This window comes from Suncus etruscus, chromosome 8 (genome assembly GCF_024139225.1).
Source record: "Suncus etruscus isolate mSunEtr1 chromosome 8, mSunEtr1.pri.cur, whole genome shotgun sequence".
Taxonomy (NCBI): Eukaryota; Metazoa; Chordata; class Mammalia; order Eulipotyphla; family Soricidae; genus Suncus; species Suncus etruscus.
Window position 1 is genome coordinate 64,729,262 of NC_064855.1, and position 121,896 is coordinate 64,851,157.

At 42.9% G+C, this 121,896-nt stretch overlaps 1 protein-coding gene and 1 non-coding gene across 2 annotated transcripts; both read right to left on the reverse strand.

Annotated features, from left to right (window-relative positions):
* Window positions 1–47,477: 47,477 nt before the first annotated feature.
* ATP7B (ATPase copper transporting beta) lies at window positions 47,478–106,038 on the reverse strand. The gene is given in 21 exon segments (XM_049778883.1): window positions 47,478–48,094; window positions 49,040–49,142; window positions 50,134–50,251; window positions 50,376–50,579; window positions 52,479–52,621; window positions 55,401–55,544; window positions 56,904–57,072; window positions 58,623–58,805; window positions 61,361–61,555; window positions 64,767–64,901; window positions 65,469–65,623; window positions 65,744–65,871; window positions 75,990–76,079; window positions 77,439–77,684; window positions 79,058–79,231; window positions 81,450–81,526; window positions 83,079–83,240; window positions 86,400–86,563; window positions 88,458–88,715; window positions 95,337–96,549; window positions 105,709–106,038. Coding segments are annotated over 21 exon segments (4,581 nt in total). The 5' UTR covers window positions 105,955–106,038; the 3' UTR covers window positions 47,478–47,820.
* A 10,656-nt stretch (window positions 106,039–116,694) lies between these two features.
* Window positions 116,695–116,827, reverse strand: LOC126016528 (small nucleolar RNA SNORA51). The gene has a single exon (XR_007498323.1). It is a non-coding gene; the product is annotated as a small nucleolar RNA SNORA51 (small nucleolar RNA).
* Between the last annotated feature and the right edge of the window lie 5,069 nt (window positions 116,828–121,896).

Here is a 121,896-nt window from a genome sequence, read left to right on the forward strand (position 1 = left end):
TTCTGGACAAGACCACACAACTGGATTAAGCTGAATACTTTAATCCATCTGCCAACAGCCCCCACACTGGCTGGCCAGGGCCATCTCCAGTAGATGAATCCTGCCCAAAGTCATGAAGAGGATTATATAGGGAGATTTTTGCTTTCTGATGATTTTTAAAATGATTGGCCATTATCTAGGGGTACCTTCCTACTGCTCCCTTGTGTCCTTCCTTGATAGGCTACCTGGTATGGCCAGGTAGCTTTGGGTTGGTGTTAATGGGTATAGGTTGTGGAAACCTAGCATGTGACTTACACTATGTGGCCTTTACAAAATGGTGTCTTTCCTTGATCAGAACCCAGGTCCCAACAAAGTGACAACAGATTTTACTAGAAGAAACTGAGGAAGAGAAGGAAAAGATATGAAAGAGAGAGTAACACACTAATAAGAAGGTGCAGACTGCTTCAAAGGTTAGAGAGAGCTCCAGTACACAATCAGGCATAAAAGTAGGAAAGTATACATCTCAAGAGGACAGGTGCATGAAACAGGTATATGTTGTATCATGTTCATAGACCTAAGGAGCACATGTGCATTCCTCCTTTTTTCCGACTGGTTTAAATAAGGATTTTTCTCCAACTTGCCCCATATGGGGCACTCTATTTACATAAGAATCCATTGCTAGGGTGGTTGCCAAGAGAGGGTTTGGAATCAAGTTGATAATTTTGTTTCTTTACATTTCTTCCCTAATCTTCATTCCTGCTAGAGCTTCTCTTGGAGGGTGTTGTTGTTGGTGGTGGTGGTGGTGATGGTGGTGATGATGGTGGTGGTGGTGGTGGTGTGTGTGTGGAGTCCAGTCTTCTCTGAATCTGTTCTGGTTCCAATTAAAGATCTTATCCGACTTGTTACTGTTCATTTTTTTAGACTAGCTGATTTTATTACTTCCAAAAATTCATTGCTCTTTTATCTGCCTATCCTACCTGCCTGCCTCAGAACTAAGGTCTACAATTACCCACCATTGAGTACACACAGATTTCCTTGCCTGAGTGGTAGGCACAGTTCTCATAGTACAGAGGAGGGACCCAGGAAGGGGTCTCTCTGGTAACATATATATTTCAGGAGGACTGTGCACAGGTGCAAGGAACTTTTCCAATACCCAGCTGGATTTTTCTCAGGCTGGTTAAACAATCAAACATCAAAAGAGATTAATAGGAGAAGAGAACAGCTTTAATTACAATGACATGGTGAATCTACCTGAATGTCAACTCTAATGTAAAGCTATGTGAATGCAATTCTAAGGTTAATGCAATAAAACTCTTACCTCGTGTAATAGAATAGGATAGGGGCATGGGTCTTCAAGGAGACAAGTGGTTTAGATGAGAACTAACTAAATAATGTTTGCACTGCCATATAGATAGGTTTATCTGAGAGAAAGGTGATTTCTAGAGATAATCCTAAATCTAGTTTTATCTTAGTTAATAGAATGATAAACGGTTTATCTTTTTAAAATCTATTAATTGAGATTCTATGCTTTAAAATATGCTATCAAAATGCTATCAATAATGTTTTTTCAGGGGCCGGAGAGGTGGTGCCTGAGGTAAGGTGTCTGCCTTGCAAGCACTAGCCAAGGAAAGATCACGACCCTGGTTCGATCTCCCGGGGTCCCATATGGTCCCCCCAAGCCAGGGGCAATTTCTGAGCACTTAGCCAGAAATAACCCCTGAGCATCAAACGGGTATGGCTGAAAAAAAAAAAGGTTTTTCAGACACATAATTTTAGTACCATATCCACCACCAGTTTATCCATCTCCCTCCCCCCATTACCTCAACACCTCTCTCTTTTATTCCCTTAATTCCCTCAACTTGTGTGGATCAGTTCTCATATTCTACTGTCTTTGGACCTTTGTTGTTACCTTGTTGTGTATCTTTAAGTTCCACATATGAGAGAGATCATTCTGTGTCAGTTCTCTTTCCTTCTGGGTGACTTAATTCAGCATGATATCTTCAAGTTTCATCTACGTTGTGCAAATTGCATGCTTTTGTTGTTATAACTGCATTATATTCCATTGCATATGATACCACAACTTTTGATCCATTCATCTGTAGTTGGGCATTTGGGTTATTTTCAAATATTGAAATATTATACTAAGTGAAATCAATACAGACAGGTGTGCATATATCCTTTCAAATTAATATATTTGAAATTAATCCTTTCAAATTAATATATTTGTGTTTTGGGGTATAGATGTCAAGAAGTGATTTCACTGAGTATATGGGAATTTTTTTCTATTTGAGAACTCTCCATATTGTTAACATAGAGGTTGAACCATATGGCATTCCCACTAAGAGTAGATGGGGGTTCCTTTGTTACCACAATCCCACCAACACTACTTCCAGACTCTTTGGTATGTGCCATTATTCACAAGCATTGGATGATATCTCTTCTTTGTTTTGATTTGCATTTCCCTAATTATGCGTGACAATGAACACTTTCTTATATGCCTGCTGACCTTCCATATGTCATCTTTAGCTGTTCTTCTACTTATCTCCTCTCCCCATTTATGGATGAGGTCATTACATTTTTTTTTTTTTTTTGGTTTTTGGATCACACCCAGCAGCACTCAGGGATTACTCCTAGCCCTACGCTCAGAAATCGCTCCTGGGGGGCCATATGGGATGTCGAGTTTCGAACCACTGTCCTTCAGCATGCAAGGCAAACTCCCTACCTCCACACTATCTCTCTGGCCCTGTCATTGAATTTTTTTTTGGTGAGTTTAATGAGTGATATATAGAGGTATCAATCCTTTACCAAAAGTATTGTGTATCAATTTTTTCTCCCATCCTACTGGGTGTCTTTTTAAAAAAGGTTTGCCTTAAGTCTGCAGGCCTTAAAACCTTATCTCAAATTGACACATGTTCAGAGAACTTCTTTTGGACTTCCTTGAAAGATCTTTCCTTGGGGCTGGGAAGGTGACGCTAGAGGTAAGCCTTGCAAGCGCTAGCCAAGGAACTAACCGTGGTTCGATCCCCCAGCGTCCCATATGGTCCCCCCAAGCCAGGGGCGATTTCTGAGCACATAGCCAGGAGTAACCCCTGAGCGTCAAATGGGTGTGGCCCAAAAACAAAACAAAACAAACAAACAAAAAAACAACAAAAAAAGAAAGATCTTTCCTTTATCTGTAACACTTTGAAAACCACTTTCAAACCAATTATTTTTATTTTTCTGCTGTCCTAGGAAGCTTCATCATGTACAGTAGAATTACTTGTTAAACTGCCAGACTACTATTTTACACAGGACATACAGAATCAAAATTAGGAAATTTTGAGAACATCTTAATTTATGTTTCTTCTGTCACCTAAATAGAAATGCTAAGAAGTTTATGTTCTTTTACTGATTGCACTGGGGCAGTAGTTTACAAAGGCCCAGGGATTTTTAAGAATGTTTCTAGGCTCTCCAGATTGGGAGAGATAAAGTAAATTTGGGGAACAGGATGGTTAAGATTTCTGTGCCCAATTCAAACAATATTCTGCTTTGTGTTTTGACTTCCTCAATGTGGTGACATCTTAAGGCTGGATCTGCAGGGCTAGAGATCAATCACATTTCTAAGAAAAGAGAAGGAAAAAAGACAGGACTGTGTCTCATTCATTTTTAAAATCTCAGCCTTTAGTCTCTAGATGCTCAATGACTGCTTTGGAAAGAATCTTTGAAAAGAATCTTTGGAAGGGTGGGTTGAACAGTGGGTTTAGAAACAGTGCATTGAATAGAAATGAAACCCAAGTGAAACTGTAAAAACAAACAAATTTTGAAAAATATTTGCAAAATTCAACTAATTAAAGCTTTGATAAACTTGTCACATGTTACCAAGTAAAAATGGGAATTTTTACTTTCCTGGTGGCAATTCATTGTTTTTGGTTTGGGGATTGTTTTTTTGTTTGTTTTAATGACCAACATGGACTTATGTTCATGCCTGTAAATGGAGGAAATTTGGTCTCGGAGGGAATCTAGAAAACTGCCTCATCTGAGTGTTTCTAGCAGCTGCTGACAGTGGAAAAATTGAAGAGCAGGACTAATTTAAGCATCATGGAAGATTGGGGTATTTTATTGACACAGCCATGTCTTATGTTCTATTTTGTGTTTATTGAAACCTGAAAGTGGAATTTCCATTCCCTAGGAAACCATTATCATGGCAGGGAGATAGCTGGCAAAAGTTCTAGACTTTCCCTGTGCTCTTCAGCCTGTTAGGGGCAGCTTTCCACAAATTGTGTTTCCCATTAGTCTGTGCCCACTTTTTTCCATGAAGCTGGCCAATGAGAGACCTAGGTAGAAGGACCAGAGAACCTGTTACCATACCAGCCCATCCTGCCCAGACCCCTTTCTAGCCATTTTAGACTGTGGTAACTACTATGTAGTAACTATTACACCTTTGGTAATGTAGCTTTGAAATTGAGACCTGGAGAGAGAGAGAGAGAACTCTACAAGCCAAGTGCCTGCTTTTCAGGCAAGAGGATCTGACTTTAACCAGGCACTGCCTGGTCTCCTGAGCAATGCTAGGCGTGGTTCAAAACCAAAATAATACAAAACAAAATTGAGAGCTAAATTAAAAATTAAAAACCTCTTCTGTGTAGAGATGTCTTTCCTAATCTTATCCTACCCCGACAAAGCTTCAGATAAGCATAGTTGAACTCAGAAACCTCTGGTTTAGATTTGCGGCTAAGATTGTAGGCCAGCCAACAAGGAGATTTATTCATCACTCTTGCGTCCAACAGCCTACAATCACCCTTCTGGTTCTGTGACTAAACTGGCAAAGCGGTTGCTTTCAGGAGGTGAGTTCATTATCTTCCAACCTGTCAGCCTGCTGCTGACAAAGCTCTTTCTCAAACTGGCATCCTATCTCTCATCACTGAATCCTCCAATGGCTGTGAAAATGAACCTTTAAACTTGGAGTAGTGGCAACTTTCCTTCCTAGATAGGCTCAGCCCCAAGGCCCCTCCTAGCCCAGCCAGCGCTGGCACTAGGATTTCCCAACTGTTGCAACTCTGCTTGGCTGTCCTTCCACAACCCCTGCTCCTTCCTTAGTTGGGTTTTGGTCCCTGGGTCTGAGACTAAGTCTCCTTTGGCACTAGGAGTGGTAGAATTTCCAGCAGTTATCCCTTTCTGGGTTTTCCCAATGTTCCCTTCTTTCAGCTCCCTAGTAGAATCCCTGTAACTAGCCTGAATATAAGACTCTTTCGACTTCATTCCTTTTTCAGGGATTTGCTTTGCTGACTGTGACTGAAATGCAAGGGTTGACCCAGCCCTATTCTTAGCTCTTTTCTTTACTCGTCTTTTATTCTCCAACCACACTGTACTTAAGTCTAGGCTTTCCTTTCTGAAGTGCTGAAACCCCACTAAAAACACCTATCTAGCTCTGCAATGGGGAGAGTGTACCCTACCATGTCTCTTTACAGGCTTCCCTTATTCCAGCATTTAAGGATGGAAGGACATTGGGACAACATTCCTGAGTGGGAATAAATTAATCTGTTTCATCGCTTTTCTCAAATATTTGCATTGGAGATTAAGGGAGAGATTAGTCTGTATCAATTTGTTGACCATTAAAAAAAATGATCCTGGGGCCAAAGAGATAGCACAGCAGTAGGGCGTTTACCTTGCTCATGGCCGAACTGGGGAGTCTAAGCATTCCATATGTTTCGCTGAGCCTGCCAGGGGCAATTTCTGAGCACAGAGTCAGAAGTTACCCCTGAGGGCCACTGGGTAGAAAGAAAAATGAGGGGCCGGGAAGCTGGCCCTAGAGGTAAGGTGTCTGCCTTGCAAGCACTAGCGTAGGACGGACCACGGTTCTATCCCTGGCGTCCCATATGCGCCCCCCCCCCCCAAGCCAGGAGCGATTTCTGAGCGCATAGCCAGGAGTAACTCCTGAGCGTCAAACAGGTGTGGCCCAAAAACAAAAACAAAAACAAAATCCTGAATCTGGAAGGTTTTCTTTTCCTAGACAAACCCAGAAGAGGCCAAAGGTTGAACCAGGGAGTTGCTTCATGCTGTAGGTTCCCTCTTACCTTACTTATCCCTCTTTCATCCAGATCAATTATGGCCAGCTACCTCTATCACTCTGGACCTACAACTCATTGGAAAAGAAAGCATTAGTGAATGTGTGCTTTACTGGGGCTTTGCAAAGACAATTTTTGGTTTAGAAAAATTGTGCCAAACTCTTTTTCCCATCCCAAGAATTTGTGTGTGTGTGTGTGTGTGTGTGTGTGTGTGTGTGTGTGTGTGTGTGTGTGTGTGTGTGGTTTTTGGGTCACACCCAGCAGTGCTTAGGGGTTATTCCTGGCTCCAGGCTCAGAAATTGCTCCTGGCAGGCACGGGGGACCATATGGGATGCCGGGATTTGAACCCATGACCTCCTGCATGAAAGGCAAACGCCTTACCTCCATGCTATCTCTCTGGCCCCATCCCAAGAATTTTTTTAAATTTTTAAATAATTTTTATTACAAATCTTGCACAGTAATATTTTAAGTACAGAGTGACATTAAATCAGGGGCATTCCCACCACCAGTGTTGTCCTCCCTCAATTCCTGTTCCCAGTATGCATCCCATATTCTCCTCCTTTGCCTTTTGGTCCCCTCTGTGTCTATCTGTAGATTGGGTATCAATTCTGTTGTCATTGGCTTTGGATTTGGTATTTAAGTCTGATCATTTTTTATTTCTACTCAATGTTCATACCACTGTTTGGTCTTGGTACCCTTTACTATTTCCCCTCAATTTTTGTGGCAGAACAAGATGGCTCAAGTTATGTGTTTCTGTTTGAAGGAAAGAAAAAGGGGTGGGGGGCAAAAATCAAGCTAGCAAAAATGGGAGGAGTCCTTCTAGAGGCTATAAATATCAATTTAAGAGCAGAAAGGGAAAACAGAAGAAAAACATAACAACAATACAAAAAAAACCTACAATGACCAAAAAAAAAAAAAAAAAAAAGAAATCGAACAAAAAAACACTTCGAAAAGTACTACAGCAATAAAGACAATAACCAAACAATAACCATAGTCCTGAAATAAAAACAAAACAAAGCAAAAAAAAAATGAAAACAACCCAAACAACAACAATAACAAAAATAATTTGTGCTTCTTTTTTTAATCTTTTTTTTTTTTTATAAATCTCTATTTGAGCACCATGATTACAAGCATGTTTGTAGTTGAGTTTCAATCATAAACAGAATACTCCCCTTCATCAATGCAACATTTCCAAGAATTTGAGTCGCTGTCCTCCCAATTCTTGATCACCAAGGAGTATGATATTGTTCAGAGAGAGAGAGAGAGAGAGAGAGAGAGAGTATCTTCTGTGGTTGGAAATGTTTACTTGATATTGTTATTTATTTATTAGATATATGTAATTAAAGTGTATTACAATCTGGGGTCTTGAGGGACAAAGTAATTGTACATGGATTCTGTTTTATTTTTCTTAATTCTTTGACTGTAAGTTCAAAATTAAGCTGTCAACAGGGGGATTTCTTCCGAGAACTGTTTTTGGGTGATTGTCCTTCCACTGTAACTTTACCTTGTCCTCTTTCTTTGCATCATTGTTCACATAATTAAAATAAAAAAAGATATATGTAATTAAAGTTAATCCTGAGCAAAAATATCCCTGAAAACATTTGGTTCCCTATGTAGAAAACATATTAAACCCTTAATGCCAAACTTTGTATAGTTTCAAGTGGCAAGAACTGGGTTGTAGGAGCAGAGCAGAGAAAGAAAGGTCAATTACACATAGAACAGAGCTGAATAATCTGGGGCACGAAATGAGATTAAATAAATAGAGACATACCACATATACAATAGGGAAGTCATGGGGAACAAGATCAGATGAATCACAACTTTAGAGATCAAAAATGACAGAAAAAACTCAAATTCTTAATCTAAGATGATTTATTGATTCAGATAATTGAGGAAAAAGAATGATAGAAACAGCCTCAGGCACAACTGGATTCAAGAAACAAAGCAAAGGCATTAATAGCCTACAACTCTCATCATGTTCTTTCTGTGTTGATCTTGTTCCCTCTCTATATCTGCGTATCAGCAAACAGAATGTCAACACAGATAACATCTACTTTACACCTAACATGAGAGGGCCAGTAGGTGAAGATTTAGTAGAAGAATTCTGATTGGCAGATTTGAGTGTTGTGTTCATTCTTTGATTCAATCACTGTGCTAAGGATGAGGTGATAGTGATGGACTGGATCTAAACCGTAAGTTTACGAATTAGGTAAAGCAATCTGATCCTGAAACTCAGCCTCTCCCAATTCCACTTTGCTAGAAAGTGGAAATTAGCTGTCCTTGGATAGATTCCTATGAATAAAATGGCCAGATATTAGATAAGGTAGTTCTATTTTTTAGATTGTTTATGAAGTCTCCATACCATATTCCACAGAGGTTGAACCAATTTATAATCCCTCTAATAATAAATAATTATTCCTCACCACTATTTCTGTAAGTTCTGGTTATTTCTGGCCTTTAGATATATATCATTTTCACTAGGATTAAGCAATTTTTCAGTTGTCATTTTGATGTGCATTTTCTTGTAATTAGAATAATGAGCTTATTTTCATGCGCCTGTTGATCATCTTTATGTCTTCTTTAGAAAAGTAGTTATTCATCTCTTCTGCCCATTTTTTGAATGGGTTTATTTTGTTATTTCTGTGTTTTGTGAGTGCATTAATAGGGCTTGCATATTAGACTTCATTAACTGTAAGTTATGTAGGTATTTTAGTTCATTCTATGGGGTATTTTTTTTTTTTATGATAGTTTCTTTTGCAGTCCTGCCACAGTCAAGCCTTCAAAGACCCCTGAGCACTACTGAGGCGGCCTGGCAATTCATTAACACTTCAGGGCCAGAGCAATAGCACATCTTCAGGCTCTCAAAATGAACCTCTTGCAGGGTAAACTGAGACTTACCAGAAGAGGTAATCCTCAGAGCTCCTGAGCAATTGGGAGAAATCCCAATAACAAAAATAAAAAAAATCTCAAGGGTCAATTTTGGGGAATGGAACAAAAGAAAAAGCAATTCCCAGCTTCTTTTATGACAATTGGGAAAAACAAAATCAGTGTACCATATTTGCCAGCATATAAGACGACCGGCCATATAAGACGACCCCCTAATTTTACAGTTAAAACATAGGTTTAGGCCTATATTAGCTGTATCAGACAGAATGTTCTTGTGCTGCAACTGTATGTACCACAGTGAGCCAATCACAACAAGCAAAGGTTCAAAGGTTATACTGTAATAGACTTTCTCTCTGACTCTGGCCAATCTGAGTAGGCTTTTGACAGTGTAGATTTGGTACAGAACATTGTCTAATTTGCATGCATAAAAAGCCTGCTTGGATTGACTGAGTTAGAGAGGCGTCCTCCGAGCAGCCTTGCAGTGATTGGTGCAGGATCAAGTTGGAAAATTCATTTTGTGGCAATATTCAGACAATTTTTGTTTAGCGGCATATTGAAACATTTTTTTGGGATATACTCGGCGTATAAGATGACCCCCGATTTTCGGTTAATTTTTTTGTTTGTTTCAAAAGTCGTCTTATACGTCAGAAAATACGGTATATGAGTGCCTATGTCTGTGTGCATATTTAGAAAGAAGATCCAGGTTAACAATGACAGATACCAATAATTTTGGGGGGGATGAGGACACATCTAGTATTACTCAGGGCTCTGTGCTCAGCAGTTACTTCTATCAGAGGGAAACCATATGGCATGCCAGGGAGCAAACCTTGGTTGGCTATGTGCAAAGCAAATGCCCTACATGCTCTACTTTAATTCTGGCCCCACAGATGCCAATAACTCTTAACAAAAATGTGCTACTTTTGCTAAGAGTGAATGTTTCAGCCCAAGAGAGAGCTTCTATGGCCTTTGACTTCTGGAAGTTTAGCAGTGCTCTGCAGAGATGCTTTTCATTCACTATTTCATCAGAGTGTCATAAATGTGATGGTGCTTGTAATGATGATGACAATAGAGATAAAGAAGATGGTTATATTACAGTGGTCCTCAAACTTTTTAAACAGGGGGCCAGTTTACTGTTCCTCAGACCATTGGAGGGCCGGACTACAGTAAAAACAAAAACTAGGGCCTGGAGAGATAGCACAGCGGCGTTTGCCTTGCAAGCAGCCGATCCAGGACCAAAGGTGGTTGGTTCGAATCCCGGTGTCCCATATGGTCCCCTGTGCCTGCCAGGAGCTATTTCTGAGCAGACAGCCAGGAGTAACCCCTGAGCATCGCCGGGTGTGACCCAAAAACCAAAAACTAGGGACCAGAGAGATAGCATGGAGGTAAGGCGTTTGCCTTTCATACAGAAAGATGGTGGTTCGAATCCCAGCATCCCATATGGTTCCCCGTGCCTGCCAAGAGCGATTTCTGAGCATAGAGCCAGGAGTAAACCCTGCGTGCTACCAGGTGTGACCCAAAAACCAAAAAAAAAAAAAAAAAAAACCCAAAAAGAACTATAAACGAATTTCTATGCACACTGCATATATCTTTTTTCCACCCCCCTTATATATTTTATTTTGAAGTGAAGAAACAAAATGGGAACAAATACAATATGTGGCCCGCGGGCCATAGTTTGAGGACCACCATAATGGTGAATATGCTATTGACAAGAAACAGACCAATTTTAGTTCTATTCCCTTTATTTTTATATGTCCATATATATAGTTTCTTCATATACTTATTTATTTTTATTTTATTGGGGAGAGAAAAATGCCTGGGTGTGCTCAGGGCTGACTCTGGCTTTGATTAGAGATCATTCTGGAGGGGCTCAGGGGACCATTTGGAGTTACCAGAGATCGAAGCTTGTCTCCTGTACAGTATCTCCAAGTTATTTTGCAAATTTTTAAAATAATATTTTTATTTAAGCACCATGATTACAAACATGTTTGTAGTTGGGTTTTAGTCATAAAAAGAACGTCCCCTTAACCAGTGCAACCTTCTCACCACCAATACTCCCCATTTCCTTCCTCCACCCACCCCTGCCTGTATTCAATACAGGCATTCTATATCTTTCACTCACGACCATTGTCTTGATAGTTGTTAGTGTAGTTATTTCTCTAATTGAACTCACCACTCTTTGTGGTGAGCTTCATATAGTGGTCAGGTCTTTTCAGTCCTCATCTCTGCTATTCTCTTTAAAAGTAGGAAGTACACAGGTTCAGGAAGCACTAAAATACAGGCAAGTTATCTCTGACTATTGTAATTTATTTTATATGCAATGTTTATGATGTCTCACAGTTTTTGATTAGTGTCCATGATAATGATGATGATGATGATGATGAAGAGGTAAACTTGAAAATCAAGCAGTTGGTCACCAGTAGCTAATGGAATAGCACTAGTGAATAGGGATAAGTGATATGAACATGAGAAAAGAGGCTCTAGGCTAGCATTTTTTATCTGGAAATCATATGACCCCTCTGTGTGCTCCCAAGATAGTCCAAGGGAACTTTAGGTAAAAATAACATAAATATTGGGCTATGGTATGAGATTAGGTAATCAACCAGTAGGTGGGAATAATGGCACAAGAAGGAAACAAGGTCATAGTTGAAGTCACAGTCAGGAAAATATTGAGAAATACTACTCTGAAACAAAAAGAAAAAAAGTATGGCTCATTTTCAAGGGTTTTGAAAAGCACTAATTTAGTGGAGAGGATATTGAATTTTATTTGCTGGGTGAAAGGATGTCATCAGTTTCTTTTATTTTTATTTTTATTTTATTTATTTATTTTTTTTTGAGCCACAGCTGGAAGTGCTCAAGGGTTATTTCTGGCTGCAGTCAGGAATCATTCCTGGAGGGTTCAGAGGACCACATAAGATCCAAGGGATTGAACATAGGTTGGCTGCATTCAAGGCAAAAGCCTTACCTGATCCAGTCCAGTTTCTTTTATTTTGCCTCCCCAACTATCTTGGGGAGCCCACTCCCAGTGATACTGGTCCGGTGGTAGCAGGTCTGACATTTAGTGATCAATACTGTTTTTGTTCAAACCTAGTAATGCTGCGGCGTACCTGGCAAAGCTGGAGGTAGCGCAGAGCATGCAGAGTTGGGAATTGAATTTGCAACTTGGTGTATGTCATATATTCTTTGAGCTATCTCAGGTCCAAATATTTATTTATCTTTATCACTATGGAGATTTGAGACGGGTGATTCTTGACCATGAAGGATTGACCTGCAAACTTGTAAGGACAACACACTTAGTAGCATCTCTAGATAAGATAAAGACTCATCTACTTGGTGCCAATAGAACACCTTTGGCAGATAAAACTAAAAATGTCCTCAGGTATAGTTCAGTGCACCCCTGGAAGGTTAGCCTCCAGTTGAGAACCCCAAGAAAAAAGGCCAACACAAAAAAGCCATCAACAAAAATGATCCGTGAATTGGGTAGGTGGTGGCTGTGCAGAAAGAGAGCATTCTCTTGAGAAAAGCAAAATCCAAAAGGCCAGAGTGATAGCACAGCAGGTAGACATTTGATTTACATGCAGCTAGGTTCAATCCCTGGCCTCCCATATGGTCCCTTCAGCCTGCCAGGGGGAATTCCTGAGCACAGAGCCAGGAGTAACCCTGAATACCACCTGGTATGATTCAAAACAGAGAGAGAGAGAGAGAGAGAGAGAGAGAGAGAGAGAGAGAGAGAGAGAGAGAGAGAGAGAGAGAATGTATAATCCATAGGAGCAAACTATATTGGCAGGATATGAAAGCAACCACCAGAGAGACAATTCCAGAACAATCTTAGTCCCTCCTGTGAGCACATCAGGTGCAGAGGAGTGCTTATCTAGTGGCCACACCTGACCCTTCCCTACTTGCGCCCCTTTTGTTGGGCCAGCATCCCTTTTCAAGTGAAGCCTGCATACTCTTTATTCCTTTCTGAGTTTTCTAGCAGAATAAACACCTTTTTCCATAGAGATAGAAGTAAAGAGCGGGGCCCAGAGAGATAGCACAGCGGCGTTTGCCTTGCAAGCAGCTGATCCAGGACCAAAGGTGGTTGGTTCGAATCCCGGTGTCCCATATGGTCCCCCGTGCATGCCAGGAGCTATTTCTGAGCAGACAGCCAGGAGTAACCCCTGAGCACCACTGAGTGTGGCCCAAAAACAAACAAACAAACAAACAAAAAAGAAGTAAAGAGCAGTATAGCACTTTAGCAGGACTGCCAAGATTCCTGCAGTTGTGTGAATGCCTTTTTCTAAGACATGTAAAGTGTGATCACAGTCCAGACAATGTTCTTACGTCTCTAAAGAAGTAGGAGCTAGCTGCTTAAGTTAACCTCAAATTTTAGGTGTTTTTTTTTTAAGGATTAGAGTCAAAGGAGCACAGTAAAAACGGTGTTAGAGTGGCAATTATTGTTTGCATAGGCCCACCAAAACATGAGGGGCATGGAAAGGAATAACCTTGGCCTAAATACAAAGAGACCCGACCCCTGAAGTTTCCTGGCATAAGACCAACTCTAGGCTCTGCTGCGGACTTTTATCATAATTAGATAAAAGTCCCGAAACAAACCTTAGTGGGCTTATTTTTCCACTGGGAATCAAGTGAATGCACGAGCGGACGAATATGAAATATGAATTATGAAATATAAAATAAATGAAACCACACAGAATTACATGGTGAAAACAAGCGGTGAGGGAGAGGCCAGAGAGAGTTTATTTCTTGAATTGGGCCTTATATAGACAGATTTTTGGGGCGTAGCCAGGGAGAAAGGCAAAGGGGATGAACCAATGAGATCAGAGCTAGAATTAGCATATGAAGAAACAGGTAAAGAGAAACCAGATACCTTTAAGGAAATGGGGGGAGAGAGAGAGATCACAAAAGAGCTCAGCAGGAGATTTTTGGCGGGCTTTGCTACTGACATTTCTTTGTCTGTAGGAAAGCTGAGGCTGGATTTCTATAGTGGCCAAATAGAGAAGGATGTAATGTTACAGCCATGTTGGAATTACCGCCAATGATCCACGCAAAGGGTCAAATGATTGACTTCGCTAAGCAGGCCTTTTGGCAAATAATTCTTTTAGAAGAGGAAAGCCCTGCACCAGGGAAGGAAAAGACCACGTCTGGTGCGTACTTTCCTTAGATGGGATGTAACAAGGCTCCAGGCAAGCTAGATCATCCAATCCAAAACATTGTTTGTACTGCCAACATGTTGTGTATGTAAATATTTTGGGGGATTACTATGTTGCTCACCCTAATCTGATTAGGTGATTGTGCCCTACCCTAGGGTGTGACCTGGCATTCTGCCCCCACCCTAGGGTAGGACCTGATTCTGCTTCCACCATTGGTTGGTATCTGATCCCACCATGGGGTGGGACCTGACTCTGGAGTATAAGAGCAAGGGTCTGTGGAAGGCGGGAGCTTTTTACACACTTTTATTTTTCACACAGTCTTTGTTCTTGGTATCATGTTTCTGTATGAAAGATCCTGGAATCTGTATATCCTACATTGAAGTCAGAATGTGGAGCGTCCTCCCGTTTCACCTCACAATTAAAGGGTAATGCAGGGAGCCCTGTCCTGTAAGCAGGTCGTTGTTGTTGTTAAGTCTTCTCAGTGTTAAGGGAAGTCTCTTTTGAGCAGGTCGATGGCTGAGCAGTGGTAGGGTCTTCCGTGGTAGAGGATTGCTTCCAGGTGATGTTATAGACAAACCTGGATGTTTCGTGGATGGCTTCCCTGGTACAGGGGTGAATGGAAAATGCCCTTTCTTCTGAGGCCTGTGCCAGGTCGTTATGTCAATGTTCAGGGTGTAAGGTCCCTTTGCACTACAAGATTTGTGTGTTCCAATCTCTATTAGATAGGATCTTATTTGTATGTATAGTATTTTCCCATTTTAATGTGCCTATGCAAAGGAGCAATGCCACATGGCGTTATTGGTGCATATGGGGGCCATAAGAACAAGTCCAACAATCCCCATGACATGGTTCAATCATAAGCATTAAACTGGGGGACTCTTTCACCAAAATTCTTTGTTAAACAGCTCATAAAGAGAAGATAAAAAGTGGTTAGAATCGTCACTGTATAAGATAATATTTAGTAAGACTTATAGCTGTTAGAGAAAAAACACAAAATATTCGAAAGAAATACGTGTCCATTTTATGTCTTTTGAAACAGTTTGGGGTTGTTACACATAATGCATGCTTTGGTCTGTGATTAGGATTGTGCAGTAATGAAGTTGAAAAGAGTAATGTGGATTAGTGATGTTTGGGGGGGATGAGAGAGTTAAGGAGTAAAAATGAACTTTGTAGGGGTGTGGGAAAGGGCAGAATACAAAATGGACATTCTGGATATGCAAAACATAACATAAAGATAAGGAATACTCTTAATACATGCAGTGCGTGCGGGGGCGCTAGCCCCTGTGCATTTTTCAATATGTAGACTGGTCAGAAATTGCCAGTGACAAACTTAGTGCAACCGAGCAAATCTCAGCACACCCCAAGTTAGGACCCACCATTTCTGGCCTCCTTGCTGAAACCCCAGAAGGCCTGGAGGCCGGGGGCAGAAGAGGGGAAGGCTGGGGGCCTATCAAGGCTCCCAGTGCACCCAAATTAGGGAGAAGGCCTTCCACATGGGGTCTCCCCAAACCCCATGCCGGCTAGAGCTAGCCTCCAGCTCAAGAGAGCCCAGGAAACTTTCTAAAGCATCTAATTCAAGGTGAGAAATACTCTCTCCATGAGTAGCCAGACAGATGAGGAGTGTTAAGGATCGAGAGTGACTCATTGAGCACTGATGTCACATGGATGGTTGAAAGTTGGGTTTCAGTTGCCCAAAGATGGTTCTAGGAGCTAAGCCAATTTGGATATCCCAACAAGTCCTAGGACCCCAAAACCTCAGGATAATATGAAAATTCAGACATTATTTACTCCACAGGTGAGTGTGAGACCAAGGGAAAGAATTTATGAGAGAGCCAGAGAGCTAGAGCAGTGCATAATTGCCTTGAAGGTGGCCAATTACAGTTCCATCCTGACACTGCATATGTTTCCCCTGAGCACTGCCAGCAGTGATACCTGAGCACAGTTGAGAGTGACCAAAATAAACAAATAAACAAAATAAATAAAAAAATAAAATTTCTCTCAGGCCGGAGAGATAGCACAGCAGTAGGGCATTTGCCTCACAAGTGACTGACCTAGGATGGACCTTGGTTCGATTCCCTGCATCCCATATCGTACCCCAAGTCTGTCGGGAGTAATTTCTGAGTGTAGAGCCAGGAGTCACCCCTGAGTGCTACTGGAAATGACCCAGAAACCAACAACAAAAAAATCTCCATAAAGTTTCTTGATTTCTGAAACAAGATGGGAATGAAGGCAATTGTGGCCCAATTTTATTTGCTCTACAAATGGCCTCTCTATAGTCAGTCCTCTGTGCCTGTGTGGGAGGAGTTTCAGGGTCATTTTAATGATGAGAAAATAATATGAGACTCTGATTTTAGGCTTAAAAAGTTTGCAAAAGGACCTGAACCCCTACAGTCAGATGATACTCCTCTGGGAATGCCAGCCTGGGCATTCCTTTTAATGACAGCTGCCTAGAGTCATTCCAACCAAACAATAGATCCCCATGGACCTTTGGGCAAACACCCAGACAGCCTTACCTTATGGGAGCAACTGGTGGTGGCTGCTTGTACACTGCACACTAGCTATGGCAGGTGAACTAGAACTCAACTTCTCTCAGCCCCTTCTGTTATATATAATCAACACAAAGAGACTTTGGCAACTGTCTAGTCCAATGATAATAGACTGAATGCCAAGATGGTTACAGCAAGTACATGAAATGCAAGCCACCCACCTTGGGAAATGCAGTCTTGCATGGCCATGACCCACACACAAGATCTATATGGGATTTGGTTGTGCCTTGGACAGTGAAAAACAGCAGAAATGATGTTGCATAACTTCCTAACTTAGGCTTCAAGTAATTTACTTGGCTTTAGCCCTTATTACCCTGAACTTTCCATCAGCTGAAGAAAATTGTATTAGATTTGTTGGAAATATAGTATAGTAGGTAGGGCACTTGCCTTGCATATGACAGGTATGAATTTAACCCCCAGGATTCTACAATCCAAACACTGTTGCTGAGTGCAGAGCCAGGAATAATCCAAGTGTTGCCTGTGTACCCTCCCCCTCCCCCCCAAAACCCCAAAAGGTCCTATTCCAAAACCTAAAATGAGGGAATCTGTGGAGAGAGGCTCTAAGATCTGTATTAACCAACCTTTCCTTTTTCAAGTTTTTTTTTTTTTTTTTTTTTTTTTGGTTTTTGGGCCACACCCGGCGGTGCTCAGGGGTTACTCCTGGCTGTCTGCTCAGAAATAGCTCCTGGCAGGCACGGGGGACCATATGGGACACCGGGATTCGAACCAACCACCTTTGGTCCTGGATCGGCTGCTTGCAAGGCAAATGCCGCTGTGCTATCTCTCTGGGCCTCCTTTTTCAAATTTTTAATTTATATTTAAATCATAGTTATAGTTATATTATCATGGTTATAATGGTGTTCATGGGACTTTTTTTTTGGGGGGGGAGTCACACCTGGCAACGCTCAGGGGTTACTCCTGGCTCTATGCTCAGAAATCACTCCTGGCAGGCTCAGGGACCATATGGTATGCCAGGACTTGAACCAGCAACTTTCTGCATGTAAGGCAAACGCCTTACCTTCATGCTATCTCTCCAGCCCCATAGGACTTTTTTAATGTTTGGTTTTGGGGCCACACCAGGTGGTGCTCAGGACTTATTTACTCCTAGCAGGGCTAGGGGACCATATGTGGTGCTTTTTAGGTTGGCCTCCTAACTACAGTTACTTTAATCTAATTTTAATTATTTTACTTTATTTAAGCACTGTGGTTTACAAAGTTGTTCATAATAAAGTTGTTTCTATTATTCAATGTTCTGACAGCAATTCTATCACCAGTGTGACCTTCCCTCTAACATTGTCCCCAGTTTCCTACCACCCACCCAAATTGTCCCCTTAGTAGGCACAAAATAAATTACTTTACATTATTTATTAAACATATATCTCATATATCTCAATATGTGTTATTAAAGTCATTGAAGATTTACTGAGATATTTGGTGCTAGTTGAATCTTCTATGCTTTTGCTTTTGCTCATTTACCTTTGTAAGCTTCTATACAACGTTCCCATCACATCTGGTGTGCTCATATAGGACTGTCAGTATTTGGAACTTAGCAGTGTTGCAGTATGCAGCTGTGCTTTCCAGGAAGTCCAGGATCTATAGAACTAAGACAATGAGTTCCTATGGCTTAATTGACTTGCATCTCTTCTGAGATAAGTGGTGAAGCTGTGAGGCTGCACTGTTGCTTATGTGGCAGCAGCTGCGGGATGTGAGTATGCTACTGGCATTTCTGAAAGTACAGAGGTGAGAGAGCTGCTCTACTTCACTCTTCTCAGCCCCCAAACCAGTATACCTGGAATGTTTTGTTGGTTTAGAATATTTTTAGAGATTAGCCTTAAAGCAGTGTAGTTAGGCCATTAGCATGGTTTGCATGGCAACAGCTGTGTGGGGTATTGGTGTTGCTGTCAATGCTTCAGCAGGATAGACTTGGCCCACCTACTTCTTGAAATGCCCCAGTTTTCAGTCAGCATACCCATGAGTTTTAGCAGATTACCTTGTATCTCTTTTGAGATTTGCCATGAAGCTTGGCTGTTGCTTACATGGCAGCAACTGTGGGATGTGGGTTGATGTTCATGCTTGTTATATTGATATACAAAAGTTACTATATCTACCCCCCACCCTCACCCCCCACCAAAGTGTCCCTGAATCAGAAGCTTCATGCCCCAAGCCCAGGACATTGGAGAGACATGGGTCTGGAAGAAAACACCAACTCGGGAAATAATCCATATATGGTTAAGGGGTTAAAGCAGGTTTAGAAACTCCAACACACAAGCCTTCCACTCCTAAGAAGCAGGTAGTTCAGTGGAGGAAAGCCAGAAACACAAGAGATTTTTTTCCTGAGACCTGAGGTCTTTATTAGGAAGTGTCAGCTCACACCTGGGGTGGAGAACAAGTAGTCTAAAGCACCAATCCAAAAGGTGCTTCATCCGAAAGTGTTTGCGACCAATGAGTAACAAGCATATACAAAATGGGGAGGGACCCGATTAATCCAACATGTCCCTGACCCTCCATCACTGTCTCTATGTTGTTTCTAGTCCACCTCATCAGACCCCACCATCCTTGTGCCTCCACACACACTACTCGGTAATTTCAGTTTTATAATTCAAGGCCAAGAGTTTTCAAAATTCAGTATAGTCAATATTTTTGTCCTGTGTTTTTATTAACCATGGACAAGTGAAATAATTTAGTATTTGTCCTCCCTCTCATTTATTTCACTTAAAATTATGCCCACCATTTCCATCCAAGATGCAATAAACTGCAAGATTTCATCTTTATTTACAGAGTACTCCATTGTGTATCTATACCATAGCTGCTTTCTCTATTAGCCAATCTTTTCTTCCTACTCTTTTAATGATTGTACTTTTGGGAGTTTTGACTGTATGGAAGACCCCCATTTCCTCCCCTTGGCTTATCAGTTCTTGGAGCTGGTAAGCAGCTTCATATCCACGTGCCTTTCTTACCGAAATCAACTGATCCAAAACTGTGTCCTGGTCACTTGCTCTATCAGCAGATCAAATTCTAGATCACTTTCGTCCTTCCCTGATCACCCCAGGGCTATAAAGCAAACAGTTTCTGTGCTCCAACGTCCCCCAGAAATTATCTAAACATACAAATTCTAAGTCTCTTTTCTCTGTCTTACTCATTTTTTTCCCACAGAAATCGCAGTAAAGGCTCTTGCCCACAGTATCCTTTGGCCTCCACAGTCTTGGCACTGCTCATGGTCTGGAATGCACCCTCTTTGGGCAACTATGAATGTAACCATGTTTCCAATGACAATTTTCTCCGAATCTGTATGCCTTACTATATCTGACAAATAATGTATTTTATAACTATACTGCAGAGAAAAGAAGGCCCAGGGTGTCCCGCATGTCAGTCTGAAGGCCCAGCGGAACATGGCCAACAGAGTGAGTAGAGATAAACATCCAGTTTAGAGAACCATGAGGTATAACTCATCATTGTTTGTGAGAGTCATTTACTAGGTCACTTTAACAGCTGGTTCAAGTCACTGCCACCTTATTCCTCTGGTGTCTGGGTTTTATTGCCTTCCTACTTTTTTTCCATCTCCCTGTGACATAGAGTTGACTGTCAGTCATAACCTCCCTCCAATGCTTCATAAAGGTCTAAAGGGCAGTGATGTGGTTGTGCTTGGATCCCTAGAGCCCAGAGCAAAACATACTGTTCAATAACTGTATTTGATCACAGGATGAATGGGAAGCAGGACTCAGCAGCCAGGGACCTCCTGCTTTCTCTTTGCAGTGCTGCCTGTGGCTGCCTTGCAAACAGCCTCCTCTCTCTCTCTCTCTCTCTCTCTCTCTCTCTCTCTCTCTCTCTCTCTCTCTCTCTCTCTCTCTCTCTCTCTCTCTCTCTCTCACACACACACACACACACACACACACACACACACACACACACACACACACACTCTCCCATAGGAAAAGCAGCCATTGTGTTACCCGTACTTTTCTTGGGGTCAAGGTGAACATATCTTGTGCCTCCAAAGTGGTCCCAGACTCACCCCCAAGCCTAGTCTCCAAAAAACAGCCTCTTTAAGCAGCATTTGGCTGCACTTAAAAAAAAATCGCTCTACAGGCCAGAAATATAGTACTGTGGGCATTTACCTTGCATGTGGCCAACCAAGGTTAGATTCTCCAGCATCCCATATGGTGCCCAAGCTCCATCAAGAGTAATTCCTGAGCACAGAGCCAGGAGTAAGCCCTAAGAAAAGCCAGGTGTGGCCTAAAATTCAAATAAGCAAACAAAAAAAATCCTCTCTATATTCATTTTGTTCTCTTTCTAGAAACTCCTTTCAGAGCAACCCCTTCTTATTCCATCTGAATAAGCCTTATTTGAATCCCTCCTCCACATCAGACGATTAGGTTGCACCTAATTCTGAGTTCTTCCTGATATTCATGATGTCTGTGTATCTGACCCTCACTAAGGCTTCTCAGGCTTGATTGGCAGCTCTGGTGCACAGCCCAGTCTAGGCACACAGTTGGCCTTTAATCAGTGCTATGTAATAAATGACATGCTACAAAGAAAGCAGAAGAAATTGCTTGGAAGTTAACTAGCTCATTGTCACAGAAGTGACTGAGCATGAATGTCATGGAATACATACACTCTCAGAGCCCAAATCTCTCTGACAGTCAGCACAGACAGGTGTACAGTGAACTAAGATGCGGAAAAGATGCAGTCTCACAACTTCCCACTTTCTCCTGCAGACCAAAGCCTGTGGTTTCAGATACCAACTTAAGATGGAGATGAGTAGGCAAATTCCATTCCTAGGGCTTCATCTGGGTTCTTGTTCTGAAGCTAATGCTTTCCAAGGAATACAGCCAAGGTTATTTCTTCTCTCTTCTCTAAGAACCCTCTTCCCTGAAAGGGGAGCACCAGGGGCAACAAAGTTTTAAGGATATACATTAATCTTAAAGTGAAGAAGCCAGGGACCAGAGAGATAGCACAGCTGTAGGGCACTTGCCTTGCACGCGGCTGGCCCAGAACGGACCTTGGTTCAATCCCGGGTGTCCCATATGGTCCCCCAACCCAAGAATACATAGCCAGGAGTAACCCCTGTGGCCCAAAATCTAAAACCCAAAAAACAAACAAGCAAAAAAACGAAGAAGCCATATGCTTTCACTTGTGATATTTTGAAATAAACCTGTGGTTGGTTTCACCGTTTGTTTTATAATTGTATTACAACCAAAAAAAAAAAAAAAAAAAAAAAAAGGAAAGGCACTCTCAGAAGGAGCTATTTGGCAGAGTGAAATCTCTTGGAAGGACTGTAATCAGACTGTCTGCCTGCTCACTATGCCAGTGACAATGTGTGCTTAGCAAGCTTTGTTCCCTGGTGAGCAGGTCCTGTGAGTATCTTTTACTGGATTTGCAGCTGCATTGCAGGGGCAGTTTAAAATAACCCAAATCCAGGCCAGGCTGCACCTGGACATGGGACTGGACCAGCTGGATTGCAGAGCCTGGACTAGTCCTTCACCTACTGCTCCCTGTCTACCACCTGAGAGTCTACAATTATTATAGAGCAAGCCCTCTCAGGGAGAAACAGGGGTTTGCTGATATGAACAGAAACCTCTAGAAGATCAAGACAACAGGGAAACACACAGGTTACTCCCATGTGTTGGCATTTTCTCCCAGAAAACGTGGTCATCTCAGGATGAACATCAAAATCTCTCTAAACACATTGCCACCTATTCCTGTAAAGGAGACAAAACTCCCATGGTGATTAAGTAGCATGGCAGGGTCCTGAAGTGTATGCGAGACAACTGAGACAGAAAGAGAGAGAGCAATAGAGACTGTCAGCCAGCTGACATGTGCAAACACACTAATAGAGATGGGCATGCAAAGCTGACATCTGCCAGAGAATAATTAGCTGTCACCAAGCCCTTGGCCTCTGCTCAGCACACCATGGGGCTGTTCTCAGATGTCCTTGTGTTTAACACAAGCTCTTAACACATACGAGGAACAAGAAAGGTCACTGTACAAGCTGGAAGGAGTATTTTTTTACCTGATCACCAAGGTCAGCTTTGCTCAGAGACAATGACCACAACCATGGGCATTTGGAGCCAATACGAGTAATATAGAATTATATTATTGACTGATTATTCCTCATTCAGTCATTCAGTCCCCATAAGACTCTGTGAGGTAGGTCACATTCAGCCCATTTAATGGACAAAGAAAGTGATACTCATCAAGGTATCACCAAGGTGGAGGAAGTCAGACAAAAGAGGTCACCCGATTATATTTGTCACATTGCAAATTTCAAGGCAGATTGGCTCCTCTGGCATCTCTCAAGTGGCCTGAGTGGATAGCACACATCCTAGGGCAGTGAGTACCTGGAGGGAGGAGTATGGTTTCTCCATTGAGGGATATGACTAAAGGATATGGGGAGGAGGACTCAGTTCCACATCCCTCGAACCCCACTTAGCTCACTGTCACTGGGCAAGTGAAGGGAATGTGAAGGTGTGGGCATCACTGTCCTTTGAGTACATCAGAGGAATCGATGAGCAATGCTAACCTCACCATACAGCTGCCTGCCTCCTTGCAGCCAAGTATTTGGTAACATAGGGATGATTTATTTATAGGAGCTTCATAAAAGTATAATAGGGAAAGGCTGGAAAGAGACAGTACAGGGGATGCTTGTCTTGTAAGCGAGTAACTTTGGCTTGATTTCTTTCTCTACATATGGTCTCCTGAGAATGATTCCTGAGCACAGAGGCAGGAGTAAGTCCTGAACAATGTCAGGTATGGCCCAAAGAACCCTTATTAAAAATAATAACAACTGTAAGAAGGGTATCATTTGTTAGAAACAAATTCATTATTCAACATGCTTCCTTAGTGCCATTCATTCCAGGGATAGAGGAAGAGGAGGGGATTCAGTGGGAACACCAGGTAAGAGACCCTCATTCTGATTATTTGCATTGCAAAAGAATGAGCTACAGTACAGCCAGCATAGAGGCTTTGGCCTCCCCAGATCCTGGCATTCAGAAAGGAGTTGTGCCATTGGGGGCTCAGTCCTTAACTTATGAAGCAGAATCTACATTTAAAATAGCTCCACATGAGTAGCAATGCAACCTAAACTGCAATGGAATATCAGTGCTTTGGCTCTGGATTAAAATCCTAGTTAGTTCAAGTGGCTATGATGTGGGTTTGTGACAGTTACTCTGTTAGAGATAGAGTCAAGATTTGTAAGGGCTTAAACTTATCCAGTATGTTATTCTCTTGTAGAAAAAAAAGACCATTACAATATTAATATGCAATCAGATATGAAAGGAATGATTTAGAATGCAAAGGCCTTCACAGTAAATCACAGATTAAAGAGCTGACAAATATTGCTAATACTGACAACTCAGAACCATAACTTAATATTTACATTTACAAACACACATATGTAATATTGTTAGGACGTATTTTTAGGCTCTGATTGCCTCTTTGTGTATAATTCCATAAAATTGTTTTTTTATTACAATTTAACTCAATCTTTCCTAGGGTATGATTGATGGGCATGTTTTCATTACTGACAGAATGCATGAAGATTCAGACTTACTTTATATTCACACATTAAGTCTCACTGTATATAGTGCTGCTATAGATTTGTGCCCTAAAGATGCAGAAAGTGTAAGATACTCTGTTTCTTGAGACCACCATTGTGAAAAATGTTTCTTGTAATCACTATTGCAAAATTATAATATATTGTGTTTATAATTGTAAACACTATATTAACAAGCATTTTCCTGACAACAGAGACCATGAGAATTAACTGCTATGCTAACAATTTTACCACAACTTAACTGGGAGAATTTTTTCAATAGTGGATTCTAGCTCTATAGGCATCAGAATTGTATCTTCTTTAACATCCATCTCTCTGCATAACAAACAAACAAACAAAAAAACCCAATAACAAACAGAAGCTGAATGTAGGAGCTGACAAGTGGCTGTGGATTTCTCAGGCCAATTAGTATCTGGAACTAGTATGTGTAGTATGGATTAGGAGCAAGGCTCCTTCAGTACCTACCTTCAGTAGGCATCTCCTTCAGTACCTGAAGCCTAGCAGCCCTTCAGCTACCCAGCAGCATTGCCTCATATTCATAAAGAGGTCTGTCATTTATTGATTTTTCAATTGTCAATCCTGAAACTACACGTCAGTATTAATGAACCTCCCAAAGTCACACAGGAATTCAGAAACCTTAAGTGGCCACAAGCTGGAGAGAAACCTTCCACCCTCCCAGCATATGGGGGTTGTTCCTTGGTCTCCGGAGTTCAAACTCAAGAGTTGCTCTTAGGATTCCATTCCAGGCCTCAGCAAGCAAGGGAATTGTTTGAGGTCAAGCATCTTGGAGCCAGGGACTATTATGCCATGTGGCAGTTGCCTGCAAGGCCGTTTCTTGCCACCACAAGTCCTTCAGACACATCTCTCTGGCCACCAGGGAGCATGTACACCCCACCCTGGGGGCTGCACATTCCACCTGGGGCAGACATTCTTCATTGAGGAGAGTTGCTCCTTCTCAGGGCATTCAAACATAAGAGGCTTGGGCCAGAGCAATAGTACAGCAAGTAGGTCACTTGCCTTGCATGTAGCTGATCTAGGTTCAAACCCAAGCATCCCATATGGTCCTGTGAGCCCATCAGGAATGATCTCTCAGTACTGACTTAGGAATAAGCCCTAAGCTCTGCAGGATGTGCCCCCACAACAAAAATAAAATAAGAGGTTAAAAGACCAGAGCATTTTTAACCCACAAATATATGAGTCCAGAGCATTTTCTTTAGAAAATCAACATAATAATGAAACCTTTCTCCTTCACTGCTATGGTTTAGCACTCATGTGTTTTGTGTGTGTGTGTGTTCACATATAAACATAATGGGGATGTGGTGTGACCTGAGATATGCCCCCCCCCTTTTTAAATCAGAACTATCTTGCTTCCTTCCCTGATAACTTTTTTTTACTAGGATCTCCACTGGCAGTGCTGGCACTGGGAGAGGGTATATCAATATGTAGAGAATGTGAGTAGCACTTGGGTTAGCTCTTACAGTCCCCCACCACATGCACAACTAATCACTAGGAAAGTTCTCACAGACTGCATGCCAGGAAAGCCTTTGTACTCTTTCTGAAGCTCCCCAGATGGATGAATACCATGGAATAGTGGTTTGTACGTGACTGCTCCATAGACAGTGTAAGCTCTGGGCACGTCTCTGAGAAGGCAAAATGGGCTGAAGCTGAGAATCCTAGAACTGGCTGGCCGAGAAAGTACAGGGGAAGGGGGTGGCCATTTTTTTTTCTGATGCTCACACATTCACTACTTCAAACAAGTTTGGTCCCTGATATTTATAGATAGATCTGCTTTTATTTGTAGCTATTTAGGCCACACCTGAGAGTGTTTAGGAGATACTCTCAGCTTTGTGCTGGGGGCTAGGGGAGGTCACTATTGGTGTTGCTCTAGGAACCATATAAAGTGCTGAGGATAGAATCAGGATTAGCCTGATTAAGGTGAGCACTTTAACCCTTGTACTATCTCTCCAGTCCTACCCAAATAAATCCTATGATTTTATATCAGTGGGATTAGGTCCTTTTCTTCCAGAGACTCAAAGGGAAAATCCATTTTCTTGCCTTTCCAAGGCCATCTACCTGCTATCCTTGGCTTATGGCACCCCCTCACCCATATTAGACTCATCTGCAATCTATGCTTCTATCTTCCTTCCTTCTCCTTTAACTTCCAGCTTCTTACTCTCCTCCCAGGTGACTCTAGGAATGCCATGAGACCATCTGCACAGTCCAAGATACCTGCTCCATCTCAACTCTGTCACTTAATCCCATCTGGAAAGTTTCTTTGGCCATTGGGATGGAACATTTTGGGGACCCACTGTCTGTTTCCCACCATGCAGAGTTGGAGGGAATGAGGTGGGATGTTTGAACCCTTGGTCACATTCAGGCAATGGTTCATCCCCTTACATGCTACTCCTGTGATTTTCTTGGCTAAGCCTCTACTCCACGTCTACCAGTAGAAGGAGAAAGACATTCCTTTGTAAAACCTCTCATTTTTGACTTTGAGGCCTGACTCTGCCTCTGACTTTGCAGAGGCCTTGAATGTAAGCTTGGGAAGGTACCAGAGCAATAATGCATCATCTGGGGCATTTGCCTTACATATGGTCAACCTAAGATTGATCCCCAGTATCCCATATGGTATCCTGAGTACCACCAGGAGTGATACTGGAGAGCAGATCCAGTAATGAGCCCTGAGTCCTGTTATATGTGATCCAAAACAAAAAGAAAAGGTGCTTGGGAATCAGGATGCAAATAGACTCGGAATTGCTGACTTGCAGTTCTAACATACTCACAGTCTGCAGTCTCACAGTCCAGAAACAAAGGCATGAATAGCTAACTAAGGTCGAAAAATCAAAACACTATCAGCTGTGCCAAAACCACATGGAAAAATTACAGAGGCATCAGCTAGCAACTGAGCACATCACCATCTCTGAGAGAGTCAGGCCTCTCAGAAGTAGCTGGCAGCCGCCCTCAGCTCATTTTAGAAATCAAAATTCCTGACACAAACTGCACCCAAGTTGTCCGATTTGCAAAGTGGAGAGGTGGGATAGAGGGCAGAGCAATAGCACAGAGGGTAGGGAGCTTGCCTTGCATGTCATTGACCTATGTTAAATCTCCAGCATCCTCTATGGTCCCCTAAACACTGCCAGCAGTATGTTAGTGCAGTAACTTGTTACTTGGGTGTTGAGAGGAGGGTGAGGAGGAGAGGGAGAGAGAAATAAAGGCCCCAGAACCTTCCTGCAAATCTCACTTTATACCATATGTTCATCTGATGTAGGTTCGGGTCATCATCATCATCATAGATGGGGGCATCTAACCTTTGGCATATGTGTAGGAGCAGCACCCAGTGGCTTGCTCAGTGGATTGTCTCTGAAGTTAATGAACATCCACTGATTCTATCCTGTACTGGTAACAATAAGGTGGTCCTTTTCCTGCTCTGTACCCCTAGAGGACAGTGTGGGTCTATGCATTTCTTCAGGACAACTTCTACACTTCATCCTCTGGGGCCACAGTGAATCACCACCCCTCTCCCCTAACACACACACCTCCCTGCACCCCTGACCAACCAGCTTGGCCATCTAACTTTCCTCTGATCACCCCTGGGCCTCTGAATGTCTCTCTCTCCATAATCTTCCATGAGATCACAACCCACACTAACCCACACAACAGGCCCAAATGGTCCTGACACCCAATCCCCTAACACTGGACCAGATACCATTTGTATTTTTCTCTCTAAAACCTGTTGTTACTGCTCAGGATCTTTTATTGTGCAGGGTCTGTGTCTTCCTGCTCCTGAATCTCCATGGGGCTTAGCACCATCAGGTCCCATTTAAGAACCTCGTTAATGAAATCCCTCCCACGTGGTGGCTTTGTGCTTCCTTCTAGGCAAGATAAAGCAGCTGCTGCCCACTAACCCCAGAGCAAAACCAGCTGCCAATGCCGCAGTTCATGACCTGTTAATACCCCAGTCTCCAGGAAAGGCCAAAGTTCCTTCCAAGGGAGACACAAATCACCCACCTGCCAAGTGTTGCTCTGTGAACAACAACACTTGTGTGGGAGAAAAGCAACTGATAATAGAGTGAGAGCTTTGAAGGCTTTGAAGGCTCAGCAGTCTGCCAAATTCTAGAGGAATGGAAGGGTGATGAAAAGACAAAATGCATCATTACTACATCTGTTGGTGTGAAGATGAGAAGTGTCATTTGCACTGATTGGGGAGAAGTGAAAGCTTTACAAGGTAACCTAAGAACAGTGGCAATTATATTATTTTTAAATAATTATTTATTTGGGAATAGTTTCAGGGATCGAATCCAAGGCCTCATATGTGCAAGAAGAGATTTCTGTCTCTGAGTCATCCCCCTGGGCTTGGACAGTGAATATAAAACAGCTCTGATGAAGTGCCTGTATTTTTCATACTTCACAGGAAACCCACTCATCCAAATTTAAGAGTATCTCAAATCAGAATCCAGCAGCAGTTTCTTTTAGAGTCCTAGAAGAGATATATCTCAAAATTAAGCAGGGTTATGAGCTTATGAGGTTTTAGCCTTATATTTGACCCATTAAACAGGAAGGAGGAAGCAGAAGTTCCTAAGAGACCTGAATTGTCCCCCAAACAGCAAGCTTCCTCCAGATTGCCATCAAAAGCAGATTCTTCTGAGGCTGAACCCCCATGGCATTTCTAATTGAAATGCCAAACCTCTGTGTGTGTGTGCATGCGTGCCTGCGTGTGTGTGTGTGTGGGGGGGGGGAAGGGGGTGTTATGCTGGATTCCAAACCTGAGTCAGCAGGAATAGCACAGCCAGCTTTGTTCTATTTTAACCAAATGCCAATACATTCAGTAGGAAACTAGATCTGAGATGATGTCACTTACCCCTGAAGAGAAGGGCACACCAGAGACTCAGAGAAAATGGGAGATAATGTCAGATTCCTAAATATAATGCAGTGAGGTTAACAAGACAAGAACCTGGCTTCTAAAGCCAATTGCAAAGACATATTCCAAAGGGGCCCATTTTGATTTTTTTTTTTTCCTGCTCTTCACTGATCTCTTTCCGTGTATTTCCCAGATTCTGTGGAACCATGTGACAGTTGGGACCTCCTTCCTCAGAGTCAATCTGTCTCCATCTAGTAGGCCTATTGGGACTCTACAAGAACCCTGCTTACCTGCCCCTCTTGAGGGATGTCTCCGTAGCCTCTATTCTCTCTGTTCCCTTCATGAAAGCCCGCCTGTGTTCTGGGTGTGTTGCTGGCGTGAACTGACTGTGAATTTGCTTCCTTTCACTGGGTAGAATGAGACTCAGGACTCTGGTCCACCCAGCGGGTGCTCATCACATCTGCTCATCACATCCCCAAGATATAGAGATTTTTATCACCATTTTGGACAGTTGAGAAAACTAAGGTCCCAGATTGTGATTTCTTAAAATTTCAATGAAGTTGTAATTAGGAAACTTGGTCAGCCAGTCATTGTCTGTAACCAGGTCTTCAGCCCCTATACAGGGTTTTGAGGTAGTCCAATGTTTGTAGCTTATACCATTATTTGGAGAGGTTAGTCTATTCTGTTGAAGTATTAGGCAAATGTCTTCAGAGATGGAGTCATAGAAAGGATTACAACATTGTTTTGGGGGGAGGTGTTAGTCCATTGTGATGGGGTATTAAGAGTACTGCAGGGTTACATTATTGAACATTACTTGAGGGGAGATTTAGTCTATTGTATTGGGTCTTTGAGGTGGGGTTGTAGGTAAAGGATTCATTGTGTGCTGTCTTTGAGGTGAGGGTAAAGGAGTAAAGAAGGATCTCTCATTACCTAGACCCTGTGTTTTTATTTTTATTTTTTAGTCACTGTGAAATTACGAGGATTCATCATGGGTTTCAGTTATGCAATCAATATTTCAACACCAATCCTTTCACCATAATCCATTATCCTCCACCAATGCCCCATCCCATCCCATACTATTGTTCAAAGGGTTTCATACTTAACAGTTTTTGAGGCTGCATCTTTCAAACTCAGGACCCTAAGGAGTGCAGTTGTCCTTGTCAAACAGAAGAAAAAAAAGAGGCCAATGTAGGTCAGCTCTCATTGGGATCATGGGAGCTACCTGGGGCCTTTATACCCTATTAAGATACTGCACAGACTATAGTGCATAGGCTGAGTGGCAGCCGAGCAGCACAGGGTAGAATTCATAGTTCTTAAAATTTCCCATTTTGGAGCCACTGGAAATCATGGGAGCCTTTAAAGCTTGTCCACTATTTTAATGTTCAAACTTTAAAAAGTTCTAAGTTTGCAAGATGGTCTTGATACTGGGGGGGTGGGGTGGGGCTCACTAACATCAAGAAGTAGGGAGAGAAAGGCAACATGTCCAATAAGGGAATCTGCAGCTTCCTCTTTCCACCTGTCATCCAAGCATGCCAGGGAGATCTAGGTCTTGTGGGCCTTGTTCTTCAAAGGAAAGGAAAGTCAGTCTGAAACAGGCAGACAGGCAAGTAGGAAAGGGACCTCCATGGCAATGGACTATTGAGATGTAATAAAATCAAGAGACAGAATTTGGAGTTACTTCATCATTGAAGTAAGTAAGTAAGTAAGTAAGACTCTTGTCTTACCTAGCACCACTGCAGACCCAGAGAAGACTCTAACTCCTACCAAGAGAAGCTCCAGCAGGAACTAAAGCCAGGAAGGAACATCATAGATCATCTACTTCCTGGAAACCATGCTAGCAACAAGACTCTGATCTGGGAAAAAAAAAAACCAGAAAAGGCAGGTTTAGTTAAACCTTCTAAAAGTCAACTTGTAGCAGAGGAGTGGGCACACATGTGTGTTGTCAGACCATGCATGTGGCGTCTGTATGCACATGTTTGTGTCTCCCCTCTTGAGATGTGGACTTTTATACTTTAACTCTGGGATATGTACCAGGGCTCTCTCTGCTTTTGGAGAAACCTGTGCACTCCCTTAAGAAATTTACTCTTTCTATTCTCTCCCTCTCTCCTCCCTCAGTACTTTGGAATAAATGCAGTTTTTACTCCACTGATTGGTCCTGAAATTCTTTTCTGTAAGGGAAAATGAAGGGTCCAAATGGTCTGGATATGGTCTAAGACTGACTTTCCTGTTCCTATAAAGAGCAATTCCTCACTCCAGCCTGAGTCTAGGCTTCCTAGAGTAATCTCTCTTGGGTGGTGGGGACTAAGTCCTGTGCTGTGCAGGTACATCAGGGCATCAGGTACATCTTGACAGCTATCTAGTGGGACTGATGGGATTTGGTGGTGGCCGTGCTATGCAGGGGCTCATTGAAAATTTTACCAGCTGCTCTCAGGGGGGCAGAGGTAGGGAGAGAGAAAGTGGCAGATTCCCTTTTCAGGGCTGCCGCCTTTCTTCTCCCTACTTCACATAAATTACCCTGGGGATCTTCACTGGCATCATGCCATAGACCTTACTTGGCCTTTCAGGTCCGTCACTTTTCTCTCAGAAAAGGTGATGGGCAGTGAGGTAAAAATAGGTTCTATTTGGAGTCCTGAGGAACTAGAGGGAGAGGATTAAAAAAGAGAGAGTAATGAACACAAGAGAGAACACAGGCTTTTCCAAAAACAGAGAGCCCCAGTACACAACCCAGCCTAAAAGTCCACATCTCCAGAGGGGAGATCCAGGCCACATGTGCTCTGTACCATGTACCTTAGCAACACACATGCACAGATCCTTTGTTCTAAGGGACCTCCTACCTAGGTAAGAGTCCTGTTGTTATGGTGGTTGTCAGGGGCTAAGGTTGGGGATAGTTGCTGGTCTTTCCTGGCCATTGTTCCTGCTGGAGGATCTGGGGGCGGGGGGTGGGTACAGTCTTCTCTGGGCCTGCAGTGGCATGAAGTAACTCCTTCAAATCCTATATCTTGGTTTTGTTAGATCCCAAGAATTTTGCCTATCTCAAGAATTCATTGCCTGGAGAGGGGCGGGGGCTTTCCTACTTGTCTGTCTGCTTCAGTGTGGTGCTCTAACACACACAATAATAAAGGGAATTCCTGGTGTGTCATCCCAACAACATACTTACTCAGCACAGCTTAGTGCATACATTCATCATGATATAGACTCAGCAGGCACAAAAGAGTTGAGCACCAGAATCACTGCAAAACCGGTGAGTTCCAGGGCTGAATTTAAACCTCCCACACTGTCCTCCCTCTCACATTTTCATTGTGCTGATGTTTTCTTTGCATTTTCAGATGCGGCCAATGTGATCAATAGAGTCCCTTACTGTAAACTAGGAGACTGTTTTGGTCAGAGAGACACCTGGTGGCTCAGGAGCTAAATGGCTCTGTCCTGCCACTGAGGAGTCTTTTAAACCAAGCTCAGCACCAGTAAGGTGTGAAGGAAGTCCAGCTCAAGCTAAGGATAGCATCTGCTCTGGCAGGGAATGGGGAGGCCAGGAAGGCAATGAAGCACGAGACACATGACCAGAGGTGGATGAGTCTCTCAACACTGGCCCAGAGCTGCCCCCTGGACTATCAGTGCATAGCCCTCAAACTGTGGATAGAGCACAGTGATGTGCAGAGCCCAGTTTCATCATGGGGACCAGGAGCTCCAGCACATGGGCACATATAGAGTCAATATAGCTGTTACCTGAGCTGACTGGCATCTTGGTTCCATCAGGGAGTTGGGTGGGGGGGTTGTCCTTCTGAGCAGGCAAGCTTAGCCTCCTCAATGTACCAATGTGGTCCATTGTCAAATGACATCCTTCCATAAAATTATGCTTCTAGGGTTTCCTCTGAGGTCAAATATGGAGGAATTAGGGCAGTTTTCTTTCTTTATTTCCATGTTTAAGTGGGTTTATTTATATTTTTGAACATTCTGCTTGCATTAAAAAGCAATAGTAGCCCTTTCTCCAATTTGGGGGGGGGCATACTTTATAGTGCTCAGGGCTTAGTCCTAATTCTGTGCTCAGAGATCAATACTGGTACAGCTCAGGGGACCATAGGAAGTGCTGGGGATTGAACCAGGGTGGGCTACATGCAAGGCAAGAACCTTGCCCTTATCTCTTAAGCCCTGGTCCTTTGAATGATCAATTTTTGTTTTCATAGCAGCCCTTGGATGATTTTACATGTTTACTCATCTGCTTGAAGGAAACTCTGGGATTTGGCAGCATTATTTAGCATTCTCATAATCTTTTTTTTTTTCAGCATTCTCATATTCTATCCTGTAATTTCAACTGTCATTGTCTTCACACAAATACAAACTACAGACAAGCAGGCCCAAACAATGATGTTTCTGTTCCACCCGAGTTGAGTTTGAAAATGAAGCACCGTGTTTTCATTCCAACCAGCTCAACAGTCTCTTCCAATCCAAATCAGTTTTGCCATACAGATCAAGGTAAACTGAAAAGGGAAACAAATCCAGTACCAGTGGTTGCCAGAGCTTCTGTGTGTGTGTGTGTGTTGTTTTGTTTTGGGGCCACATCCAGCGGTGTTCAGTGGTTACTCCTGGCTCTGTACTCAGAAATTGCTCCTGGCAGGCTCGGGGGACCATATGGGGTGCTGGGAATAGAACCCAAGTTTGTCCTGAGTTGGCCGTGTGCAAGGCAAACACCCTACCGCTGTGCTATCTCTGCTCCTGGAGCATTTCTTTGTACAGACACTCTTTGCCTTTTAAAAACAATAGCAAAAGATATAATGGGGCTAGAGTGATAGTACAGTGGATATGGCATGTGCCTAGCATGTAGCCAACCTAGATTTGATCCCCAGCATCCTATATGGTCCCCCATGCCTCCCAGCAGTGATTCATTTTTCTTAAATTTTTATTGTGACCAAAGTGCATTACAAATCTTTCACTGCATCATTTATGGTACATAGTGATAATGAATGAGGGGCATTCCCACCACCAGTGCTGTCCTCCCTCCGACCCTGTTCCCAGTATGCATCCCATATCTCCCTCCTTTACCCTCCAGAATGCTAGTGCAACTGGTCTCCACTTTATAGCTTGTTGTAGATTGAGCATCCATTCCACCGTCATTGGAGATAAAAAGAATAAGAAAAAAGGAAGAAAAAAATTTGGTGACAACTACCAAAAAGAGAAAGAAGAGAGAGAAAAAAAGAAAAGAAAAATGGAAGAAAAAAGAAAAAATGGACCTGGCAAATAAAAATAAATCTCTAAATAATAACCACAGAGTGAAAAAGAAAAGAGAAAAGTGGAAGAAAAAAAAAAGAAGGAAAATAGTCAAAAACTATCAAATCAAAACAAAACAAGACAACTGGAGTTGCTGGAGTGGTAGGGTTTGGCGTTCTCCCCCCAATTTTTTTTTTTTTTGCATAGGCACAGTAATCATTGGGAAAGAAAGGGAATTCCCATGGCCTAAGAGATTCAGGGTTTCTCCATCCTTGAAACATACCATCATGGGATCAACCCCTGGCTCCATATATACTCATTACCCCATCCCAAAGGCTTTTTTGTGATGCCAGGAAAGTTTCCTCTTGGTTGTGTGTAAGAAAAATCAAGCCACTGTAGCTAGCGATCTTGGTATTTGTGCGGGTTATAGGTCAGGGTCTAGGATAGTCTCTAGGTTCTAGGTTCCTATCCATCGTTGTTGTTGTGTTCAGTCTTCTGTAACACTTGCTCCCTGTTTTCGTTCAGTCCCTAAGCCGAAGCCTAGTATAATGTGGATCCAAAGGTTCTGCTCAGTCTCTGTTGTCCAAGTTGGACCTCTGCAATAAGATATCTCGTTGTTGTTGTTGTTGTTTTTTGTGTCCTGGGCTACAGCCTAGGGTAGGGTTTTCCATATTAGTCCCAAGGTAGGTTCTGTTCAGTCATGGTTGTCAAAGTCCGTTTTCTGTTGTTGGTGCTCTTATTTTTCACAGTTCAAAGGACGATATCTCTTCTGATTTCCATTTAGTGTTAGGTGATGTGATAGGACAGCCTGGTCTTAGGTCAAGTTTTCCTTTTCTCGTTGTCATATCAAAACTGGCACAAGTTGGTGCCATAGAAGTGTTATAAATCTCCCAATGGAGCTTAGTTCCTGGTGGTGTTGCCTGAAGCTGTATCATTTCTATGTGGGGGATCTGGGGTTTGGGATTGGACTAACACTGTCCAATCTCCTGGGGACTGGTTGCATCCACATGACACATGTTCAGGATGGGAGGCACCCTTCACCAGCAGTGATTCTTGAGTGCAGAGCTCAGAGAAAGCCTTGGGAACCCACAAGAGATATAGTTAATCAATAGAATGTAAATAAAATTTGGTTCCTGGCCCAAGAATTTATATATGCATAAGAGAACTTATCGATCAATGCACCTTCTCCAGCCAAGGAGCGCACGTCTTCAGGACTTTAGTAAACATGTGAGGCTGCTTTGGGAACCTGAACTACAACCACCACCGGCATAAAAGAAGCTGAGCCCATAAGAAATGGAAGTGATATTCGGTTCCACCCCTGGAGATGGCTCAGTGTCCCAGACAGATGAGACGCCTGCCCAGTGGGGCCTGACTGTGAAAAACTGTGAATGCTACCTGTATGTGTCTGTCTACTATCCTGTTGCGTGAACCTCTTGGGAGTGGGCCGAAAAAAGGCTCCAGAAAACTCGCTCTCCCTGAGGCCAATTCCAGGGCTGGACTCCACAGCATGAAGACCGGCTATGCTTTGCAGAAGCCGGGTCCCCTGTTTGTGACGTCAGGCTGGGAAATTCCATGAAACTACGCCTGCCCAGTGGGGCCAGACTGTGAAAAACTGTGAGTGCTGCCTGTGTGTGTCTGTCTACTATCCTGTTGCATGAACCTCTTGGGAGTGGGCCGAAAAGAGGCTCCAGAAAACTCGCTCACCCAGAGGCCAATTCCAGGGCGGGACTCCATAACGTGAAAACCGGCTATGCTTTGCAGAAGCTGGGTCCCCTGTTTGTGATGTCAGGCTGGAAATTCCACGAAACTACGCCTACCCAGTGGGGCCCAACTGTGAAAAACTGTGAATGCTGCTTGTGTGTGTCTGTCTACTATCCTGTTGTGTGAACATCTTGGGAGTGGGCCGAAAAGAGACTCTAGCAGAGCACTTTGGCTCCGCTTCACTACACAACCGTGAGCTCTTTCTAAGAAAAGAACACCATCGCAACAAGAAGAAAAAAATCACACTAAGAACTGTGCTGGATCACAGAAGCAAGAATATCTCTCCGAACTGTCTTCTCTGCTGCATGCTCGGGCCTAAGATTTGATCCTGTGTGAGGTTTCATCCACGGAGGACTCCCCTCCCTAAAAGGCAAGTAGGCCCATCCAGAAAGGGCGGAGCCAGAAGAGTGTGCTGCCTGCATCAGATAGCCAATGAATACCACCACAACACGTACAAAAACCCACAATACAAGTGTGACAATGGGGAAACAACGCAGGCCAGCATCAGACATAGAGAATGAAGATGATAATTCTGAGGACCAGATAATGACCAACCAACTAATCAACCTCTCAGATAAGGACTTTAGAATAGCAATATGGAAGATGCTCAATGAACTCAAAGAAACCATGGAACGAGTTGAACAGAACACTAATAAGAACCAAGAAAATATGAAGACAGAAATCACAAAACTCCAAACTGAAATAACATGTCAACTAACAGGCCTGAAAAACTCAGTAAACGAAGTGAATGACAAAATGGATAAGCTCTGGAACAGGGTATCAGAAGCTGAGAATAGACTTGGTGCTGTGGAAGATGAGATACATAACAATTCCATACAGCAGGAGACATTGGGAAAAAAACTTAAAGCAAATGAACAGACAATGGAAAAATTAGTCAAAAAATGGGAACAGATGAAAATAGAAGTCTATGATAAGATCAACAGAAACAACTTAAGAATCATTGGAGTCCCAGAGACCCAGGAAGAAAATTTCCAGGAAGAATCAATGGTCAAGAACATCATTAAAGAGAAACTTCCAGAGCTAAAGAATATATGTGATCAAATCCTGCATGCTTGAAGAATACCAAACAAAAGAGAACCCAGAAAAACCACCCCAAGACACATCCTAGTCACAATGACAAATCACACAGATAGAGAAGGAATTCTGAAAACAGTAAGATCAAAAGGGGAAATTATGTTCAAGTGAGCATCCTTGAGATTTAAAGCAGACCTGTCACCAGAAACACTCAATGCCAGAAAGCAGTGGTGGGATATTGTGACAAGACTGAATGAAATGAATGCTTCACCTAGAATACTGTTACCAGCAAAACTCACATTCCGGTTTGACGGAAGAATACATGGTTTCACAGACAAAAAACAGCTCAGAAACTTTACAGACTGAAAAGCAGTCTTAAGAGAAAAACTGAAAGACCTAATTTAAGACAAGACTAACCAAAAGACACACCAAATTTCGATATAAAGATGGCATTAAATCCCAGGACAATTCTTTCTCTCAACGTCAATGGACTAAATGCACCAGTCAAGAGACACAGAGTGGCTAAATGGATCAAAAAACTCAATCCAACCTTCTGCTGCCTACAAGAAACGCACCTGAATAGTCAGAACAAACATAGACTCAAAATAAAAGGCTGGAGAAAAATTATCCAAGCAAACAACACCCATAAAAAAGCTGGAGTGGCCATATTACTATCAGATAATGCAAACTTTATACTCAGGAAGGTTGTAAGGAACAAAGATGGACATTTTATATTAATCAAGGGGTATGTAGAGCAGGAAGAAATCACTCTCCTAAACATATATGCACCGAATGAGGGGCCAGCAAAAATATTTAATACAACTGTTGACAAATCTGAAAAATAATATCTATAACAACACAATAATTGTGGGGGACCTCAACACGGCTTTATCAACACTGGATAGGTCAACCAGACTGAAACCCAACAAGAATATACTAGACCTGAGGAGAGAAATGGAAGAAAGAGGCCTAGTGGATTTATATAGGACACTCCATCCCCAGAAACCTGGATACACATTCTTCTCCAATGTACATGGGACATTCTCCAGGATAGACTTCATGCTGGCACATAAAACATAACTCCATAATATCAAGAGGATAGCAATTTTGCAGACTACCTTCACTGACCACAAGGCTCTGAAATTATTTGTGAATTCCAAAGGGACTCAGAAGAAAAACTTTAACACCTGAAAGTTAAACAGCCTCATACTCAATAAACAGTGTGTCCGAGATGAAATCAAGGAGGAAATCAAAAGGTTCCTGGAAACAAATGACAATAAAGATACAAACTATCAGAACTTATGGGACACAGCAAAAGCAGTACTGAGAGGGAAATTTATAGCTTTGCAAGCACACATCAGGAAGGAAGGAGCTTACCTGAGTAGCTTAATGACACAGCTAATAGAACTAGAAAGTGCTCAACAAAAGGACCCCAAAATAGGGAGACAGAAGGAAATAACAAAGCTGAGAGCAGAAAACTACGAAGTGGAAACCCAAAAAAACAATCCAAAAGATCAAGGAAAGCAGAAGTTGGTTCTTTGAAAAAATAAACAAGATTGATAGACCACTGGCAAAACTAACAAAGAGAGAGAGAGAAACTTGATAACTCGTATTAGGAATGAAAAAGGAGAGATCACTACTGATATGACAGAGATTCAAAGGGTAATCAAAAACTACTTTGAGAAACTCTACGCCACTAAAAATGAGAACCTGGAAGAAATGGATAAATTCTTGGACTCTTATAATCTTTCACAATTGAAGGAAGAGGATGTAGCATATCTAAACACCCCCATCACCATTGATGAAATTAAAACGGTAATCAAGTGTCTGCCCAAAAACAAAAGCCCAGGCCCAGATGGATTCACTAATGAATTCTTTCAAACTTTTCAAGAGGAACTACTACCAATCCTGGCAAGACTCTTTCATGAAATTGAACAAACGGAAACACTTCCTAATAGCTTTTATGAAGCCAACATCACCTTGATACCTAAACTAGACAGAGATGCTACGAAAAAAAATTCCAGACCAATATTGCTGATGAATGCAGATGCAAAGATTTTCAACAAAATCCTGGCAAATAGCATTCAATGCCTCATTAAGAAGATCATCCACTATGATCAACTAGGTTTCATCCCAGGAATGCAAGGATGGTTTAACATCCATAAATCTATCAACATAATACACAACATCAACAACAAGAAAAATAAAAACCACATGATCATATCAATAGATGCAGAGAAAGCATTTGATAAGGTCCAACACCCATTCTTGATCAAAACTCTCAGCAAGATGGGAATGGAAGGAACCTTTCTCAATATAGTTAAGGCTATCTACCACAAGCCAGTGGCAAATGTTATCCTCAATGGAGAAAAACTAAAAGCCTTCCCTCTAAATTCTGGCACAAGACAAGGCTGTCCTCTCTCACCACTGCTATTCAACATAGCACTGGAAATACTCGCTATAGTGATTAGGCAAGAAAAAGATATCAAGGGAATCCAGATAGGAAAGGAAGAAGTCAAGCTCTTAGTGTTTGCAGATGAGATGATACTCTACTTAGAAAACCCTAAAGACCCTACCAAAAAGCTTCTAGAAACAATAGACTCATATAAGTAAGGTGGCAGGCTACAAAATTAACACACAAAAATCAATGGCCTTTCTATACATCAATAGTAATAAGGAAGAAATGGACATTAAGAAAACAACCGCATTCACAATAGTGCCACACAAACTCAAATATCTTGGAATCAACTTGACTAAAAATGTGAAGGACCTATGCAAAGGAAACTATAAAACTCTGCTCCAAGAAATAAGAGAGGACACGCAGAAATGGAAACGCATACCCTGCTCATGGATTGGCAGGATTAACATAATCAAAATGGCAATACTCCCCAAGGCATTATTCAGACTTAATGCTATCCCTCTTAAGATACCCATGACATTCTTCAAAGTAGTGGATCAGGCACTTTTGAAATTCGTTTGGAACAATAAACACCCTAGAATAGCTAAAGCAATCATTGGGAAAAAGAATATGCGAGGAATTACTTTCCCCAACTTTAAACTTTACTACAAAGCAATAGTTATCAAAACAGCATGGTATTGGAATAAGGACAGGCCCTCAGATCAGTGGAATAGGCTTGAATACTCAGAAAATGTTCCACAGACAATCACCTAATTTTTGATAAAGGAGCAGAAATCCTAAATGGAGCAGGGAAACAAGTGATGTTGGCACAACTGGCTAGCCACTTGCAAAAAATTGAACTTAGACCCCCAGCTAACATCATTTACGAAGGTAAAATCCAAATGAATGAAAGACCTCGATATCAGACCCAAAACCATAAGATATATAGAACAACACATAGGCAGAACACTCCAGGACATTGAGACTACAGGCATCTTCAAGGAGAAAACTGCACTCTCCAAGCACATGAAAGCAGAGATTAACAGATGGAAATATATTAAGCTGAGAAGCTTCTGCACCTCAAAGGAAATAGTGTCCAGGATACAAGAGCCCCCCACTGAGTGGGAGAAACTATTCACCCAATACCCATCAGATAAGGGGCTAATCTCCAAAATATACAAGGCACTGACAGAACTTTACAAGAAAAAAACATCTAATCCCATCAAAAAATGGGGAGAAGAAATGAACAGACACTTTGACAAAGAAGAAATACAAATGGCCAAAAGACACATGGAAAAATGCTCCACATCACTAATCATCGGGGAGATGCAAATCAAAACAACGATGAGATACCACCTCACACCCCAGAGAATGGCACACATCACAAAGAATGAGAATAAACAGTGTTGGCAGGGATGTGGAGAGAAAGGAACTCTTATCCACTGCTGGTAGGAATGCTGTCTAGTTCAACCTTTATGGAAAGTGATATGGAGATTCCTCCAAAAACTGGAAATCGACCTCCCATATGATCCAGCTATACCACTCCTAGGAATATACCCTAGGAACACAAAAATACAATACAAAAACCCCTTCCTTACACCTATATTCATTGCAGCACTATTTACCATAGCAAGAGTCTGGAAACAACCAAGATACCCTTCAACAGAGGAATGGCTAAAGAAACTGTGGTACATATACACAATGGAATATTATGCAGCTGCCAGGGAGATGAAGTCATGAAATTTTCCTATACATGGATATACATGGAATCTATTATGCTGAGTAAAATAAGTCAGAGAGAGAAAGAGAAAAATGCAGAATGGTCTCACTCATCTATGGGTTTTAAGAAAAATGAAAGACATTCTTGCAATAATAATTTTCAGACACAAAAGAGAAAAGACCTAGAAGTTACAGCTCACCTCAGGAAGCTCACCACAAAGAGTGATGAGTTAGTTAGAGAAATAACTACATTTTGAACTGTCCTAATAATGAGCATGTATGAGGGAAATGAGGGAAATGGAGAGCCTGTTTAGAGTACAGGCGGGGATCGGGTGGGGAGGAGGGAGACTTGGGACATTGGTGATGGGAATGTTGCACTGGTGATGGGTGGTGTTCTTTACTTGACTGAAACCCAAACACAATCATGTATGTAATCAAGGTGTTTAAATAAAATAAAAAAAAGAGAACTTATCTACTGAGATAGTAACATTAATTTTTCCTCAATGCCATGACATTATTTAAAATAAAAACAAAAACATATGCTATAATTAAATAATCTTTATTTCTAATTAACCTGTTTGACTGAATTTGTGGAATTATTTGGGAATTTGATTTTTTGATGTCAAATCATTGGTGCTAGTTATGAAAATTAAAACTAGAATTTGATATTCATTTATTTAGAAGTGGCCCCCTGTACTGGAAGGGGGTAAAGTGACAATTCTGATACCCCTTCAATAACTATATATTGTACATCACAGTGCCTAAAAGGAAAAAAAGAAAGACAGAGAGACAGAGAATAAAAGACAGAGAAATAAAATGTCTTCTTTAAAGGTAGGTAGGGAGGTACAGGAGGGAAACTGGGAACATTAGTGTCTGGAAATGTGTACTGGTGAAGATATGGGTGTTGGATACTGTATGAAAATATTCAACCATAAACAACTTTATACTATTATCTCACAGTGATTCAAGTAAAAATTTACTAAGAAAAAATTTTTTAAAAGTGGCCCACAAGGATCAATCTTTATTAAGGTCCAAAGTTGGAAAACACATTTAAAAATAGATGGTATCCCATCCAGCCTTGAACCCTGGATCCCAGACATAGAAACAGCACAGTTTTCCATGACAGCTGCAGGAAACAAATCTCATCCGGGACAGCCTTAATACTGCTAGAACACCAACAGGTGCCAGCTCTAATATGATATCCTGACAACGAGGAAAATGGGAACAAATTGACCTAAGAACAGGTTATCCTACCTTACCAGCTAACAATAAGACAAAATCAGAAGACTTGTCACCCTTTGGTAGGTCCAAAAGCCAAGATCGCAATTTACAGATGACTGGCTGCTAGAACCATGACCAGACTGTATACATCTTGGGAACAATAAAAAAGCCCTAGTCTAGGGTTTGAACTAAGACCTGCACAATAATCATGATCCCCAGTTCTAAAGGTCTAGCAGAGACAATTGTAACAGAATGTGGTTTCTGGAAGCGCAAAGAAAGACGCTATCCTAGGTGCCATCCTAGGTACAGTGCAAAGACCAAGACCACCAACCACAGAAGATGGACTAAAATGACACTGAGGGAACAGAACTTCTAGAACCACAAAGACTGACTTCATCATAAGTCCCACCCCTGGATCTGTGCAGATACTGAGATCTCTAGACACAGAGGTTTGATTGTATCACCCAGGACAGAACAGAAGTCTTCCAAACACCACAAAAGCACCACCAGGAGAGTAAATGATCCTGAACAGAGTCTATAGTTAATCTCATGACAATATACTCCAAGGACGGAGAAACCCCATTATCTCTTAGGCCAAGTGAATTCTTTTTCGAATGACCCCAATATTTACTGTGCCAGGGCAGGAGGGAAAAAACAAAAAAGCAAACAGCACAAAACATTGTCTATTTTTTATATATTATTTTTTATCTTCATTTATTATTATTATTATTATTTTTTATTTACCTATCTATTTTTGGTCGATTTCTCTGTTTGGGTGTGTTTATTGAAGCTGTTGTCCCCAGTTATACCTATTTTTTTCTCTTCTTTTCTTTCTTTATGTGCTATGCCATGTTTCTTATCTCAAGACCATGGCGTTTTTTTTGTTTGTTTTTTGTTTTTGTTTTTGTTTTTGTTTTTGTGGTGCTTTCGTTATTGTTGGAGTCCTCCTGGATATTTGACATTTCTTTTTGTACTGGTGAAGTGTTTCTTCTTCTTTTTCTCCTTCATCTCTCAAATCGATGATGAGAGCCTCTAGAAGGATTCCACCCACTTTCGGAGTATTAGACTTTTACCCCAGTTTATTACTTTTCTCTTCTTCAAACAAAAACTAGCTAGTCCTGCCTCCCAATTAGAGGGGGAAATAAGGGAGGCACCAAGACCAAACAGGTGCAAGACTACTATGTAGTAGGATAGGTACATAGGGGACCACATATTCTAGCAGCCCTGGGGGGTGAGGGAAGAGGATATGGGAGATAGGACAAAAACGGAGGTGTAGGGAGGACAATTTGGTGATGGGAATCCCCCCTGATTTTATGAAAATATTTACCTAAAATATTATTGTCAACAATATGTAAGCCACTATGATCAAAATAAAAATTATATTAAAAAATAGATGGTATCATTTATTCTAGTAAATGTGGAATAATAACTGGAAATTTTTAGCCCAGTTTAAACTTTAGAAAACATTTATTTAAAAAAAAAAAAAGGGATCCCAGGGCTGGAGCGATCGGATGGCAGGTAGGGTGTTTGCCTTGCATGTGACTAACTCAGGTTCAATCCCCACCATCCCATATGGTCCCCCAAGCCTGCCAGGAGCAATTTCTGAGTGCAGAGCCAGGAATTACCCCCTGAGTGCTGCTGTAATACAAAACAACAACAAACAAAAAGGTGGAATCCCATCCCTAAAATGACATCAGCCCTCCCTTTCCAGAATGGGACACACAGAGTTGACAATAAAGTGCTTGCTTTGCACCCAATCAAGTCAGATTCAATCCTCAACACCACAACTGATCCCTCAATACTGCTAGGAGTGATTGCTGAGTGCATAGTCCTGAGCACTGCTGAGTGTAGTCTAAACAAACAAACAAAAAAAATTAGAATAGGATACAGGCATAGGAAATTCCTACCTGAGCATCTAGAATGTCAGGTGTGAAGCTCATAGTTGTGCTGAGGGACAGGAAGCACACTGGATCCTCAATCATACAGGGAAATGTCTGAACTGGGATGTAATGGGGGGGGGCCTCAAAACTTGTTAAAGGGTCATATCATCAGTGTGCCTGTGTGTGCAGTTAGAGCCAAATTCTAAAGAGATAGTGTTAGTGATGGCTTCCTAAGGCCTATCTTCTTTTTCCGGGTTGAGAAAGCACCTATCAATTGGTGCTCAGGACCCATTGACAATATCAGGATTCTTAGTCAACCAGGCTAGAGGTTCAATGCAAGGCCCAGAGGATACAATGGTGATTGGACCCTGAGGACTGAGCTAGACATTATTACTTGAACCATCCCAGTGATGCTGAGGACTTCTGGGGCTGCACCCAGCAATGCTTAAAGATCATGTAGCACCAATAATTAAGCCAAGTTTGGTGCATATTAGGAACTCACTTTAACCACTTTATCATCAATCAGCCCTGTGTCCTTCTGCTTTTTTTTGGGGGGAAGGAAAGATGAGGGGCAGGGTGGGCCGAACCTAATGGTGCTAAGACTTATCCTGTCTCTGCTTTTATCAATCACTCCTGGTTGTACCAGTTGGGTTGGTGAGAGGGCATATGTAGTGCCAGGGACCAAACTTAGTTCTATGTAAGAAGCATGCCTTATTCTTGTACTATCTCTCTGTCTTTCCTATTTTCCTTTTTTAAGTTTATTTTTGGGTCATATCCAGTGATGTTCAGAGGTTACTCCTGGCTCTTGACTCAGGAATCCTCCAGGAATTGCTCAGTTGTGGGTGATAGATCACAGATATCATCAGCTTCAGTTGTAGTTTATTTGGCTCCCACCCTACCCCTTCTCTCCCCAACCCCCACCAGGTTGCCCAGGGCCTCCTCAGCAGAGCCCAGACTTTCTTCTTCCTCTTCCACCATTTTTGTTGAAGGTCAAAAATACTAAAGCATTCCTTCAGACCAAAATGTACACAGGTCAGGGAAGATTGCTCAAAGGGCTGAAGCACACAACTTGCATGTGTTAGGCCTTCAGTTTGATCTTTGGCACTGCATGCAGGATCCCAGCCCCTGCTCACCCCATCAGAGAGACCCTGGAAACCCCAGAACCACTGGAAGTGAGACCACACTGTCAGGCTGGAGAACTGAAGCAAGGATTGTCAAGCTGAGTATCATGGGGAGTGGGCCTCAGGCCCCCAAACAGCTTGAAAAGTTCTCTCCAAAGTAATCAAGTAAAATAAAATAAAGTAAAATAAAATAAAATGTGTGCCTTTGAGAATAGTCAACCTCAAGCACAGATGGACATGGTCAGGAAGGCTGATTGATGACTGCTGCACTCAGGGCTTCCTACATACCCTTGAGGCAGGCCTGGCACTCTGGAATGGGGCTTACAGCATGGATGAGGGCTGGCTATACCTTCTCCCCTCCCTTCTGGGTTGATAACCGACTTCAGTCCATATAAGGTGGAGAAGAACCAGTACCTGACAGTTGTCACTAACCACAGCCCAGACCTTTCACAGGAAGGCAGCAAAGACTGATTTTCAGATGAATGAAAGGAAACTTTAGTTAGTAAGGTAAGCCTGGACAGTTTTTGCAAAAGAAATTGCTCGTATCTGACCTATCTTATCCCCAATTTTTCTCTTACATTTCAAACATTTTAAAGGTTATTTTCTGTACAATTATAAAAATATTTTCAGGTCCATACAAAATTGATGTTTATGGTTCTAAATGTTTTTTTTAATCATGCAATTAGATTACTTAGACAATGATTAGCCAAGTGAGAAAACAAGGAGCACATTGTAGAATGAAAGGAAGGAATATGTGATGAGAGGAGACATAGAGGGGGAAGGGCTTGGAGGGAAAAGAAGGTTAAAAACAGTAAATTAGCAAACCCCGCAGTTGGGACTGGAGTGGACAAGTCCCAGCCAAAACAAGTTACAGCCAACACCTTGAACACAGACAGCTCAGGGAACAGAGAGGTCTATTTCCTCTGGGAGTAAGGGCTTTCTCTTGTTTATTTTTAACCAGCAGATACCCATGAGGGCAGTAGAGTTAGCTTCATAAGCTACTGCACTGGGGGTTCCTACCTGTTCCAGCACATGACCTGGCCCTGAGAGCCCGGTAGGAAGTGGGACATCGAGAGCTTCTGTTCCTTTATAAGACATAGTAACAAACACCCACTATGTTGGTTTGCTGTAAACACTAAGACCAAGTACTTACATGGACCCAGAAAGGTGCTGCCATTCAATAACTGCAATGATGGACTGTGTGCTTAAAATTTATTCAGAGCATCCTCTCTCTCCTCTCTCTCTGTCTCTCTGCCTGTCTCTCTGTCTGTCTGTCTGTCTCTCTCTCTTTCACACACACACACACACACTCAATATAGAATTGATTTAGATTCTCTAGGTTTGTACCTGCTCTAGTCTGTCATTCACCACTGGTATTCGAGTCTGCAGCTGGCTTTCATTTTGCCTCTTCAGCCATGCAACTGAGTGCTGCTGCAAGCCAGACTTTCCCTCTGGGCCCCAATGGTCATCCCCACCCACCCAGGATGACAAGTGGTAATGTGCTCCTCTTCCCAGGGTTACTGTTTGGCCTGCACCATGTGACCAGAGATATCAGAACATGGGGAAACATCTAGAATCATACAAGGAGATGGCTGCATGTCCCATACCTCCTTCCCACACTGCTTTGAGCACCATGGGCCTCCCTGGGCCCCAGCAGCTGGTGGGATTCTAGACTAGTGTCAGTCTCTGAGAAGATGCAGCCTATAGCTAAATAGCCTGAGGCAGCAATCCATGGAGGAGTGGGGATAAAAAAAAAAGTCAAGACCCCACCTCTTGCTGGAAAGAAGCATGGCTAGCTCTCTGGCTGAGCAGGAGACAACAGATTCAGGCACAAGAATGAGTGCACAAATGCATAAGCATACATAGGATACACATGTGGACACATACAAGCACATACTGGAACTTAATTGGAGCAAACATGGGCAAACACATGGGCACACTCAAGCACACATATGATCGTATATAAGCACAAACACAGAAGCATACACACAAGCACACACTCATAGGCACACTTGAGCAAGCACCTCAGAGCAGCAATGGGACCATGAGGAATCCGCCCTACTCCCAAGAAGGGGAGCCTCACTAACCTGACACAAAGAAAAACGCTACCACACCAACAAAAACCAACAGGTGGCTTGAGGTAAACTATGGTCTCAGTGCTGTCAGAAAGAGCTGGGCCTGGAGGTCTAGGGCACTCTATGGAGAGGTTCTGGCTTCTGAGATTGTCCACCTTCATCAGCAGGGACTTAAGGAGGCTGAGAAGGGCTGATAGTGGCCGGTTCTTCCTTCCAGCAGGTGTCCCACGAGCCCCTGTGCTATAGAGAGAGCTAACTGTGGACACCCGCAAAATTCTCCTGGTGGGTGTCCCCAAGGCTGCAGAGGGCCGCTGCCACTCCTCCCTGCATGGCTCATCCATGGATACAGCCTGTGGCGACTTGTCTAGGAAAGGGGTCCTGGGCAAGCGGGGTGTGCTCTCAGATGCACTGCTCCTCGTCCCTGTCATTCAGGAGCAGGGACCACTTGTCCCTGGTGTCTTCGGCCCTGGCACTATGCCGGGACAGCTTGTCAGACTTCAGAGAGGACAATGACACCTGGCTGATGTAGCTGATCTGGTCCCAGGCCGCAGCCCTGGGGGAGTCCCGCCGGCGGTCATCCAAGCCAACGTGCACACTGACTTGGGATGCGCTCAGTGGCCGCATGCGCCCATGGGCCTGTGCCTCATACCACTCTTGGTCAGGTTTCCGGTAGCTGCAGAGCAAGAATCCAGGAACAAGTGAGTCATTCTGAACATATGGAGAATTCTGGAATATGTAGGGATGGGCTCTAAGTCCTCCAGTTACATACGACATTGAAATCTCACGGGCTTCTAGAAAACTCTTAGGGCTCATGCAATGTTTGGCTAGTGCATAAACTTCCTATTCAAATACCTTATTCAGAGATGGCTAATTTTGCTAAAGAAAATGTGAATAAATAGTTGGGGAGAAGGAGTTTCCCAAGCAGCATCCACAGCTCCAAGGACCACCCCTCATGACCTGGCCAACAAGTGCAGTATTCAGTGCTAGACTGAGTTCTGGAGCTGGGGTTCTGTGATGCTGGGATCACCAATGCCTCCCTACGATTCACAAGGGCCTTTAATGCATTCAATGTTTAGGAAGCTGTGTGGTGCTGGGATTGAACCCAGATCAGGTACAGGCTAGGCCTAATCCTGAAACCCTGTATCTTCTGGACCCTGTATCCCATAGTCCCTGTATCTCACTGGCCCATGTTCAGTCTAGCAAAAGGCCACATTGCCTTTTGTTTTGGTATTACTTCTGGTTCTGTGCTCAGAGATCACTCCTATCATGAGAGGCTCGTGATGCTGGGAATGGGACCTAGGTTGGCAGTGCGTAAGGCAAGAGCTCTATCTGCTATACTATTGCATTTTTAAAGAAAAAATGGCACTGAAATTCCATGTCTGTATACTTACATTAACAGTTGTTGAGCAGAAAAACTGGAATGACTTGGCCTGTGAGGACTATGAGGATTATTTATTTGCCTGTGGTGCTGATAAATCATGTCACATATGCACTTCTTCCCACTTGGTCTCTTTTTCCTGGGCCTCTTAGGTCATGGGCCTAAGATGCTGAGGGCAGCACAAGTCAGCCTACAGTTGGACCCGAGTGCAAGGGGGGAAGGGCCCTGCGGGAGACTCACCACTTGAGCTGTAATGACGAGAGGACCACAGACACGGAGGAGGCTGCCATGGCTGCTGAGCCCATCCATGGCTGTAGCACGATACCCACAGGCATGAAGACACCTACCAAGGTAGGAATAGTGACACTCACAGCCAGCGCTAGATCACAGAGACCCCCAACCTGGTGCTGGGGTTGGGGAACTTGGGACTTCAGGTGCTGAGAATCACAAGCTATCTGCAAGCTGGACAGAAGGGGCCCTATAGGTAGGGGACTGAGGTCTTCCCAGACTGGAACTTTCTTGATGACATGAGGGCAGAGGGAATCCCAGGGACTCCAGGGGGTTGTAGTATCAGGGTACCACAGATAGAAGCTGAGAGGGAAATAAAAAAGCAGAAAAGACATATGCTGGCCTGAGGCACACAGCACCAGCCAGCATGCTGGAGGGACTATGGCTCCATCTGATGGGTCAACTTCCCTTGAGGCTCAGTAAAGGGCAGGAAACCCCTCAGGTATAATGGGGCAAGCTGAGATGAAAGTGGCATTTCCTGGAGCTTGTCCAGGCAGGAGATTCTGCTGAGCAGGGATGGGTTACAAAGCCAAAAGATCCAGCTCTATCCACACCATAATTATAAATGGGGGAGGGGAAACCTGGGCAGGATCAATTTTTATTTTCTTTATCTGAGGGTAGTAGTTGCATACTAGGCTGTGCTCAGGACTTAATTCAGACTCTATGCCCAGGGATCACTCCGGGTGGTGCTTGGGAAACCAAACCTGGGCCAACCCCATGCAAATATAAGTACTTTCTCAACTGCATCGTCACTCTGGCCCAGGATCAATTTCTCAGCTAAGGTTCTGAAACCTCATTTGCTGTGCCTAGCAGGTAGCAAGAACCCCACAATTGGTAATCACTGCTCTTTCTCAGATTGTGTAGCTGGGATGTGGATTGAAAGTGTAGGTCATGGTGAATAAATGACCAGCTCCTCTGGGGAGACAAGTATATACAGCAATGTGGATGCATCATTCTGTGTCAGAAATGGACAAAGCAGGGGACACAGAGGCAGTTTGTTCTGAAATGCTATGGCCAAAGGGGAGCCTGATTGGAGGGGCCCCTACCTGCAGCAATGGGGATCCCCACCAGGTTGTAGATGAGTGCTAACACCAGGTTGAGGCGGATCCTCCAGACGGTCCTCTTGGAGAGGTGAATGCTGGCTACCACATCCAGCAAGTCGTTCTGCAAGAGACACTTGTGGTTATGTGTATGTGTGGGCAGCTGAGTTCTGTGCCCCTCTTTCCACAGCCCCTCTCCATTCCCCAATCTGAGCATCAAGGGGAAGGAGAAGCCTGGCCCAACTTACTCTGATGAGGACCACATCAGCCGCCTCAATAGCAACGTCGGTGCCTGTCCCAATGGCAATGCCTACATCAGCCCCAGCCAGAGCTGGTGAGTCGTTGACCCCATCGCCCACCATGGCCACTCTCTTGCCTGTGTTCTGCAGCTCCTGCACCTTGGCCACCTTGTGAGAAGGCAGAACTTCCGCAAATACCTTGTTGATGCCAACCTGTGGGGCGAGGAGAACAGCAGGAACATGAGCAAAGGGCAGCGATGCCTCCTTAGCTCCAGTCACCCAGCCCCATGTGGACCATCCTTGAAGTTTAGGCTGCTAGCCCTGCCCAACCCCCACCTGCCAACTCTCATCTCCATGGCCATCAGGTGATTCTTCCCAAAGAACCATCAGCCCATTTCATTATTTACTTAAGTCCCCCTAATGGATGCCACTTCCCTTATATATTAAAAAACAGTGTTGTGGGTCCAAACCAATAACAAAATAGAGAGAGCATTTGCCTTGCATCCTGGATGGTCTCCCAAGCACCAAGAATGATTCCCTTAGTTCAGAGCTAGGAGTAAGCCCTGTGAATCACCAGGTGTGGCTCCAAACCCAAAGCCAAATAAACAAAAACAGTATCTTAGTTTCTGAGCGCTCCTGATGGCCAGCCTCAACTGCCTCCAGATTCCAAGCATGGCTCCCCTCTGACCTTTGCTGGACTCTGCACCACTCCCCAGAATTCCCCAGAGCTGGGAATTCCTCGAGCTGTGCTGACCCCAAGAAAGGTCTGTTTTTCCTTCCTGAGCTCTCAATCCTTCCTTACCATCTGACCACTCCTGTCTCAAGCTCCCTCTGCCCCAGGAAGGAGCCAGTTGGAAGCTCTGTGTCTTCTGCTTTTTTGTAATAAGTACATGTTCTGAGTGATTGGCTCATAGAAATGGGCTTCTCAAGGGTACTTTCCTTGCTCCCTTGAACCTGGCTGTCAACCAGACAGTCAAGAGCCTGATAAACACATATGTAGTCATAGAAGGGCCAAGAAGGGGGTCCTTGACAATATTATCAATGAAGTGCTTGGAGATAGAAGCAGTTAGTCATTAAAATTCTTTTTTCATTTCCTTTTGGTTTTGGTCTTGGAACCTCATCGGGCAATGCTCAGGAATTACTCCTGGCTCTGTGCTCAGGCCACTCCTGGCAGGCTCGGGGACCACATGGGATACTGGGGATTGAACTTGGGCCCGTCCTGGGTTGTCTGCATGAAAGGCAAACACTCTACTGCTATGTTATCGCTCCAGCCTCCTAACTTTTTTCATTTTCAGAAGACAACAACTCTATACATGTGTTTTAGGGGTAAAACTGGGAGAGGTTTTTTATCATTTTGAGGAATGTGCCTAGAGCCATTGCTAGGTAGGTGGGGGTGCTAAGCATGTCTGTAGGGGGGCTTCCTCCAACTCAAACTCACAAATAAAGGCTGCTGGTGGGTGAGGAGGATTGAACCCCTAAACAGTATTTTACCATTAAAAAAAGGTACAAAGTTGGGCCCGAAGAGATAGCACAGCGGTGTTTGCCTTGCAAGCGGCTGATCCAGGACCTAAAGTGGTTGGTTCGAATCCCGGTGTCCCATATGGTCCCCCGTGCCTGCCAGGAGCTATTTCTGAGCAGACAGCCAGGAGTAACCCCTGAGCATCGTCGGGTGTGGCCCAAAAACAAAACAAAAAAAAGGTACAAAGTTGTTTACAGCCTTGAAGCAGTCACAATGCTTTAGCTTTATTTCCTTGCAAAGACTGGGGAATAGAGGAAAACAGAGCTGCCCTCTACAGGCTGCTGCTGGTCCTGCAGAAGTAGTATCTAGAATGGTCTGCAGTAGCAGCAGTAGTAGGATCTAGGGTACACTGCACCATTGAGATGTGTGTGCTTGTGTTTATGTGTGTGTGTGCGAGCGCTAGGGGACACTGCACTGTGGGGGGTATCTATGTGTCCGTATGATCCACAATGGACCAGGGACCAGGAGAGATAAGGAGCAGTAGGAGGAACAATAGCAAAGCTACAGGAGGGATGTATGGGTGCTGGTTGTTGTCTTTTGGTTTGGTTTTCAAGCTACTCCAAGTTTATCAGGGCGGGAGTTCCTGGGCATACCTGAGTGGCAATGGCTCTGGCTGTCTTCCGGTTGTCACCTGTGATCAGGACCACATCCACACCCATATTCTTCAGCGTGTGCACGGCCAGCGCCGCTTCCTGCTTGACAGCATCAGCGATAGCAATCATCGCGCAGAGCACACCTGGAGCAAATCCCCCCAAAGATGAGGGCCCTTCAAAACACTCCTTGCCCCAGGGACAGAAGCTGTGGAACTGGGGAATGGTCGAGACACATGTCCAAGAACAGAACGCCAAGTCACACCACTAAACTGGTTTGGATGGTGTTCTCTAAGAACCATACACATTGGGGGAGGAATGGAACTGTGAGGTGGTGGCCCTGCCATGCAGGCGTGAGGCCCTGGGTTTGATGTCCACCACCACAGAAAAATAAGAACAACAATATACACTTCCAGATGTATACAAAAGTCTGGAAGGAACATAAAATGTCAACAGTGGCTCTAACACATAGTATAAAGTATGATTTTATTGATTTTCTTGGAAAAATTTGTAACTCTTGGAACTTTTCAAGTTTTTTTTTTAATTTTTGAAAAGAGCAATATAGTTTTTGCAAGGTCCTGTTTCATATTAATTCTATTAAAAAAGAAAAAGGCTGGAGGATTAGGATACATGCCTTGCCTGTATCTTATTTTGGTTTGACCCTTGGTACCACATGGTCCCTCTGAGCATTGCTAGGTGTAGCCCTAGAGATCCTTGGCTTGGCAGGGCTTAAGCAATACTTTGGTCCCAAAGCATTTAACTCAATAGTGTGGCTGGCCGATAATCCCTAAGAGATGTCCCTAGGTCCTCTGAACACTGAGTGGGGAGTGTCCCCCCAAAATAACAGAAATAAAAATAATGAGAAAAACATTAAAAGGTAATAAAAAGGAAAAAAATATTTTTTTATCAGGGCCTGCCAGCGCTGTCTGGGAAGTACTCAGCCTCACTGTGAAAAAACATTAAAAAGTGGCAAATGCTAAAACAGTTAAAAAAAAAGTAGTAGAATCTTTTTTGTTTGTACCTAAACAAATATTTTTTTTTTACTTTTTTGGGTAGTCACACCCAGTAGCGCTCAGGGGTCACTCCTGAGCATGGCTCTGCACTCAGAAATTGCTCCTGTCAGGCTTGGGATGCCGAGGATTGAACCCACATCCATCTTGGTAAGGCAAATGCCCTACCACTGTGCTACCACTTGGCTCCATCAAAAAAAATACTTTTGTAGGATATCTTCAGACCCTAAAGTTGGAGACTCAATTTTCAATGGCTACGGTGTGAGTGAACCGGGCGCAGAGGACAGGATTCCTGCTGGGGAGCAGACTGATTTGGTCTGACAAGTAGAGGAGAAGCAGGATTTACAAGGATTTAGAAGACCTGGTGGGATGAGCAAATAACAAGAGAGATGAGGGGCCCAGAGTAATTATACAGTGAGTTGGACACTTGCCTTATATGCCCATGACCCCAGTTCAATCCACAGTACCCCGTATGTTCCCCCAATCTGTGCCAGAAGGGATCCCTAAGTGCAGAGTCAGGAGAAAACTGAGCAGCGCCAGGTGCAACCCCCAAAGCAAAACAAAAACAAAAACAAAATAGAAGATGTTGCATTTGACAAAACATTCAAAATAGCAACAGGTGGAATTATTTCTAGAGGCACAGTTTTACTGACATGGACAGAAATATGCAGTAACAAAGTGAAAATCTCATACAGCTGAGATGGAAAGCCGAAAACCGGAGATATAATCTGGGTCCTGAGTCACATGCCATCAGAGCAGTTCTGTGCACAAGCAATTTTACACATGGTGGAGAGTTGTGGAGGATTATATGGTTTATGGGCAATCTATAATGAAACCTCTCAGAAAAGGAGCTGCTGTTTTGGCTGCAGTGATGAATGAGGGTAACTCCAAATTGCCCACTTGCACAGATGTAAACATTGATGCCATAGATGACTTTTGATTCCTGCAGCAAGGACGGCAGAACAGAACTATTTCTTGGGGCAAAGAATGAGAAAGAGGAAAGGGGCCTCAGACCAGAGAAAAACTCTGGAAAAGATAACACAAAAACAGAACTAAAATGAGGACAAATAAAAGTAATTTTTTGGTTCTGGGGTCACCCCAGCAGTATTCAGGGGTTACTGCTGGCTCTGTACTCAGGGATCATTCTTTGCAGGTTTGGGGAACCACATATGATGCCAGAGATCAAACTTGGTAGGTTGCAAGCAAGGCAAAGGTCCTACCCACTGTACTATCACTCCAGCTCTGGAAAAAGTATGTTTTTATTGGGACCTGCCAGTGCTGTCTTGGGAGTACTCAGCCTGGCTGTGAGCATCTGATAGTTCGATGCTGGATCCAAGCAATGTGTTGCTACTCTGGCTCTGAGGTCCTGTGAGTGCCTCTAGTGAAGCTGGGGAATCACTAGGACTACACCTAGAATAGGCCTGGGACTCAAGGATCATATATACAAAGCATGTGTTCCACACCTCAGAGGTAACACCCAGTCACAAGAAGATACTCAAACAGAGAAGAATCTATATCTGACATCCCCAAGAATCCTCACTTTTGGGGGGTGGGGAGTAGGGGAACGGTTTGGGCCACATATGGCAGTATTAGGGGCTAAACCTGACCCTGTATTCAAGGGTCACTATTGGAAGTACTCAGGGGATTATATGTGGTTCCAGGGATCAAACCCAGGTTGGCCACATGCAAGGCAAGACCCTCAACCTTGAACTATTACTCCAAACCCTCTTTATTGTAGTTTTTAATTTATATCTGTGAGAGTTCAGGGGCTCCTTTTGGCAGTGCTCAGAGAAACACATACAGTGTTGGGAATCAAACCCAGGTCCGCTGTATGCAAAGCAAACTCCCTACTTGCTCTAGTATCTCTATGGCCCCAGCCCTCATTTCTGATAGAGGGAAAGGAGAACAGTAATACCATCAATAGCCACTAGGATGGCTGTCTGGCCCTTCATCTCGTGATCTGTCATCGTGTCGCTGACATCCCGGGAGATGGTCAAGCCATTGCGCCTCATCCATTCACGGTTTCCAATGAGCACAGAAAAGGTGTGTGGGGACCCATCTGCTCAAAAAATGTGGGGGTTATTCCAGGTAGCCCGATTTTAAGAAGAGAACGAAAAAAAAAAACAACAAACAATCAACTTTTTCCATAACAGAACAGCTAGTGACCCACTCTGGAACATAAGCACCCAGTCTGTGTCTGAAGACCTGCTTTAGGAGCAGAGAAAGGCAGCGAATATCACCAGGCAGGGAAAGGTGTGTGTACTATAAGTATAGATGTGCTGTCCTCCTGGGAAACATTCCGCACCACTTTTCTGCCCTGACAACTCTCCCTTTCTATCAGGGAGGTAGAGATGTGGTCAGGAATCTCTTTCAGTCACAACTAAATGTTACTAAGACTCATCAGCAGACTGCGTGATGAAACTTCTGAAAACTAGGTGAGTCTCACCCACTCCTTCTGCAACAGTCACTGACTCAACTGTAACTCATAGACCAGGTGACAGATCAATCAGGTTTTTCAATTGCTGGAAAGTGGAAAATTATTTTGCTTTTTACTCAAGATCTAACTATTAAAAAGAAGACACAAGAGCCAATTTATTTTAGTTGGTGGTGAGTGATGTTCCCATATCATTCTGCTATTTGGTTAGGTAGTCTTAGAACAGGCAAGGCTGTTGTCCCATCCAGTCAATTTCTAGACTTAGACACACTCTTCCCATTAGTTTTCCATAACCATGTTCAGCTCTGTAAACAGGACCTAGTCTATTAGCCTTCTTCAAATGCACTCTTGACTAATTCAAAAGAACTAGGGAGAAATTTCCATCTGTTTGTTCTGAACCATAGGGGAAACAAAACCACTGGAGATAACAAGAGGACAGTGGACACAAAAAAGCAGGCAAGCAGCAATCACTCTGGATTTAACTAAATCTGTCTGCAGTGAGCATCAAAATTAAGATGTAGGAGTTGGGAGATAGTCTCACGGTTAAAGCACATGCCTGACTAGAGCATGTGACCTGGGTTTAGTTCCTGGCATGATATAGTCCAGAGAACCACAGCTTCAGTGTGGACTTGGAGGTCCCCAGCACCACTGCTAGCACCCCCAGCACCAGTGTCAAGTATTCCTGACACTAGAGGGATCAAGAAGCATCACATCCATAAGTGCTTGCATAGAATCACTAGCTGACTTGGCTAAGAATTGCTAGTGGGACCCTGGGGCTTCCTGAGCATTCATTCCCCTTGCAATCTTTCCCTAAAATACTGAGCAAGCCTCTCCCTAGCACTGTTGCTTTCCTAGGAGGCAGTCTGCATAGAGCACCTCCTGAGCCTGCCTGGTGCAAGTCTGCGCCCAGCCACCTGATGCAGTCACACCCACCCCACCCCCTGCAGACTGAGCAGCTGAGCTGTAGCCACAAAGACCAGGCACCTGTTTCTGCAGGAACACTGCCAAGGCCATTCAGGTGAGTCGACTGCTGGGATCTAGGGGGCTCGCTCTGGCCCAAGATGCCTTCCACACTACCCACTTTGCAGCCGATTCCACAGCCTGGCACAGCCTGGAAGTCTGTACAGTATCCCAGGGTTTCTGTCCCTAGTTCCTGGCAGAGAAAACAAAAGGGAGGTGAGGTTAGAGGAGGGAGAGGGCAGCATGATCAGGAGTGAAGAAGGGAGTCAATGGAATTCTGAGTGAGTGGAAGAGATACACTAGGAAACCAGAAATCCTCTCCTCTGACTCAGACTTAGAAAGTGGGACAAGATTCAAAACCCAAGCTCTGTCTTTGGTGAGTTACTCTGAACATAGATGGCTAGTCACTTAGAAAGGAGATAGCACACATCAACTAAAGTGAATGAGGGTGAGGCCTAAAGTTGTCAGAGAGAAGGAAATTATTACGGGAAGAGAAGTCAATTTCTAAGGGCTTTTTCATGCTGCACTGCTAGGCTCAGCAATGTTGGAGCTCACAGAGTCACACCTGATGGCATCTTAGGACGACCAGAACTCCACCTGGCAGTGCCAGCAATAAACTCAGATTGTTAGGCAAACAAAGTATCTCCGGAGGTCAGAGAAATAATACAGTGGGTAGGGCACTTGCTTTGTAGATGGCAATATTCAATCTCCAACATTCTATATGGTCCCCCAAATACCACCATGAGTGATTACTGAGTGCAGCGCCAGAAATAACTCCTGAGCACTGCAGAGTGTGACCCAAAAATCAAAACAAAACAAAATCAAATTATGCCTCCAACTCTTTGTACTATCTCCCTGATGGAACAGTCCATAACAGAGTTGTTCTGAGCTAAGTGTCTATCTATGGTCTGGGCAGATGCAATAAGAATTAATAAAGCAGGGAAGGAAGGCTGCCTGTGGGGACAGTCATTCTTTCTGAACTATCAACTCTTGCCATGTGATGTGAGGTGTGATATGGCAGTTGTACAAGACAGAAAATGAGATTTCTAGAAGTGTCCCTGCTAGCTAGCTGTCTATTTGGTTTAGGGACTCCCACATGACCCTCTACTTTACTGACAGCTGTGCTAGATCAGGCCATGGCACATTCTTAGGGGGCTGCCTTTCAGCCTATTTTGCTGTGCCAAAATTTAGACTGAAAAAAAGAATTAAAGAACCTTTGCATCAGGTGAGCTCACTCACAACCTGTGCCAAGAGCGACCTGGGCACAGGGTTCACTTCTACTATTTGCTCTCATCTCATATGCCCCTGGGGAAGTGCATTTTCTCTCTGGAGTCCCTGAGCCCCTTCCTGTCTGCATTCTTTTGCATTAAGGGCACCACAAAGGGCAGGATTCTACTGTCTTCTCTGCCCATTGGCAGCAGGGAGAAAGACAGTGTCTGAAGGATCTTAGTACATGTTCTCAATACATATTTAGTGAAAGGTTGTCACCCTACACTGTTGCTCTTACCATCTAGCTTTACCTCCATAAGCCTCATCTTCAGCTGCCCCTGAAGTGGTTTTTCTAGTTCATATAAGTCCAGGCCCCCATGAAGGCAGCTGATGTAGGTGCCATTGACAGAGAAAGAAAGTGAGGTGGAAACAAGAAGAGGAAGACCATAGGGGAGATGGACTGTAGCCCCTCTCCTGAGCAAGAGCCAAAGAGAAGGCCAGCAGGACATGGACCAAGTGCTGCCAGGTACGTACCTCTTTGCAATACTTGGTGACAGCCACACCTAATGGGTGCTCACTGCTAGCCTCTGCTGTCCCCACCACAGCCAGGACTTTCCTGAGGGGCAGTGTGGCCATGTCCACCAGCAGTAGGACCCGCATGACTTTGGGCACTCCATGGGTAATGGTGCCAGTTTTGTCAAACATCACGGTCTTTATCTGCCAGAATAAACACATGGTGAGGAGAGAGATAGAAGAGCCCCCCTTTAGGGGCCCACACAATTCTGAGGTCAAGACTTCACTCTAGGTGGCTCCAGTGAGTCACACACTTTGGCATCATTCCCTAACATAATCCTTTATTCTCAATCTTGGGCCTGCACTCCTGCTACAAAACTGCTGTTTTTTTCTCTGCTCTGCCATCATCACCACCACCACAATCATACATGCTTAGTGTAGCCATGAGCCCAAACTCCTGCTCCCAGGCCAGATGTGAACAGCAAACATCACAGCCACGAGACAGTCGTGAGAAGGGGGTGGATCCTTAAGGGGGTAGAATGCTGAACTTCTGTAAGGAGCACATCTCTCTACCCACTGCTATCTAGCTCAAGGGCCTCTGAAAATAAGTCTCTTACTACAACTTTAAGGAAGAATAGATGTGGTCTCTGGGAACTAATTTCCAGAGCAAACTCTGACTGTTGCCCCTATCCCCTCACTGAAGGCTTTGTACCAGGTTACTCTAGGCAGGCCCCATCAGGTGCCAACAGTGACACTTGGTGTCTGTGTTTTATTAATCCCTTGCTTCTGAAGGCTCACTAGTGCCTGCACCCCACACTTCCCTCAAAACCCTATAAGGCCAGCTGTTTACATGAACAGAAGACAGAATTTTTAACTTCTTTTTTGTTTGTTTTTGTTTGGGGGTCACATCTGAAAGTCCTCAGGGGTTACTTCTGGCCTGCACTCATGAATCACTCCTGGCAGGCTTGGGGGACCAGAGATCAAACCCAGATCAGCCGCCTGCAAGGCAAATGCCCTACCAGCTGTGAAATAGCTCTGGCAGCAGGGTTCCCTCTTTTTTGGCAAACAGCTGCCTCTGCTTTTGCCTCTGATTCTGAGTGCAGGCCAATTTTATTATCAGTAACTCATCTTCCTCCAACAATGCTGGCCTCCACCTAGCTCATCCCTCACTGTGAGCTGAATGGTCTTCTGTTCATTCTTCTAGCCTCATCTTCATCATTTTCTTGCTCACTCTGTCTCTTTCTCTCATTTGAGTCAGTACACACCTGTTGAATGCTTTCAATGTACCATGCAGTGGGAACTGTGAGGACCAAATCCAGAATCTGTGTGGGCAGCATACCACTGAGGGTGTTCCTGGTGCCCAAACTTTCTTCCCAGCTCTTTGGTTGGGCCAAGTCTCTCACTCAACTGTGAGGTTTCAAGTTAACCTTCCATTTCTTTCCCTTACCTCCAAATGAAGGTTGTGCCCCTGTTATACTATCCTCACTGCCTCTCCCATGTCAGCTGTTCCCTAACCATTTCCAGTAATCTGTATGCTAAGAGGCTGAGCACTGGGACTGCTGCCAGCCCAGCACAGGGCCCACACAAGGCCAGTGGCAAAGAGACAAATGGAAGGATGGAGGTTGGGAGCTGCATACAGGGCCAGAGAGAGCATTCCTATGCCCTGCAGTTCATTGCTTTATTGCCCAAGGTCCTGTCAAGCTCCTGGATGCAGAGTTGGGCCTTTTCTCTGGGTCCAGCTACTTGGCCATTAATGTTGACTTATTAAGTACAGGTCTTGGGCAAGTTACCTTGCCTCCTCCTGCTGTATTCCCACCAGTAGAACAGGAGTTATCCATCATGACAGCAGAGTTGCTCTTGAGCCCCAGTTAACTCTCAGTGCTTATGAGCTTCTGCCACAGCTCTCACTCCCAGTGTGGCCTCCTGCAGAACTCAATAGCACTATCTCAGGCCCAAGGGGGTCTTCTCTCAAAAAGAGGTTTAAATAGACAACACCTTTTGTTTGCCCACCAGTTTGAGTCCACCAAATTAGCACTAAGAAGCTATCCTGGTGCGGTGCTTGGGAATTATTCCCAGTAGTGCTGGGGAGACCAAGCAGTGCCAGGGTAGAGCTCAAGGATCCCACATGCAAAGCATGAACTCAAATCCTCTGAGTTGTCTCTCCAGTCCAAACACAGGAAATAGTTTTTGCTTTGATTTTAGCTAGTTTGGTTTTGGGGCCACACTCTACAATGCTCAGAGATATCTCCTGGCTCTATATTCCAAAATGACTCCTGGTGGGGCTCAGGGGACCATATGGGGTGCTGGGAATCAAGCCCAAGTCAGTACATTCAAGGCAAACACCTTACTTGCTATACTACTCTATGGCTTCTGGGTACTAGTACTTATTTTTATTTGTACAATTTTGATTCATAGCTGGCAGTACTCAGGGCTTACTCCTGTATCTATGATAAGGGGTTACTTGGCTTGGGGCACCATATGGGGCATTATGGTTTAAACTCAGGTTGGTTATGTGCAAGGTAAGCACCCTACCTGCTGTACTATCTCTCTAGCTTCATGGCTGCTTGTTATTAAGGGAAAGTACACAGACTTGGTGATCAGAAGCCACCCAGTCCTAGAGCATGCAAAGCCCATGTGCTCTAGTTTCTTGTGCCATGTGCCCACCCACTACACACATCTTATTTTCACTAGAATTCTAAGTTTTAAATAGCAACCTTCAGGCAGTATAACAAGTATAAAACTTGTGGCATAGCACCAACCTTGTGGGCCATCTCCAGCGGCTTGCCCCCCTTGATGAGGATTCCATTCTGTGCAGCTACACCGGTGCCCACCATGACTGCCGTGGGTGTGGCCAGGCCCAGTGAGCAGGGGCAGGCGATGCACAGCACTGTTATGGATGTCTGGAATGCAAAGCGAATGATCACCTCTGCCTGGGACAGGTGCTTGCTTGGGGCCTGCAACAGGTAAAAGGGCAGAGAAGGGTGAGGAATTTGCAAACATTCCATTAGGAGGTGCCTAAATTTCAACCACCCATAAACAACTCAGGGTAGTTAACCCAAAAACTTATGAGAGGGTATTAGCTTGGTTGGGGCTGAGGAGACTGCTGTGTTCTGCCCGGCTTTGGAGCTTCTCCACCCAGTGGATCTTTTCTGGCTTCCCACTCTAATCTAATCTCCCACAAAGCTCCCATCAGAGAAAGGTATCGTGAGTGCAGAGTGATAGAAAAATGCCTAGTAGGGAAAAGAACATTGTAAAAATCCAGTCTAGCTCAGATATTTCTCTCTCTCCCCTCCATTTCTATCTCTCCACACAAGGAAAGAAAAAGAATGATTCTCATCTCATAAGTGGTTAAAGTGCTTAATACATAGGATACATACAAAAGCACATAGTACAATACCTGGCAGAGAAGAGGTGCTTAAGAATCTGAAACTATCACATTATCATCATTTTTTATTTTTCTGTCATTACTATGAAAGAGTTTAAAAAAATGATAAATCTCCAGGGAATTCACCCTGAAGCAACAATCGCAAAAGGTTATTTATCACTCTGGGTTATCTTTTTTCTATTTTGGGGGGGGGGGCACACCCTGTGATACTCAGGGATTACTCCTGGCTAGGTGTTCAGAAATTGCTCCTGGCTTGGGGGACCATATGGGATGCTGGGGATCGAGCCAAGGTCCATCCTGGATAAGCCACATGCAAGGCAAATGCTATCGCTCCAGTCTCACACACTGTGGTATTTTTTAAGAACCTTTACAATGAAAATAACTGGAGGCTTCTGTTGTAGGTATAGTGTGTACAGTGGAGTATTATGCAATTGTTGAAATAAAAAGGTCTCTGTGGGTTGACATGGAACTATAGGAGCAACACCCCTGTGTTAAAAAAGCAAATGCCATGCTCATTTCAGCAGTACATATACTAAAATGGCAAGCACAAAATGCCATGTGCTGTGATCTCAGTAGTAGCAGGGGCCTGATTTGATTTGAATAAAGCTTTCCAACAATATGGGAAAGATGTCCACCAAAGAAAGAAAAGTAGATAGTTTCAGGTCAGAACCTGTAGTCCTCTTTATTTCCTTCTATTTTTCACTACTGTTTTCTTTGTCAATCCAAAACAAATAAGATACAGATTTCCCTTCTAGTTACTCAGTGACATGATTGCAATATGGCATCTAAAGTTATCTTGGTTTATTTTTCACAATAGCCAGTAATCAAGAGAGATTATATTCACCCAATTACAATAAAAAAGTATGTTTTATAAACAAAGGATACAGGCTAAAATCACTTTAGACTCCACCTACAATTTATTCTTTAAATTTTGAAAAATTCTAAGGTAAGAATTCAAACAAGGATTCTAAAATAAGATGCATTGTTAAAGGTTCACTTCCTTTTCATAAAGGAGGCTGGATTTAGGCAGAGGGATACACTGTTTCAGGTATAATGTGATTTTCTAAGATAAAGTGTTCCTTTTCCTTTTGGTTTTTGGGTTACACTGGAGGTGCTCAGGACTTCCTTCTGACTCCATGTTCAGGAATTACTCCTGGCAAGCCCTGCAGGACCATATAGGGTGCAAGAGATGAAACCTGGATTGGCCAAAGCAAATGCCCTACCCACTGTACTATTGCTCTGGAGCCTAAAGATGGTATGAAATTATTTATTAAATAATCCAGTAATTCTTGTCAATGTCGCACCTGACTTTTTGATGGGACTGAGTGAATTTCTCAAAACAGATGCTGTTAATACAAATCATTTTATATGGCAGACTTATAACAGGAGCTTTAAAGAACATGCAGTACCTCATTTTCCAGCATCCTCCCTGATTGTGCAGATAAAAACAGAACAAAAAAGCCAAAGTAAGATGGAAAGGCAGAAAACAGCAAAAAGCCACACAGTGTAGAATCGTGTTTCCCCAGTCACATGCTGCTGACTTGCTCTCCCAAACATGCAGACATTTTAGGCCTTCAAGTGTCATGAGCCATTGGAAATTCTAGGGAAACAGAGTGACTCTGAAAGTGCCACAGCCTCCTGTGCTGTCAGAAAGGGTATGAGAGACTCGGATATTGTCTTTTTACTCTCTTTTTTTTTGTTTGTTTTTGAGCCACATACTCCTTTTTAAAATTTGTGTTTTGAGCCTGTGGCACTCTGAGATCATTCCTGGCACTGCCCCACAGCCATATGGGGTGCCAGGATTCAAACCAGGACTGGGTGTACACAAGGAAAGTGCTTTACCTGAGGTACTCTCTTTAGCCAGGAGGTTATTTTGTTTGTTTGTTTTGGGGCCGCACCCAGGGGTGCTCAGGTGTTACTCCTGGCTCTGCACTCAAAAAATCACTCCTGTCTCGGGAAACCATATGGGATGCTGGGGTCAGGTCTGTCCTGGGGAAAGTTGTGTGCAAGGCAAATGCCCTACCTCTATGCCCAGCCCAGCCCAGCCAGGAGGTTTTTGATTTTTATGTTTTTTAAAATAAGATGGGCCATTATTGTGGGCAGTTCCCAAATACAACGAGAAGAGGCAATTAGCTTTGCATGAAAACAAAGAAATCTGCACTTTCCATGGCTTTTAAAGGTTATATAAAACTATTTTTTTTCTTAAGCAATGCTCAAGAGGCCAGGGAATCCTTCTCCCATGATGGTGATTTCTGCACAAAGCAAACTGCTTGAAAAAAGCATTTCTTAAGAGATTATTCTTAATCCATAAAATACATATTTATTTTTATATAAGGTACTAAATAAATATTTAACTGTGAAGAGGCTATTTGCTTAAGAAGTGGTGAAATAGCAGGTGTTCACATCTGTTAGATAATATTATCATGCCATTAAAAACATAAAAATAACCTGTCTCATGTGTGCCCTGTAAGCTCAATCAAGACCAGTACCACATAATGTGAGTGTTTTTAGTATTGAGACTAAGAGCTAAGATGACTGTGTGTCTCTGAGTTCCTCAGAAAGCAAAGGGAACCTTTGATAAGCACCTGCACACAGTCAAGTGTGATATATAGTCACTGTCCCACCCTAGTTAAGATTTTGCTGCCATAAATATGAAGCCAGTATTAACAGATAAAGGGTAATTAAAATTCTTTGTATCTAACACAAAAAAGAATAGGAAGGTTAATGGTAACAGATCACTTAAAACACAATCATCACAGTGCCCAAGGCATTCAACTTACAGGAAAATATTTCTGAACAACACCAAAATCGACAAAACCGATTATTATCCATACCACCAACGTCAACGTTGAAATGATGATGATAAATGGGACAAAGTAGCCACTAAACCGGTCAGCCAGTTGCTGAATGGGTGCCTATGAAAACAAAACACCAAGAGCATGGGAAATTACAATCTGCGAAGAAATTAAACTCTATAGGACTAGAAAGACTCGTGTCCCCCATTAAACATTTATTCATGAAACTCTATTCTATAAAATCTACCTGGTTGATTTAGGATCATTTGTAAAATGAGGAATACTATACTGCTTCTTCTTCTTTTTTTGGCAGGGGCACACCCGATGACACTCAGGGGTTACTTCTGGCTATGCACTCAGAAATCGCTCCTGGCTTGGGGGACCATATAGGATGCCAGGAGACACCCTACACCCTGCTCTGGCCCCTCTTCTTCATTTTTTAATTGTTGATTTTGGGTGGGGTAAAAAAGGGATGAACTTTTGTTTTTATGGGGGTGGGGCACAACCATCAGTGCTCAGGGCTTACTCCTGGCTCTGCACTCATGAATTACTCTTGCTGGTTTAGGGGGCCATCTGGGGTGCTGAAGATCAAACACCAAGGCTAAATGCCCTGCCTGCTCTGACCATTATACTTCCTAAAGCAATAACAACAACAACAACAAATACAACAGTATTTGTTATTATTACCTTTGACATCTGAGCTTCTTCCACTAGTTTTACTATCTGGGCCAAAGTGGTATCATTGCCCACATGTGTGGCATTCACAAGCACAGAGCCATGGGCATTGATGGATCCAGCAATCACAGTGCTGCCAGGTTTCTTGGTCACAGGCATGGCTTCTCCTATAGGAGACAAGAGATTAGCCACCCTGCACTGAGTTCCGCTCAGCACTCATGGGACTTGGCAGTGGCCTGGACACCCCCACCCTATGTCCAAAAGGAAAGCGAATCAAGTCCCCTAACCTGTGATGAGGGACTCATCAGCCATGGTATTGCCTTCCAAGACTTTCCCATCAACTGGGAACTTGCCCCCTGGTACCACCTTGATGATATCTCCCCGCTGCACCAGCTCCATGGGCACTTGCTCCTCTCTGTAAGAACAAGAACCTTGTCATTCAGGCCACACACAGTCATTCATAAAGCCGCCTTCATACTCTGTCCCACAGCTTGGGGTCTGGACTAACTGCCATCCTAGTTAAAAACTTGCTTCCTTTAGCTACTTGTCACAGAATAAGCCAAGAATGTCAGGGAAGTTCCTTAGCATGCTACCAAGCACTGAATACATAGCTATGAATGGGAATGTAAAGTCCTAACCCTCATGGAGACAAATTCTATGGAGGAATCTGGCAAATGTAGTGGCAGGTGTTTGGTAAAGGCTGGATTGAAAACAGAGTTAGAGGGCATGCTTGGGAATCTGATGTAGTATGGAGAGGGAGAAGTGAGGCATCTTTCTGGGAAGACCAAGTTGAACATGTGGATAACAATAGGGGTAGCATAAGGGGAAATAAAACTTGAGAAAACAGCCAATGCAAAAGCCCAGAGTGAGGCAGGCTAAAGGGGGGGGGCGGCTGTGAGAAACAGGAGGAGCCCACAAGTCTCTCATCCTGTGAAATCTTGCAGAGAAAATGCTTTGACTATAAGGCTCTTAGGAAAAGTGACACCATTGGACCCACATCTCAAGCCACCTCTGTGGTTCCTGCTTGAGCATGGGAAGCAGGGACAATGACAGACGCTAGAAGAAGAGTGGATGATAAGGGAGAGAGAGCGAGGAGCATCCAGGAATCTTTTAGTAAGAACCAGAAAGCCATGCAGGTGCACTGAATGAATGAGAAGAAATCAAAGTTGATCATTGGAGTAACTGGGTTGGCGAATAAATAGTTTAGTGAGAGCAAGATAGCCTCAAAGAGGCTGGTAGGGGTGGTGAGAAGGGAGCTGAAATAAAAGCCTGTGTTGACACCCCAGGTCTGAAATGTCTACCTATTTAAATGCTATTAGTAGTTAGTCGAGTGGTCAGCTCAAAACAGCTGCTGAGTGAAGAGTCAGAGCTGAAAGTTTCAATCTGGAAGTTGAGGAATTCTAAGTGGTATTTATTTTCTTTAAATTTTGAGCCACATGTTGTAATATTCCTGGCTCTGAGCTTAGGGATTACTCCTGGTGAAGCTCAGGGCTCGGGTTCTGAGAGGGCCAGAGATAAAACACAGGTAGGCTTTGTGCAAGCAAGTTAGTGGTCTACTACTCTGGCTCCATATAGATGGTATTTAAAGCCAGAGAATAGTGGAAACTTTGGAGTTTAACTGGGACATACTCCTCTCTGAAAGCTGAGCAGCAGCTTGACACTGACATGATAGATGGATCTCTACATATGCAGATAATGGTAAATTAAGAAGAAATGGGGATATGCCAGTGAGAGGCTGACCTGAGGATTAAAAATGAAGCATGTAATGGTTGAATTTGGATACTTGGAAATTTTCTTATGTCCCAGGAAAAAGTAATTTCAGAAATGAATGGAGTCAGAAACTCCACAGAAATGGGTCAAGAAGAGAGTCCATAAAGTGGGAATGAAGAGGGACAGCCACAGACTAACTATACAAGCAGCTGTACTGCAAAAGAGATAGGAAAACAGCAGCAGGAGAGAAAAGGGACTGAGAGTGAAAACAGAACTATGGGGATTTGTGAGTTGGCACTGATAGGAGAGAAAGCACCTGAACAGACATGCAAAAACTAGGGTTGGCTTTGACAGCATCTCTCTGAAAGCACAGGTGGGCCACACACTGTGCTATACATATATCATATATATGTATGTCATATCAGGAACCATAGCTTAACTGTTAGAAAAGCAGGAGACAGACAAGGGGGCCTTTCTCCATTCCAGTTTACAGTTATATCCAGAGTCTCCCAGAGGGAGAGGATGAAAAATCTTATACACAAAATGGAAGAAACTATTCACCCAATACCCATCTGATAAAAAGTTAATATCTAAGAAATATAAGGTACTGGTAGAACTTAGCAAGAAAAACACATTTAACCCCACCCAAAAATGGTGAAAAGAAATGAACAGACATTTCCTCAATACAGATGGCTAAAGACCTAATAAAATGCTCCACATCATTAATCATCATAGAAATGCAAATCAAAACAACAATGAGATATCTCACACCAGAGACTGACACACATCACAAAGAACAAGAACAATACTGGCACAGATGCTGGGAGAATGGGACACTCATTCACTGCTAGTGGGAATGTTAACTGGTCCAGCCTTTTTGGGAAAAAAAATTGAGTATTTCTCATAAAACTAGAAACTGAGATTCCATTTGACACAGAAATACCACTCCTAGGAATATAATACCCTAGGAGCCCCAAAACACAATACAGAAAAGCCCTCTGCCTTCCTAAGTTCATTGTAGCACTACTCATAATAGTCAGAATCTGGAAATCGCCCAAGTGCCCAAGAACAGAGGAATGGATAAAGAAACTGTGGAACATCTACATAATGGAACACTATGAGGTGTTAAAGAAAATAAAGTAACGAAACTTGCTTATACGTGGATAGACTTGGAGATTATTGTGCTAAGTGAAATGAGTCAGAGAGGGCTTGACATAGAATAATTGCATGCATTTGTGGAATATAAAAATAGTATGGTAATAATATTCAGAGACAATAGAGATAGGGCCAGACGAACCAGTTTCTGGAAGGAATCCTGAAGTTAGGGCATGAAGGGACCACCATGACAATGATAGTTAAATTATAATCACTGGACAAGAATTGGGAACTGAAAGGAGATAAAATGATATGCCTGATATCCCTTCACTAACAATATTACAAACCATACTGTCTAAAAGAAAGAAAAGAAGGAAGGAAAATGTTTGCCTCAGTGGCAGGCAGGTAGGAGGGCAGGTGGAAAACTGGGAACATTGGTGGCAGGAAATGTGCACTAGAGAAGGGTATTGTACATTATATGACTCAAAACTCAATCATAAAACTCTGAAAAATAACTAACCATAAAAAACTATATTATGAACAACCTTTAACAATGGTACTTAAATAAAGTAATAAAAAAAAGAGTTCAAAAAATAAAGCATTCGAGAGAGAGGCTGCAGCTGGACCCAGAAAATCCCACATGCCAGGATTACTGCTCCTCTTCTGGCATGGCTGGGAATCTGGACAGACAGCTAGCCAAAGGCCCCCAGGACTGACCAGTTAGTCCTGGAGACCGAGAGCCCCACACGCCAAGCTGGCTTTCAAGGCCAGGTCTGGCCTCTGAGCTCTGGGGGTATGGGGAAGAGGCAAACTCCTCCCCCTATGCTTTTTCATACTGGAGAAGGAGGCTGCAGCTGGACCCAGAAAATCCCACATGCCAGGTTACTGTTCCTCTCCTACAGGTATGGCTGGGAAACTGGGCAGACATCTGGCCAATGGCTGCCTGGGCTGACCAACTAGTCCAGGAGACCGAGATCCCCCCATGCCAAACTGGCCTTCAGGGCCAGGTTTGGCAACTGGGCTCTTGGGGGAGGGGGAAGAGGGAAACTCCTCCCGTATTCATACTGGACCCCCTGCAGTGGTGTCTTTTCTTACTAATACTCATTTTTATAACCAATATACTTTTTGAGCATTATCTAAAAATGTTCTTCATTCTAGATGGTTCCTAGGAAAGGAAACGGAATACCAAAGATTTGGATGATAACATTCAAATAGATCTTTAAAGTCAGTCTTTATGGACGTGACTTTCTGTATTGACTCCAAGCCGAAATCACAAACAATTCATATATATAGCCCCTGTCATGTATTGCCTCTCCCCTTCCCCTGTGTCTCCTCTATCCCCTCATTTTTCAATCCTGATCCTTTCTCTTCCCCTAATTTAACCCTCTTTACCCTCAGTTCCTAACTCGGTAGGCACCAAGATTGACCTCCTGCCCCAACAGACCACCTTCCAGCTCCTCAGTGAAAGACACCCTCTGGGTCCCCGTTCTCATGCATTGGCAAAGAACTACAACCAGCATGCCTGCTGACTCATGCTTGATGGCCCCTCTCATCCTCACTTAAATTGTGGACTGTTGCACGATACAGGAATCGGCCTCAGCAAAACTCCCAGCTCAAAGACACTATATGGTCTCGTAATGCAGCAAAGCATCTCTCAAACTCAATTCCAAGGTCTGTGAATCGAAAAGTACCTTGGCTTTTACTCCCCACAAGAATATATCAAAAGACTTAATTGGGAGTCTTATATTGCCTATTGGAAGCTCAATACCTGTATAACAATACATGTTGTTAAGATGTGTATTCCTAAATATACAAGTAGCCTCCTCCACCACTTGTTTTATTCGAATACCTTTTCTTTTAAACTCAGTTTTATTTATTTGTTCTATTTTAATATATACATTTTTTCTCCTTCCTTACCATTTTCAGTGCTGCTTGGTACAAAATGCCTTGACTGGGATAAAAGCTCAGAACAAAACCAGACAACAGAGACTGTGTGTGCAGCCTGTCATCTTTACCCAGAATAGCACCAGCAACACAGTATGACACCATACATTTTTGTATGTGCACAGTAAAAAGAAGGGGAAACCATAGACACAGAAACAAGATCTTATCTTCTAGGGATAAGAACTCACTTTTATAGCAGAAGGGTGGCTCCCATCCTGAACATGTGTCATGTGGATGCAACCAGTCCCCAGGAGATTGGACAGTTAGTCCAATCCGAAACCCCAAATCCCCCACGTAAAAATGATACAGCTCCGGGCAACACCACCAGGAACTAAGCTCCATTGGGAGATTTATAACACTACTCTGGCACCAACTTGTGCCAGTTTTGATATGATGACGGAGAAAGGAAAACTTGACCTAAGACCAGGCTGTCCTATCACATCACCTAACACTAAATGGAAATCAGAAGAGCTATTGTCCTTTGAACTGTGAAAAATAAGAGCACCAACAACAGAAAACTGACTTTGACAACTGTGACTGAACAGAGCCTACCTTGGGACTAATAAGGAAAACCCCACTTAGGCTGTAGTCCAGGACACATAAAAAACAACAACAACAACAACAACAACAACAAGATGTCTTATTGCAGAGGTCCAACTTGGACAACGGAGACTGAGCAGAACCTTTGGATCCATAATATCCTAGGCTTCGGCTTAGGGACTGAACGAAAACAGGGAGCAAGTGTTACAGAAGACTGAACACCACAACAACGGTGGATAGGAACCTCTAGAACCTAGAGACTCTATCCTAGACCCTGACCTATAACCTGCGCAAATACCAAGATCGCTAAATACAGTGGCTTGATTTTTTCACACACAACTGAAAGGAAACTTTCCTGGCATCACAGAGAAGCCTTTGGGATGGGGTAATGAGTATATATGGAGCCAGGAGTTGATCCCATGATGGTATGTTTCAAGGAGGGAGAAACCCTGAATCTCGTAGGCCACAGGAATTCCCTTTCTTTCCCAATGTTTACTGTGCCTATGCAAAAAAAAAAAAAAAAAGTGGGGGAACGCCAAACCCTACCACTCCAGCACCCATACTTTTTCATGTTTTGTTTTGATTTGTTAGTTTTTGACTTTATTTTCCTTCTCTTTGTTCTTCCACTTTTCTCTTTCTTTTTCACACTTGTGGTTATTATTTAGAGATTTATTTTTATTTTTATTTGCCGGGTCCATTTTTTTGTCTTCCATTTTTCTTTTTTTTTTCTTTTCTCCTTTCTTTTTTTGGTAGTTGTCACCAAATTTTTTTCTCCCCTTTTTCTTTTTTTTTTTTTTTTTTGGTTTTTGGGCCACACCCGTTTGATGCTCAGGGGTTACTCCTATGCACTCAGAAATCGCCCCTGGCTTGGGAGGACCATATGGGACGCCGGGGGATCGAACCGCGGTCCGTCCTACGCTAGTGCTTGCAAGGTAGACACCTTACCTCTAGCGCCACCTTCCCGGCCCCTCTCCCCTTTTTCTTATCCTTTTTATCTCCAATGACGGTGGAATGGATGCTCAATCTACAACAAACTGTAAAGTGGAGACCAGTTGCACTGGCATACTGGGGGGTAGAGGAAGGAAATGCGGGATGCATGCTGGAATAGGGATGGAGGGAGGACAGCACTGGTGATGGGAATGCCCCTCATTCATTGTCACTATGTACCATAAATGATGCAGTGAAAGATTTGTAATGCAATTTAGTCACAATAAAAATTTAAAAAAAAGTAATAAAAAAAAAGAAAGTCCTCTTTACCTGAGATGAAAAAAGCAAACATTTGAGTGTAATTACTATGCTATATAAGTCTATATGGTTTATTTCATTAAACCCCAAAGCAGATGAGGGAAATACTATTCAACCCCACATGAGCAAACATCTGAAAGTTTCATGCAATAGCCCTAAACTGATTACCCCTGACGATTTCATCCAAGATTGCTGTGTATAATAATAAATGATCATTATCATTTTAATAATAAATACAAAGCTTTCAGTATGCACAGAGATTTAATTGTAAAAATAATAGTATATTTTGTTTGTTTTGTTTATGGGCCACACCCATTGACGCTCAGGGGTTACTCCTGGCTATGTGCTCAGAAATTGCTCCTGGCTTGGGGGGCCATATGGGATGCCTGGGGATCGAACCGTGGTCTGTCCTAGGCTACCACTTGCAAGGCAGATGCCTTATCTCGAGCGCCACCGCTCCGGCCCAGAAATAATAGTATTTTATGTAGACAGAGATGTTATGTTTCCACAGCAGTGTTTTCTTTTTAAAAGGGCCATTCATGGGGTGGCACATGGTAGAGAGTACTTGCCTTGTGTGTGTGAGGCCTGGTACCACATGCACATGTGCACACATACACACATGCACACATAATTCAGCAGCAACTCCTGGCAGCAAGCACTGAAAGCCCCTTGAAAGTGAGGACTGGCTTTCCCTGCCCTGATCCTAAGGTGGCAGCTCCATAGCTGCTATATGCAGCATATGTGGGACTATGGGTGACTGGCATGAGTCTGAGCCAGGAAAACATGTTCCCAGACACAGAGCCCTCGTCAGGCTTCGACAAGAGGCACTAGGAAGCATATGGTCTGGATCAGAACCAAATCAAAGCTGTGGTGTACCCATCTCTGCAGTGGAAATCCTGTTTTGGCAAGTAACCCAGCTGAGCTGTGCTGAGGACTTAGTACTGCATAGCACCTTACATAGAGGAAGTATCCAGTGAATTCAGGCAACACTTAACAACTGATGGAGTTTCTCTAGTAGATAGGCCTATTGAAGACTTTGTGCTAGAGGTGATAAGCAGAATCCGCATCCTCTCAGAAGGTTCTGGCCCAGCATCTAGAGGCAGATGTGTAGTTAAGCTGGGCCATAATAAAAGGGGTGGTGCAACAGGGAGAAGCTTCCCAGGAAAAGGGGGGTGCACAGTGTACTGGCAAAAGATGTGTGCAAACCTTCTGGGGGCCAAGACAGGGAAGCAAGCCAGAAGAGAAGCTAGGTGCCAGGACATACTCTATTTATGAAGGCTCCTGTCTTGACTCACACACACTCCTCCTCCCCAGGTATCTGCCAACTAGAGAAGCCTCTGCAGGGGGCTCTGGGGCCAGGGGAGGGGCACTTGCTGCCTCAGCAGGACTTGGAAGGTCTGGAGAATCTTCTCCTCCCCCAGAATCTAACTAGCTGCACAAGGTCCACTCACTACAAATCCTGGGGCTTTTCTAAGAAATGTTTAGTAATGATAATCTAAAGCTGAGTGTCCTTTTGATCTGACTTAACCAAATCCATCTCATGTCTCATTCTAAACAGTAAACATTCTAAACAGTTTAACTAACAGTAAAGTCTTTGAAGGTGAGCAAGGTGGTGCCTCCCTATGAATTCAGCAGTACTTTCTCCTCAGAAGCTAAAGACCACCTCAAATAGCTTTGGTGTAAATACAACTTGGGGGACAGAAAACATGTCCTGAGCACTTCTACAGCTTTAAGAGTTTCTGTTGGCCCCTATATCTCACCTCTCCCCACTTCTCTGCTCTTCACGCTCTCTCACCAAGTGAAAAGACAAAGGGTCTGGATAGGCCTGTGACAAACTGGCCTGGATAGGATGAAAGGTTTTATCTTGCCCATTACAGAAAACTGAAGGCTTCTGCAGGCACTATAGGTAGAGTTTCTTTAGTATTTCCCCCCATTGTCCTATCTGAATACCTGCCTTGTTAAGGTCCCAGGAAATTGAGTTCTGAGCACTCAAGTTCTGAGAAATGACAGACAGCCAGGCCTGGGGGACAGTAAAGGTAGCCCAGGGATGGAGGGACCTGATAGACAAGGATTGATGGAAAGGAGGACAATGAAAAGTGTCCAGGGGGTGCAAAGGTAGAGAGGCTGGAGAGTTTCATTTTGAGGGGTGCCAGGGACAAATGATAAAATGAGAGTGATCTTGGGGTCGAAAAAGATAGTACAGTGGATAAAAAGTTAGCCTTGCATGTTGTAGATCTGGGTTCAATTTCCAGCATTTTATAAATCCCCTAATTACTGGGAATGATTCTTTCTTTCTTTCTTTCTTTCTTTCTTTCTTTCTTTCTTTCTTTCTTTCTTTCTTTCTTTCTTTCTTTCTTTCTTTCTTTCTTTCTTTCTTTCTTTCTTTCTTTCTTTCTTTCTTTCTTTCTTTCTTTCTTTTTTTTTTTTTTTTGCGTCACACCCAGTGGCGCTCAGGGGTTACTCCTAGCTCTGTGCTCAGAAATCGCTCCTGGCAGGCTCAAGGGACCATATGGAAAGCCAGGAATCAAACTGAGCTCTGTCCTGTGTTGGCTACATGCAAGGAAACACCCTACTGCTATACTATCACTCCGGCCTCTAGGAGTGATTCTTGAATACAGAGCCAGAATAAGCTCTGAGCATTGCCAGATGTGACCCCAAAGCTCCAATAAACAAACAGAGTGATCTCAAAGGCATGTGCTAAGTCTCACATGCATTGGTGAGCACAGACTTTCACCTCTGGACAATAAAGGATTTTCAGCTAGAGAGCAGTAAAATACAATACGTACAGTAAATCTAATCTATACTTCCAACAAATCACTAACTTGGAAATGGGAAAAAGTTCAGAGGATGGCAGGAGGAAGATGGGCAGTGGTGGCCTGTACACTGTGAAATGTATGGAGATGGGGCCAGAGAAATAGTACAGCAGGTAGAGCCTTGCACATAGCCAGCCCAGGTGTGTGGACTTGGCAGCCAATATAGTCCCAAGCCTGCCAGGAGTAACACCTGAGCACCACCAGGTGTGGCCACAAAACAAAACCAAAAAAAAGCCTGAAAATGAATGTTGGAAAGGACACTGAGAAAATAGAAGTAAGACTCTTAATAGAATTGAGAAATCACTAATTCACCAACCACATGGGAGTCACGAGGCTAAATTAGGAAATGTAGGGATTAAAGAGAGCTCAATGGGCTAGACATTGGCCTTGCAGACAAATTTAATTTCTGGCATTATGTGGTCCCATGAGCACCACTGGGAGCAACCTCAAGCCAGGAAGAGCACCTGAGCTCTGCTGTGTGTGGTCCAAAACACAAACAAAACATAAATCTGATTATTTATGCTGAGCACTGAATAGTGTCCCTGCTACATAATAAATCATCGAATCTCAGTATCCCTTCCATACAGATTATAATATAAAAACATCCAGGCAAAACCCAGTGTTGCAGGCCGGCAACTGGCATGTACCTCCCTGCCTCAGACCTGTGGATCAGTTGCTGAACCTGAGAGTTCCTTACTTGCAAAGTCTGGGTGAAAATAGTCCCTTGCTCAAAAAAGTTTTGTTTTGGTTCAATGAAATACAAAACGATGGGAGCATTTTTGGCAGACTATACTAAGTCCCAGCTATAATATGTTTAATGCTGAACTTTTAAAATTTCAATAATTGTTAATTACCTGTCAACATGATGAAGAAACACAATTCTCCTGTTTTTATTCTTTAGCGAGCTAAAACCCTTGTCCTTCAGTTTGTTAGATGGGTGGACACATTCTCTATGAGGCAAAACCCTAGAACACTTATGCAAGTCTTCTTTTGTTACCACCCTGATTGAATGCTTATTCTTCAGCACTCAAATACCCTGTTTGCCAAAACTGGATTGAGAGGAAGGATCTTATTTTGTCTATATCAACCTTCTAGTATGTCCATGGTGTTTCATGGACACAGTGGCTGTTTAATGTGCTTTATAGACAATGCTAAGTGATTGAGGGCTTTAACGAAGATCACCCACCTGATGATTAAGCTGTCCTTTCCAAGGGTCACAACTGTGGCTTCTGTGGCTTGAAGAGACATGAGTTTGGCAAGGGCTTCCGAGGTTTTGCTCTAAGAAAGAACCAGAATTTTAATAGAATCTGCTGAAAGCTGTCCAGTGCACACCATACTTGACAGTGTCCGGGCTGCTATTAGAGAAGAGTTTTGCAGAAAGCAGCTGAGCCCCAATAGCCATGGAGTGAATGTTGGTATGCACTGACATGCCACAGCACAGCCATGCCTCTACCAAAAGGACAGTCTAAATGCCATGAAGTTTATCAATTATGGATAAGCAATGCCAATCTACTCCATGACTATTTTCTTTTAGGTTTAACCTAATTTTCTTCAGGGTTGAGTTTTATTTTATTTCTTTTTATTCCCTCTTCCCTCCCACCTTGACTTCACTTTTATCAATGTTGTAACAGAGGACTGGGGGCCTGTACCCAGGCCTGGCTGTAGGTACCTTCCTGAAGGTCAGCCTTCAGTTACTGGGCTCGCCAAGAATTTTGTCTCTGTGACTGTGGTGATTGTACAGTACTCAACGGGGATCACAGCTAGAACTACACAAGTGTAGGAGTTAATTTCTATGGCCATGGTACTTGCTAATCTTTTTAGTGGTGGTGCTTGTCAGAGGTTAAACCCCTACTTAGGGGTGCACCTCTACTTACACCACATCCACTGCAGGGTAACCAGAAATCTGCTGTGATGCCAAGAATGACTCACAGCAGAGCTGCACATGGATCACCAGCTATTGGCCAGGCAGGTGCTCTAAGTACTTTTCCTGATTTGTGACCACTTTCCCCCCCAAGAACTACAACACAGGCCAGTGCTGCCAGAAACACCATTTAATTCCAAACACATTTGGAATTCATTTTTGGTTTGCAAATCCATTTAAGAACCTTTCCCTGTTGCCAAATTTTTCACACCTCTGAAATCAAACTACATGAGCCACAGTTTAAGAAGCTGTGCTCTAAGCCACTGCTGTCCACCCCAGTTCTATTCTTTTCTAGGATACATGGCGATGATCGGTTCAATGTAGGAAGATGAAAGTGGCCTTAGCCTAAGTCTGGAAAAATGGATTTGTAGCCTCATAAGCTTTGTACTGAGTTAGGTAACTAACGAGACGTGTCAACACTGACTTGAAATCCAGGTTTCTTCCCACTGCATAAGGCACATAACAAAGGCTTAAATAATTAACCAGATTAGCCGGGATTTCAAAAGTAGCAAAGCATTTGGAGATTAGTGTTCAGAGCACCTAATTACATCCAGGTTTCACGTTTCTGTAAGTCTTCCTCTTGATCAATGGTTTGCAGCCTTCAGTCTGCAGACCGTGCCAGTGTGCACTCCCTGGAGTGTAGTTAGTGAATCTAAACACTGTTCAGATGAATTGAAGATCAGTGGCACTTCCTAGCCAACGCTTGTCCTTTACCTTCGCTATGTGCTCCCAAGCCATCGCCCCAGGGCAATGAACACAAAGAGCATTGGGGGTGTGTCAAAGAAGGTCACGGGGCTCCTCTCCGCCTTCTCGGCCATGGCCACCACCAGGATGACCAGGGAGTAGACATAGGCAATGCTTGTGGGCCCCCCAGCACGCATGACGCCATCCATGTTGGCTGTCCTGTGCTTCAGACGATTCTATAGGCACTGAACATAGAAGTACCAGCCACCCAGGAACATGCAAGACAAGGAAGCAGAGAGGCAGGTGGCAAGAAAAGCTGAATTCAAGAAGCAACTGGAGGCTGGAAGTCCTCTGTGATTGGCAAGTATTATAGGTACATGCAAACTTTCAGTATTCCCCCCTGTCACTGGTATTTTTCACATTGTTTCCGAATCTGTGGACTATTATGAACAAGAATACATGATCAAGGGCATCTAGGATTCTTCCAAAACAATTTTAGTATCCTTAAACCTGGAGAATGGGAGAAATAAATTAAAGTTCTTTCTTATAGTGGTTGATACTATGCAGTCCCTAAGGAGAAAGTGCTAGATCTAGGAAGGATTAGTGAAAGATGCCTAAGATACAGTTAAATGAAAAAGACAGCTATAAGTTAGTATAGTCAGTATGACCCCATTTCAGTTCAATAAATATTACATGAGCACATACACATGTAGTATTGCATGTAAATTTTCTTTATATAGGAGTGGCGAAAGGCACACATATATCTAACAAATTGTACTATTGAATTAATACAGAATGAGATTGGTCTGGAAGCAGGGTACGATTAATGAGAAAACCCTCTTTTTTACTTATTTACTCAATCTGATCTAAATGGTTCACTATCAATGTATGCTCTATTTGTGATTAAAAAGAAGACAGGGGGCCAGAGAGATAGCACAGCAGTAGGTCATTTGCCTTGCATGCAGGCCAATCCAGGAAGATGGTGGTTCGAATCCCAGCGTCCCATATGGTCCCCCATGCCTGCCAGGAGTGATTTCTGAGCACAGAACCAGGAGTAACCCCTGGACACTGCTGGTGTGACCCAAAAACCAAAAGTAAAATAAAAAGAAAAAAAGAAAAGAAAGCAAAAAAAGAAAAGACAAGAAAAATTTCAGCCTCCATATACTCACCCCAGATAGTACAAAACATTCTAATTTTTGTTTGTATGAGAAATACATTCAATGGTGCTCCTGGCTCTGTATTCAAGGGGCCGTAGGTGGTGCTGGGATTGAATCCAGCTCAGTTACATAAAAGACAACCACCCTACCTACTATGCTTGCTATCTTTCTATCCATTCTGAAATATTCTAACACAGTATGCCAGGAGCTTTCTTTCACCAAAATAGATATGGTGGCACATTGCCCACTAGAAACATTATTAGTTCCTAATTTTGTCCCCAGAGTAGAAGCTACCTGAGGCCATTCTCTGAAATTATACTCTCTTTAGGATATTCTTCTCTGTTATTCAAGCCTGTACTCAAAAGCCTGAGCTCCAGGTTGCTCTAGCCATTGCCAGGAGTGGCAGAAAAAAACACAAGCCAACACCCCTTTAATCAAACTGGAGGGCTAACTCAGGGGAAGAGCTGTACCCCTCTCCTGTGGATACTCACCTGGACAAAAGTACACAAGATGAAGAAGATGAGATTTAGAATGGACAGTCCGGGAATGATGTTTTGGTCCAGGACCATGGACTCGTGGGGCTTGTTGCTGGGGATCAGCATGTAGATCATTAGCCCCATAACAGGGATGCCAAACACCAAGCTGCACAAGAAAGACTTCTTCCACCTGGTATGCAAAATAGCAACATTACATGTGAGATTGCGACTGAGCAAGGATAATGGCTGGTCCTGCCCTCAGAATTTGGTTTAAGTCTTGCCTTTGTCCCATGCCTGAGACAGACCAACCAGGGGGCTATAAAATTAAAGTAAGGCTCTTGTGCTAATTCCAGCTGTCTAAGGGACTATGAAAAGGCCTAACCATCACCAAAAGCTATTTGAGAGAGGTCTGGCCAGTTCCACCTGTCCATAGCTAATGTATTATCTCCCATCTACAGATGAGTAAACCAAGGTCAGAAGCTGAGAACCTAGCCCCAAAGTGGTTTAATATTCTCTCTCTATGGCTGGATATGCAATATTATATAGTACTCACCCCCCCACCAAATATGGAGGGAGTTGGGAAGCAACATTTACTAGTACAAATTGACTTAAATATTAGATTTTTGGACAATTAAGACCAAGTCAGTGAAAAGATCAAAGCTATTTTGAAAATAAAGTTTTCATTTATTGTTTTTCGGTTTGTTTCTGGGCCACATCTGGCAGCGCTCAGTGCCTACTCCTGACTCAGTGCTCAGGGATCTCTCACAGTGGGACTCAGAGGACCAAAGTAGGCAGAATTTTGCTGGGGTGGGTGCATGCAAGCAAGGTAAATGCCTGATCTACTGAACTGATTTTACTCTAGCTAGAAGAAAAGCTCTCAAACCAGTTTGAAATTTGAGGACATGTGTTACAGGACAGCTGCAGATTTGTATCAACTTCCATATCCATGAAACTCCAACCCAGCATTGTCAGAAATTTCATGGACTTTAACTGCCCATATGAAGTTTACTATGTGCAAGATCTAAGACTCACACTCAGGCTGCTGCTTTCAGAAGGTTCTCCTACCCACCCCCCTGTGCCCTAAGATGCCTATAGGAGCAAACCACACAAATTCCGAAGCCCTTCACCTCTCCTTAAGCCTAGCAACTTCCTTTTATTCTTTGAGGCTCTTTATCCCTGCTTGTCAGTTTCTAAGATCTCCCAGGACCCACTTGAATCAATGCTCACTCACTTTTTCCCAGCCATAGAATAAGCCCTTCCATAGTAGGGTGAAACTTTCTGTTCAGCGCCCTGCATACACTAGCAGCCTGTGTCTGAATGAATAAGTGCATGAATAAGTGATGGCTGACACAATAAACAAACCCAAGTTTCTTGCTTCCCACTTGGCACAATTCCTGTCCTCAAACCCAAATTCTAGAAGCCAAATAAAGTGTTAAATATATTGTCAAAGAAAATACGCACCCTCCTTTTACCCAACCAATCAGTACTGTATGATGTTTACCAGCCACCAGCTCGTAAGATGAAAAGTAGGGACCATATCATTTATTATATAAACCTTTTTTAAAAATGAAACAAAACTTCAAGATTCAGCTTTCCTGTCAAACTAGCTGCATTTCAAGTGTTTCCTTCTTAAACTATGTTGGCCATACCAGGCATGCTATCCTTACAGAAGTTCTATTGGACAGCTCCACTTCTGAGCTGTTTCCCAAAGTTAGCAATTCTGGAACCTGCCAAAGAGGCAGTGGCAGTCTTGGGTGCAAATGAGGGGGCACTTTCTGTTTGCTTATTTAAGAAGAGAGTTTTTTTTTTGGGGGGGGGTGGGTTTGGGCCACACCAGGTGGCATTCAGGGGTTACTCCTGGCTCTGTGCTCAGAAATCACTCTTAGCAGGCTCGAAAAACCATATGAAATGCCAGGAATCAAACTTGAGTCCATCCTGGGTTGGTCACTTGCAAGGCAAACAAACACTCTACTGCTATGATATTGCTCGGTCAGGAAGAAAAATTTCTAAGAGGGTCCTTGAGTAAATTTTTATTTTCTAAAAAAGGGACAGAGAACTGGAGTGAAATACAGTGGTAGGGCATTTGCCTTGCACACAGCTGACCTGGAAGGAACCCAGGTTTGATCTTTGGCATCCCATGTGGTCCCACAAGCCTGTCAGGAGCGATTTCAGAGCACAGAGTCAGGAGCACCACCAGGTGTGGCCCAAAAACAATAATAAAAACAAAGGGGACAGAATGCCACATCATCTGGGTACTCTTTCAAGGAGTTAACATTATGGGGAAGACAACTAATCCAAGTATGAGGTTGACTCTGTGGTAGCAGGGACCTGGACAAGCACTGAAAGCAGCAGAGATAGGGCCCCAGGAGTGAAAGACACATGGGCAAAATCTTCTCTGTTCTACCTACCGCTTTATTTCCATCTTGTGGTCCAAGTGATGTGCTCCAGGACTTCTCTGAGCTGGGGAAGCACGAAAGCCGATCTCCTGGTTGTCAGGAAGAGAAGGGTGAGAGATAAGACAGGTGCTGGGTTAGAACAGGCGTTGGCAAAGAGAAGTTGGTCACTTTTGAAATCAGAACCTTGCATAATCTAGAAGACTATGTGGATTTTTCCTCTCACAACTTCTTTCCACAAGCCACCTACTAATGTAAAGGTCTACCACCACCTGTAACTGGAGACTGTGTTGGCTCCTAAAGCAGGCCCCAGAAGGCCTCTCTGCTTCTGTGTCTGCAAAGGCAGGAGGCATAGGAGTGTAAATTAAAAAGTTCCTAAGTTGAGGCATTAAAAACTTAGAATTTTTGAGTTAAGGAATTACAGATCTAATAAGAGGTAAAGACTCTATCCAAGGAAAGTCACACACTGGGAGAGGAACTAGCTTTGGAGCTTCAGTCTCTGACTTGTCTGCCAGGCTTCCTCCTGCTGAACAGATCTCCCCTAGCTTCATCTGCTCATAAAACATCTGAATTTTCTTGTGAATATATACAGGAAAGACACCAGGAAACATCCTGTAAGTTGGCACAATATCAAGAGGGCTCCCAGTACTCTTAAGTTGAGGAGGTCTGCAACAAGATATAAATTATTATAGTGAGAGAATGAGCTTCTCTAAGACCAAAGACAAATCTTGAACAACTAATGCTAAGCTAACTAATGCTTGAACAAATAATAACTAAGGTTCTATTACAAAATGATGCCCCAGAGATGTAAGAATGGAGATCAGACATGGGTGATATTTCTGGACACAGAGGTGGCTGGATTGAACTCAGCAACATTAATTCTAATTAATATTATTTTCAGAGTTCTGCAATGCCTGTGAACACGAGCATGTGGGTGCGTACATGCACACATATGCACACACACACTGAAAATTAAGAACATCAAACCTGCTACAAATTATTATTCTGGCAAAGTGCATGATAATTATTCACAATAACACTCTTTTAATCTATAGATACTTGATAAAGACAATAATGATACCTTAAAATCACAAACAAGCAATTTCATGCCATGTATTAAATAAAGTATTTTAGTGAGACTTTATTTTTTCTTAGCGATACTGTTTTTCCTCCTCATCTACAGCTGAAATGTAATAGCCTTTTCCATTCACTAATTTGCTTCAATTATCTAATAATCTCACCTCAGCAGTTTGTTGTTGTTGTTTTGGTTTTTGGGTCACACCAAGCAGCACTCAGGGGTTACTCCTGGCTCTATGCTCAGAAATCGCCCCAGGCAGGCTTGGGGGACCATATACGATGCCTGGACTCAAACCACCATCCTTCTGCATGCAAGGCAAATGCCCTACCTCCATGTTATCTCTCTGGCCCACTTCAGCAGTTTTTTAAGATGACTCCCCTATTCCTAGGGGGACAGGTGGACGGAGGAAACCAAAGGATTTTGGGTGACTTTCATTTTTCAATTTTTTTGCTTTGCTCAATTCCTGGTGTTTCCATAATGATCACAAATTAGGATTGTCTTAAAAGATGACATATCTACTTTAAGGTTACTTACCTCAATAATTTTGACAATATCCCATAACTTACCTCAATAATTTTGACAATATCCCGTGGGCCAATCATTTCAGGATCAAACTTGACATGGGCTTTACTGGTGGCAAGAGCCACAGTGGCGTATGTGATGCCCTTTGTCCTCATGAGTTTAGACTCGATATTGTGAACACAGGAAGCGCAGGTCATCCCTGTGACCTGCAGCAAAGGATGACAGCAATTCCACTCACCTGGGGTCCAGGATTGCTAAGCAAAGATATTCTGGAGCGTAATGGGCCTGGGTCTCCTTAACAACAACCTGGACAATACTCCTGCCTCCATACCTTGTATGTGGAGTTTTCATCCTAAGGTTCCCCCAGAGCTTCAGAGGAGCTAAGCGGTGGTTCTTCCCCAACTCAGTACAAGACAGGCAGTCAACTGTTACCAGATGGCAACAGAGGGAGACTCTACCTCCTGCTCCGAGGGTAAATTTATAGAAGTCACCCTTTGTCTCAGCCTCTCAAGAAGTTGTAAGAATACAAGTAGTTTCTGCACCTCACACACGGAAAAGGACAGGCAAAATCCTTTGTGCTCCAGAGAATCTTCCCATAATTCCCAGGGTCTCTGGCAACTGATCTGTAGCTGCAGCTAATCCTCTCTCACAGCAGGGGACTCTGCCTCCCGGAAAGGTGGAAATGTTGATGCCTCATTATCAAAAAGTGAAAAAGATTTACAAAGTAGTTGGTGAAAGAGATGGAATTTAGATGGTCACAGAGCAGGGAGAGGGTATTGACAGATGAAAGTAAGGCAGCCATTGGGAGGTGGGGGAAGTGAGCCTGGGAAAAGACAAAAGCAGGAGAGCCTAAAGGATTCAGGTCATCTTACACAGTCAGGCTCAGATGCACAGAGGCCAGGAAAGGAAGAGGAGGAGGAGAAGGAGGTTGGAAACCTATACATTGAGTCAATTAAGCCCTTTGCCTTGCATTTAGCCAACTCCAATTCCAGCCTCCAAACTACACTGTCCCAGAGCATGGCTGGGTGCAGACATGGAAGCCCCTGAGCATCACCAGGGTGGCCTGGATGATACAGGTAGCACAGGGCCTGTATCCTCATCCACTGCTTTCTCACATTGAACTGCCAGCTAGGTTGGCAGAGAATGGGAGAATCCCTGAATGGTAGTTAGCATCAGAATGACAGGGCCAGAGCTGCATTCTGAAATCCACATCAGCTATTCCAAAGTCAAATATCAGAAGAAAGGGAGAGAGCCCATGCTGGGAATTAGAAAGGAAAAAAAGGAGAATTCATCTATACCCAGAAAACCAAGCCTTGTCCTAGGAATTGGCCTGCTCACACAATGCTATATACAAGTTTAACCTCAAAATCTGTAGAACTGAGACATTTAGGTCTTGACCAGAGTCAGAGTCCAATAAGAAGCAGTACTAGGGCTCAAATCTTCTCAGCTGGCTCTGTGTCTGGAGTCAAAATTATGGTGGTCTTTAGGATCAACCACATTTAGAAATAACTCTGCAAAAGCCAGAGATAGTACAGGGTTAAGGCATTTGCCTTGCAGGTGGCTGAGTCTGGTTCAGTTTCCAGCACCACATATAATCCCATGAGTCCTGACAGAAGTGATCCCTGAACAATAGGGCCAGGAGTAAATCTTGAAGACTGTCAGGTATAGATTAAAAAAAAAAGACAAACATCCTTGCAATAACAGCATTGGAATTCAGTTAGACCAGTGAAAAACTACTCCACCCTGTCATATCATGATGTGCATCTTGCTATGAGTAGAAGGAGTTGGAAGTGACCCAGGCATACTGTCCCTGTTACATGTATGATCCAGACCAGATAACTCACTCTTCTAAATGTCATTTTGCAGCACTTCCCAGACAAACTAGATCTACATAAAATGTCTGAACACAAGATTTGATACTACTTAGTTTTTAAAAGGAAAGGACACATTTTCCCAGCACTACATGGCCCCCTGTATTGCCAGGAGTGCCCCACATTACAAAGGACATGTAATAAAAAATTTAAAAACACATTTATTTAAGAAGGGTTTCACATTTCTCAATAATAGTCATAGTTCTGATGATTCCTCCAGCAAAGGCCCCGGCAGTTCAGCTCTACTACCTTCTCCAACCCCGAGAGGCTCTGCCCCTAATGCAGGAGCTGCTTCCAGCAAGAACAGAACTTTTACACTTTGCCCCTCAACCCACAGGGAGGCAGTTCTGGAGCAAAAGGTTTGTTCCACAAACACCACCACTTATCAGCAGCTCAAAGTGCCATTGGTAGCCTCAGTACTTTCCTTCAAACATTTACTTAGTGCTAATAACTGTGATCAAACATAGCAAGAAAATAAAAAGACTTTTTTCAAAGGAAAACAACGTGACTCAATTCTTTCTACATTTCTTCTAAACCTTTTATCTGAACAAAAAGAGCTTCTTGCTGATGTGTTATGGACACAGCACATTTGAAATACTAGCTGTCTCCACTGATTTGTTGACATGTATAGCTGGCAAAAGGGGCCAGACAGAAGAGCTCCCTTTCCACACCCAGACCTGCACACTCCTGGAGTTTGAAAGAGACTGAAGACATTCCAGTCACTAGTTGCCTTCCTGAAACCCAGGTATCTCCCCACAAATCCCTTCCATGCTTGAATAAACTGGCTACCCTGATGACTACTTTCCTCTGGTCAAGAGGCACCTGGGACACTTGCCTTCCTCAAGTTTGATGGAATGTGTTCCCATTCAGTTTCCTCAAACCGTAACACAGGACAGCTGCAATTGTTTTAATTAAATTTTTGGTTTTGAGGCTACATTTGGCAGTACTTAGTACTCCTGTCATTATACTTTGGCCTCTGGCTCACTGCTGCATTTTTTCATTGTGATTCCTCCAACATCCTCACAATTTGCCACTTCCTCCTCTGCCCCCTCACCCACCCAAAACTCACCTCCAAGACTTTTCTCACACTGAGGGCCTACTAAAGTTCTTGCCTTGCACATGGCCAACCCAGGTTTGATTCCTAGCATCCTATCTATATGGTCCTTCAAGCTTTGCCAAAAATGATTCCTAAAAGGAGTGCCAGGAGTAAGCCCTGAGCATTATGAGGTATGGTCAAACAAACAAACAAAAAAAAACCAAACAATTGAACAAACAAAAAAACCCAAAAAGTACTTTCTCACATAACTGACAATCATTCATAAAACAAACTGGCCTTTTTTGGTTTCAGAGAAAAGCAAAACAAAACACCTAACAGTGGCAGCAGCAGTGACATGACCCAGCCCAGTCATGGTTCCCATAGAACATAGCACAGACCACTGGAGCCTTACAATTTACCCTATATCAGCCCCCACCCTTGCTCCGGCTTCTACTTACGATCAGTTCAAGGTCCCCATCCGAGCCTGTATAGTCTTCCAATACTGATGCCTCAAAGCCCAAGTCCTGGACAAGTTGAGCTATCTCAAGGGGCTGGATGACTTCTGGATTATACTTCACTTCTGCCTTCCCAGCCATCAGGGCAACCAGCACAGATAGAATCCCTGAAAGCAGTAAACACCAGCTCTAACACACCAGGCAAAGCCTTTGATATGACATGCTCAATATAACCTAACAAAATTTTACTGAAGCCTCTCGAATAGAAGATCTCAAAGCTGGCTGCCCTTCAGGAGATTTTTGACAAGCCCAATTAACACAAACCAATGAAATCAGTCACTAGTGCCAGGCATCTGTTTCCAAAGCTCCCGAGGTGCTTCTGATACCCAGCCAAGGATGAGAATCACCATCTAGCATAGTACTGTTTACATGGTAATAGCCTATGTGTTCATGACTTGTTAGACTACAGGTAATCATTTGGAGAGAGCCTGAGGTTCTGCAGGTGTACCCAGCTCCCAGGCAAAGCCTATACCTGTTGACTTACAGTTTAAGAGATCAAATGGGTGTACATATCTCAGAGCAAAGTGTGGAGCCTGTACTCCCAACTACCGTTAAGTGCATTTCTCTCCAGATACTGCCATGCAAAGAGGGGAAAAAAGTCCCAAAAAGGTTTTGCTTCCTCTTTAATTTCTGATAATGTTCAGGAGCAATAAATCCCACAGATATTACATTCAACATTGTTGAATTTGTTTAAGGGAGAAGTAATAGCCTCATTCAAATAAAAAAAGATGATGTGCTTTAAGAAGGATGATATAAAGGTCTTAGAGGAATTTGAATCAGGAGCAGAAAGATCTCTCTCATATGTGGAATATAAAAGCGCATAGTAAGGTAACAACCAATGGTCCATAGCACTGTAGAGGAAGGTCTGGTGTTATAATGCTGTATGCATAAAATCTTAATACTGAGAGTATTGTAAAATTGTAAATGTGGTTAAAAATCAAATAGTTACTTTAAAAAAAGAGGGAGACCATATTCAAAGCATACTTTGGAGGCCAAAGCTTGGTCATTTCCATAATACTTTGTGATTATCATGTACAATAGGACAGTATATTTAAAACAAATTTTAGCCAGTAAGTGCAGGTTATTTATTCACTGGATAATGGGAAGTTGATGGGATTAAAGGGAGAAAATAAAGATTACTACAAGAGCAAGTTAATTGAGTCTAGCTAATGGAATATACCGGACCTTTACATAGATTTTTTACTTAGAAAGATACCTTATCTCAAGCAAACAAAATGCTTTTCATACAACAGAATGCTAATTACCTGAGAACATTAGACAAATATTTATACTATCACCTCATTCACTGGAGACTGATTACCATGGCTACTAACAAGTCAGTTCAGTAGAGACAAGGCTTCTCAGTGGAGACAGAAGGTGCACAGTGCCCCATTTTGTGAGTGCAGTCACCCCACAGTATAAACCATGCTTTAGTCTTTATATACCTGAAGACTAGCACCTTTCCTATATACCAGTACATTGACTCACAATTCTGACCATATAGTTTTCAACTTTTCTGAATTTGTTTGTTTTTGGGCCACACCCAGTGAAGTCCAGGGGTTACTCTTGGCTATGCGCTCAGAATTCCCTCCTGGCTTGGAGGACCATATGGGATGCTGGGGATAGAACTATGGTCAGTCCTAGGTCAGCTGCATGCAAATCAAACACGCTACCACTGCACCACTGCTCCATCCGTTTTCAACCTTTCTAACCTGTGGATTGGTATCAGTCCATGGACCAGTATTTGAAGAAACATGGTCTACACCATGTTTCCCTGATTGAGAGTACTTTGAGTACTCTGTGAGGAAGGGTATTGGAATGATACAGCTGGGTAGATGCAGTGAGGGAGGGGGTAGAGAAATGGCACTTTTTTTTAGTTTGTGCCCTAAAAGAAGGTCGATTTTCAGGTGATATTTTTCTGAAAGGGGTATGTTGGGTCAAAATCTGGGTGCCTCTGGTTTACCTGCTGCATTTCCATGTAACCCAGAGGTGATGGCTTACCCACTTCCTTTTGCAGATTCCTTTCTATGTTAGACACACAGGATGCACAGGTCATGCCCGTGATTTGTAGAAAGCACTTCTGAGATGCCATTGCCACTGAGGTATTTAGGGCCTTGGGTGAGTGGGCAGGGCTATGAGTTTCAGAGAGCCCTCCAGCCTGGGAAGCTACTTCCGGTTGAGACATGGGTGTGCCAGCTGTAGTTTGCACTATTGATTTCCCGTCACTGTGGTTCCCAACATGGTTGTTAGAAGAATTGTCTAGGAGAAAACATCAGAAACCAGTTCAATGATAAGAACAAATAACAGTTCTGTATACCAGGAGCTCTAAGGGTGACAGCATTTAGATGAAAGCCCTAGGAGAGGGTGTCAGTCCTTCAAAATGGGATGCTTTGGATAGATAAATACTTCAATTACATTGTAATAAGAACTCACCAGTCCTTTGATAAGTATTTCATATGTATGACACTCCTCCCTTCATCCTTAAAATAGCTCCATGTTTTAAAGACTACTATCAGCATTCTCACTTACAGTATCAGCGTCCTCATTGATACACTCAGATATATATTACAAGAAATTCACTTGTTACAAGTCCCTCAGGCAGTTAGAAGTGAAACTAGTTAAATCAGGTCTGTTTAACTCCAGAATCTATCCATTATATTTAACTTATTCCAGTTAGCATTGGTTTGCTTCTGCCCCATGAGAGTCCATAAAGTTTGTAATATATTCGAGACATGACTCCTTTGTCAGCTAAGCTGGACAGTGAAAATAACTGTTTCCAGACTCTAGTTTGTATTTTTACCTTTAAAATACCTATAAAGGAAAAAAAAATACCTATAAAGGGGCCGGCGAGGTGGTGCTAGAGGTAAGGTGTCTGCCTTGCAAGCGCTAGCCAAGGAAGGACCGTGGTTCGATCCCCTGGCGTCCCATATGGTCCCCCCAAGCCAGGGGCAATTTCTGAGCGCTTAGCCAGGAGTAACCCCTGAGCATCAAACGAGTGTGGCTGAAAAAAATACCTATAAAATGTTTTATCATTCAGTTTGTCTTTTTGAAAGTTCTTTGTTGAAAGCTGAGGGGTGGGAGAGAGGTAGACAGCTCAAAACTATCTCCTTGTATGCTTTGCAGACAGGAATCCTTACTTAGATCCCCAATTTGAACATATATGCAGGAATAGTCCTTGAGCAACCCTGCTTTTCCCCAAACTGCCAAAATTCTTCTCAGTGATTTATTATTGATTTACATCATTACAGAATTCCAACTTCATACTAGATAATGCACATAATTCTCAACAATTCCCTTCCATCACCAATGTTCTAGCACTATCCCCAAAAGGTTCCTAAACTTATTCCTCTCACATATGTCATCTGTACCTCTCCTTCTGGTGACTGCCATAGTTCCAACCAAGTCCAACTTAGCATTTGTTTGTGATGGTATTTTTTTGGGGGGAGAATGCCACTTTGTTTTAGTTATTCATAATTGTCATATGAGTGAGAACATCTGGCAACTGTATTTCACCTTCTTATTTTACTTAAGCACAATCACCTTGGGTCCTCAAGTTCCACCCATTTTTGTCTCAAAAAGTGAAAATTCATCTTTTTAATGGCAGCATAGTACTCTATCTCCTATGCCCACCACTGACTGCATCTTTATTCAGTCATCACTGAATAGGCTTTTAGGTCAACTCTATGAGCACTGTTGTTCTGAACTTGGAGGTATAAATATCCTGTCAAATTGAATGTTTTTATATCCTTTGGATAAGATTACTTACAATAAAATTACTGGATTATATGGTATAAAGAATTCGACTTCCACCTGTTGCCATGCAGGAACAACTCAGCCAAATAGGGTTTTTCTCTCAGAACGGGTTTAATAGAGAAAACAGGCAGGAAGGAGGCCAGAGTCCTTACAGCAAAGCCGTTCAGAAAATTCAGTCAGTTTCCAACTAACAACCACCAACAGAACCACCAATATCAACCACAACAATACCAACAACCCACCATCCTCCAGCTTAGCTTGGATTCCTATCCCTAGGCAGGGATCTTCAAACTACGGCCCGCGGGCCACATATTGTATTTATTCCCATTTTGTTTCTTCACTTCTAAATAAGATATATGCAGTGTGCATAGAAATTTGTTCATAATTTTTGTTTTTACTATAATCTGGCCCTCCAACAGTCTGAAGGACAATGAACTGGCCCCCTGTTTAAAAAGTTTGAGGACCCCTGCCTAGGGCTACTTACTGCTTCTCAATTAGAGTCTCTAATTGAGAGATTTCTTTGCTCTTCAAGGAATAGACCCCTTTTGGGGCATAATATGCAATAATATAGAATTTCCTCTTTTATTTATATTTTTAGACACTGCTCACTTTAGTGAGCCAGATACTCAGCACAATGAAGTGGACCTGGTCGTGCACTCTAGCCATGTCACCTACCACCTCATATACCAGCACATATTTATTCTCCTGATTTTGGTCATCACCAAAATTGACTACTATATCCCTTGGGTTTTAAATTTACAAAAATCTATTGTGATCATAATTTCTTAACAGACTAGAAACTACACCTATCAATCCAACTGTGTTCTAGTCCAATCCCACCCTATATTCCTAACCCAGAACAAGCTTTCTGTATTACCAGTCTTTCTAATCAAATAATGCAGTCAACAGTTTCAACAAGAAGCCAGAGGGATAGCTCAAAGTTGGAGCTCAAGGCCCCAAGTTTAATTTCTAGAACTGTAAGTGGCTGTCCCATCTAGCACCATGTGGCCTTGGTAGCCCACAAGAATCACCACATCACGGCCCCTCTTAGACTCCTACATGGGGACACAAGGGAATACTCCAATTAAACAGTATTTGGCCTTCCTCAAACTGATAGCACTGAATGCCAAAAGCCTGTGAAATGCCCTATGGTAGAGTGGCTATAAGTTTCTTTCATTGTATCCACGTGGTGACTTACTGGACTGCACTTGGACAAGGCTAATGGCCAGTTAGTGTGATTGGAGGCATGAACTTTCAGCCTCACCCTCTACCTCCTCTGATCCTAGGAGAGGAGAAGAGCGAAAAACCTGGTTGAAGCACCAAAGGTCAGAGATTTCATCATCACCTGTGTGCTGAGGTCTCCATCAGATTCCCCAAGGGCAAATGTAGAGAGATCAGACTGGTGAACAGGGTACCCAGAAAGCACAGCTTGGTCACTTTCTGGGCCTGCACATCTCCACTCCTTGGCTGTTCTACTTAGACTCTTTGCACTAAACCAGAATTGTCAGAAAACTTGTTTTCTCAAGTTCCATGAGCTGCACTAGTAATTAATCAAACTCAGAGACAAATCAAACTCAGGATAGTAGGGTTAAGGCTCTTGCCTTGTATTCGGCCAACCTGGGTTCAATTTCTGATACCCATGATATCCCAGAACCCTGCTAGTTGTGATTCCTAAGTGCAGAGCCAGGAATAAGCCCTGAGCAACGCCTGGTATGGTCCAAAACCCTCCTCTGAATTAGTTATGCTTTTTTCCCCTATACCTTCTTGTTGCCGTGGACAACGGGTTTCTGGGCCTGCTTGGCTGAGAAGTAAAAAGTGTCCATAGTCCTGTGCTAGACCATCACTTTGCACCTCACAGCCGCCAGCAAGTAGGGCCTACCACCTGAGCCTTCAATTCCTGATTCATTCACCCATCCTTTCATCAAAAGAATACTTACTGACAGCCAGAGAACAAACATAGAGTAATTTTCTACATCAAAACTATCTAGGATCAGAGACATTGAACAGGGATGCTTGTATGCTGTCAATCTGGTTCAATCCTGGAATCCCTGTTGGGGGTACTGAATGGGGTTAGTAGCCCCTGAGAATGCGGGGTGTGACTCTCAAAACCAAAAATCATCTCCCTCCAGTCTCACTAAATTTTTGCTGTCAAAGAACTAACTGAAACTCAACAGCCGCTGCTCACCTATGTCATCAATGGCCCCTTCCTGTCTGTCCCTGCTGTTCCTTTATCACAGGGTGCTGAGCTCCGCACACCACTTTTTCTAGGCTTTCTTGTCAACTGATTTCTGATTAGATTAGACTTGGCAGTAGGGAGCAATAACTGAGAAATGAGAGAACAGGAAGTGGGAAGACTAAAGGATCATCCCCTCATGAGCACCAGACTTCTTCAGCCTCCTCTTTCCTCATTCCCTCCAGCCTGGGAGTTTGCAGTGACTTCTGTTTGCAAAAGTTCCCCCTATTAAGGAACAGAAATATTGTATCTGGGGAAGGTGCTATACTTGAACATAGCCAACCAGGGTTCAATCTATCACTCCAAAATGTCCCCTGAGCAGAGAGCCAGGAAAAACCCCGGGCACTGCTGGGCATGACTCAAGAAAAAAAAAAAATCCCCTCTTTTCAATCTCTCCTTTGAGCTCCCCCAGGGCCACACAGGTTTTCTTCCATTTCCTTCACAATTTCACTGTGGACCAAGAGCTCACACAAGACCATACAAGCTCGAAGCATTACAGAAGCTTCTTTATTAAATAAAACCCAGTCATTTGGGATTATGGACTTTGATGCAAAATTTCCTTTAATACAAAATTTCCCTTGCAAAACTTGACCCCTAGTTAAGACTTTAAAGTTCAAATAAATACAGCCAAGCATGACTCTAGGCTCTCAACCTTTTTCTTACCATGACCTATTCTGACTTTGTTTACTTCTTATGAGCCTCCTGACCCACCGGCAGCCCCTAGTATTGTGGCTCCCTATTACATGAATTTCACCTATGACACAATTTAAATATCCTGGAGCCCCACAACAAAGATATATGACCCCCATTGAGAAACATCACTCGACTTTTTTTTTTTTTAACCTCCAGAGTACAGGATATACTGTTCTATTGTGATTTTTGTTTGGAAAAAGAAAGTCCTTCCTGAAACTAGGTGCAAAAGACAAAGTACAGAATGGTGCCAAATCACTCCACATGACTTACCCCACTCCCTTCAGCAGTGTGTGGAGAAAAGTCTCTCTTAACAGAGTCAACCCCTCTCAGCAGAGTCAAATATCCAAGAGTCACAGCACCTCAGTGCCACAGAAAGTATGACTGGAAACTCAAGCTAATTGGCCCTGGGCGTGGGGTGGGGGTGGGGTGGCAGTGTGGGCTTGGCTCATGACCCCATCACAGAGCTGGGCAGTTGCTCCCACACAGCCTTATGCTCCAGCCAGACTACCAAAGACACTGCCCACATCCTGGTCCAATTTGCAATTCACACCAACCTCAAGAGCTGTATCTTGGGATCTAAACAGTGAAACCACTAACACCCACTAGCTGTCTTTCCCAGCATGCCCAACTCTCCCTTCTTATCACCAGCTTTTCTCCACCATCCCTGCCCTTCCCTCCCTGAACCGATACTGAGGTCTGCACCTCTCGCTGGCATGCTGGGCTCCCACCTTACCTGGGCCCTGGAGCAGCTGTTGGAGAGGCTGCCGATGGCCTTCTCCTAAATAAGTTTCAACCTTTGTGGCCCCTCCAACTCCCTCTTCGAAACGCCTCCCTTTATTCCAGAACTCCACCCTCGTCTCGCCTCAGCAGCCTGCAAGTACCTCCTTTTCCTTCACACCAGTGCCCCCGCCTCTCCCCAGCACTCTCTCTCCAACCTCCCCTCCCCACCAGTTTCCACTCCAGTCTACAGAGCTGGCTCTGGACTCACACACCCACTGTCCCCCCAGCATCCGCCTGAACACAGGCTTATATATATATATATATATATATATATATATATATATTATATATATATATATATATATATATATATACACACACACACATCACACACTTGATGACAGTGACCTCCAGGAAGTTTTGACATTAGTCTCTGGCTTTCCCTCCAACCCTCCACAAACCCTGTTAAGATCTCATCCCATTTCCTATGTCTCTCCACAATGCATATGCCATGGGTCCCCTAACATATAATCTGACTCTGCTTAAAATCATCTAAAATCACCAGGGCCCCTTCCTGATTAACACACAAGTCCCATAGGAAGGGTTCATCCCCAGCAAGCCCAGTCTCAACACCCTCCCTCAGCTCTCCTGGTCCTCTACACACAGTGCTCCACTCAGGCCTTGTAGGCCCCCAGTTCTCACTCTCCCTGCCTCAGTCCCACTCACCATCCTAAGTCCCCAAACCTGGCTCATGTGTCTTCAAGGGGGGCTCTAACCCATTTCATCCTCCCTACCCACAAGCTCTCCAAAGAGACAGCTCAGCCCTACTCACTCCTTCCTTCTCCTGCATTTCATGATCCAGCACATAGTCGTAATGCCTCATAACGATCGTAATGCCCCCATAAAAGAGAAATGGGAGACTCTTTGGTGAATGGAGGGCCACTGGCTCATGGGAAAGAGGGAGCAGGGATGTCCACTTCCCTGAATTGACAAGGTAGACATTGTCAATTGTCATGCTGATGTTTATTGACATGCTAATGTCACATCAAGGTTGGTGGACACCTTGTCTTAAGCCCACTTTCTCAAAGTTATTGAGGGCTCTGCGAACTATCCTTAATTCCTGCTACCAACAGATCAGGCTCCATGTGGTGAGTCTAAGCTCTACAGAGGCTAGGACTGGGGATGGGAGGTAGCATCTCAATTTAGCTCAGTAAAGGTCCCTTTAGCGAGAGAAAATGAACAGGCTTTCCCACAGTACTTTTAGAAAATGAACACAGAATCCACAATTCCAAGGAGCTCAACTTACCAGCCCAGCTACATGACAGGAAAAACTTAGAAAAACTCAATCTCAAACTGAAGACTGGAGTAAAAGTTGCCACAGTAGGTGGTGAGTGGCTGCCTGCTAAGCATCAGACTATAGTTAAGGACACAAAGGAAAGGAGATGGAGCTAAGATGCACTCAGAAGGCAATGACTACCCACCAGAAATGACAGACGCTTCAAATCCCATGTCTTCGACAGCAGTTCGAAGTTCTTCGGGACTAATCACAAAGGGATTGTAGAGAATTGTTCCAGTTCTTTCAACCAGGGAGACCAGTATTTGTCGCACCCCTTTCTTCTGAGAGATCACGCCTTCAATGGTCTGGACACAGGACATACAAGTCATGCCAACAATGGCAAGCCTCGTGGTACAGCATGTATCCTGCACTGAGGAGTGCTGGGGGTGTGCCAGAGAGTGGCCTGGAGACCTGCCATGTGTCTTGCTCCCATCTGGAAAGAAAACTTGAAATTTCCCTGGAGGCAGCATCTCAATGGCTCTCTGCAGGGCTTCTGGGGAGACACGGGCAGGGTCATACTGTACATGAGCTGCTTTGCTCTCCAAGGACACTTGGATATTCTGGACCCCTGCGAGCCGGCCTATGTTCTCTTCGATATTCAGGACACAAGACTTACAGTGCATGCCCTCGATTCTCAGCTGCAGAGGCACCACAGAAGTCCCTGGGTTCCCCAAGGTCTCACTGTTACTGAAATTCTGGTTGGCAAACGATAGAGGTGTCGTTGAACTGTTGCCTTTTAACCGCTGGATATCAATGGGTCCCAGGCTTAAGGGAGTCCCTTTGTTCTTAATCACAGCTTCAAAACCCATGTCGTTCACATGGTCTCTGAGAACTTGGGGCTGGATGAGATAAGGTTGGTAGGTAATGACAGCTTCCTGGTTGCCAAGAGAGACCCTGATCCTTACCACACCTTGCAGCTTCCCAATTTTACCTTCAATGGAGTTGACGCAGGACTGGCAGGTCATGCCCTCCACCCGAAGCTTGACCACAGCCTCCAGGGCTGGCTCGGACCTCGAAGGCCAGGAGGCAGACTTCCCCTGTGCAGGCCAGGCCTCAAAGCCCATGTCCTCAATGTGATGACAGATCTGCTGCAGGCTCAGGACTGACGGCAGGTATTCCACCATTGCACTGCCTTGTTCAAGGGAAACCTTGATGTTCGTGATGCCCTTCAGGCTGATGATCCTGCCCTCGATGGACTGGACACATGACTGGCAGGTCATACCCTGAATGCTGATGACACCAGTGGTGGCCTGGGTAGGACACACACCTTCTAGACTGTCTTCATAGCCAATGTTGTCAAATGCAAAGTTCTGCTTCATTGCTGGTTCCCAGGCAGGTATGGAGAAGTTAGAAAAGATCTAAAGAAAAAAGATACCACAAGTTTTTATCTTCACAGCTCAATATTCTCCTTGTTTTTTTTTTAAGGAGGTGGGAAAGAAGGCAATACCTCATGATACTCAGGGCTAACTCCTGACTCTGCATTCAAGGATCAATCCTGGTGATGTTAGCAACTGAATAGAAGTTGGTCATGTGCCCAAGAACTCAACTCAGGTCCAGAACTCAGTATTTTCATAAATACCTCAGCCTGTCTGATGCAGAGTAAATGGAAAGCAATGCCACAGTATTGAAACCTCCTGAGAAAATAGGAGCACAAGATTTAGGAAAAGGAAAGCTAGAAAGAGGGCTGGGTGGGTTTCTTCTAGCTCTGGAATTCTGGGTGTTAGCTCTGCATTCTAGCTAAAAGATAAAGTCATGCAGTTTGCTGCTCCATGGAGGGAAATGAAGAGTTTCATGCTGAGTGAAATCAGTCAGGGCTAAGGAGACTAACAGAATGATTTCTCTCATATGTAGGATAAAAAGAAACATAATGGTGTAAAAAGAAATATCCAAAGACAATGGAACCAAAGAACATTAGAAATGGTACTGAATAGGATACAAGCCACCAAGGGGAAGAGGGAATCGAAAAGTGAGAGGGCAATGACTATGGTATGGGGAAGTAGTAAATATGGAAAAGGAGAGGGCACTGAAAGGTGGTAAAGTGTTATGAATGACAGCTATCATCAACAGTACCAAAACCACAGTGTCAAAACTTTATAAAAATAAAGTGTCCCTCTTATAGCCAGATAAGTGGGTGATAGGTGGGAAGGAAAATGGGGGGGGGGAGAAAATTGGTGATGGGAATTGGACACTGGGGAAAGGATGAGTGTTGAAACAATGCATGCCTGAAATCCAATAATGAATAACTTTGTAATTTCATAAAAACTATAGAAAAAAATTTAAACATTAAATAAATAAAACCTAGAGACCCTTGGCCTGCCTGAATGAAACACTCTTCTTCTGCAGGAGGTTTTTGCAGGAAAAAAGAGTATGGTATCTATGGCTTATTTGTGCAGGACAACCATGGTAAACCCATAGCAGGTGGTATGCACAGCGCCCCCAGTGGAGGAACAGGGATTTCAAAAGACCTTTTTCCAACACCAATTGATACCTGGAACCCCCCTTTGGGCTTGGTCTGGCACCTCAAACTTTGGGGCTCTTGCTGCAAAGTAAAAGTAAAGAAGTAGCTCAATGCGGCTTCTCCATCTGCAGTGTCAGTTTCATTCTCTTAACAGAAGTTACATCTGGGTACCAGCACAGGGAGCATGCTGCAAAAGCTGACTTCCCAGGTGCCTGTGACAAGGTCTGCTGCATGTGTGAAAAAACATCTTGCACTAGCAGGTGGATAGTGGAGGTGGTGGGTGGGGGAGTGAAAGCTGAAAGAACAAGAAGTTATTTTTCTGTTTCACAAGAAGTATCTCAGTTCTGCCTCTACCAAGTGTCACAGCTCTCTTGGGTATTCAGAACAGCAGAGGCAATTACCTAAAATTGCAAGTGCTTTGCCCAATTAAATGGGCCCGTTTTCTTAATGGACCATCTCATAATGATGCAGCTCTAGCTTGCTCTATTAAAAAGGCAAAATTCCAAGACCAGAGAGAGTGGGTACAGCATTTGGTTTGTATATAGTGAGACTAGTTACATTGCCTGCACCTTATATTGTTCCATTGGCTCCACTAAGAGTGATCCCTAAGCACAAAGCCAGTGTATGTCCTGAGTTCCACCAGGTGTGGCCCCAAAAAGCAAAACTAAAAAGGTAAAATTCTAGGATCTGGAGTGATATTACAGTGGATAAAATCCTTGCTTTGCACAAAGCCAATCTGGATTCTATCCTCAGCACTCCATATGGTTCCCCAAGCCCACAAGGAGTAATTCCTGAGCACAGAGATAGGAGTAACCTCTAGTACCTCCAGATGTGGCCTCAAAACAACAATAACAAATCCCCCAAAAAACAAAAAGGCAAAATTCTCTTTTCATAGATTCATTAGGTTGACAATACTTTTAATTAGATAGTTTTTAAATCAGTATCAAAAATACCTCAAAAAGTTGAGTACCAATCTTCACAAATGGTACATGGTCTATTTTCTTGAAATATATGTCACTCTACATTTACACATACCTACTTCAGATGAATCTTAATAATGCACTCTGACCTCCTCCATCTCTCTATGTAAGAAACACACGTCACTTTCTAAGTTCAGCTTTTGAGTGGCTTAACAAGGCGAACCTTGAAATAACTTTTCAAACAAACTATAGAGGGCTGGAGAGAGTTCAAAGGGCTGAAGAGCAAGCATTGCAGGTGCCAAGTTCAACTAGTTGCCCTGAATGGATAGCCCCAAAGGGCCCAACAGCACAGAACTCAAGCAGATTCCCATCCACCTGGCCTGAGTATCACTAGGAGTGGCCCCGGAGCACACTGCTTGGGATCCCCATAAGTAAATAGGTAACAAAGAAATAAAACAGACTATCTAGATAGCATTTGTAATCTCAAAATAACTCTTCAGCTAGTTTGAAATTAATAATTATAAATTTGGGGGGGGGTGGGTCACACCCGGCAGTGCTCAGGGGTTCCTCCTGGCTCTATGCTCAGAAATCACTCCTGGCAGGCTCCAGGGACCATATGGGATGACCTTCTGCATGAAAGGCAAACACTTTACCTCCATGCTATCTCTCCAGCCCCTATAAATATTTAAAAAAAAAAACATATTCACTATTGGCTCAAGAAAGTTGACACAGGGATTATGGTGATTTGCATGCGGCTGACTCCAATTCAATCTCGAGCACCATATACAATTTCCCGAGAACCACCAAGAATATGAAAACCACCAGGAGTTCCCCCTGAATCTTAGGGATTCTGTAGTACTTAGGGCTTTCTCCCTAAGTACTGCTGGGTGTGGATCATTCCCCTCACCCCAAATTCACTATTGCATTTTCTAAAGTGATAGTAAAATAATGAATAATTAAATGCTGTGTGTTCATCAATTTTAAAGAGCTCTGTTGAAATAAAGACAATAAAATTGTCCAGGGTACAACTGTGGATTGGAAACAACCTAAACATACATCAAAAATAGTCTGATACATAATTTAAATTACTATATAGCCATACAGTGGAATACTCTTAAGCTCTTAAAATGAGGTGGTAACTATGTACTGAAGTTGACTGAGAATCAATACACAGTTCAATGAGAAAGACAGTATATATAATGCATACAGTATTTAGATTATCTACTGCTACATGGCAAACCAAAATGAGTGGTTTGTAAAAATAGCTCACAGTTTTCCTGTTTGGACATGGCTTAGCAAAGAAAACTCTTCTGATCCATGCAGCAGCATCTGGAATGACCTGAATAGAACTGAAGGCTCCTCTTCCAGGATGATGGTTAATTCATCACATGGCTACCAAGATGTCATTGGCAACTAGCTTGCTATTGGTAGAGACCTTAAGTTTTTGTTTTTGTTTTTATGTGCATGGAAGCTTTCCACCTGGGTTAATTTGGTACCTCACAGTTGATGGCTCCAAGGTTCTGAGAGAAGGGTCACAATAGTGAACATTCCCACAGAACAAGCCCCAAGTGTTTACTTGCATCTCACGTGCTATCAACTGATGGATCTATAACTATGGCCTAGATCTGTCAGTCTCAGGGCCAATCTCAATTAATACAAATATATCATAGTATGCTAACAATATTTGTGAAGGTTACAGGGGTCTCAAACTTGCAGCCACGGGCAGCAAATGGCCCTCCGTACAACATTTTGTGGCCCTGCCCTAGAGGAATCTTTTTTGTTTTGTTTTGTTTTGTTTTAGTTGTTTGGGTCACACCCCCCAATGTTCAAGGCTTACTTGACTTTGCACTCAAGGATCACCCCGACTTTGCTCCTGCAGCCCCCAGGTAAATTGAGTTTGAGACCCTTTTAAAACATCCTACATACAGATGCTTATATAAACCTGGATTACCTCTGGGGATTATATAAAAAAAATTAATGCAGGGGTTGGAGCAAGTTGTGCAGCCAGTTCAATCCTGGTGGCTCAAGTGGCCCTGTGAGCCCACCAAAAATGATTCCTGAGTGAAGAAGCTGGAGTAAACCCTGAAGGAAAGGAAGGAAAAGAAGGAGAAGGAAGGGGGAAGGATGGGGAAGGAGGAGAAAGAAAGGGGAAAGAAGGGGAAGGAAAAAGAAGGAAGGGGAAGGGAGGGGAAAAGAAGGGAGGGGAAGGGAGGGGAAGGAAAGGAAAGGAAAAAGGAAAGGAAAAAGGAAAGGAAAGGAAAGGAAAGAAAAGAAAAGACAGGAAGGAGGGAAGGAAAGCAAAGGTAAAAGGAAAGGAGAGGAAACTGGAAGGGAAAGGAAAGGAAAGGAAAGGAAAGGAAAGGAAAGGAAAGGAAAGGAAAGGAAAGGAAAGGAAAGGAAAGGAAAGGAAAGGAAAGGAAAGGAAAGGAAAGGAAAGGAAAAAGGAAAGGAAAAGGAAAAGAAAGGAGAAAGGAAAGGAGAAAGGAAAGGAGAAAGGAAAGGAGAAAGGAAAGGGGAAAGGAAAGGGGAAAGGGAAAAGGAAAGGAAAGGAAAGGAAAAAGGAAAGGAAAGGAAAGGAAAGGAAAGGAAAGGAAAGGAAAGGAAAGGAAGGGAAAGGAAGGGAAGGAAAAGGAAGGGAAGGAAAGGGAAGGAAAGGAAAGGGAAGGGAAGGAAAGAAAAGGAAGGGAAGGAAGGGGAAGGAAAGGAAAGGAAGGGGAAGGAAAGGAAAGAAAAAGAAGGGGAAGAAAAGGAAAGAAAGAGGAAGGCAAGGAAAGGAAGGGAAGGAAGAAAGGGGAGGGAGGAAGGGAGGAAGGAAGGGAGGAAGGAAGGAAGGAAGGAAGGACAAACTAGAAAGTAACTGGTACAGAGTTTGAGGAGAATTGGGCAGCAAAAGAGATCAGGTAGCTGGAGAAGGGGTTTGGGAAGGAATTATTTTTACTCTACAATTTACTGTACAATGCACATGAATTATCAAGTCATAAGAATATAACCCACATGAAAATTAAAATACTGAGGCCAGAGAGACAACTTAAGGATTGAGTATATACTTTGCATAAATCAGACCCAGTTCAATCTCTGGCACCGAATGGCCACCTGAACATCAATGAAAGTAACAACTGGCCCAAATCCCACCACCCTAAATAAAACAAAGACATGAGAAAAAAGAGGATCCAGAACAGTGACTCAATTACGTTGATTAATTGATATAATTGTTCGTCTGCAAAGGATAAAAGTAAAACTATATGATACTCAATGACATGTACTTTAATATCTTAATAAACAAAAAATTTCTCCTTATAGTGAAAAATAACTCCTGATCATTTAGTCTGTAGGAAAATTAAATTCCTCATGATTTACTACCAAACTCATTCTTCCATGGTCCAAGATCTAGCTATAATTTATCAAATTTCAAATAACGACGTTGGCCCTTAATTCATAAATTGTTGATTTATTCTCCTGCAAAAATGTTTGCAGAAGTATTAGAAGCTGTTTTATTGTAGCACACAATAACTCAGATGTATGCTAAATGAGCTGGTTTCTACAGACTGGACAGTCACAGAAGACAAAAGTTCTGCCACCAGAGCACTTGGTTTAGAACAATGATTTTCCAACACTGGTTCCAAGTGGAAATGCTGGGGAAAAAAACCACTGGTTTAGAAAAAATTCATAACAGCTTTTATTTATTTATTTATTTTGGTTTGGGGGCCATACTTCTAGGTGCTCAGGGCTACTCCCAGTGTGGAGCTGGGGGAAGAGGTGGGCATTTCACACCAGTGATTGAGTTAGGGACAGGGCTCCAGAATGCAAGCTCCATCAACCTCTCTCACTCCTTAAATGTAAACGTGTGTGTGTGTGTGTGTGTGTGTGTGTGTGTGTGCATTCATGATTGCCTTTAATCTCATTCTTGAGTTAGAACAATCACTAGGGGTGAGTGTTGGCTTGTTTTTTTTGTTTTGTTTTGTTTTGTTTTTGGGTCACACCCAGCAGCTCTCAGGGGTTACTCCTCACTCTACACTCAGAAATCACTCCTGGCAGGGTCGGGGGACTATATGGGATGCCAGGATTTGAATTGCTGTCCCTCTGCATGCAAGGCAAATGTCCTACCTCCATGCTATCTCTCCGGTCCCCCCAGTCTTGGCTTCTAATGAGTTTATACAATCAGACATCTGGCCCGCAGAGTGCTTTTAGCCACTGCTGCCCATTGCAACCAACTTGTCCAGGGCCTGCAGTGCTTATGTGAAGGATATGTGCCACACCCTTCAATCCCTCTTCTCTCTGTCTTTTTTGGGAGTGGGGGAAGTGTTGGGCCACACATGGTGGCACCCAGAGGTTATTCCTGGTACTGTGCTCAGAAATTGCTCCTGGCAGACTCAGGGGACCATATCTTGACTTTTCCTCACAGTCTTGGGCAGGGATCCTCAAACTAGGGCCCACCAAAAGCAGGCCGATAGTTCCCGTAGAAATCCTAGTAAGTTTGTTGATTTAACTTTACTTGTTTTTCATTTTAAATATTGTATTTGTTCCCATTTTGGTTTTTATGTCAAAATAAGATATGTGCAGTGTGCATAGGAATGTGTTCATGATTTTTTTAATGCTATAGTACAGCCTCCAATGGTCTGAGGGACAGTGAATGTTGTGTATGTAAACATTTCAATAGGATTATTATGTTACTGACCCTACCCTGATTGGTGATTGTGTCCTACCCTAGGGTATGACCTGGCATTCTGCTCCCACCATTGGGTGGTACCTGATCCCACCATTGGGTGGTACCTGATTCTAAGGTATAAAAGCAAGGGTCTGTGGAAGGCAGGGACTTTTGGCTGGAACTGATGTTGAGGCTTTTGGCTTCAGTCTTGTCCTCTGAATAAAGCTGATATTTTCACAAGCCTAACTGCCTGCTAGCCTTTTACCCGCCGCATTCACCTCAGAACTGCCAGCTGAACAGGGTGGCAGATGCGTGTCGGAGCTGTAGGAGAAAGACCTCATCCTCCATCCCTCCATCAGTCAACCCCATCAAGGGCAGTATTGCAACAAATGAACTGGCATAGACAGCTGTCAGGTCTGGAGCAGGCCTGACTATCTGTTACCTCCAACTGTCTTTAGCACTTCATAGAACAACTGTAGAATAGAACATCAGCACTAATTCTTTTCTCCAACACTGGAGAATACACTGCATCAACCACACATATAAAAGAACAAGATACTGCAAGAGGCCAGGGCTACTGAACTACATGATGGCCTCCTGACTACGTGATATACAAGGAATTCCTGGCTCTTTTCCAGCAGGCTTAGTGGAAAATTCTCTGATGTCTGAGATTTTATCAGGGATAGAGATCCATTCCAGAACTTCCCCAGTGTGAAAAGGTTGTCACTTCTCAACTTATGTGTAAATCACTTTATAGGAGTACATACTCTTGTATTCTTACTAAGAAAGAGTCTATCTTTGGGTGAGTTATAAAATTCTGACTTTTGGACAATGTATTATTTTTAAATGTTTTACATTTAAATTCAAAATAAGTACCACTATTGAGCAAGAACAGCTTTTCTCAACATCACAGTTTCATTCTAAATAGTACAAAATGCTCCTTACATTACATAGATAATATAACATATAAGCACACAAATCTACCACACACAATTCTGAAAATCTTTACTTTAAAAGCTCAAGCTTTTAAAAACTATTTTTTAAAACTATTAAAATTATTTAATAGTTTGATCTCTTGGGTCAGAATTTCTCAACCTTTTTCTGACTGGCCTCTTTTGACCTTTTTTTCCACTGTGTCCCTCAACCTGTGTCCTACAGGTTAGCCTCCTATAGTACCCATTTATAAAATTTTCACCTGTGATCCACTGGCAATATTCCAGAAACTCACAGGGCACCACGAGGACCCTGGCTGAGAAATGATGTTTCAGACAACTAAAAATATAAAGTTAAATGCAGTGCATAAAAGGTCAATATATGAGAAGCCAGATTAAATGCTGCGTCACTTTTACAGGAATCTGAGTCTTTTTAACATGTTAGTTTAGTTAGTGGTTTAAGTAGCTTAAAGAGATACAAAAGAGGGGGCTGGAGAGAGATCATGGAGGTAAGGTGTTTACCTTCCATGCAGAAGGACGGTGGTTCGAATCCCGGCATCCCATATGGTCCCCCGAGTCTGCCAGGAGTGATTTCTGAGCATAGAGCCAGAAATCACCCCTGAGCGCTGCCGGGTGTGACCCAAAAAAAGAAAAAAAGAGATACAAACATGAAAATTATATAAATGCTTTAGAAAACAAAGAAGTTAAATTTCACTGATGTAGTTAAGACACTGGCTACTCTCCACACACACACAAATAATTTGACCTTTTGGCCTGACTGTAAATTAAGAAAGGGACTCAAATTAATAAATGATTTTCTATTTCCTGCTGTTAACTTTGGGGGTTGGGGGAATCTACCAAAACTTAAAAAAATCAGTATCACAGTGTCATTAAAATTTTTAAAAATGCAAAATTTTTCAATATTTGGAAAGTTTCTGTTTTCAGTGTACACCTAACTTTGAATGCATGGAAGCAAGATTTTCTTTAGGTTTGCGGACATTTTAACAAAACAAACGGAAAGAACACCTACAAAAGCAGGCAAAATACATAATATTTTCCCCCCTTTGGCAACAAAGACCATACATGCAGACACTACCAATCCCAGAACTGAATTGCTGCTAACAGGAATCATTATTATAAAACATTACCTGGCCCTACTTTTGAACTTGACCGAACTTGGAGGTCAACAAAACTTTCACTTAAATAAGAGCTACTACTTTTAAAATTAAAAGAAAAAAAGAGCTACTACTGTTCTGTTCTTTTCTTTTAGCAACATTTTTAAAATATTTATTTGGCTAAAATATAAAGATGAACATAATCAAGCACACATTTAAAAAAAATCAAGAGGGACTCATCCATTTTTATCTTATTTGCATGTTGGAAAATTTGCCCAACCAGATTTACAAAAGAGTCCGAGAAGATGAAACAACAAAGCCAAACCATTTTAAGTCGAAAGATTTAAAATCTTGAAAAACTTCCTCAGAATTCCCACAAGGCTGAGACCTTCATCTCTTACCAGGGGCCAGCCCCTCTTAACTTCTTAGAGTTTTTGCCACACTGACCTGATTGGAACCAATTTCCCGACTTCCATTCAAACCCTTTTGTGCCAAGCGTCCCTCCTGTGAGGACAGTGGCAGGACAGAGGTCTGGGTGCTGGGACTTCTCCTGAATGACCACTGCTTGCAGACAGAGAGCAGGGTGACCCGGGGATCACTCAGAGTTGCCAAGAAGGATTGCTTGGGGCTTCCAGCAGGCTCCCCCACAGTTTGCTCCATCGCCATATCCACAGACACATCTTCACCAGCCATGAAAGCAACTCTACTCGAGAAGAAAATGCTTTAGAAGTCTCCTCCAGACGGGTGTGCAGGGAGAATGGTAACCCTGCAGTTCTTACTCAGGAAACAGCTGCCAGGCAAGTTCTGAATCTAGCAGGCAACTTTGGGGACTTGGGCACACAGAACACCACTGTGTATATATTTGCTCTTGTTTATCTACATCCTTCCAACCAATTGGCAACTACTGCTTTGGGTGCTGAGAGTCTGTGTGCAAAGCCTGTGCACACGTTCGCCAGGCACTGCCAGGACACTGGGCCAGCAGGGACAGGAGCCCAGTTCAGAATCTGAGCGGGTACATTCCCACAGCCCCAGCCTGGAGGACGAGGACAAATGCTACTTCCTTCTATGAGCCAACTCGGAGCATTTTCTTGGAATAACTTCAGCTGCTTCACCAGCCAAGCGTAGGTCACTGGGGAGAATAAGACTTGCCTAGGCAACACGACTTGCATTTTCAAGAAGGTGAAAGAAAGTTCCATGTCTCTTGCGAGGCTTTGTTCCCCTGTGGATTGTGGATCCATGGGTGGCTTCAGTGAGAAGAGCCGACAGAAACTCACTGAAGGGCCAGGAGCGAGCCAGGTCTCTCTGGGGCTCCCATCATTGCACAGGATTAATGGAAGGAGACACAGGGCTCAAGTAATCCCCACAGCACGGCCTCTTTCCCCTCTGCTGCTAATCCTGGCAACTCCTCCTGCTCCAAGTGTGGGGGCACCCACAGTCTCCTGGCTCTGGCATTACACCTCACAGGCAATATGTGTCACGAGGGAGGAAGGGGTGTCCCCAAGGTATGCAGGACCCTCAGAACACAGTCCTTTGACTCAAAATCATTGAGGACTCTGCCCCTCCCCCAAATGTCCTCAATGCCCCAAGCCCTGCCAAGAGACCTCGTGAAAACTCACTGTTCACCTGCCTTTCATGGATTCTGTGGAGCTTGGGACTCCTGAAATGTACTCAGGGTAACCGATTCAGAATATGTCTGTGTACCAGAGAAATAGTACAAGCCTAAAAGTAACATTCCAGGTTCAATTCCCAACATCCCATACCCATATAAACTCTCAGAACTGCCAGGTGTAATCCCTGAGTTTAGGGCCTGGAATAAACCCTGCACAGCTGGGTATGGCCAAAATCAAACAAACAAACAAAAAAAGCCCAAATTGGTGACTTCTCCCAAATGAATGGCATGCTTGAGACTCTGGACCATGGCCCCCTTGTGCAGAAGCCAGCAGTGAGAATTAGCAGGAGCAACCAAGAGCTTTCCCATGGTCGATTGGCACCTGCCTACTTAAGGGGTGGCTTCCAAAGTCTAGCAGGGGTCTCAAACTCTGCGGGTCGCAAATGGCCCTTCGTACAACATTTTGTGGCCCTGCCCTAGAGGAATCTTTTCTGTTTTGTTCTGTTTTAGTTGTTTGGGTCACACCCCCCAATATTCAAGGCTTACTACTGACTTTGCACTCAAGGATCACCCCAACTTTGCCTCCTGCGGCCCCAGGTAAATTGAGTTTGAGACCCCAAGGGATACATGCTGTCTGCTGATTCCTTTTAAGGGTCATTGTAAGCAGGGTGTCCAGACTCCTGATGCCCATTAAACACAGTATTTTGGTTGTTTTTGTTAATTTTAATTATTTCAAGGTCTCTCTCTTTCTACTACTTATTTATTTTCTTTTTGCCACACCTGGTAATGCACAGGGACTACTCCTGGCTCAACAGTCTGGCAGGCTTGGGGGGCCATATGGGATGCCCAGGATCAAACCTGGATTAGTTATGTGCAAGATAAGCACCTAACCACTGTATTAACTCTCTGGTCTTTCTGCTACCTTTTACAATCACTACCGTATTTCAACCTTTCCTCGATGAGAGAATATTTGAATATAAATGCTTCTTTTGTACTTTGCTATGAATAAATATGTTGTAATCCTGAGAGTTAGGACTCCCACTTTTGAAAAGTTTATCCTATTAGCACTATGAATTATGAAAAACCTGGAGCACTTTATTGTAATATGTGAGCTTCTTTTAAGTGGTCTCCTAGACCCAAAAAAGAGTCAGAGAAGGACGGGGGAAAGGTTCTAAAGGGCATGAGGTTCAGGTTTTGCTCTTTAAGTGGTGGAGAGCTGCTCAGAGTATTTAATAAAACATGATTCTATCTGTAACTTAGAAATACAGATCAGGCAGGATGAGAATCAAGACTCGAAGGTGGAGGTGACAGCATTACAAGGTGCAAAGGAAATCAATCCCCAGAGAAGATTAAACAAATGAGCAGGCTTGGGAATCAAGTGATCACAAAGAGGGGCCCTGAAAATGATGAAACCTTTTCAAATGTGGCAGAGATAGATGCAATGCTGGGAGGAACCGAGTGTAGGTGAATGTGGCAGATTCATTTATTCACATAGAACAGAAGAGACATGCCAAGAGCTGGGGCCTGAGTCACTATCCAGCATAGAGAATCAAGGCCTAACTCCTCTTTCTGGCTCCTTCTTGGTTCCTCACACCTGACCCCTGGGTATCCACCCCCACCCCCCATCTAATCCTCCTTATCCTTTAAGTTGGGCTTCTCTGGAGTCTCTTCCACACCCTCAGCAAGGGCCCTGCCTTATCCGAATTCCAGATTTCTCTCCAATCCAGACCACAGATAGTGTGGCAGACAAAACTTCTCACAGACATGGTACTTGAGGTCAGCCAGGCAGGGTCAGTCCACAGTGGAGCTGGCGACTAGCATGGCTCAGCAGGAATAGAGCTATGAGCCCCAGGAAGATTCAGTCTTATCTCTATCTGTCCATTGGCCTAAAACTAACAGAGGATGAACAAAGACCAAATGTTAAATAAACACTTGCTGAGCTGAACTAACAGACAGCCCCAAGAATGTGCTTTATATTAAGAATTTTATTGTTGGGTTTTTTATTTCTATTGTTGTTGTTTTGGGGGGAGCCATACCAGTGATGCTCAGGGGTTACTTCTGGCTATTTCTGGCACTCAGAAATTGCTCCTGGCTTGGGAGACCATATGGGATGCCAAGATCGAACCAAGGCCTGTTCTGGGTCAGCCATGTGCAAGGCAAATGCCCTACAGCAGCACTATCACTTTGGCTCTTTGATTTTGTTTTTGTAGGGGGGTGGTATTGTTATTGTTGTTCTCCTTATCATAAATCCAGGGCAAACCCCATGAATCTCTGGCACATTCCTTGTAGAAAAGGTCTTCCAGTGGCTACTTGCACTAAATTATTTCATCCCCATAAGTGCAAACTAAAATTCACCTCAGTTATCTCCTACCCACCTGTCTGGTCTTTATTGCTTTTTTCTCTATGAAAATAAAAACCTTGTAGGTGTCCTAAGCAAAGCTGTGGAAACCCGAGTAGCCTGAGCCTTAAGGCAGATGGACAGCTCCAGTTTCTCAGAACTTCCACAAAGGACCCTACCTGGGGGAGGGACATTCAGCTTTCAATCTGGGCGGGGCGACTCCTGCAGACTCAGGCAGAGGAGCCCAGATCCAGTGACAGGACAAGAAGACAGAACCTGACACTAAGCTGCCTGCTGGGAAGCTGTAGTCCAGAAGGTTCCCATACAAAGATGAGCAGCAGCCCAAGCCCACCAGCCCATTCTTGGTCACAGGGACTGAATGGTGAGAAGCAAATCTCATTTAGAGCCCCAATACCAAGGCTTTATACACATAAGGCACAGCAGCAGATACAAGAAACAACTTTTTCTTTGCTTTTTCTTTTCTTTTTTCTTTCAAAAGAGCAGTGGTTTACAAAATTACTCATAGTTGAGTTTTAGGCATATAATATTTCAACACCAATCCCACCAACTAGTATCAACTCCCATCACCAATGTTCCATATTCCATCTTCCGCCACCCCAACCTCAGCCCCTCTCTGTCACCTTGACAGACACATTACAAAATTTGGTGGTTGCAGCTTAGATCTCATGTTTTCAGCATTGCTAAGTCTTGCTTTGGATATATAGCTATACCACTCTCCTACATCCCAAATATAACCAAAGTCACAGCCCTGTTTCCTCATTACTTCTGTTTCTCATCTTCTTGCCTTGATTTATTTCCCTCTCTGTCCTTTACCTCCCTAAGCTCTGGGTATCAGAGGTGACCTAGGCATCTCCCCTTTCCTAATCCAGTCATTTCCTAATCCAGTTATTCTATATACCACAGAGAAGTGAGTTCATCCTGTGTTCAGGAAACAATTTCTGTCTTGGTGAGCTTATTAGAAAGTTAGAACACTTAGTATAGCCCCCAAACCTAAAATATTTTAAAATTTAAAATATTTTAAGATTACTGGTATATATGAATATCACAACAATCAGCATAATTTGGGGCCAGAGTACACTGGGTAGGGCATTTGCTCTGCATGTGGCCAACCTGGATTTGATCCCTATAGGAAGAATTCCTGAGTGGAGAACCTGGAGTAACCCCCTTAGTACTGCCAGGTGTGGCCCAAAAACAAAACAAAAAAGATAGTTTGAGCCAATGATATTGCCCAAGTATCCAAAACTTCTTCACAACTGAGGGGCTCTGCAGGTCATAAAGTGGGCCACCAGACCAGGCAAGAGCAGGCCTGGAAGAGTAAGCAGGGGAGGGGCCTTCAGTCTACTCCTCGCCTTTCCAGCACTGGCGATTAATAATACTAAAGCACTCAACATGACTTTCAATCTAGCTTCTGGACAATTATTCCCAGAACCACTCCCCTAAATAAAGCCCTCACTGCACTGAGCTGGAGAATCCAGAGCAAACATAAATGCCAAGTGATTCAGTATAATAATGCATCTAAATACTAAATTATATAACATCAAAATGAAAAAAAAATATTTTCAAAGAGCAAAATAAGTGTTTCATAGTCCCGTAAAGGCACTTCTACCTTCCTTAACTTCCTTGGGATTTCCCCCTTATTTGGTGTCTTCCTGACATCACTCGAATACCTTTTTGGTTTTTCTGTTGTTGGTTTTTTGTTTTTGTTTGTGGTTGTTGGTAGTGGTTTGGAGTCAATCAGAGGTGCTCGGGACTTACTCCTGGCTCTGTGCTCAAGGATCACTCCTGGCAGACGCTGAGGATGCTAGAGGACCAAACTTGGGTCAGCCACAAGCAAGACAAGCACGTTACTTGCTGTGCTATCTCTCTAGTCTCGAAGAGTCATTTTAAGGACAAGAGGCCTTTATTAGGAAGAGGTATTGCAGCTAGTTTGGAAGAGCAGAGAAAGAAGGCCGAGTCTCTGATCACACCAGTCTAGGATAGACATCTGCAACTGTCACTGGCAGATACTTTTGAGGTTTTCTGTAATTTTACAAGGAAATTCTCATGTAATTGATTGACAGCAGTGTCGACTACAGTAGAATGGCAAGAAGAGGAGGAACTCTGCTGAACTACAACCCCGAAGCATCTGGTAAAAAAAATTTTTTTGTGTGTGTGTGTGGAAAATCTCTAGAAATGGTTCAAACTATGTACAGCCAATGAAGGAATTTTTATATAAGAAAATCTTACTAAAGTCTATGAAGAACAGAGAGGTGTGTGGTGTTTAAATGAAATGAAAACTCCCTTTTCTGCCCTTTCCCAGGCACAGTAAGATGGAAACCCCTATGCAAGCTGGAGCTTCCTAGGACACCGGGTCCCTGCGCCCCTGCTCAGACCTGGCCTTTCTTCCCAGTATGACAGAGACATCAGCATTTTTTCCTTTTTCCCAGATGTCTGATACTGAAGTCAATATTTAGGCAAATGTGACAAGGGAGGAAAAAAGTACTTAAGGAATTATTGACTAAAATTTTATTGAATATTTTGAAAAATAAATAGGCAGCATAATAAATTTCAAGTAAAATAAATGTATTATTAAAATGCTGAAGAAAACAGTCAATTAAGAATCACATATGCAGAAAAGCTACTTTTCAATAAAATAAAGATGAAATAAAGACATCCCCAGATTAGAAAAATACACAGAAAAATCTGTTGACATTAGGCTCACCTTACAAAAAATATTCTAATGGAGGGACAGATAGAGAGAGGTAGGATACCAGCCTTGCACTTGGCCCAGCATTACAAATGGTATCCTGAGCACTGCCAGGAGTGACCATTGAGTGCAGTGTCTAGAGTAACTCCTATGCATTGGTGGGTACGGCCCCAAAATAAAACAAAACAAAACAAATTAAAATTAAAAATTTTAAAGAAAGTTATTCAAATTTATACCTTGTGTTTACTATAGGTGAATATAGCTTAACACAAAGTGAAGTGCCAGTCAATGTTAAAATAGCTGATACCCAGAAAAGAATTCAAATTCACATGTAAAAATAAATACCAATCGTAAGTCAACTGCATATTTACAATATATATATTAATCTTTTCCTCTTTTCTTAACTTATTTTTATTTTGTTTGTTTTGGGTCCACACCCGGTGACACTCAGGGGTTACTCCTGGCTATGCGCTCAGAAATTGCTCCTGGCTTGGGGGACCATATGGAATGCCAGGGATTGAACGTCCTGGGTCAGCTGCATCCAGGTAGACCCCATACTGCTATCACTCTGGCCTCTTTCTTAACTTATTTTAAAAGCAACCACATTTGACTTATAAAGAAATGCAACATACTTGCAAATAATAGGAAAAAAGGAGATCAGAGAAGCAGAGCTGTATTGGAACTAAAGAAATTACTACAGATGGTAATTCTAATCCTTAAAATAAATGGAGAGAATCAGAAATTATAAATAAGGTTAATAAAACAAACTCCATAATATATATTACTCTACTGTTATTTTGCTCTGCTTTTTCAAAAGATATAAAAATATAATCATTTTAACATTATATCTTTGAGCTCCTAACACTGATATATGTAATATGCACAACTATAATACTACCAAAAAATGGAAAAATAAATAAAAGCTACATGGAAGTCATATTTCTACATCTCATTGGAATCAAGTTAGCCTAAACCAAAGCTGAGTCAAATATATACACAGCAGATGCTAGGGCAACCAGTAAAGAAATCAGTCCAAAATATATCACCGGGTTAGGGATATAATTTAGAAGTAGAAATCATGCTTTGCATGTGTTAGGCCCTGAACTGTATCTCAGCACAAAAAAAATAAATATTAAAAATGCTGTATAGATATTTACTGTCTCTCCTGATCTCTCCCAAGATGCGGCTGCTGCAGATTCAGAAACCATCTGTGAGCCCTAATTTACCATTTGCTTGTTACATTCTGTCTTCTTGCCTTTTTACTATAGCACTATTTCTCTCATTTGAAACACACCACATCTCTTCAAAGACACATGTCTTGAGGGAACTCAAATATTTTCATGAAGACCTAGCCTCTAAGGGGCCTGAGCATTTTTACAGCAGAGAGGGAGGTCTTCGGCATTCCATATGGTCTCCTAAGATTAACTCCTGAGCACCACCAGATAGGGTGAACCCTGTCTCCCCCCACCCCTTTTAAAAAAAAGCTATTCTTCAGGGTCTAAGTGCTCTCCCTGTCTTATTGGCTAAGCACCTAGTTAACTGACTAGAAATCTTCCATGAAAAGCATGAGAGGATTCAAGATCAGGAGGACAGAACTCCCACAAGCATGCTGGACACCATGGTCATTAGTTGTTAGTACCTGGGAATGCTGGAATAGCACCTGAGCGCTACCTAGGCCCTTCCCCAATCCTGTGCCCCAAAGGGATTTGGGGCTTTGCTTGTCTAGTCTTTCCTCTTTTCTTTTTTTTCCCCCCTCTGGAAAGGAAACAAGAACCAAACAGCAAAATGGGAAATACTTCATCTAGCACAACAGATCTCTTTAAGCTGAGTGTCTAAAAATAAAGAGCCATTTAGATAGAGCCTGGGCTAAATGACTGAGTGGGACAGAGCGTTCTAGGCTTCTCCTCTAGTTTCACCGTTTCCTCCTTCAGGATGAGTGGAGTACTCCCAGGGACTAATCTTGGTGTTGAAGTATTCTCACCCTGGGACTCCTGGTCCCTCCTCTAGCTTTCCTTTGGGCTAGTTTCTGTTTCAAGAACATGACAGAAACATGCAATACCAAAAATTTTTTGAGAGGCATTCAGATTTTATTTATTTATTTATTTATTTATTTATTTATTTATTTGGCCACCCCTGGTGGCACTAGAGGTTATTTCGGGCTCTGCATTCAGGAATTACTCCAAGTGGTGCAGGGGAACCATATGGAATGTCCAGGATCTAAGTAGTATGCAAGGCAAACACACTCACCCATCGTACTATTGCTCTGAACTCTTGAGAGTTCAGATTTTTGTGCCTTATTCTGCTGTTTCTCTGATTACAACTCTCAACCCAAAGAAATCCCACTGTTGTCTTTATGAAAGAAACTGAATCAGAAATGAAAGGTAGGATATCACAACAGATATTACAGAAATTCAAAGGGGAATCAGAAATTACTTTGAGACTATGCTACAAAATGAGAGAACCAGAAAAAATGAATAAATTCTTGAACTTCTTTAATCTCCTAAAGTTGAACCAAGATGATGTGAAATACTGGTGCAGATCTAACACTATTGAGAAAATTGACATGGTAATCAAAAGGCTTCCCAAAAGCAAAAGTCCAGACCTAGATGGATTTACTAGTGAATACTTTCAAACTTTTGGGTTTTTTTGTTTGTTTGTTTGTTTTGTTTTGTTTTTGTTTTGTCACACCTGGTGACGCTCAGGGGTTACTCATTGCTCTGTGCTCAGAAATTGCTCCTGGATTGGGGGACCATATGGGACTCCAGGGATCGAACCGTGGTCCATCCTAGATTAGCGCATGCAAAGCAGATGCCCTACCACTTGTACCATCGCTCCAGCCCCTCTTTCAAACTTTTGAAGTTATTCTACTTCCAGTCCTTTTCAGACTCTTCCAAAAAATTGAACAAACACTTCCAAATAGTTTCTACAATGATATCATCACCCTGATACCAAAAGCAGATAGAGACACCACAAAATAAAAGAATTATAGGCCTATATCCTCAATGAAGACAGATGCAAAGATAATCAATAAAATACTAGCAAATAGAATCGAACAATTAATCAAAAAGGTCATTTACCATGATCAACAGATTCACCAGAGATGCAAGGATGGTTTAACATACAAAAAGTCAATCAATATCAGTAGAAGAAAAAATAAAAATTATGATTATAGCAATAGATACAGAGAAACCATTTGACAAGATTTAGCACCCATTCATGATAAAAAAACTCTAGCAAAGATGGGAATTGAAGGAACTTTCTTCAATTTAGTTAAAGCATTTACCAAAACCCATGGCAAACATTATACTTAATGGGGAAAAACTAAAAACCTTTCCTCTAATGAGGAAATGAGGCTGGTAAGGCCAAATCCCAAGATGTTGAGTCACTAGAGATCAGATCTCAGGCAAATAGAGCATTCACAAAGAAGCATCCACCAGCCACTTCAGGAGAGTAACTCCATTTATTGTAAATGGGAAATAGATATTTATATTAGAGGAGAGTAAGGTGTGGACTCTGTGTTAGCCAATCAGGTAGGTGTGAGAGAAGATTAAAACAGGGTATGTGTTTCTGTGTTTAGGGAAGACAAGGGTAAGGAGATTAAGAAAAGCAGGATGGGGCCGGGCGGTGGCGCTGGAGGTAAGGTGCCTGCCTTACAAGCGCTAGCCAAGGAACGGACAGCGGTTCGATCCCCCGGCGTCCCATATGGTTCCCCCAAGCCAGGGACGATTTCTGAGCACATAGCCAGGAGTAACCCCTGAGCGTCAAACGGGTGTGGCCCAAAAACCAAAAAAAAAAAAAAAAAAAAAAAAAAAAAAAAAGAAAAGCAGGATGTGCACTCTAGATGTTAAAAACAGAGTGTGTGCTTAAGGTTAGTGGCTACCTCTCCCTCTTTTCTGTTTATTAAACAAGAATTGAGATGGTTTATTAAGCACAAAAACATAGAGAAGGGCTAGATAAATCATGCTAGATTGTATTCTGCTAGAGGTAGGAACCCCAGATCATAGCTCACAGCAAAGTATCAAAAGTGGCTGTAATTTTTAATAGGTGCAGTAAAAGCTGAGATAATAAAAGGAAAAAATAACTTTTAGGGGCAAGTAAAGTGGTGAGGAAATTTTAAGCCACTTACTATTGTAGTTAATTCCTAGGAATCACTGCTATTGGGGGTAGACATGACTTAACAGGATCATGGTTTTGATTGTGCATATATCATTCTCAAAGCAATCAGCTTTTCATAGCCTTGTCTTAAACATATCACAAAATCTTTTAACAGATTTCTGAACATAAACATTAGAACCTTTTTGCAGATATCCTTCATTTGAAAACAAATACCTAAACATCCTTACACAAGCACTTTAATACGAGTCTAACACATCTAAATTCCTGTTTCATAGACTTCTCTAAACAAAATTATTAGAACATTTCTGTAGATATACATAATTTAAAAATAAGTTTGCTAAAACATTCTTATAATGAGCACTACAGTAAGAGTCTAAAGTATCCAAGTTCCTTTTACATAGACTTCTGTGGACAAAGACAGTTTTGAAGACATAATTTGAGAAAAAGTTGCTAAATGATATACACAATCAAACATCACAGCAATTGAGAAACATTCACTAGAATAGCTGAAAACCATTAAAAATCTAACATTATGTATTTCCCTTGAATTGTGCAAACTAATATTAAACCACTAGAGTTGGACACAAAATTATATGTTTGCAATAGTGCATAGAACAAAAGAATAACTATTAAGATATATACAGGTAGAACACACAGTTTATTTTTTGTCCCCCAATTCACAATACAGACCAGGCAAAGGGCCTGTGTTGAGGTGCATATGGGGTGCATTTACTGTACCTCCTCTTTCTATACAGTCAGTATAAAGAACACAGCCTGTGGTAAGAATTGGGAGGCCTTTTCTTTTCTTTTGATTTTTTAAAATATATATATAAATCCTTCACCAATGCAACATTCCCATGACCAATATTCCAAGTGTCCTTCCTCCCCACCCCACACACCGGCCTGTACTCTAGACAGGCTTTCTACTTCCCTCATTCAGTCACATTTTGTCATGATAGTTCTCAGTGTAATTATTTCTGTGACTGCACTAAAAGATCCCTGTGGTGAGCCTCATGTTAGGAGCTGGATCCTCCAGTTCTCCTCTATTTTGTCTCTGAGAATTATTACACAAATGTTCTTCATTTTTTTCAAAACCCATAGATGAGGGAGACCATTCTGAGAACACACAGTTTAACCAGAAATATAGTGACTGTTGCAAATAGGATCAAAAGAGTAACCTAAAGGAAAGTTAATTTTTGGAGGCGACCCAGGTGTAGGAGGTTCTGAAAGCAGCTTCTTCTCAGTTGGGTTTTGGCTGGGCTTTGATTCTTCTCCATCTCCACCTTCTGTTGAGGTCTCCAGGGATGGAAAGGCCTTTGGTACATGGGCCAGAATCTGGGTGGAGGACCATCTCACTGCTGTTGGTCCCCCTAAAATGGGGCTTTCTCCTTGGCTTCTAACCCATCCATGACCTCAATAAGCTGATATAGGTTGGGGAGCTGAGGTCCTTGTTACAGGGCACCTTTGGTAGAAAAAAGGCAGTTGGCATCAGCATTTGGGATGCTGTCTAGAGTCTTCAACTCTCTCCTCTTCATTGCCTACTTCTGTCCTGCCTGAGAACACCCCTGCTACTGTGGGCAGTTGAGCGAGGCCAGAGGATGAATTGGCAGAACCTATGTTGATTAGGAACCTATCAGCTATCTTCCACTAGCACTACACTGGGTATGGATACATTAATAGCTTTTGAACCCTTCTCTCTTTTAAGGACATCAAACTCCAGTCTCCCCATTTCCAATGCTATACAGAAGCTTCCTGGGATTGTTTCTCTTAATAGCTGTCCAGTGAACAAAGACATCTTTGGTGTAATTTCTGTTGATAAATCCATAATCATTCCAGGCATTAAACCTTTTGACAGTGCCAAGGACTTGCATTGCAAATACTGGCTTGTCAACCTGATTCCAGGCTTGGGGCACAGATTGTATCTCTGGTTGAGCTATTTTCAAACTCTGAGTCTGCAGAGGTGGTAGCCAGCTCATCATACTTGGAGATGGGGTCTCTCTGATTTAATACCAGTAGTGAGTGATAAATTATCAGTCATGGAAAAGCCTTTAGATGGAGAAATAGTCACCAATGGGAAGACACCCTTCCCCTCTTGGGACATGTGTGAGGGAGAATCTCTGCCTGGCATGTACAGTCCAGAGAGAGATATACAAGTAGATGGATCAGAGCATAAAAGAGGGCACATGAAAATGGAAACATGTACCCGGCTCATTTATTGGGAATATTAACATAATTAAAATAACAATACTTCCCAAATCATTGTAGAGATTTCATGCAATTCCTATAACCCATGCCATTTTTCAAAGAAATGAATCAAACACTCCTGAATTTCATATGAAACATAAACATCCATGAATAATTAAAGCAATCCTTAGGAAAAAGATGAGAGGTTTCACTTTCCCCAACTTTAAATTGTACTATAAAGCAATAGTCATTAAAACAACATAAAACAGACCTTCAGATCAATGGAATAGTCTTGAATAATCAGAGACTGGCCCCCAGACATAAATCAAATCAATCTTTAATAAAGGGACCAGAAATACAAAGTGTAGCTAGGAAAGCAGCTTCAACAAGTGGAGTTGGTGTTGGGGAAACTGGGCAACTACATACCAAAAAAAGTTAACTCATACCTCTTTTTAACACTACACAATGTCAAATCAAAATGAATTAAAGAGGTGCCAGAGAGATAGCACAACAGTAGGGCGTTTGCAGATCCAGGCAGCAGATCCAGGATGATGGTGGTTTGAATCCCAGCATCCCATATGGTCCCCCAAGCCTGCCAGGAGTGATTTCTGAGCACAGAACTAGAAATAACCCCTTAGCACTGCTGGGAGTGACCCAAAACAAAACAAACAAAAAAAAAACACAACGAATTAAAGATCCTGATATCAGACCCAAAACCATAAGATACTAGAGGAAAATGTAGGTAAAACACTCCATGACATTGAAGCTAAAGGCATGTTCAAGAATGAAACACTACTGACAAAGCAAGTGGAAACAAAGATAAACACATGGAATTACATTAAAGCAAGAAACTTCTGCATCTTAGGCCAGAGAGATAGCACAGAGGGTAGTTGCCTTGCATGCAGACAACTTGGGTTCAATTCCCAGCATCCAAATTGATCCTGTGAGCACCATCAGGAATGACTCCCTAGCTCAGACTCTGAGCACATCTGAATGTCATCAAAAAAAGAAGCTTATGCATATCAAAGGAAATAGTGACTAGGATACAAAACTGTCCACTGGTTAGAGAAGAGCCTTCTATGACAATGATAGTTGGAAATTATCACTTTGGTCAAGAATTGGGTGCTGTAAAAAGATAAAGTGATTTAATGATCTCCCCATAGGAATATTGCCTTAGTTTTCTTTTTTTTTTTTTTTTTTTTTTTTTTGCCTTAGTTTTCATGGTATTGAAAACCACAGTATCGGGGCCGGGCGGTGGCGCTAAAGGTAAGGTGCCTGCCTTGACTGCGCTAGCCTCGGATGGACCGTGGTTCGATCCCCCGGCGTCCCATATGGTCCCCCAAGCCAGGAGCGACTTCTGAGCGCATAGCCAGGAGTAACCCCTGAGCGTCACCGGGTGTGGCCCAAAAACCAAAAAAAAAAAAAAAAAAAAAAAGAAAACCACAGTATCTAAAATAAATAAATAAATAAATAAATAAATAAATAAATAAATAAATAAAAAGAAGGGGAAGCGATGAAGGGAGGAGAGAGAGAGAACAAGAGAGAGAGAGAGAGAGAGGATGTCTGACCTAGAGGCAGTCAGGGCGAGACTAGGGAGGAGAGCAGGAGGAAACTAAGGGCACTTGATGGTGAGAAACATACAATGATGAAAAGTGTTGTACACTATCTGAAATTCAATCATTAACAACTTTGTAACTTTACAAAAACAACTGTATTATAAACAACCTTGTAAACTACAGTGCTTAACTATAGTGATTTTTAAAAATAAAAAGAAATTTAAATGAAAATATTTTAATTATAGCCTTACTTTTGCAGTATCAAAATGCCTCGACAGTTTCAATGGGTCCTAAGAATTCCTTAGAGTTTCTAAATAGAATGTTTCCATGCCATGTTCAAACCCTTAGATTTCAAGAAAACAGAAAGAAGTAGGCTATTTAGGGACTAAGACCAAGACCAATGAACAAGAAAATGTAGAATGAGAGATATCAATCTAATCTTTACCTGCCATTTAAAAATGCCTTTTATGAATATCATGAGAAAAAAAATTCTGGGATTGATTAGTTTCCTTTAGCTCTCATTGCCAACTCTACCACTGGTCTTGGTCTCAAATAGGGAAATAAATGGACAAAGGCCACAACTCATGTTCTTGTAAGAATTAATAATGCTCTTGTTCTTATGAATGCAGAATTTGTTCTAACTGAAAATTTCAAAAAAAATATTAAATTAAAAAAAGAAAAAAAAGAGAATCTCCTGTCCCACTATTAAAACTCAAAAAAGGCAATCTTTGACTAGCAGAAGTAAGTACCTGAAAATTTTCTGAAATGAAGTCAGTGAAAGTTCTTGTGTTTCATAAAAGTCTTTTCATAAAGTCTCCATTAAAAATATCCCAAAGAACATGTCTGAACACATACATGCCTGGGAAAGCAAAGTCACAGAGAAGGTGCTTCCTTTCTCCATGCTCCACCTTCTGAATCCTTTCATCTGGCTGCTCCTACTTTATAACTCAATGGCTAATCTAATAAGTAGAATGCTTCTTTGAGATCTGTGTCTGAGAAACATTCTTACAAATCAATTTCACTGGATAGTGGTGATGAGGGATGGTCACTGGGACTTCCCATTTATAGTATGTTGGTCAAAAGCACAAAAATGCACACCTAAAAATCTCTACTTGCAACCGAAATCAGATGTAGGGAGAGAGGGTGGAAGATTTGTCCAACAGTGTCCTTAAGTCTTGTTGGATGCCCAAGACTTGCTTGGCATGGAGACCTGGCAGCAAAATACAAAACACAAAGGCCACACTGCAAATAAATTGACTCTGATGTAACTGGCATCCAGAGAGACTCACAGCAAGAATCTTTTTTTCTAATAGAGGCCATTCCCAGAGGTGCTGTGGAACCCAAGACCAATCAATCCCCCAACAGTGAAGACCTAATAGTCAAGTTAAGTGCCTATTTCAGAGCACGGCACACAGATCCACTGCAGTTCACAAGGACTACCAGAATTATCCCCTACAATATACGATTACAGTGCCAAGGCTAAAACTTAAGACCTTGCATAAGTTAGACACATGTTCTTCCTGTCTGACTCCAGAATACATGTATTATCAAACACCTATGGAGCATTCTCCCAGAAATACCATAGGCTTGACCATGAAACAAATTTTATTCATTTAAATGAAATTAAATGAGAGCTTCTGGATAGTTCAATGGCTTGAAGCTCTTCTTATACAAGCTTAAGATTAGTCCAATGATCAGTGGCTACCATGATCTGCTGAGCATAGTTCTAATAGCACTGCTGTTGGAGCCTGGTAGTTCTGCTTTTCATAATCTCCAGTGCCACAAATGATTCCCACCCATTCCACAGCCAAGTGTATATGTATATACTCGAATATGCGAGTAAGAAAGGGGCTACCATTCCTGGCAAAGATGACAACTAAAAAAGGTGTGCAAGTACCACAACTCTGGTTGTGAGCTCTATAGCACAAGTTTGAGTTTTACAGCAACCCCTGATGACAATTAGCAGAATGTCACAAGCACCACAACTACAGACATGCAACTGCGACAAAGTACCACAACCAAGCATGTGTGCAGCTGTTGGCTATAAAAAGGGAAAGGAAGGAGGGAAAGGAAAAATTAATTAATTAATTAATTAGCAATGCAACATATGTTCACTAATCATAGT